This window comes from Catharus ustulatus, chromosome 8 (assembly GCF_009819885.2).
Source record: "Catharus ustulatus isolate bCatUst1 chromosome 8, bCatUst1.pri.v2, whole genome shotgun sequence".
NCBI classification, from domain to species: domain Eukaryota; kingdom Metazoa; phylum Chordata; class Aves; order Passeriformes; family Turdidae; genus Catharus; species Catharus ustulatus.
In genome coordinates, this window is record NC_046228.1 from 31322521 (window position 1) to 31455771 (window position 133251).

A 133251-nucleotide genomic window follows, 5' to 3' on the forward strand; every position below is an offset into this window, starting at 1 on the left:
GGATTTTTGGAGCACTGGAAAAGCAGGAGCAGTCTCAGGCTGTATCCTGTGCGGATGCCGCCGGCCCCTGCCCCGCTCTGACTCTCCCTGCCCGCCTGACCTGTGCCCAAGGGGTGTCCGCAACTGTCTGGGGTTACAATACAGGGTGTGATAAAAGGTATCTGTTCTATCACCCTCTGTTGAGGGTGGGGGCAGTGATCCTTATCTCCATGGGAGATATTCTGCTAATGGGCCATCCATTGAAACCAGGCAGGGCATTGTTCTTTATCTTTTCACAACCCATCCTTCCTCCAGCCAGTCATTTTCTGCTAATGGCCATTGAGTCCCACTGTGTGACTGATAAAATTACTGCATCCCATTGGAAGTTGCTCCAGCCAGGGGGAAGAGCTCAACATTTCTTACCAAGATAAAACAGAGGTTTTGGGACACTAAGGGAGCCCCTTTCTCCACTGGACTCCAGAGGAAAACCGGATTTCTCCACATCACCACTGGACCTCCAGAGGGAAACTGCACCTTGTACAGGAGCACTGCTCCAACTGAGCCACATCTGTCACTGCAGGAGGATGCAGCCACCATTTAATGGGACTGCTACCAACACCCTGCCTGACGGGGTGTCAGGTTGTACTCTGACTGTGTCAGGGCTTGGAGTTTGTTTCTTTGTTGCACTGTATTTCTACTTTGATTTTCCTGTTATTCTTAATTCCCATATCTTTGACTGAAAGCCTCTTGATTTCAAAATTATAATAATTTGGAGGGAGGGTGTTTACATTCTCCATTTCAAAGAGAAGCTCCTGCCTTTCTCAAGCAGACACCTGTCCTCCAAACTAAAACAGCAACTTTTTGTTCTTTGTCCATATATAAGCCACACCTGATTATAAACCGCACTTTGGGTTCGGACCAAAATTTTAGTCAAAATGGTGCGGCTTATAATTGTGAAACTAATGTCGTCGTTTCAGTGTTAATTATCTCCCCTGGTCAAACACAAACCCTTTCCAAGGTTCCACCACTAACTGCTCATTATCCTTGTCTAAATTAAAAAACCTCTGTTAACCCCATTTTCCCAGAACAGATTTGTCTGAGTCTGCAGTCCATCTCACCTCTCAGCAGTCTAAATTCCTTGAAATTTAGCAGAACCTTCTTCACAATTTCCAGCACTTGTTGTCCCTCTCTAATCCCTGTCCAGCTGCCAGTGCTCTCCATGAACTGTTGACAAAGTAAATTATACAGTACCAGTGGCGGCCAACTGATTAATTGCTGAATGAAAAAGAACTCAGAAAAATTAAGAAGCTGATTTGGACCTGGCAGATCTGCATTGTTGGTGTCTGTAAACCAAGAATTTCTATGTATTTTATTTCAAATTTATCTTGAACTAAAGTTATCATATTTAGAATAGACTTTTCTTTCCATGTGAAAGCAGCATGCTGCACGCCTCCTAGCAACATTTTCAGTGAAAAAACCCTAAACTGTTCAGGTTGGACTCACATACAGATACTGCTGGCATGATACCAACATTTGCAATTCAGAAAATGACCAATTATGGAAATGCTTTCACTCTAAGAACTGATATTTCACTGAGGAAGTTATGCACAACTTCAAAAAAAAAATCAGTAATCAAGTTGTATTTCTGTTTTTATTGAAATAAATTTTAAAAATACTTCTGGCCAATATTTACACATTTGATCCAATTGCTCTTCAAATCCTTGTGTTAATAAGGAACAGGCTCTTACAGTAATGGTCAGAAGTTCTTACAATGCAGCACTGTACTTCTGGGAAGGATTCAGTGTCTGTCCAACATTTAACCAGCATTCCCAAATCCAGGAGACTCTTCCTGTACTGTGGTATTTCCCCACCTCCCCCTGAAGGCAGCAGCATATTCAGAACAAGAACTGCTTCCCAGGTATTGAAACCACTCAGCATTGTGTAAAAGAACATTTTGGAAAGGTGGCAAATTGAATCACTGATTGGAAAAATGGAAGAGAACCTTTTGTAATAAGAGTTTTGTTAAAGTCACAACATCATTTTTCAGTTTCCTGAAAATGTGTTAGCACTGGGAAATTCTCCTTTCCATCCAAGACAGTGTCCAAACAGAAGCTTTTGCAGGTAAACTCACTTTGCTGAAATGACACATAATGAACAGAATGCTCAACATTAAAACCTTTGGCCTCTTCTTCCACATCCTGCTCGTCTGTCTGTGCTTCGTTTCCCCACCAGCCATGTCCTGTCCAAAGTCTCTCACTGCACTGCTCAGCTGCTGGAGCCAGTGAGATCTGTGTTCTCAGGTAAAGTCACCCCCATGCTCTGTAAAATGTTCGAGGTGGGTCCTGCCAGGCCAGCCTGGGCACTGTAGGACTCCAGCAGGTTTGCCACCAGGTTCATGTCCACATCCACGGGTGCCAGCTCAGCATCCTCAGCTCCAGAACCAGGGCCAGCACTCTCAGATGTGGCTGCTTCAACAGAACCTGCCTGCAGAAAGCACAAGGAGAAAGATTTGACAAATTGCATGAGCAGATTTAAGGGAAAAAAGAAGGGAAGCCACAAGAGAAAAGAAACAACAATTCTGCATCCAGCAAATTACATTCCAGAGTCTTGACAAACAGGAATTCAGCCACCAAATGCTCATGCCAGCTAAAAATCATCACTGTCCTTTACCCAGATGAAGTTCCAAGTGAAGGACAGAAAGTGTTGCTGAGTCCTGGCTCAGTTCCCATGGGAGTAAACTACTACAGGAACTCAAAAGTCAAGCTGCAGCTGCTTGCCCTACTACTGAAAACAGGGAAATTAAATTAAGTCTTGGAAAAGATGTGCAAATTCAAAGCTGATGGAAATTTTAGCTTGAAAAAAGTGTATTATGGTGCAACTACAGCACACTTTGTTTGCATGGGAGAAGGTTCTGAGCACCTTACTCAGAATGGCTACTTCCAGCACATTTCCTCTCTGGAAATTACTGCTACAAATCAGAGCTCAAGGCACACTCACCCCTCTCTTCTGGGTGGTGAAACTTTTTCCAATGTTGGTCTGTGCCAGCTCTCGGTCCATCTCATTCATGTACGACTTGAGACTGCCCACAAGCTCCTCAGGAGTCACCTTCTGCTCCTGCCTTGGATTTCCAGCATCCAGGTCTTCATCATCCCCATCTGAGAAATCAAACTCCTCCTCCTCATCCAGATCATCAGAATCCAGCTCCTCCGAGTCTGCTCCTGGGTATTATTTTGTGTCAGTACAACAGCAAAGAAATCAGTGCCAGGATTTGTTTTAAATAAAGAAGCAATCTCACCTAAAATTCTGTCCAGGGCTTTTGTAAAAGAATCCACATCAAAGGTAACATGGGATTCATCAGATGACCTGAAATATAAAAATATTTTTAAATAATAAAGCTTTTCTGCTAGTATAAGCCTGACAGAGGCACAAGCCATATTGATTTCTCTCAAGTCAGGACTGAAGTGGGGACATTTGAACATAGAAGTCCTCAGAATTTTGAAGCCTCTATGGATCAGAAAAGCAACAATGAGTGCAGGAATTTCTGGAATGACCGAGAAGAATTTTGAAGGCCACAAAACCAAACTGAGGGACAGGGAGCAGCTCAGCTTGCAGCACTTTAACCTGCACCAGTGTCAGAGTGGTACCAAGCTGATTTCAAGCAGGTGAATCTTCACTGCTATGGGTTTGCTTCAGGCCCCTGCTCAGCAGGACACCTTCAAACTCTGATCCTCTGCATCACAGAATCAGCCACAGGGCTGCAGCAGAGTGCAACATTCTACACCAGACCCCAAATTCCAAGTGCTACTACCATGGCATTTCTGCTCCCTCATGCGTGGACACCTTGGACACAAAGGCCTTCATGCTCTCAGCAACCGCTTCCAAGTCATATTTTTGCTCTTCCTCATTTGTGGAAGGAATGGTCTCACTTCTTGCCTCCTTCAGCATCTGATCCAGAGCATCTGGTGTAATATCCAGCCAGCTGTCATCTGAAAGAACACAGGACAGATCTGTTATTCTGCACTAACCTGCTGGCTCACAGGGCCCAAACCAGCTGACTGACAGGACTCCAACCATTCTGGGGCTCATTTTTGCATTTAAGTTTTTGTGCTGATCCTGGGTCACACACAGCATAAGGCAGAGAGAGGCTGAGAAGAAGAGAGTGGAGATTTCACTTCACTACTTCAAAAGTCTGTTTTGCAGAGCTCAAACTAAGAGATGCCACTCTAGTCCTTTGGCCACTAAGTGGAAGAAGAAAGGCTTACTCTGAAAAGGGAGAGCCAATCCAGTATCTAGTCTTAATGAAGGTTGGCTTCATGACTAATGACTGGCTTTCTCTTCACAGCTGTCAACATTCCCACAAATAATCATCTGTAATAGGAACAATTCCCCCCAGCCAGCTCACCATCCTCTGGAGGCAGACAAGCTGCTTCTCTCTCAAATTCCTCCAAATCAATGGATGTTGTCTGTAGCAGTGTCAGGATTTCATCACCTGGGCTCACTTCAACAGAGCTAGAAAAAACAAAATCAATTTACTGAAATGGATTCAATGGGATCACATGATCTGCATTCAGGTCTTCATTCAAATTCTTCATTTTTCCTTCTGTGCAAGCACATCAAAAAGGGAAGTGAATCTGGAGGAAGTACCAGAGTACTACACAGAGTATTGGCCGTAAGAGGACACATTCAGTCCCTGAAATTCCCAGCTGATGGCTCCAAAGCCCATTTGTCATGGCTCTTTTTCTTTACATTTATTTTGCCTTGGTAAATATTAAGATTGCCAGATCCCAAACAGCACAGACTGCTTTTCCACAAAGTTTTTATACACTTTCTGCAATCAACCAAGTAAATAATACTTTTCATTCACCTCTTAACCCACTTGGAAGAGCTCAGCATTTCACAAAACTGAGATGAAGAGTTACTCTAGCAAGAACTTCTCCTAGTAGAGTACTCTAGAGGAATTAGCACCTGTATGTCCATGCCACAGCATCCATGTTAAATGTACCATGGAGAAAAGGTTTTTTGTAAGAAGGATTTTAAAGGTCAGGTAAAGGATTTGTAGGCAGGGTATGCGATACTCATGAATTTCAAGTAGTTCTTACCTTTCTGGCACATCAACAGATTGCTGGAAGTGATCTTCTGCCATGTGCAGCAGTTCCAGGTACTTTGCAGATCCTTCCATTTCTCCCTATGTAATGCAAGTCACAGGCATGAATCAAAAAAATTCTCCTTCCCCTTCCTCTTCACAGTCAAGCTTCCTAAGGATGCCTGTCACACAGAAATGCTGAGAACCAAAACAAATAAAACCTCTTTGCCCTGTATATTTGTACTGTATTCAGTAAAGGGGTATTTTTATATTTGAAGTATATTGAAGTATATTAACCTAAGAATTTCTATAGAGTTGTCCAATTTTATAACCTTCAAATAAGTAGTTAATTTATGCCCAACTTATTAACTTCAAGTAAGTAGTCAAAGCTATCTTTAAAAAAAACACCACAAAACCTCACCAAAACCCCCAGAACCCACAAAAACCACACACACATAAAAATTACACTTGCGTGGGCCCAAACAGATCTATGGTGTTATGTACTAGTCTTGAAGAAATTAATTCTAGAGGTGTGGAAATGAAATGCAAACCAGCGAAATCACTTACACCTCACACAATCACATGGTGGTTTTTTTCATTCAAGTGCATTTCTCCCCTTTCTTTAGATGAATGAAAAAATCCCCAAATCTTGCTTTTTCGTTTTTAATTTCCAAAATAAATTACTTTCAAAGGGGAACAAAGTGCACATGTCCTCTTTGAAGACATTAATTCATTTGACACAGAGATAAGGATTCAGATTCTTGCTCCACTGCAACTCCTTACACAAGTTCAAGTGCTAAAATCTATTTTCCCTGGAATGTTTAAAGGCCACAGACACACTGCTTCACCTTGAAATAATCTTTTTCCTTCAAGCTCCTGAGGAATCTTTCCCACAGAGGACCACTTAACACATTTCTCTTGGCATCAGGAGCTACTTTACTGCTCTTGGAGCACAGAATTTCAAAGCCGTGAGCCTGCATACAAAAGATGGAACAAGAAGATGTTCTTAAGGGGAGATGGACTCTGCTCACGTTTTTCTGGAGAAGAAAACAACTTCCAGACAAAGACTCATTCCCTGGATATAGATAAAGCAAGTACAAAATGCACCCAAAATCATTACCAGTTTCATGCCCAGCTCGTAGGCTCTGTACTGAGGATGAGATGGGGCGGGCAGGGTGTATCCACTGCGTCTGTCTGCAACAAACTTCTGCTGCACCAGCTGTGCGTATAAACACCGAGTGAAAGTCACCTGGAACAGCCAGAGCAGAAAACACTCCCTGCAGCGTGACTGTGCTGTGGACAGGCATCCAGCTCCCACCAGGCTCATTGAAGCATATTTGAAGGCACACATATCACAGGCAATACCTGAGACTGCATCCAAAATACATCCTGGATACTGTTCTTGATTACAGTAATTTCACGGTTATAAGCCGCACTGAGTATAAGCTGCACTTCTGGGTGTTGGCAACTTTTCATTCTTTGTCCATACATAAGCCACACCTGATTATTAGCGGCACATTACAATACAGAGTGTGATAAAAGGTATCTATTCTATCACCATCTGTTGAGGGTGGGGACAGTGATCCTGATCTCCACAGGAGATATTCTGCTAATGGGCCATCCACTGAAACCAGGCAGGGCATTGTTCTTTATCTTTTCACAACCCATCCTTCCTCCAGCCAGTCATTTTCTGCTAATGGCCATTGAGTCCCACTGTGGGACTGATAAAATCACTCCATCCCATTGGGAGTTGCTCCAGCCAGGGGGAAGACCCCAACATTTCTTACCAAGATAAAAACAGAAGTTTTGGGACACTAAGGGAGCCCCTTTCTCCACTGGACTTGAGGAAAACCAGATTTCTCCACATCACCACTGGACCTCCAGAGGGAAACTGCACCTTGTACAGGAGCACTGCTCCAACTGAATCACATCTGTCACTGCAGGAGGATGCAGCCACCATGGAATGGGACTGCTACCAACACCCTGCCTGACGGGGTGTCAGGCTGTACTCTGACTTTGTCAGGGTTTGGAGTTTGTTTCTTTGTAGCACTGTATTTCTATTTTAATTTCCCTAGTAAAGAACTGTTATTCCTAATTCCCATATGTTTGCTTGAAAAGCCCTTGATTTCAAAATTATAATAATTTGGAGGGAGGGGGTTTACATTCTCCATTTCAAAGAGAAGTTCCTGCCTTTCTCAGCAGACACCTGTCCTCCAAACTAAAACAGCAACTTTTCGTTCTTTGTCCATATATAAGCCGCACCTGATTATAAACCGCACTTTGGGTTCGGACCAAAATTTTAGTCAGAATGGTGCGGCTTATAATTGTGAAATTACTGTAAGGGACGAGGCTTTAGAAGAGCACTTACCACAGTCATCACAGGCTCTAGAAGAGCACTTACCACAGTCATCACAGGCTCTAGAAGAGCACAGCACTCACCAGGGTGATCAGAGGCTTTAGAGAGCACTTACCAAGGTCATCACACGCTGGTCAGCAGGGAAGGTTCTGAAGGGGCGCCGACAGGCCCGTAAATCACCCGGATCCCGCAGGTAGAACGCCTGCACTGCCGCAGCCACCAGGGACGGGCGCTGCCTCAGCACGGCCACGATGCCAGGCGGGAGGTAGCAGTGGGCTCGGTGCAGTGAGGCCTGGATCTTCTCAGGATACCTGAGCAGCAACAGAAGTGTAATGCAAGTTAAACCACGTCTTTTTTTCTCACTTTAATATTTACCTGAATCATGGGTCAGAAGATTATTCTGGAGTTAAAACTTGGTCAATCTAATGCCAAGAATGTCTGTTTCTATAATGCATTTATATAAATGTACATGGCTAATAAAACTGAATCCCCCACATGGGTAAGATGAGTCCCTGTGAACTTAACCAACAAATCCTCTTCACCGTGCTCTGTAAAAGTTAGGCTGCCACAATCCTTGTAAAAAATAAAGTACAGGGCTGAACACAGTTGTGACAAGCTGAAGCTCTGATAATTCTGCTAATTCTACAGTTTAGGTCAAATCCTCTTTTTCCACCTGCACAGGGTTCCCTAAAAAAATCATGGGACTTTCTAATTTTTCAGTTTAGGAAGGATGTGAAAGAAAAGTAACTCTTGTCATTGTCAGGTGTGGAATTAGAGCAGTGAACCAGTTTCAGATCCCCCAGATCACCGCCTACAGGACGCTGATCCCCCTCTTTCCAAGAGTGCCACAGAAAAACCTCCAGCTGCTGGTTTCTAAACAGAAAGTGTTATCTCATCTATTGGGGAAATGTTTAAACTGCAGAGAGCACAGAACCAAACCCCACCATTGCAGAGGATCCTAACAAAGCTCTCACATACCCATCGATGCGTTTGTACACCGCCGCTCTGATGGGCTCTGCAGCCAGGAACTCCTCGGAGCGGGTGGATAACAGTGCCAACGCCTCTGGGATCGTGGGACAGGGAGCAGAGAGGTCCCAGTCCTGCTCTGAAGTCTCTGACAGCGGAATAATGTGCAACTCTCCTTTGTAAAAGAACACCTGGCAGAGAGGAATGCTCTCATCACACAGGGTGAGAACAGTCACACACACAGAGTGATGGGAAATTTCATTTCATATACAAAGGCATTTGTTTAAACACAGTGAATATAAAGCACAAATAGAGAACCAATACAGGAAGCAGCACAGGTTTTTTAAAAATGTTATTGAGATGCCAGAGACCACGATCCAACTAGTAAAAACTCCCATTTTAACTGCAGTAAGTTCCACCAAATATATTGTTTCCTTAAAAACAATAGTCAAGTCTCTCTTCAACTAGAGAAGTGCTTCAGAAGAATCAGCATAACCTAACTGCTTTAGAACTTCACAGGGATTAAAAAGCATTATTTCAGATGCTACATGTGGCCTCTTCTGGTTCCTGATCCTAAGAAAAGCCCTGAATGTAGCATTCTCAACCCCCTCACTCTGTCTGCTCCCTCAAACAAAAGGGAAATATGAGCCTGATAGTCCAGGTAGACACACTTGCAATCGATTTTTGTGCTGTGTTCCATGTCTTTTACAAATCTTAGAATAAGGGAAAAATAATTAATTTTTTTCTAATGAGAAGTTAATTATTTCCATTTTAATCTCAGGTAGATACAGGAGTGCTCCTGAAAGGAGCAACAGTAAGGGACAGACAGCACTCTGGATTTTCAGAGGCAGTCAGATCACTTGGGTAAAGGTACAAGAAAAAACTCCAGCTGCTACAAAAGGCCACTGTGGCCCCCTTGCAAACTGTTTTCAGGATGAGTTTTACTCACCCTGTTTTCACTGTTCTCAGGATTCAGCCACTTGGGGAGAAAATCAGCTGCTTCTATCAAGAGAAACTCTCCATCGTTGTCATCAATCCTGGCCAAGGAGAATTCGGTTTCTTAGCAGGAAAAGCCTTGCAGAGCACAACAACACACTTCTGAATCCACGTCTGCTGGGGTTTTTTTTAATATTCATAGAACCACAGAAAGGCTTAGGTTAGAAGGGACCATAAAGATCATGTGGTTCCATCTCCTCTGCCATAGGCACACCTTCCACTAGCCCAGGCTGCTCAAAAACCCATCCAACATGGCCTTGGACACTTCAAATGTGTACGGGATGGGAAAATACCTACAAGGATGGGGAATATTAAGACAGGACCTTCAGATCATGGGCACTGTCCCTTCGCACCCCTCCCAAAAAAGCACCGCAGCAGGACCCGCCTTACCTGGCTGCCAGCCCCGGGAACTCCCTGGTGATCTCCCGGACCAGGTACACAATGAACCACTCATCCTCCACGTTATCCCCGAACAGGGTGGTGCCGCCGATGTGCGCCGGGGTCTCGCCTGGACGGGGCACAGAGACGAGAGGCGGCTCAGCAACCCCATGCACAAAACCGGATTGTCCACAGGGTGCGGAGTCTCCCTCCCTGCTGACAAAATCTTGTGTGGTGTGCTCTGGGATGATCCTGCTGCAGCAGGGTCGTGGCACCGGCTGCCTCAGTGGGGGCCTTTCTGAGCCGACCCACGCTGTGACACTGTGAGGCCGCCGGGTTCCTGCTCGGCCTCCCCCACACGGTCCCGCCGGGTCCCCCTCACAAGCCCTCGGTTCCCGGCCGCCGGGTCCCCCTCCCATCTGCCGGCTCCCGGCCGCCGGGTGCCCCTCACACGTCCCCTCCGGGCGCTCCTCCCGCCGTGCCCCCCGGCCCTGTCCCGGCTCACCGCAGCGCGGCACGTAGCGCAGGCGGAACGGCTGCCGCTGCCACACGTAGGAGGCCAGGAGCGGGGCGAAGCGCACCAGGGCCACCTCGGCGCAGCGCCGCAGCAGCGCCTCGCCGCCCGGGCCCGCCGCCGCGAACAGGCGGTAGCGCACGGCGTCCTCGGGCAGCGCCGGCCGCCGCAGCGCCTCCATCGCGCCGGGGCCGCGCCCCGCCCCCGCGGGAGGAGCGGCGCGATGGCGGCGGCGGCGCGGCGGCGCTGAGGATGATATCGCGATACGCGCGGAAGCCGGTGCAGCCGTGAGTGGCCGCCGCTACCCCGGTCCCCGGCACGGTCCCGAGCTCCATCGCGGTCCCTGTCTCGGTCGCGATCCCCCCCGGCCCCGCTCCAGGGCCTGTCTGCCCCCCGCGCCCTCCCAGCAGCAAACAGGGCCCCGTGACGGCCCGGTCACCCCTGCCCCCGACGGGAGAGGGTTCCCGAGATTCCTGAGCACCGGGACCGGTGGGATAGAACGCCACTAATTCCCTGTAACCGGCTTTTTTCCCCTGACTCAAGAGTTGGGTCAGTTCTGACTTACTCGGCCAGTCTACTCTTGTTCTATTTAATTTAATTCAATTTAATTAATCTACATGGATAATGGCATTGTCACTGCTTGTAGGGAGCTGTAGCCTGATTCACAACATCTCAAGTTAAACTGATTTCGAAGCCAAGACCTTTAACTCCACATTTATCCAGACTTTGTTTTGACATCTTAAACCTAGAGCTTTGGTGACAGGAATTAGCTTTGTAATAGTAATAAACCTAGAAAACTTACTGGGAACTCTGTGAATGTTTATTCTTCTAAGGAATGCCAAGTTCCACTTCTGTTTTTTAGACAAGGACTCCCAAAACATGCCTTGAGGCATCACCCACTGCCAGAGCCACGGCCTCAGGTGTGCTCAGCCTCACCCGCGGCTGAAAACCTCGGCCAGACGTCCAGGTACTTGTCATGACATGTCTGATCCAGCTGTTCCGACACAGCCAGGCTTTGTTTACGGACACAGTTGATCTGTCATTGTTCACTGTGGGCTGTTCTGCTTTTTTAATTTTTTTTTTTTTTGGCTCCATGTGCGCATTTCAGGGAGTCAGGAATCCATAAGGCATCGGATGATCATGGGGATCCACGGACCGCTAGCCAGGGTTGTGCTGACACCTCCACAGAAGACAGCTCAGTCTACTCTTGGGGCTATGATGTGAGTAGAACATAATCATCCAAGCCAAACCTAGCACAGAAGGACACTTGAAATACCACTGCAAAGACATGTCAGAACAAAAATGATTGGAGCTGTCAAAAAATCATGGTAGTGATTATAGAAAGAACATCTTTTTTACCGCTTTCCATCTTTCAGTTCAAAACACATTATGCTCATTCTAACTGTTCTGTTAATATTCTGCATTTCCACTAAAAATTTTAGAAATGCAAATCATTTAATGCACAAATGTATCTATAAAGGCTGTTATTGTGGAACCCCAGCCATGGCTGGATGACTTCCAGATACTTGGCGTGAGTTTATCAAACTTTTGCATCCTTGCATGTTTCTCAAAATATAGTAAGCTGCTAAAACATTATTTTCATTTAGAAATGTTTGATTTATTCTCCTTCTACCAAAGTCAAGTGTGCTGTTGCCTTCTGGAAGGTGAGCTGGAGCTGTTTAGATTTAAATGACCCCAGAACTGACCCCATTTTGTATCTACATGTAACAAAGGACCTGACCATCCCTCAGGTTCAGTGTTTCCCACCAGTCTGCATTGCTGTTGTTTGTGGACACTGGAAGCAACAAATCCTCCATTGCATTAAAATATCACTGAATTCTATCCTTCCTGTTCTGATTTCTTTAAGTCTTTTTAGCTTAATGTAATAATATGGATATTTCAAAATGTCTCAATAGTTTTTTCTGCTGTGTCAATGTAAGCTTTTTATGTGGCTGTCATGCATCTTAAGAGCAGGCTGCATCATCTCTGGGAGAAAATTATTTAAAGTTAAAATCTTTTTATGCAATCCTGCTAAGCTTTAAACAAATAGTTGTGTTTTTCAATTATATTTCAAAAGATCAGTTAAAACCCCCCTGCAAATGCTATTCACGAGGTATTTTCTTTCCTCTCTAGGAATTTGACAAAGCTGCCACACAACAAGTTCAGCAGATGTTCAGACAAATTGATGAGCTTCTGTATGAGCAGAAAGATAACGTTCATGTTGAGGGGCTGCGGGAAGAATGCCACCAGTGGTCCTCCAGCTTTCCTCATCTCAGGTATTTTATTAATGGACTGATGCTGGTACCTTCACAAGGCTAGGGATGCACACAGTTTGCTTTTAAACCAGGTGGCAGGGTGGGTTTGTGTAATTATGCTGTAGATAGAGGTAAAAAGATCACTCTCATGATGTGCCTGCCTGTCATTAATAAACATCCTCTTACCTCACATGTTGGAGGTTTGTTGCTATCTGCAACTCACTTGGCCTTAACAGAGCAGAATTCTCTTAGAAAACTGAAAGTGTCACCAGGAAAACTTGCATGGCTTCTCAGGAGACCTTTTAGGATTTGCTGCTGCTCTTACACCTTCGATAACTGTACTGCCAGGGCTTTCTGCTGTATTTATCCTTCGCTTTTGCCGTGGCAGGGTGGTGGGGAAGCAGCTGGTGGCCCCCACAGATGAAGGGTACGGATGGTACTCCAGTTCCCCCTCGAGCAGTTTGGCTCCCTCAGATGTAGGTTCACCACAGGAGAAGGATTCTGACGAGTAAGTACCAGCAGTGAGCCTGGATCATGCCAAGGTGGGAAGGCAGGTTTGTTCTCTGCTTCTTAAAGTATGCAGCCTTCCTATTAGGCTGAGTTTTGAACACAGCATACTCTCTTTTTTTCCCTTTTTAACTAAATTTAGTACACTTAGAATAGCAAGAACACCTAGCTGTGCTTTTGCTGACTACAGTGAACTGGCCAGTAAATAGAAATATCTTTGCTGCTGCTGATTTCTTAAGAATATGTGTGTACTGTAGTTGGTTTTATTATTAATCATCCATTAAATTTGCCTAGGCCATAAAAAATGCAGAGCACTGCTTTTATTATTTAATGTTTTAGAATGCTTTCTAGTCAGCTTTGGATATTTTTTCCCAGAAATTTCAGGTTCTTTAGCAAGAATTAAATAGTATCAAAACCAAAAGTTGTTACTGTAATGAATAATTTTTTTGCCTCACTACTGCTTGCCCTGAATGACCATGCTGTCTCTCAGTTATTTGAGGTGGAATAACAACTTATCTTTATTTCTGCTTTCTGAAAACTGTCACCTGTTCAGATTTAGGGTTTTGGGCAAGAAGGTGCCTCTTTTTGTTGCTCCTGCTCACAAAAAGGCTGACCCTTCCAAGCCCCAGACCTTGTGTTCTTCAGAAAGCGATGAAGGGGAAGAGGAAGTCATTCTCTCTGAAGGCATAGTGGAGGAATACTTGGCATTTGACCACAGAGATGTGTAGGTATTGAATATTAAAATAGTGTCCTGGGGTTCCTGCAGTTAAGATACACATACCTAATGAATTTATTTATCTTTTTTCTAAAAAGTTTTCAAAGGCCTGAGGTTGCAGTGGGAATTTTCCCAGCCTATTTCCTAGGACAATTTCTTTCACTAAATTATGTTTAGGAATTTTTTTATTACTTTTCAGACTCTCCCTTTTTGTGCTTGGTTTGAATAATTCATGCCATCATAACTAAGAGCCTGTGTATTTAATAATACGTGTTTAAACACCATTTATTTTTTTATATTATTTCAAATTCACTGCTGTTAGTTATGCAACAGTGTGCAGTGTGCTGCCTCTGTTTTGTACTGGCATTTTGGGTGGAACTGTACCTTCCTGGATTTTTTTCAGTGGTAGTTTTAAGAACTAGAGTGGATTTTATGCTTGTCAAGAAACAATTACCACTATTTTTATCTTTTTACCCCTTTACATTATTCAGCCCTACAGTATGAACATGTGGCCTGGGCAAGGACTCTGGAGAGTGCTGTCAGTTCCTGACTACTTAATTGGTTTTAATAATTAAAGCCATTTAACTGCATGGACCATTAAATTAAAACTGTTATGTTTCTTGGTTTTACCAGGATAGAGAGACATTACTGCAGCAAATAATATCACTCTCTTGTCTTCAGGATTCTGTCCTGATATTAGATATGGAGCCTAACAATGTGATGAAGAAGTATCACTGTAATGATGAATACTGATTTTTTGGAGGGGAATTTGATCTCATGGGTAAATTATTGTTCATGGAGTGTGATTTATAATCATTCTGTATAGGGAGACCAGGGTGGGTCAGTCATTTCTCACTGAGATCAATGGGAAAACTAAAAGTAAATATAGGACACAATGTGTTTCTGGTGCAGGTTATACTTATATTTTTACAGGGAGGAGGAGTTGCACGAGAGGAAAATGGGACTGTCCTCTGGCAGACGGAAATTGGGGTTTCCTCCTGTCTCTCCCTACTCCTGCATGAAGGATTCCGTGCTCACATTTGTGTTTGATGATGTGTGGAGTGAAGTCCTGGTCTGCATGGAAGAATTGATCTGCAGGCACTGGGAAGGGTCATCCTCTGGTAAGGATCACAGTTAAGGTGAGGGCTCAGAAGGGGATTACAGCTAATTTTGCAAAGATGCCATGGGAGAGCGATGTATTTGGGAATGATCTCTTCAGTGGGAATAAAAAGGTTATTTTGCTAACAGTGTGAAACATGTCTTCAAAACACTTAGCAGAGTTTCTCATCCAAGGGGACTCTCCCTAAAAAAAATTTGACTCATAGCACTCTCCATGACTAGCAATGCCAGTATTGACAGGAATTCTCTGTTGCTTTGCACAGATGATGAGAAAAATATCATCACAGTAGAAACAGTCCGAGCAGATGCCAGAAGCCCTTTGCAGCTGGATCCTCTGCCAGCATTGTTACCTCGGGTGCCACACACAAAGATGCCCTCGGTGACATCAAATCTGGTAAGGATTTTTAGCCAGCTGTTGTTTTGTGTGGGGATGAATCACAGTGTTACCTCAGCAAACAGACTGGTTGTATTTAGGTAAAAAACTAGTTCAGACTTTGTGTGAATGCTGGCTGTCGTTTCTGACACTTTATTTATTATTTACTTTTTTTTTTTACTTTATTATTTACTTTTTCTTTATTACTCAGTTGGAAGTTTTAATTCCTACTTTTCTCCTTGAAACAGCATTTTATATCTGTGTATGACAGCCATGTGGTGGCTCATGATTCAGGATGTAATTCTTTCCACCATTTAATGTTTCAATTAAATGGTGAAGTTGAGGAGTGTGTGTGTGGGATCCCATTCTCACATTAATAGTTAATTCATCCAGCAAGAAGGAAGAAATCTCTGCAGTTCTAAACCAGACACTGAATTTAACTGTATAATCTGCTTAACTTTAAATAGTCTGCTTCTAGAATGGTGAGCACCAAAGTGTTACCTGTTTATTCCATTTTAATTCATCTATTTCCTTCTTATTTCTTTTTATTTCTTTCTTCTTTATTTCTTCCCCCTTGCCTGTCCCTTGTGTCCCCTTACTGTGTGTGTAGTGCCCAAAACCCAGAGGTGGCCGCAAAAGCAAAAAGAGGAGAAAAACACCTCAAGTATGTATGGGATTAAAGCTCTGCTATTTTCTACTTGCTCTTGTTATGGTGGGTGGAATATGATGTTTTTTTCCAAATCAGTCTGTATCTCAGAAAAGGACTTTGAAGATCTGTTCTTGACATAAAATGTCAATATACACAGAAAATTATTTTTGTAAAGCTTCTGATTATAGTCGTTGTTGGAAGATGAGCAAATGAGCTGCTCAGTTGGAAAATATTAAGTATTAGGACATTTTCTAAGCACTATTGTTCAAAAAAAATCAAATGTTAAGATCTCCTAGCTGGGGAAATAATATAACTGGGTGTGTATCTGGATGTCATGGAAGAAATCAATGACTTTTCTCTAAAGTGATTTAAAACATCTTTAAATATGTGTGTGTGTATGTCTCTCTGCCAAACAGCAATTTACTTACTTACTTTTTTTAAATTTCAGGTAACTCTCTCTCAAGGGTCAAGTAGTGGTTCTCAGCATAACCTGAATGGCTTGATGGTGATCCATGGGATCCAGTTACACCAAAGGAACCTGCCTGTAATGGAGAAAACACTGTAAGAACTACGGATCACCTGTAGTAAATAAACTAGAGCACTCTCACAGTGAGAGGGATTCAGCCCAAAACCTTGTTAGATAAATTCCTCCGCTGCAGAAAGCAATTCTTAGTTATTTTCCTGCTTAGTTGTTTATTTGTCCTCTGGGAAAATGTAAATAGTTATGTTAAAAATCAGCACACATAATTTCTGCCCGTGTATTTTATGATTAAAGGCACCTGTAGGTGAGCACTTTGTCAGGCTGACCATGTCTCTTTTGGTCTTGTAACTTTTTGTTGTTGTTAGGGACCTGGATGACAAACGGCCAGGTTCGAGTTCCCTCCTCGCTACCCGGGCGTGGCCAAATCGTTCCCTGGAGCTCAGCACTTCGTCCCTGTCCCGCTGCACGAGGAGGAGGAACCCTCCCCCACGGACCCTGCACCCCATCGGAACCCCGCGCTCTGGGGACGACGTCTGCAGGCGCCTGTACGTCCCCAAAACAGCCTCTCCCTGCAGGGACCCAGGGCCACAGAGCACAGAAAGCATCCCCGGGGCAGGAGGACATGGATTATTGCAGTGAGGAAAGCACAACTCCCCTGAGAAAGCTGAGTTGTTAAAGCTAATGTTGGGTGTGCTGCCAGCTGTGATTCAGTCAGTCACACACATTCCCACATTCAGGTAGTTTAGCACACGAGCAATAGACAGCAAAGCAAAGTGATCACCACCATCTCTTCTTGAAGTGACTTTTTCTGCAGCCTGTTTTCAAGATGAATTTTAAGGTTGCAGTTTTTGGAGGTCAAGGTGCACGTTTCTACCCTAGCCCAGACTGGACTATAAAGATGTTCAAATAGGTTATCTGACTGACCAAAGGGCTCAATCACATCTAGAATATCTATCCTGCTTTTATTTTGCACAATGACCTGACTAAATGGAGTCATTTAGAAGGACCACAGGGTATCAGGAAACAGTGCAGGCTTTGACAGAACTGTCTATTCCACGTGTTCTAAGTTGTTTACTTTTAGCTTTGCAGTTTACCTGTAAAAACATCCAGTATGTTGCTGTTCAGAGACTTACTCCTTGTCCCTTCATAACTGGTGTTTCTCCTTCCAGTATTTTATATTTCTGTTCCCTTTCCTCAGGCTTCAGTCAATCTAAGAAATACTGACATCTCTGCTTTATTAAAATGTATTTTTAAATGTAAGCAGAGAGCACTAGGAGGGTCTTCTTTCACGTGCAGATTGTGGTTTGAAGCTTTTTCCAAGGTATTCTTGCAGAACAGTTAACTCCAGAAGGCCAAAGAAACTGACAGTATTACACCTTTCCACCTGCCAAATGTATTAACTGTGTATTTTTTCTGTTCTTACTGGTGCATTCCAGCCTGACTGCACAGGAGCAGCTGACCTCACCCTCCCCACTGCTGCTAAACAGAAATCACCCCCTGCCACCCATTGCCACCACCAGCGTGGCAGAGCATGGGAGCACCACAGGACCCCACAGGCAAATGGTAACAGGCACAAGAATCTCATTTTATTACTGGATAATCTAAAGTTGTTTTCAGTGCTGGTCAAATTACCCAGCCCAAGAGTTCCAATTTATTTGTTGTTTTGTGGCAGAAGGTCAAATAGATGCACAAAAAAAGTTGTGTCAGTTTTGAGTAACAGCATCACACACCCTTGCATGCTTAGTTCTCAGTAATGCCACTTGAATGTTTTCCCCTCATAACTAGGTATGAAGTGATTCACTTGAAAAATTAGCTGTAATTCCTGGGTTAATAATTTTCAATGTACTGGTTTTTGCACGAACAAAAAGCCATAACTCTGTTATTTCTCCTTGCAGAAACCTCGAGAGAACTCAAGGTGTGCTCACGGTGTCATGACACAAGAAGACTCTCACCAGCAGCTCCAGGAGCAGCTGCTCTTACCTGATCCCTTCTCCAGGTCTAACACAACCAGCAGAACCCTGGTAAAGCATGGCTAATTACACCAGATCATCCTTACTTACTGAAAAGAGTGCTTTGGGAATTAACAGTAATCAATGTCCAGTCTGTTTCAGTATCAAATACTCTCGGTTTAATTTACTAAAACTCCAATTCTACTGATACTTTCTTGTATTTTTATCTAAGCTTTGAAAGCTGTAATTTCAGCACAGCTTTTAAATAGCTGCTTGATTGGTTTCTGGGTATAATTTCAACATCCTGGACTCGGCAGTTATAAAATCTGCTTTGGAAAAGCAGAATTTGCTGAAATGGAGACTGCCTTTAACTAGCCCAGATCATTCTAAACAAGTGTTAGAAAAATGTATTTTCTACTTCTGAAGTTGATTTGACCTTTATTTAAAACTTTCCTTAGACCTTCACAACATCTAACTCATTACCAAACACCTGTGTTTGAGTAGTTTGTAGTTGTATTATAATACTGCTGATTTTTTTTCACAAAAATAACTTGAGCTGTTTTTGCAGCCCCATTCCCAGCGCCGCCGTTCTTGCACTGTTACTGATTATAGTAATCAATCCTGGACGAGGAGAGGATCCACAAGTTCAGGTATGCTCAGCAGTCACAGGGCTTAGTAAGATCAAACAGATCAGCAGATTTGTTTGGGACAGAGATGCATTTCCTGCAGGGCTACATTCCTACAAATAATTTCCACTGGGGAGGTTTTTCAAAGTTCCATCCATGTCTTTAATTTGCCATTCACAAAGATGTTATCTTTGCTATGTCCTACTCTACTCCAGAGTACAGTTGGGTGCATTTTGTTGAGGTTTTTTTTGGGTTTTATTACCACCAAATATTTAAATCAAGTAAGGAAGCTTAATGTCATCAGCCCCAGTGCCTCTCAGTGTTCAAGTTTCCAAAGCAGGAGTTGTCAGCTTAAACAGAAATAGTAACTGGAGGTGAACAAAGGCACAAAAACTGAAGTAACTTATTTTTAAACAAGCAAGGAGGGGTTCCTACTGAAATTAAAATATCTGTCCCATCCCCCCCGCAAAAAAAATGCAAGATGAGTTTTATGACTGCTGTATTGACAAAAACAATTTAAATTATCAGAAAAGCTTTGTAGACATGAATACTTAGTAAAACATCAAGGAATGCTGTTGCTCCCTGCAATGCAGCAACTTGGCAAGCACAAGCTTTGCCCTTTTTGGAAATTATAAATAATGCCATTGAGAGCTATGTGTTAGAGTAAAAAGACAGTTTTAGGTTAGAGGAGATGTATTTGATACTTAGCTGTAATTCCTTCCCAAAGTCTTGAGGCTGTCCGTGATCTCTTGTTTGTCAGGTCTTCCACTACGTGGCTCTGTGAAAGCCCATGGCCGAAGTGGATCAGGCACAAAAAGCAAACAGAGGCACTGACATGCCATGGAGAAGCATCCACCCATCCATCCCTGTCCAGAGAGTCATGAACCACCTCTCCTTCCCAGCAAGGTCAACGTTGTTTACACAACAAGAGTTTTCAGACACCCCTCATTACAGATAGTTATTTTTATATAAATCTAAGCAGCAGCTGCCAAAGATTAGAAGGGGTGCACTTAAACATTCCATTTCCTGCCAGTAGAGAAAGTGATGTCCCAGTGGAAGGGTGAATACATTCCAGTGAAGCCCAACTCCTAGGAAATGCAGCAAACACTCTCAGTCTGTGCTATTTTCCATGAGGCCAGTGACGGGTTCATGTCCTTACATGCCGCAGGTACTGCAGGACCTGCTCATTTTTCCCTTGGGAAGGTTACCCTGGCCTTCCACAGCCATAGTGATTTACATTTTTAAAGAATTGTATTGATATGTTTAAATATGTTCAAAGCAATATTGTACTGACAAAAGCACTCAGCTTAGGCAAGTGATGAATGGTGTGGTAGCTGCAGCAGGTAAGAATATAGGTGTGTAGAACCAAGGCAGCAGAGCAGGTGACCTGGCAGCTCCCAGGGCAGCACACCACTGCCTCTTCCTGAGTTTTACTAAAACCTTTTACCTCTTCCTCAGTGACTGAAGAAGGCTGAACAGGCAAAAAGAAACTTCTTACTACAAATAGTTTAAGACAGTACTCAAAATAAAATCCTCCTGTTGAGACATTTCATGGTAATTTTGCAGAATAGCTCAGTGTCCCTTTGTAAAAACACCTATAATTACACAAGATTTTTTCACTCCAAGGTGAGAGTTCCAGAAGCCACTGATGCAGTGGAGCTTTTAGGAGCTGTGTCTGCCTGTGTGACAGACCTAACAGAGGCATTTGCTGGAATTGGCCTTGTGGCTCCAGATAAGACAAAACCATCAGGTACAGGCTTCTCAAAATAAGAGATTAGTTGAAGGTCTTACTCCCAAACAGTAAGTGCCAGACTGAAATGTAAAAACAAGCTGAGGTAACCACTGGCTGTATTTAAACAAAGTTAGGATGCTCCACACAAACAGTCGTTCGTTTCTAGTCCAATTTAAGAGCACTGTTTTCCTGTATGTTCTTATTATTCTTCAAATTACAGTTCACAATAGGAAAAAACCTTGTTAGTATTCTTTATGAAATTGCTCCCTTATTTCCCCACTCCAGACCAGTTATAAGTTTTTCATCAATACTGAAGCTCACAAGTCCAGTTGATCCAAGCATGCTTTAATCAAAAACTGTGAAGGGAACTGTGCAAATATTACTGGGTTAACCTGCCTTTGCATTTCCAGAAGTTAAAAAAAAAAAAAGGCAGATCTGAGCTCAATCTATACCTCGTAAGTTTTCAGAGAGAGAAGCTGATGCTCACCAGAGACCTCTACTCACTAAACCATCTCAAAATACAATTTCTCTTCTGGAACACTGTGCAGTGTGTCAGTCATGTCAGGCAAAGTGCAGATAAGCATCCCATGTGTATCCATGCCATTCCTCAGGGACCAAGTGAGTTTTCTGTAGCAAAAGAGTTACAAAAGTAGACAAATAAACTTGAATAGATTCTGTTAACATAATGTAGTGTTTTACAGTCTAGAGGAGTCAGTGAGTTTAAAAAAATGCAGTTGCCTCTAAGGCCATTTTTGGTTTTTGTACAGATGGCTGACACCAGGGATTGCTCCTGGACTGTTATTTATTTTGTGTAATAAAAGTAATCTTCAAGCCCGGTGTTGTAACACATAATGAATGATATACTCTACTTTCTCAGAATCAGGGTTGTTCTTGAGAGCAGACAAGTAAAAGGGAACAGAGAGACCATCTACCTCTGCCTTCCCCCCAGGAGCTGTTGTTGAAGCTGTGAGGGCCTTCAGCTCCTGAAGTGTTCACCTCAAGATTCCTACACCTTTGAAAAATGATCCTCCCTGGAAGTGTGCAGGATTTACTTGACTGAAATCAGAAGAATCAACACAATTGGCTTGTTTTAAATAGCTTATTTAGAAAACATACAGAGAACTGGAGAAGCAAAACTCTGAAAAAAACCCACTTTCTTGTTTATTAAATCTGCAGTTTTCCAAACTATATAAAACTAATGGAATATCTGAAAAAGACCTGTTGAGCTGATGTGCAAAGACCTTTAAAAACAGCAGGAGGTTTGTTACAGAAGAAGTGTGTGAATAGCACACATGGATCTCAACTGTAAGAGCACCCAAAGAGTTGGAGACAGTAGCACAGGAATGCCTTGTCTTCTTTGTTCAGCACGCATTCCAAGTCATGTCTCCCACTTACAGCCAGTCAATGCACACAGTCCAAAACAGGAGCCCGGAAAACACCCTAAATTCTTCCAAATCCACGTTTCCATACAAAGTGAAACCTGGTATTTCAGTCTATCCTGTTCCTTCTGTCTTTCTTTTCTTGGCTGAGGTCTTCTTTCCTCCTTTCTTAGCACTGTTCCCGTACTTTGCTTCCAGCTGGGCGAAAAAGTTATCCATTTCCTTTTCCCGCTCTCTGCTTCGGCTCTGGGGAGGGGAAAAGAGCACCAACCAAACTCAAACCTTGTGTAACTTCCCAATACAGCTTATCCTAATGAAGTTTGACAGCTACACAAAATCTTGGACTAGATTAAACAGTGAATACAAGCTACAGGAAGTTTAGTATCATCATTAAAACTTCCTGTGAAACTGCCTAAAACTAGAAGTTACTGCATAAGTACCCCAAACATTTAGCTCTTATAAATTTTTAAAAAGACACAGGTAATAAAATCCATACTGTACTCTGATTCTAATTAAATTAAAGCACATAGTTAACATTAAGGCCAGGTTTTAACCTCAGGAATTCAGAAGAGTTGCAAGAATCCAAAATCAAAGACCTCAGGGAAAACAAAATTATAAGCCAGTAACAAAGTTATCTGCAACAAACAGAAGAAGCCTTACTTTAATCAGCGCCTGCAAGTCATTTTCTTCACCAAGGCCCAGTTCATCTTTAGTCTTTTTTGCCTCTTTAGCTTCTTTTTCTGCCTAAAAGACCAAACGAGTTTTTTTTTTAAGAAGAATTTTACATGTTATCTGAGCAAGTCTTAGAGGAGTTACCAAATGCTTTTTTGGGCATCTGTGTGCAAATAGCTGCAGGGAAGTGCAAAGGGTTTCCAAGTTTGGCCACAGATTAGGAATCAAGCAAGGGAAGCCCATTCTGGTTCCACCATTTAGCAGAACAGGGGGTTTTTCTGCTCTTACAGAGATGTTTGTCCCTGTCCCTCTTCCCACACCCTTTCTTTTTTCTGTCTTGGTAGATACTACATTAACTTAAAAGTTACTGTGATGTGCATATAATATTCTACAAAGTGTCCAAAAGTATACAAGAGTCCATTTAGGCCAGTGCAGTTTCACACCTGCCAGAAGTCAACCCAAGTGTATTTTCACCACTTGTTTGTTTTTGTTAACTCACAGCTTTGTAGATAACTGCAGGGACTCGCTAAACTGTAATAAGCCATTGTGTATAATAAGGAAATAAAGAAGTCGAAAAGCCTTTCACAATGATTTGGGGTGGGAGGGTGATGACCACAGGTGACCAGATGTGACCAGCAAGGTGTGTAACCCAGCATTCCTGTGACAAACATCTCGGGAACAGAGGGAAAAAAGCTTATGGTAATCAACTGCTGCAACCTACCCGCCTTCTTCTGGACATCATCTTCTTCTTCGACTCCTTCACAAAAGCGTTGTAGGACGGGAGCTCCCCGGACTCGATGGCTTGCTCGATCATTTCCCGTATCCTGGGCTCATCCGTGTAGTCTGCACACATCACAGACTCCATGATCCGATCCATGTCGCCCTTGAAATTCATGTATGCTGCCTTCACATCAGCCAGCTCTTCCTCCGAGTTTTTGTAGCTGTTCTGGAAGTCTTCGATGTCTTTCACGGTGACCTGGAGCAAAGAGGTGATGCTTTATGAATTACAGGACTTACTCACTGGGAGAATTTAAGAGAAAACACACGAAACCGAACAACGCAGGGTTCTTCTGCCTCCCAGCCCCATCCCGCTCTCACCTTGAAGAGCAGCTGCCAGTACTCCAGCCAGTCCCGCCCGTCCTGCAGCGCCTCGGCGTCCTCATCCACCATGCCCGTCTCATCGTACACCTGGCGCTGCTTCTCATCGCTCAGCACGGCGTACACCTTGCCCAGGATCTGCAGGGGGACACAGGGGTGGCCGGGAGGTCACTCGGGGAGCGGCCACCCACAGTCAGTCACCATGTAGGCACTGGGGAGGGCAGCCAGGGTCGGGGTTGGAAGGGCAGTGGGATGGCCACTCGGTTCGATCACTTGGGGGACAGCGGATCGGTCACTTGTGGGATAGTGGGTCCGTCTCACTCGCGGCCGCCACGGCCTCCCTCCCCCCCTCTGTCTCCCCTCTCTGCCTTCGTCTCTCCTCACCTGGAAGCGCCGTGTGGCCTCCTCCTTCTGCTCGGCCGGGACGCGGTCGGGGTGCAGGCGCAGCGAGGCGCGGTGGTAGCCGCGGCGGATCTCCTGCGCGGCCGCGCCGCGCCGCACGCCCAGCACGCCGTACAGGTCCCTGGTGCCGAAGGCGGCCTCACACTGCTGCGGCAGAGACATCGCACCGCGCCGGCAGCGATACCGAAGCGCCCTTCCCGCCCGTTCCGCGCCCGGGCTGCTGCTCCGCGGCTGCGCCGGGCGGGAAGAGCCCGTGGGGGAAGCTGAGGGGCGGTGCTGATGCTGACGGGAGGTGGAGGGGCCGCCATGTTGGGGGAAGGCGGAGGGGGGCCTCTGCTGAGGGAAGGGGGTAGAGAAGCCGGCGAGATGAGGGGAGGCTACAGGGCGGAGCTGCTCAGAGGAGGTGGTGAAGGAACCACCATGATGAGGGGAGGCTGAGGGGCGGAGCCCCTGCTGAGGGGAGGCGGTGACGATGCGGCGGCGGCGCCGCTGAGGGAAGGCGGGGGGGCGGCCATGTTGGCGGGAGGCTGAGGGGCGGCGCCCCAGAGGGGAGGGGGTAGAGGAGCCGCCAAAAAGAGAGGAGGCTGATGGGCAGCGCCGCTGCTTAGGGGGCGTAGTGACAGTGCGACGGCACCCTTGTGGGGCGGTGGGGGACTGGCCATGTTGGAGCGAAGCTGAGGAGCGGCCCCGCTTACGGGAGGCGGTGGCTGTGCGGCGGCACCCCTGAGGGGAAGTGGGGCACCGGCCATGTTGCAGGGAAGCTGAGGGGCGGCTCCACCGAAGCGGGCGGCCGCCTCTCCGCCCCTTGGAGAGCACGGGATTGCGGGGAGCTCTCTGTCGGGTGGCGTCCATCACCTGCTGGAGTTGGTGGGATCGGGCCGGGAACGAGGCAGGAGCGGGGCGCACCCCGGCCCCTCAGGGCGCGTTGGGGCCGCCGGTGAGCGCGCGAGCGTGCGCTTTGGTCCAGTTACCGTCAGTAAAATAAATGAAAGGGACTCTTCCTCGGCTTCCCGCTTCCCGCCCGTATACAACCGGCTTGGGTGGCTTTTGGGAGTGATAAGGCCTTGGCATATGGTGCCCAGAGAAGCTGTGGCTGCCCCTGGATCCCTGGCAGTGTCCAAAGCCAGGCTGGACGAGGCTTGGAGCAACCCGGGACAGTGGAAGGTGTGCCACGGTGTCCCCACCATGGCAGGGGGTGGAAATGGGTGGGCTTTAAGGTCCCTTCCCACCCAAACCATTTCATGATTATTTTGCGGTTCATTCAGGCCAGATGCAGAAAATACAAGCTATTACTTTACATTTTTGGTGCTTGTTGTTGAAATGTGGAACGGTTCAGTCCCAATATCACAGAAGGAACAAACCCCAACAGCATCAACTCAGATTTCATCTCCTGATTACAGAATTCAGATGGTAACATTGTAAAACCTTAATAAAAATATATAAACTTTTAACTTAAAGATCCCCTATAAAAGCTATTTGTAAAGTATTGTTTACTTATAAGCCATTATTATAACAAAATATAAAAGCTGTTTAAATACTGGAGACTTTAGCTGGTGTTTACAGGCTAAGTGCTTGTTTTGGTACAGCTCAGCGTAATAATTACATACCGAAATATAGTATTTACATGCATTAACATACATAATGAACCTTATAATAATTTATCGGTGTACATAGTCACCTGCAGTAATTATTTCAGTCACTTCTGAGGCAACGACCCCTCTCTTACCAGATCACCTCTTTTACTTCTTCACGCGTTTTCCAAACTTATTGCCAACACTGACTGGAGCACTAACATACCAGGATAAAGACAACATGCACAGGGAATATCCGCGATGCCCTGCGGACAGGGGGATTTAAAGTTCCCGGCGATTCCAGGCTTCAGGCACCGCCCGCCCGGCAACCGGCGGAGCGCTTTGGGTGGCGCGCCCGCAAGTGGCGGAGCGCTTTGGCCGGTGCACCCGGAAGTGGCGGAGCGCTTTGGGCGGTGCGCCCGGAAGTGGCGGAGCGGTTTCAGCGGCGCTCCCGGAAGTGGCGGGAGGTTCGGGTCGAGCATCTCCGTGATGGCGGCAGCACCGCTGCGCGTGTGAGTGGGACGGGACGAGGACGGGGTGGGACACGGGACGTGGGATGGGACACGACACGACACGGGATAGGGGCAGGGCCTGCTGAAGTTGCAGTGGGGCCGAGGCCGGACCTGGCCGTGCCGTGTCGGCCGCTCTTACCGCGCGGTGTCTCGCAGGCTGGCATGTGGCGACGTGGAGGGACGGCTAGACGCGATCTTCGGGCGAGTCCGCGCCATCCAGGCCAAGAGCGGCCGCTTCGACGTAAGGCTTTTGTGGGGAGAGGGACGTGATTCCGTTCCCGAGGAGTTCCCATTCCCGTCCCGAGACGGACGAGGCCGGAGCTGGCCCGGGGTGGGGTTCCTGTGCGGGAGATGTCCCGGCGGGGCTCGTGTGGGTGTTGCTGTCCTGTCCGTCCGCGGCCGCGACCCTTCTCTTTCTGCTCGGCGTGAAAAGGGGTTTTCAACCCTCCCTATCCGACACCAAGTGATTGGGAGGAGCCGTGATCTGCACAGAAGGCGGGAGAGCCTGTCCTTTTAAACCTGTTGGTGTTGCGTTTAACACAGATAAACACAGAGTAATCTCTTTGCTTCAGCAAACCAAATGCTGCTGAAGTAGTGCAAGCAAAGCCTTTGTGTGTGTTTTGTCTGAGACAAAATGGCAACTTTATGCGGTGTTTTTAGATGCTTTTGTGTGTCGGGAATTTCTTTGGCTCTACTTCCGAGGCAGAATGGGCCGAGTACCGCACAGGAGCCAAGAAAGGTAAGGAAGGAGGGTGGTGTCACCCGGGGGCTGGCATTGCTTCACAGCCCGCCTTGGAATTCAGGAGCCATGGCTGGGCACTGTGGTGTTAAAGCAGTTATACTGCAGCAGGGAAGCCCCACTCAGGAAGGAAAGATGGGTTTGTTTGGAGCACCCCTGGCTTTAGGGCTGTGCATCATTTTGGAGCTAACCTTACACAAGCAGGGAAGGGCGATGTGGATGGAGCAGGGGTTGTTCACCACCTGCAGCTGTGGGAGCACCAGGCTGGGGACTCACTCTGCAAGAGGGTCTCTTGTCCTGTGCTTGTTGCTCCCAAAGTGTGTTGGAGGGTCTGACTGGTTGGGATTTCCTGCTGTGATTCCTGGGCAATGTGGGCTGGGTCTGGTGCATTGGAATTAAAGCTCACTGAATGAGGTTTTCTCCCTCAGCTCCAATCCCGACCTATGTGCTTGGTGCTAACAACCAGGACACCCTGAGCTATTTCCCAGACGTCAGCGGCTGTGAATTAGCTGAGAACATCACTTACCTGGGTAAGGCTGCAGGGGATTTGGGGTCAGGGAGCTGCCTTTGCCTGCTGGGCCTTTCATGAACATTCTCTTATCTCCCCACTTTAACACCTCCTTTTTTCTGGGAGTTTTAAGTGGCATTTTTTATCCTGTGGTTCAAACTGGAGTTGAACTGGGTGTTGGTACAGTCTGTGTAAATTGTGGAAAAAACCTCTGTTTTCTTGATTTGTTTTTCCTTTCATTTTTCCTGATACTGAACTTGCTGACCAGAAGGAATAGTGGTTCTATTTCTATTTCTTTGAGGGAATCTTTTCCCAGAATGTGCCTGTCTCTGTAGGAGAAGATTTGAATATGATTTTGCTGTGGCTGTACTGGAGTAGCAGAAGTAACAAGCAAAGTGTAGCAAAGCTAAAAGGAAAAACCAGTTTCTTTCCAGAATTGCCACCAGGCCAAAATATAGCAAAGTAGAGGCATTTGGCTTTTTTTTGCTGAGACTTCATATTGCTGTGGATGAGTTTTTGGGAAGCAAGGTGGCAGGGAGGAGGGGGAAGACTGGGGCTTGTGTGAAGAGCTCTGTTCTGGGCAGGGCTGGCTTTGAGCTGTGGCACCAAGCGATGCCATTGCTGTGGGCACAGAAAAGGAGCTGCCTGTGAGGATGGACTGCTGCTGCCCTGTCCCAGGGGATTCCCTGCCCTTCCCTGCAGCTCAGGGTGTGTGTGTGTGTGTTGCTGCAGGCCGCAGGGGTGTGTACAGCGGCTGCTCGGGGCTGCAGATCGCCTACCTGAGCGGCACCGAGGCGCAGCAGCAGCCGGCGCCCGCCCACAGCTTCAGCGCCAAGGACGTGGCCGAGCTGAAAACCTCTCTGCTGTCAACCCCAAACTTCAGGGGTGTGGATATATTGCTGACATCCCCCTGGCCCAGAGACGTGGGGACTTACGCCAACAGCGCGGTGAGTGTGCTGTTCCCAGGGTTTCACTAAGGGTTGCCTTTCTGCTCGCTCTGGCAGTTCACCCTCTGAGTGCTTGAGAAAGCTGGGAGTGGACACAAGGAAAGCAGATGCTTCAGAGAAGAAGGACTGGAGGGAAGGGGATTTGTGAGACTTTAGGGCATTTTGTCTGTCCCTGCCATTTTTTGAGTTTTTGTGTTTATTTCCTTTAGTATCGGTCAGGTGGTCTGGTTCTTCCTCAGTCTGGATTTTGAGGGCATTGTTTCATTTGTGTCCAATTTTGTTGTGGTAATGTTCCTCAGCAGAAGTGATTTTCAGATGATTTGAAATCTGTCTGGACAGCAAGGCCACACACGTAGCAAAAGAACATTTTTTGCTTCCTCTCAGTTTGTTTCTTCCAACATCCAAAAAGAAATGCAATCCTCAGTTTAAATGCATTAAGAACCTTCCCTCACAGCATAATAACCAACCCTGCAGCTCTTGGGGGTTTTAGAGAAGCAATTTGTTGGGATTTTCAGATCTCAGAAGTTTCCATGGGCATTCTCTGTAGTTGTTTAATATGTCATTCTATGTTTGACTTCCCTTGGCATGAATTTTCTGGGAATGTACTCACTTGGGTGTATAGAGAAGTATATGAAACCTTTTTTCTTCCTGCTCTTTGAGGGGTTTAAATAAAGCTTGGTTTGTGTTTTGCAGGGGGAAATAGATACCAAGAAGTGTGGCTCCAAGTTAGTATCAGATCTAGCTGCAACTCTCAAACCAAGGTACCATTTTGCTGCCCTGGAGAAGGCCTATTACGAAAGACTTCCTTACAGGTTTGTAAAATCATGTAAAGTCTCACTTGTTTTCGAGTAAGGGTTCCATTTTTAAGGAACATGGGAGGATTGGTGTGCTGTCTGAATATCTTCATGGCAGAAAGGGGTTCTCCCACTGTCCTTTCAGTACTTAAAGCCAGGTTTTGCTTCCTTACAGGAATCACATGGTGCTACAGGAGACCCCACAGCACGTGACCAGGTTTATTGCGCTTGCTGATGTTGGCAATACAAGCAAGAAAAAGGTACTGACACCCCTGAGTCTTTCTTCTTTTCTCAAATACAATAATAGGGCAGTAAGACCAATTAGAGGATGACATCAGGCACTTAAAAGCTTGGCTGAAGTGGAGATACCTGTCTCACTTAAGCACTAGGTACCACTTGCCTGTTTTGTCAGAAGAGTAAGGGCTGAACGTTGTTCTGAAACACAAACCACTGAAAGTAACAAACTTCTGGCATGAGATTTTCAACCTGTTTCTCTTCTCCCCTTGAGAAAGTTATGGAATATTGGTTGGTAGTTAAGGGTGCCCAGGATCCAGGCCTGGAAACAGGCAGGGATGAAGGATGCACTCCATAAACTCGTGGGTGGGACACTGGCACGGGGGTGTGTTTTTTTATGCCCTGCCTTGGCACAAACACTGATGTGCTGGGTGGTGTGGAGCTCTTCTGGGGTGTCTTGGTTTATAAGTGATCTCCTCAGAGGTGCAGCTGTGGCAGGAGCTGCTTGCCCCTGAGCCCCTGTGTTTGTTGCAGTACCTCTATGCCTTCAGCATCGTGCCCATGAGCTCAATGGACCCTGCAGAGCTGGTGAAGCAGCCTCAGGACGTCACTGAAAATCCCTACCGGAAATTGAGGAAGGAGGCTCCCAAGAGCAAAGCCCCACTCTCTGCAGAGGTACTGCCCTGTGCTCCTCCACCTGGGCATTCCTGGTTCACTCTCTGTGTTCATAACACTCTTGGTTTTCCCTTTGGGATGTCTCTGTCCAAAACTCTGCTGGGAGAGCTGGGGGTGTTCAGCCTGGAGAAGAGAAGGCTCCAGGGAGACTTTATTGTGGCCTTTCACTTCTTAAAGGAGGACTTTAAGAAAGATGGGAACAGAGTATTTTCCTCTTCAGCATTAAAACCTTCTAATGGCATTTGGCTGTATGGGATAGCTCAGTCAAATGATGTCAACCTCTGGTGAGTCTGTGGCAGGTTAACATGTCTAAGAAATCAAGCCATTCTTTTGGCACTGGCTGGCAGATGAAAAGATTTGAAAAATCCATAGAATCAGGAAATTCTGAATGTTCAGCATAAGGCTGAATAGGACAGCGTAATGATTTGAGGCAGCTCTCCCAGAAGTTTTTCCCTGACTGAAGCAGGCAAAGTCTGCTGCATTGCTAGGAGAACAGGTCATTCTGTTCCTTGATATTCAGAAGCATTTCTTCCTGGAAAGGGTGGCCAGGCCTTGGCAGGTGCTGCCCAGGGAGGTTTGGAGTCCCCATCCCTGGAGGTGTCCAAGGAAGGGCTGGAGGTGGCACTCAGTGCTCTGGGCTGGGGACAAGGTGGGCACTGGGCACAGCTTGGGCTCCATGGGCTGGGAGGGCTTTTCCAGCCTCAGGGATCCTGTGGTATTTCTGCTTTTCAAAAGTGTTTCACAGCTCTTCAGGGAAAACCAAATTCTTATATATCCTGTCGCTTTACATGATGCAGTTCTAATTGAACATCCTGTTCACTTTTCATTTCCTAAACAGGAAGAACCAGCTTGTCAGTTTTTCTTTGACTTGAACAAGCATCAGGGAAAGAAACGTCCCTCAGATGGGAAAGAGAGAGGGGACTCCCAGCCTAAGCAAGCCAAGAAACCCCGTAAGTGTGAGGATGCTTTTATCCTGAGCTCTTCCCTCGAGGCATTGGATGGACCACATCACTCCAAATTGTTCCTCAGTCTGTTGAGCTGTAGGTGTCAGCTGGCCAGAGAGCTCTGTCACTGCCAGCTGCTGGGGGGATGAAGGGTCCCTTGTTTCCAGGGCTTCAGTAGGTGGAAGAAGGGTCAAGAGCGCAGTTTCAAAGCTCTTTGGGTCCATGGTAGTTATAGTTGGGCTCATGGCAGTTACCCTCTGAACCAGACATGGCACTTGCAAAAAGCTCAGCTCAGCTATCCCAGTTTGGGTGTGAATGCAGGTGTTTTGGGTGTGATGGATGGGCCAGAACTGACAGGTGTATTTGACAGCATCTGCCTTTGTCTTTACCTATGCAACATTTTTACCTCATTTTGATTTGTTTGCTTAAATTTACTGGTGTTTTTTTATTAGTGAGCTGCAAATACTAAATTCCTCTTTCATTAGGTTATAGCATTCCAGGAGAATGTCAGGGTGTAACTGCCACTTCCTCCTCTCTTGCTGGAATTTACTGGCCAGAGCTGTGTCCTTCTGATGCCTTCAGCACTTTATAAACTGGGAAGGGTGGCTGGAAGCTACCAGATTGTCTGTATTCTCACAAATATCCCTTTTGCTAATCCTTGTTTTCTTTCCCTACAAAGCTCAGCTCACAGGGCCCTGCTGGTTCTGCCTGGCCAGCCCAGAGGTGGAGAAGCACTTGGTTGTCAGTATTGGCACACATGTAAGTATCTGCAGCATGGGCTTTGCTAAGAATCATGCTGAGACATGACAAAACAAAATATCAATCTCCAATTTTAAATTTAAACAAACTTTGCTGGTGGCTCTTGGGTTTGCTTTCAGTTTCTTTGCATCTCCTCTACAAATATATAAACTCTTAAAATGTGAAGTGAGGTCCACTTTTGTTCCAGCAGCAGAGCTGGATTCCAGTGCCGGAATACTTTTTGCTGTGCCAGAATACTTTTTGCTGTGCCAGCCCTCTGTTAACATCTGGCAAAACTTTTCCAGCTGAAAGTGACCTAGAACCTGCTTTGGCAGCAGGCTGTACCAGTGCCAGATCTCTGGGATGGCTGTTTACAGTTTTGTTCTATAGAGATGAAAAATAAGGTGTCTCCAAGATGTACTTTGAGATGTTGACTTTGAAGCTCAGTCCATCATTATTTTATGCACTTTGCTTAAAGTTACTGCTCCTGTATAGCATAGTCCTCTTACAGGGACAGGTTTATCCACAGGCTTAGTTTAAATTTTTAAGTGGATTTTTGTGTCAGAATAAGAAATTCTTGCCTCAGTGGTGAAGTTTACTCAGCAGCTTCCCTGCAGACAAGGCATTCTTTGGCATTCAAAAGATACTAATTTTTGTCCCTTTGGCAATCCCTTTGGCTCTTTCTCATTCTTCTAGTGATTAATAAATTCAGTATAAAAATAAATTCAAATAAAATGGCTAATAAACAATCCCTAATAAGCAGCATAGAAGATTCTTCCTGAGGCTGGGGCTACTCAGGATGAGTAGTCAGAGAGTAAACTCCTACAGCACAGTGAGTAACTGGTGTGTGTTGTTTCACTCTAGTGCTACCTTGCCCTGGCCAAAGGGGGTTTGTCACCTGACCATGTCCTGATCCTGCCAATTGGGCACTATCAGTCAGTGGTGGACTTGTCTTCAGAGGTGCTGGAAGAAGTGACCAAGTACAAGGCTGCCCTAAAGGAATTTTTCAGAAGCAAGGGAAAGAGATATGTCCTATTTGAAAGAAACTATAGGAGTCAGCATCTGCAGCTACAGGTATGGTTTGGCTGTTACTGTGGGAAAACAAACTTGCACTGAATATAAACTCCAGATGAATTGAAAGAGTACAGTAGTTTCACGAATACAAGCCGCACGGATTATAAGCCGCACCCCCGGTGCCTCGACAATGTTGCTGTCTTTGTCAATAGATAAGCCGCACCCCGAATATTAGCCGCACTTTCGTTCGTCGCGAGAATCCGTGCGCAGCTTTCACAAATTGGCCAATTAATAACAGGATCGCGGCATAGCGGGCTTTACTGGCTCGGGGCGGGGCCAGGCAGGCTCGGCCCGCTCATGGTTGCCGACGGGGCCGGGTGGCCCAGCTCAGCGCCACGGCTCGGCGGGGCTGGCCGGGTGGTGCTGCCGCCGACGCCGGGCTCGCTGGCCCCCCTCTCCCGTCAGCACCGCCCCGCTGCCGCGTTCGCTCGCCCGGCTGGCAGGGCTGCCGCCACCGGGCTCGGCGTCCGCCCCGCTGCCGCTTTCGCTCGCCCCGCGCCGCGCCTCGCGAGCGCCGCGCCCGCCCCGCGCCGCTTTCGCGGCTCGCGGCGGCGCTTTCGCGGCTCGCGGTTCGCGGCTCGCGGTTCGCGGCTCGCGGTTCGCGGCTCGCGGCTCGCGGCTCGCGGTTCGCGGCGGCGCTTTGGCGGCTCGCGGTTCGCGGTTCGCGGCTCGCGGTTCGCGGTTCGCGGCTCGCGGTTCGCGGCGGCGCTTTCGCGGCTCGCGGCTCGCGGTTCGCGGCTCGCGGCTCGCGGTTCGCGGCTCGCGGTTCGCGGCGGCGCTTTCGCGGCTCGCGGTTCGCGGCTCGCGGCGGCGCTTTCGCGGCTCGCGGTTCGCGGCTCGCGGTTCGCGGCTCGCGGTTCGCGGCGGCGCTTTCGCGGCTCGCGGCGGCGCTTTCGCGGCTCGCGGTTCGCGGCTCGCGGTTCGCGGCTCGCGGTTCGCGGCTCGCGGCTCGCGGCTCGCGGTTCGCGGCGGCGCTTTGGCGGCTCGCGGTTCGCGGTTCGCGGCTCGCGGTTCGCGGCTCGCGGCTCGCGGTTCGCGGCGGCGCTTTCGCGGCTCGCGGCTCGCGGTTCGCGGCTCGCGGCTCGCGGTTCGCGGCTCGCGGTTCGCGGCGGCGCTTTCGCGGCTCGCGGTTCGCGGCTCGCGGCGGCGCTTTCGCGGCTCGCGGTTCGCGGCTCGCGGTTCGCGGCTCGCGGTTCGCGGCGGCGCTTTCGCGGCTCGCGGCTCGCGGCTCGCGGCTCGCGGCTCGCGGCTCGCGGTTCGCGGCTCGCGGCTCGCGGTTCGCGGCGGCGCTTTCGCGGCTCGCGGCTCGCGGCTCGCGGTTCGCGGCTCGCGGCGGCGCTTTCGCAGCTCGCGGTTCGCGGCTCGCGGCTCGCGGTTCGCGGCGGCGCTTTCGCGGCTCGCGGCTCGCGGCTCGCGGCTCGCGGCTCGCGGTTCGCGGCTCGCGGTTCGCGGCTCGCGGCTCGCGGCTCGCGGTTCGCGGCTCGCGGCTCGCGGCTCGCGGCTCGCGGCTCGCGGCTCGCGGCTCGCGGTTCGCGGCTCGCGGTTCGCGGTTCGCGGCTCGCGGTTCGCGGCTCGCGGTTCGCGGCTCGCGGCGGCGCTTTCGCGGCTCGCGGTTCGCGGCTCGCGGCGGCGCTTTCGCGAGCGCCGCTTTCGCTCGTCCCGCCGGCAGGGCTGCCGCCGCCGCCACCAGGCTCGCCGGCCGCCCCCTCCTGTCTGCACCGCCGCCGCGTTTCCTCGCCCTGGCCGGCACTGCAGGCCCCCGCACCGCCGGGCTCCCCCACGCTGCTGGCCCCGATTCTGCTGGGCTTCCCCCGCTGCCAGGCAGCCCCACCCGCCGGCCTTCCTGCTTCTGCCATGCTCCCCTGCGCTGCTAGCCCCAGTTCTCCCGGGCTCCCCCGCCCTGCTGGCTCAGGCTCTGCCGCCCGCCCCCGACACTGCTGGCCCCGCCTCTGCCAGGCTTTCCCACCTCTGCCGGGGCCGGCCGGGCTCCAGCTTGGCTTGGGGCTGCCGCGGGCTCTCACTTCCGTGTTGGCAGCTTTTAGAATTTTGTTAATAGATTAGCCGCCCCGGAATATTAGCCGCACTTCCGGGTTTCCACCAAAATTTTGGTCAAATTGGTGCGGCTTGTATTCGTGAAATTACTGTAATTTCGGGGTTTATCCTGGTGGTTCCTGCGTGTGGCAGGTCTGTAAGTGTATCAGAGCTGTAGCAGAACTACCACAGAGATGAGAAAGGAGGGGGATGTGCTGAGAACTTTCAAGCTTTGGGTTTTCAGCTCTCTGTCCAGCTCCAACAGGAAAAAAGGTCTCATAAGTTTAAGCCTGTAGAGATGGGTGCTCACCTGTCTTGTGTGATGAGGCTGAGCTGCACTGAGGAGCCCACAAGCTCCAGTGATGGACTGATGGCTTCCTGCAAATGGATGGTCTTGTGTTCTTTTATGGAACTGTCCTCCCTCTCCAGGTGATTCCTGTCCCACTGGACCGCTGTACTTCTGAAGACATCAAGGAGGCCTTTATTACACAAGCACAGGAGCAGCAGATTGAACTGTTGGAAATCCCAGAGCACTCGGATATCGCGCAAGTATGGGGCCACATTTCACCTCTTCACTTCCCACTTGAGGTCACTCTGTGGGGTGGGGTTAAACTGTTGGAGGCAGAACCTGATGGAACTGATCTGGGGATGTGCCAGAGGGCAAAGTTCCCATGAACAGCAGATGATTTCTCAGCTGAGAAATGTGAGCATGGCTTCTAAAATGTGCTGGGGTGACCCAGATAAGGTTAGGAATGACCAGACCTGCCTGGTTCTCATTTAGTCACTCACAGCAGAATTAAACCACAAAATACCATAGATGATCCCAGCAGGAAGTGACCCACTGCTCCTTCCTCCCATGGAAGGGATTGTTTGAGGTCAGGCAGTGACCTCGGGCAGTTTGTGGGTTATTTTTCCAAGTTTCCTCCCAGGAGAGAGGACCATGGCATGGGGGACAGCTGGGTCCCCCGCCGCTGAACTGGCTGGGAAGAGGGTCTGCCTGTCACCTGGTAGCTCTTCTCAGAGCCAGTGTCTCTTCCCGTCTTTATGCACAGGAAGGGTAATGAGACATTGGAAGGGGCTGCCCAGGGAGGTGGTGGAGCCACCAGCCCTGGAGGTGCTTAGGGTACAGGCTGGACCATGCCATGGTGTAGTTAACACGGAGGTGACAGGTCCTGTGTTGGACTCGATGGTTTTGCAGCCCAACTGATTCTGTGGTTCTGTGCTTCCCAACACGCAGGTGGCTCAGCCGGGGACGCCGTACTTCTACGTGGAGCTGGACACGGGGGAGAAGCTGTTCCACCGCATCCGCGGCCGCTTCCCGCTGCAGTTCGGCAGGTGCGTGCCGACCCCGCCCCCGCCGTGACGTTCCGGTGATGTCACTGTGACGCCACGGTGACGTCACGGCGCTCTTCTTGCAGGGAGGTGCTGGCGAGCGAGGCGCTGCTGGCGCAGCCGCAGCGCGCGGACTGGCGGCAGTGCGCCGCCCAGCGGCCCGAGGAGGCGGCGCAGGCCCGCGCCTTCCGCCGCGAGTTCGAGCCCTTCGACTTCTCCCTCCGGGACTGAGGCGGCGCTGCCGGCGGCGGCCCCGGGCGGGCGTGGGCGGCGCCGGGCGGTGACGCGGCAATAAAGGCGGAGTGCCGCAGCGAGCGGCCGAGCCATGGAGCGGGGCGGCCCCCCCGCGCCCGCCGCCGGCGAGCGGCCCCCCGCCGGGGCTGCGCTGCGCGGGCACCCGGCCGGCGGCTGCGGGCCCTGGGAGATGCGCGACCGCCTGGGCACCGGCGGCTTCGGCAACGTGTGCCTGTACCAGCACCAGGTGGGGCCGGGCCGGGCGGCGGGGAGGGCACGGCCGGGCCGGGGCGGCTGACGGCGCTGTGTCCCGCAGGATTCGGGCGACCGCGTGGCCATCAAGTCGTGCCGGCTGGAGCTCAGCGTCAAGAACAAGGACCGCTGGTGTCACGAGATCGACATCATGAAGAAGTGAGTGCGGGCGGGCCGGCACGGCTCGGCTCGGCTCGGCTCGGCTCGGCGGCACCGGACAGACAGGGAGAGGGGCAGCCGGGGTCTGCCCCTGGACTGGCCAAAGAGGGGACAGCGGGGGTCAGTCCGTGGATTGGCCGGGAGAGGGGAGTGCCGGGAGTCAGCCCCTGGAACGGCTGGGGAGACGGGAAAATGTGGGGACAGCTGGTGCCTTGGCTGCTGAGGCAGCTTGGGAGTGGGGACCGCTTGTCACCTGGCATGCCTGTTCTTGTCTCATCCCAGTGTCCTAGCTCATGGCTTGGCTTGGGAACTGACGATCCCCAAGCCCCCTGCCCTGATGTGCTGCCTGGGCTGTTCACTCATCCGAAATTCCTCCAAACTCACACGGCCCTGTGGGTTGAGTTTTGATGTGACTTGGGAACACCCACGTGTTCCCATACCCTGCGGTACCTTTGTTTTTGACTTAGCAACCCGGGAATCCTGGAATTGCTTTTTGTCTTTTATGCTGCCGAATGTAAAGAATAAATTCTCCTTACATTTTCTCGTGAGAAAGTCGATACTCTGTGCTGCCCACCCTCCCTCTCCAGCAGGTGAAACAGGGTCGGACAGCTTTGGTCTCATGGATGTGGGGGCTGCCTCTGGGTGTTTGGGTCTCACAGAACTGCTCCTGAGAAAGATCCTGGAGCAGGAAGTCCTCTGTCCCACTGGTGGGACGCTCTGATTTGTCCTCCCCAAGACCTGCAGTGACTCTGCTGTTCAGGGCTTTTCTGAGCTCCTGCTTTGTTACCCTCATCTGCCCACTCTGTGCTATGATGCAGGGGAACCACTCACAGGGAGCATGAATGTGCAAGTCTTGGCTATGTCTGATTTGGTTGCTGAAAAGAGCCACTGAGTCACAAGCTGCTCTTGCATTGGTGTCCAGAGGCTTTAGAAGATGTGGAGAGAATTAATTTGCCTTCATTTCCTTCTGGATATGTCATTTATTCTCAAGAGTAGCATGTATTAGAGACAGTCAGGAAGCAGCTATTTGAATTCAGCTGAAGAGGTTAATTTTTCCCTCTGAATGTGGCTTTCACCTGCCTGCTGCAGTCACCCAGGCGTTAAGGGATTCTTGTGAAACACTTGGGCCAGGGGCAGTCTGTTCCTACATACAGCAGCACATACACACACACAAGTAATGACTGCCAGGACTGTGCAAGAATTCAGAACTTGAGTACCTGTACCTTGGCTTTGAGACACTGTTTGTGCTCCTCACTGGTTTGTGTATTCCTGAAGTATGGATTTTATGTATTTGGGTAATGGTAGGTGCCAGCTGACAAGTGAGCAAGTATTCCAGAAGCTGTCCCTGGCACATAACACATGATTACACTGGAATCTGTTGTCTCCTGGGAGAGTTTTCATCCAGCTCTCCATGTGCTTAGGCTGAACCATCCCAACGTGGTGAGAGCCTGCGAAGTTCCCGAGGAGATGAACTTCCTGGTGAACGACGTTCCTCTGCTGGCCATGGAGTATTGCTCGGGGGGTGACCTCCGCAAGGTACTGCCTGCTTTGCTTCCAATAAAACCAAATAAACCCAAACATGGCGTGCTATGCTGCTCCTGTGCCCACCTCTGCTCTGTGCTGCTTCTCCTTTTGGGTACAGGTGTGAGGAAGTGAAGTAGGGTGGGAAAAAGTCACATGTGGGAAACGAGGCTTGTGTTTTTGAAACCAGAGGGCAACCCAAGGGCAGATACTCTTATCCTGGCAGAGTGTGTCCCTTCGTGGAGCTGCTTTAGCATTAGTGCAGCTGCTGCCACCCAGCATGTTTGGCTTGTTTGCTACTGTGTCTCCATCTGTTCGGAGTCTGACTGGTTTGGATTCATGTGTATCCAGTGTTATGTTGCTCTCAGCAGGGGGAATGGGCCTATTAGTGCTGGGCTGGGACCTCGGGATTCTGAACCTTTGCTATTCCTGCTGAACTGGGAACTGTCAATCTGCACACTGACAACACCCAAAAATAAAGGAGCCTTCCAGTACTTCCCCAGGCAGTGGCTTCGTGACCTGATACAGTTTATGCTCTTTCCATTACAGCTGGATTGAGAAAGCAGCAACTTCTGTAGGGCTGAAGCAGCAAATCCCTGTCAAATCAGGATTTGCTTAGAAATCACTTCATCTACGTGGTCAGGAAACTCATATTTCTTTAGTGTTTGTAACTGATGTTACAGCCCTGGGGACCATGGGCAGCTGGTGAATGCAATAACCCCATCCCATTATATGGTTTGGAGTTGTTAAAAACAGTCCAGAGACACTTCTGAGATTTAAGTCACAGCACAAGAAGGGACATAGATGAAAAAGCATTTGAGGGTTACAGACACATGCATGTGGCTTTGTTCTTGGGGACATCTGGCTGTTGTATTATTGCAGTAAAAGTTTGGAGACTCCCTGCAGGTAGATTAAACACTGGCTGAGACATTAGCTCTACTTGCAATGCAGTGCTTGCAGTCACTCAGTTTCTGATGAATCCTTAGGTGTGGCATAGATGCCTAAACAATTTAGGAAGTAACATGCTTCATTCCACCTGCTGTTCTGTACTGCTTTGTTCCTTAAAGGAAAAAAAACAAAACCATTTTTTAAAATTTCTGATTGTGTTCTTTAAATATTTTGTTTGGCATCATTTGTGTTTCATTTCACTGTTAATTTCTCCTTGTGAATCCATGGTGAGGGCTGAAGCACCTCAGTCACTTCTGAAAGTCTTGAGTGCAGTAAAAGTTAGAAAATTGCTGAGGCTGCTTTTATTGACAGCTCGTTAAGACAGTGCTGAGGGGGAGCCTCCCTTGCCTGCAGCCCTGCGGCCCTGCCTTTGTCTCCTACCCCTTTGCTTTCTGAATTTTCATTTTGTTTGATTTATCCTCTTGGCCATGATTTTATTGCACAAGTCAACTGCCCCATTCAGCTGGAATGATCCTTGAGCTGTGCTGTTTGCTGGGTACTTTCAGCAGGGGATGGGAAAAGTTGTTTTTTGCTGTTAACTGTTGCAAGTGTGGGTCTGAACACGTTTTGCTTTTTTTTAGTTGTTAAACAAACCAGAAAACTGCTGTGGGCTGAAGGAAAGTCAAATCCTTTCTCTGCTTAGTGACATTGGTATGTAGTTAGTGCTTTCTTTTTGTTTGTTTTTTCGTTTGGTTTTTCTTTGGTTTGGTTTTTTTTTAAGTGTAGTGGCATTTCCCATGAAAAGGGAACTAAAATGAGCAGAGTATTAAAAAAATCAGGCTCATTGGGAAGTACCCGTTTTTTTTGGACACCATAGGAAGGAAGAGCTGTCTGATAAAGGGTAATGCCTGGGTTTCTCTAGGAAAAAGGTTTTCCAGGAAAGCTCCTTGTTTTCTTAATTCTCTTACAGATAACATGTCACTGCTTTTAGGAAGAGGAAGTTTTGGCATGAGAAAGTATTTTAAAGTACTGGCCTGGGCTTCTGTCCTTTCAGTGCTCAAGAGGACTTCCAGCTGAATTCCTTTATCCTTGTTCCCCTTCCAGAATGTTGTGTTGGTTTTTGTTGTTTTTTTTTTTTTTTTCCATAATATGTTGAGTGTCTGTGGCACATCTTTGCAAAGATATGAAAATGCAGTGTAGAATAAACACAGCTTTGGAAGCTGTTAAATGTAGAAGTGAGTGGTGGCAAATCGTGGCAGGCTGGGAACTTGCCCCCCAGTATCAGGTTTTTATCAGATGTATGTTTAATCAATGTGAATTTTATTTTCTGTTAAAACAAACACATGTCTTTCAGGGTCTGGTATCCAGTATTTGCATGAGAACAGAATTATACACAGAGATTTAAAGCCTGAAAATATTGTTCTTCAGGATGAAGGTGGGAAGGTGAGTCAGGGGATCAGTGTGTTTCCACTGTCATTTCTGGAAGCTGTCACGTGGAAGTGGACTGAAAACTCAACTGTACATTTACTAAAAGCTTTAACACTGTTGCTGAAGCTTTGCCATGGACTTTCTCCAGAATTTCCATTCTGGCTTTTCTCTTGAGAGTATTCTGTGGCTGTCACTGAGCAGGTTTTGGGTTGTTTGGTGTTTGGTTTTTTTTCCCCTCAGCATTTGCTCTTCTGATGAACTGTTTAAACTGTTTGCAGATTGTTCACAAAATAATAGACCTGGGATATGCAAAGGATCTGGATCAAGGAAGTTTATGCACTTCATTTGTTGGAACATTGCAATATCTGGTAAGGATTTTTTTAGTGTCACCAGCACTGGGGCAGGGCAGCTGTGGCTTGGCACTGCCAAGAGCCGAAACCTCCAAAACTGGAGATCCTGGGGACCTGTCCCAAGGGTGTCCTGTCTCAGGGAGAAACACTTGGATTCAGCTTTGTCTCTGCAGAAATGCAAGGAACCACCACAGTCAAAGTGTCTTTTTGTGATTGTTTTTAGGCTCCAGAGCTCTTTGAGAACAAATCCTACTCTGTTACTGTTGACTACTGGAGCTTTGGGACAATGGTGTTTGAATGCATTGCAGGATTTAGACCTTTCTTACATAATCTGCAGCCCTTTGCCTGGTAAGACACTTATTCTGGAAGAGGTGCTTAAAACTGTGCTGAAAGACATTAACTTGCATAGGGAGGTTTCTGCTTGTCTTGCTGTGCACGGAGTGTATGTTTGCTTTGTTTTTAAAAGGGTGGTTCTGAAACAGAAAAAAATGGGAAACTTGGGTTTCTGTTAGAACAAGATAAGAGGTAAATCTTTCCAGAGGCAGAATTAATTGGAAGGGCTCCTCTGTTCCACATGGGGATGTTCTGGGTGGATTGAAAATGGCATATTTGTTCTGAAAGATGAGTTTGTTTTCTAAAGCTGCTGGACACTGGCACTTTTTTGCTGACTTGAGTTGCCCCCTTACACTCCTCAGTATCTACACAAAGGATTTTATTTTCCAGGCATGAAAAAATCAAGAAGAAGGACCCAAAGCACATCTTTGCCTCTGAAGAGATGAACGGGGAGGTTCGCTTCAGCACCCACCTGCCACAGCCTCACAGCCTCTGCAGGTACGTGTGTCCTCATCACAGTTCTAAACTGAGGGCTCTTCTCCTTCATCCCAGGCATTGAGAGCTCCTCCTCCTTTCTCTGGAGTGTTTCAAGCTCCTGCCAAGCTGCTGTTTGCTGTTAAGGCATAGCCTGTAGTGAGTGCCTTCTTTTTGGGTACTTCAGGCTCTCCAGTGCCTGTTACTTACAAAGATGGTCAGAGCTGCTTCAGCCCAGTGAAGGCCTCCCTTGTCTTACAGCTTCTGTTGTGAGCGTCTTCTTACAGCCCTTCTGCTTTAGTTTGATTGTAGAACCCATGGAAAACTGGTTGCAGCTGATGCTGAATTGGGATCCACAGCAGAGGGGTGGAGGTTCAGATCCTGAGACCAATCGTCCGAGGTGTTTCCTAATAATGGATCACATACTGAATCTGAAGGTGAGTGGGGGCTGCTGCTGGTTTAAAGGCCTTCTGAAAGCATCCCAGAGGCCAGAGAGTGTATTCAATGGAGCAAAGCTGTAATCCTGGCATCATCCAGCTTCCAGGAATTGTTTTTCTTGGTATCAGGAAGTGAATGCATATACAACCTGTCCAGTACATACTGGAAGACAAAACATCTCCTGCAATTAAAATCTCCTCTAGCTTTACATTTGGAATAGAAGGATGACCTTGTATTACTGTTTATTATCTTGGAAAGGGCTCACCAGGATCAAATAAGGGTTTAATATTTGCTAATAGCGGTTTTCCAAGAGTTCACTGTTGATGCTGTGACCTCCAGGTGTACCCGTGTACTATGGTAGTAATGCCTGTAGTAGAACAGAGGTGACATTCACCTGATTTTTACTCTTCAGATAATTACTTGAGCTTTGCTGGAGTCAGACTAGCCAAGGCAAACCTGTGTGTAAACAGGAGGATAATTTTGTCTTTTGATGTAACTAAGCTGCAGCAGGGCTTGTGAAGGGTGTTGGATTGTTGTTTTCTCTGACATTAAAAGTTACAGGTCCAGGCTTTGAGTTTTTTATGTGAGGCTTTGTTCCTGAATTTATTATTGTGGTTATTAAAAGCAAATGATGTTCCCATTTTGATCCTGTGGCTTGTGTTCCTTTGATATCCAAGGATTTGTAATCTACTTGTCCTCTTTTTACAGATAGTACACATCCTGAACATGACCTCTGCCAAGATTGTGTCCTTCCTTTTGCATCCTGAGGAAAGCCTTCATTCCCTTCAGAATCGCATTGAGTTTGAAACTGGAATAAGCACTGGAAATCAGGAGCTGCTGTTGGAAACAGGGATTTGCCTGGACCCTCGGAAACCTGCTTCCCAGTGTGTTATTGATGGTGTGGTAAGAAGGATTCTGTTCATGTCTTTCACATTCTTAGGGAATTTAAAATCTTAGGGAAGATAAATTGCCAAAATCTTCTCCCGCAGGAGACAGTTTGCTCTGTAAATGTAGTAATTCTAAAAATCTTTTATTGGGTAATGTAAGCAGGTTTCTGTACTTGTACTGTGCCTAAATATTTAATTAATTGCTAGGATAGAATTCTGTCTTCCTGTAGGATCTATCAAAATAAGTTTAAGGCACTTGGTAAGAGAGAGTGCCCACAATATTTAGTTCATGATGTACAGGGTTAGTACTTGGGGTTTCTCTTGCTTATATTCTCTTCTCTTTTCTTTGCAGAGAGGGTGGGACAGCTACATGGTCTATTTGTTTGATAAAAGCAAAACTGTCTACGATGGCCCCTTTGCTTCTCGGAGTCTGTCTGACTGTGTCAACTACATTGGTGAGTGTGGTGAGGAAGTGCTGTTCTCATGCAAAATGAAATGGAATCTGCTTTATAAAACCCTGTGTGTTGTCTTGAAGGGCTCTGTCTGATTTAGAGAGAACCATTTAAGAACCTGTAGCAGTCTAACACCTTGTCCTGACGTCAGAGCCCTGGCAGAGACAGTTTGTGCTTTTAGGGAGCTGCTTCTCTGCTTGCTGCTTCCCCTACTTGTCTCCTGAGATGACAGCAGTCATTGCACAACTGAGCAGACCTCTCTGAAGGTTTATTTATCATAAACCTGTATCTGTATGAATGACCCTCTGTACCTCTGAGAAAGAAAAGTAGTGTCAGGGACAGGAGACATCTGTGTGTAAAGAAAATGCCTTGTGACATGCAGTAACTTAATTTTCTTTGGCCTGTCTCCAGTGGTTTTCCTCCTCTTCTAGTGTCACTCAGGTTTTTCTGTGTTCTGGGCTGTTTTATTCTGATGAATCTCATTGCATGGCACCACTGTGCTGAATTTCTTGGAGCAAAGGCTTTTTACACCATGCTTATTGCAACCCCAGAGTACTGACAGTTCCTGTCTCTGTCAGGGAACACACCTGCATCTTTTCCCCTTAACATCTACATCAGGAAATCCGAGACGAAACCTATAAAAGGTTTGAAGACATTTTCAGATGAAACAGATCAGGACAGTGACCAGTATCAATGGAGAAAATGGAGCAACTAAATTTAAGAGTTTTTTGGCCAAAACCCCCTACGGGGTTTTGCCCTGCTTATGTCATATACCTGGAGAGTTGTGACATGAAAAACTCGTACCTACTTCAGCAGCATCACCTGGCAATTGAGCAGAACTTGGCTTCCTAGGCACCTGAAGCAGGAATTAGGAATGTAGTCATTTTCCAGAGCTGTCACTGCACTGTTTCTCCTGTGTTCAGTCCAGGACAGCAAAATCCAGCTGCCGATCCCTCAACTGCGCAAGGTGTGGGCAGAAGCGGTTCACTACGTCATTGGGCTGAAGGAGGATTACAGCAGGCTCTTCCAGGGACAGAGAGCTGCCATGTGAGTTGTCACTCATTCAGAGGGATCACTGCTGTGCCAGCACAGGCTCTGTTTGCCTGGAATCGTGCATTTCAGGGAGTTTTGGTTCCCCAGAGTTTTATAGCCTTATGCTGTTCTGTGCCTTTACATTATAAAACATATTTGGGCTGGGAGCTTATTCCATTCCAGGAATTGTGCTGGGTAATGCCTGACATTGATGATAACCAAAAACCACTTGAATATGCTCTGTCTCACAACATGGCTGAGTTGATGGGGTCCTCTGGAAGCCCTCCAGCACAATCCGTGCTCAAAAAGGATGCATCCAGACAGGTCTCAAATATCTCCAAAGGTGGAGACTCCACAACCTCTCTGGGCACCTTGTGCCAGTGCTCAGTCAGCCTTAGAGTAACAGAATTCCCTCTTTTTTAAGTCCAGCTGGGCTTTCCAGCTCATGTGTGCTGTCCTTGTTCCATCTGTTAGGCTCAGCCTCCTTCGGTATAACGCCAACCTGATCAAAATGAAGAACAACATGGTGTCAGCATCCCAGCAGCTGAAAGCAAAGCTGGAATTCTTCCACCAGAGCATTCGCCTCGACCTGGAGAGATACAGTGACCAGATGGCTTATGGCATATGTAGGTATTGGGGAAGACTTGTCTGGGTATCTCCTGTAATGCTGGAAAGGAGCTCAGCGTCTTTGTGGGTGTATCTTAGCTGGGGGGGGGCAGGAGAAGAGTTTGGCAGGAGGATAAAAACCAGAATGTTTTTGGAGACTTCAGTGATGGTGAGACAAGTGGTTAGTTGTTCTCCACTGAGAACAGAAAACAGGGGCATTAATAGTGCTGCTGATGTAAATATTTGCTATTCATTCAGAGTCTCATTCATTTGGAGTTCTGACTGGGCACCAGGTAGAAGGCAGAACTGCTGCACTTGCTGTCAGTGCTAGCAAGCTGCTGTGCTTGTTACCAGGAGAAGCTGTTTGTCAGGGTGAGAGATGGGCTGAAAAAGCACCAGCTACAGTTTCATGTCCCAGAAAGAAATAGTGTTCAGGAGAGAATAGCAAAGTCAAAAATGACCTGAGTCAAAAATGATGGCTGGGCTGAAGGATGATGATGGAAAATGGAAAGACACTTTGAACTGGGTTTGGACAGTCTGTGTTCAATCAGAAGTGGCAGGTGTTGAGCTTAATGGTGGAATTTGAAGGCTCAGAGTCGGTGATTGCAAGCAGTGAAATACTACCAAAGGTTTGTGTGTGAGTTAAGGTTGAGCACAGAGTTGCAGCTTTGCTGTGTCTGTGATCTCTGGGTCATGACTCCTGCTGGGAGAGTCAGCATCATGTTCTTTGTGTTCAAATTACACCAATATAGGGAAAATTCAAGTCTTGCTTTCTTAATGTCTTTTTATAAATTAACAACTCTTTTTTTTTTTCTTAAGCTTCAGAGAAGATGCTCAAAGCCTGGAAGGAAATGGAAGAGAAAGCCTCTCAGTGTGCACAGGTAGGGGATGTTAAAGAAGCTGCATTACCTCTGTGTGAGGGAGATTGTGACAGGGATTTAATGTGCCTCTGCTGTGTCCCTTCAGTGTTTCATACCCTGCCTGCTGTGGGAACAGGGATATCATTGCAGGTGCAATTAAAAAGTTTGAATGGATTTGGACAAAAACAACAAAAGTCACCAGACTCAGTTCTCTAAAAAGGAAAGTGGAATGCGGAGACACGTTACTTGTTGCCCAAAAGAAATGGTGTTGCTATGGGTCAGGAATCTTCCTGGCTGGATTTTCTGCACACAGAAATTCCCATTGCTGAAGCTGAAACCCAATCACTTGCTATGCATCAATTTCCAAATTGCAGGACTTCACTGAGGAGTACAGACATAAATCACTGGCATGCTGCAAGTAAATATGCAAGTTAGTTTTAAATAAAAGTAATCTCTTCTTTGTTATCCGAGGAATGGATAAAAAGGTGGCTACTTCTAGAAGAATAATTCAAGGCTGTCTCTGGCTTTTTGCACATAACTAGGAACCTCACCCAGTATTTACTTGGCAGATCATCAGAATTATGTTCTGTTATTCCACCTGCCCTGCCCCTTCATCAGGAATGGAAAATGTTTCATTGTATACACAGGGATATCTCAGTCTGTCTAGGCGGCAATCCAGAGACATGGAGAGGTGATTTGTGAATAAACTGATTTTTCTCAGCCAGTGTTGCTGGTCAGAGCTTTAATTGTAGGTGATACCATGCACTGAGAACAAAAACCTCAATTATGGTAGCAGTGTTGTGTCAAAGAGCATTTTTGTCTCCTGAACTCTCCAGGCAGTCAGCCCATTATCCAAACAAGTGTTCTGGGGATCTTTATCTCCTTGAGTCTCTCCTTCAGTCTGATCTGTGCCCACATTTCACCTCAGGCTGAAGATATTGGCTACCTGGATGAGCAGATCATGGCTCTGCACACTGAAATCGTGGAGCTGCAGAAGAGTCCCTATGCAAGGCGCCAAGGAGAGGTCATGGAGAGTTTGTGAGTCCTGTGCTTCTCAATTTTACTGCATATAATTGGATTTTGTGTATTTCAGTGTCTGAGGGTTATTTTCCTCCTGTTGCTGGTTCCCTCAGTGATTCTGAAATGCAAACCACAAGTACAGAGTAGCGTACAATTGATTTGAGATAATTTTGCTGCTGAAAGTAAAGATCCCACCACCTGTGGGACACTTCCCTGTCACTGAACTATGGAACCTCATCTTACAAGAGCCCAGGGCTAAGATCAATCTTGATCTCAGCTGGGGATTTCCTTTTGTGTTGGAGAGGAGTGACTCTCTTTACTGTTGAGTGAGAAAACTATGTGATCTTTGCAAAACCCTGTTAAATACCTTCAGTATTTTCAAATCAAGAGTAAATATCTCAAAAATTTTTGGAAAGTTGATTTTGTTTTTTATGTATTAAAATATGAAAGAGCTAAATGGTATTTCTGATCTTGAGAAGACATAGGAAGCAGTTACTGGGCTGCTGCTGAGAGCACAAGTGGCAATTCTAAAAGAGAGGGATTTAACAGCCATTAAATCTGTTAACAAGAGCTCTTCAGAACAACTCTGACTGTTCAGGGAGGAAGTGTGCCTGCTCCTGGCATGTTCTCCCCCCTCCCTCTTTGCTAAGTTGTTTTTCATCCTGTGTAGTTGCAGAAGAATTGGTGCAAAGGGGAGGAAGTGGTACAAAGGAGAAGCCACCTCCTACAGCAGCACTTCAAACTAATCAGGATCATGCCTCCTTAAACATTATTTTTAAGCAATTCCACCATTGTAGATCAGGGTCAGAGCTGGGAAACTGCTGCTTGTTTCTGACAGACTGGGATTTATAACAGGGAGGATTTTCTTCAAGGCTGGAAGTTTTCAGTTTGGCTGCTTTTGAAATACTTGAAAGAAGTAATGTTTATTTAATGGGACGAAGAGAAGCACAGTCATCTTGCTTGTGATGCTCTTTCCATTTACAGAATATCGCTAAAATTCAGGCAAAAAAAGCAGAACAGGAACAAGAATTTCTCAGGCAGTTGTGCAGTCACAGTTTCAAAAATAGAATCGGATAATTAAAGATACGGGGGAAAGAAAACACAGCTGAGCCCTGTGAAAATTTGAAACTGAAAATGAGGTCCAGTTGGTGTGGTTTTCTGAGAAGAAATTGCATAATTGGAGAAAAAGAGAGACAGCTTTTCGGAAAGTTTTGGATTCCACCACAGAAAGAACATTCTGTGTTCCTAAGGCCATGCTTGTGCACCAGCTGTAGGAGAAGATCCAGTGTTTGAGTTCAGAAAGGCATCCCTTCACTGCAGTGCTTTTTTTCTTGAGTCACCTGGCTGCTGACACCTGCCTGAATCATATTCTTCTTTTTAAAGGGAGCAGAGAGCCATAGACCTGTACAAGCAATTAAAAGCACGACCTCCAGGTATGGAAGAAGATGGTTTAAAAACTGTTTCACACTTTCACCCCATAATTAATTGTTTAAACTGGAACCCAGGAACTACTGTTAGGAATTACTAACGTGGTGGTTGCTGGCCCTTCCAGATCATGCCTACAGTGACAGCACAGACATGGTGAAGATCATTGTGCAGACAGTACAGAGCCAGGACCGAGTCCTCAAGGAGCTCTTTGGCCACCTCAGGTACTTTATGCAGATAAAATTTCAAACAAATCCAGCCTGCAGCATTTGGAGCTTTGTAGTAGGAAAGGATAGGGAAGACCATGGAGGTCAGAGCCCAAAAAACTCCACACACATTTCTCATAGCATTAATTCTGCTCCTCTGTGTTGAGTTTCCACTTAATTTTTAAAAACATGATGGTTAGCATCCAAAAGTTCACTTTAAAATGAGGCAAATTCTGCCGGTTGGAAGTTGGAATTCAGATCTTCAGGAGAGAAAAAGTAGTAGTGTTACAGAGCTGAGAAGACACCACAGTGATCTGTACATTAATTTTTCGAGTAACTTGAATCCCAAGGTGGGGCTTTTGGTCTTGCCAGAATGTGCTGGGAAGTGACTTTGTGTTTGGTTTTTATTCTAGCAAGCTCTTGGGCTGCAAGCAGAAGATCATTGACCTGCTCCCTGAGATTGAAGTGGCTCTAAATAACATCAAGGAAGCTGACAACTCGGTGATGCAGATGCAAGGAAAAAGACAAAGGGAGATATGGCATTTGCTGAAAATTGCTTGTGTGAGTAGCTCTTGGGCTGTTTGTTTGTACTTCCTTCCAGTGCACGAGCCAGGAGGCGTCAAACTCAGCAAAAAGGGGCAACTACCACACCATGGCTGTTTTTTTTTTTTCCCTGCAGAGAGGAGCAGCTGAAATGGTAAAAGCAGAAGCTAAATAGGTGCTTTCCTAGTTAAAGTGTTTTAAAGAGTATTCTGCTTTTTTTGCATGAATTACGGTGCCTGAAGCCATCTCCTGGTTCCCACATGTGTATCTGTGTAATCCCAAATCTTGCCTAGGTAACATTTAAGCCTAAATTCTTCTGAATTTCTTTCTTCCAGACTCAGAGCTCCTCTCGATCGCTGGTCAGCTCTAGCTTGGAAGGGACAGCCTCAACTCCAGCAGCCACGTGGCTCCCGCAGAGCTCCTCAGGGAATGCAGCTCCTCACCCTCTGTCCTCGCTGGCAGCTCCTGAAGATGGGTATGAGCTGCTGGGGGAGGAGCCACTGCAGGGAGCTCAGCGTGGCTGGTTCAGTATCTCAGGGGCTTTATCCTTCCCAGACAAGTTTTGGGAGTTTGTGTGTCGCTAATGCTCTAAACAATCCAGGATTTGGTTGAACTCTCTATTCAGAAACCTCTGCTCTCTGTTTCTGAGCCAGTTCCACATGCACTGCTATAGAACTGTGCCACCTGCCACTGCACAAACTACAAATTACTTTTTTGGGTTGTTTAATTTTGTGATTTTTTTTTTTTCCTTTTCCCCAGTACAGCACATTTTGATGGGGGTGTTACTTTTGGTGCTTGAAATCCATCACCTTAGGGTTTTTTTTCTTCCTGCAGGGAAAATTTTGCTGACATGATCCGGGAGAATGTGAATTACCTTGAGCTCTTCAGCAGCATTCTGCAGGAGGTGAGGCAGGAGCAGAACAGCATGATGGTAAGTGCTGGTGTATCTGCCAGGACCTGGCTTTTAGGGGACACCCAAGGGGGCCCTGGGACTCCTTGAATAGGAAGAAGTATCTGGTTGCTCCAAACCCCATCCAGCCTGGCCTTGGACACTTCCAGGGATTAAGGGACAGTCACAGCTTCTCTGGGCACCCTGTGCATGGATACATGTTTCTTCCCAATATCCCATTCATCCCTGCTCTTTGACAGTGTGAAGCCCCATTCCCCTTTGTCCTGGCACGCTAGGCCCATGAAAATAGTGTCTTTCCTTCTTTCCTGTAGCCCTTTCAGGCACTGGAAGGCCACAGTTAGGTCACTCTGAGGCTCCTCTTCTCTAGGCTGAGCAATCCCAATTCTCTCAGCCTTTCCTCAGAGGAGGCATTCCTCCTTTCGTCACCAGGAAAATCTCATGATCTCCCAAACTAGAATGGACTCACAGGGCTCAGTGAGTACGGCTGCTGTGCTGTGCTGCATTGTGTTAACTCCTGGGAGCATCCTTTCTAAGGGCAATGACTGATTTTTCATCAAACAAGACACATCCAGTCGCCAGACTCCACGCTCAGTTTTTTTTTTCTTTGCTATTTTTTGCAGAGTTTCGACTGGAGCTGGCTGAAGTAGCCCCAGGAGCCAAGGTGCTGCATCACCCAAGTGCCTTCTGTGTGCTGAGTGCGGGCTCGGCCGCGTTCCGTGTGGGACATCACCGGCTGCCCCCCGCCCAGGGAGCAGCCTGGGCCCGGCCCGTGGAGCCTCCTCAGGGAAGGGGGTGCGGGCAGGGCCCGCCGCTTCCGTGTGTCCCTTGAATGTATAGCGCGTGTATATATAATAAACTCTGTGGTGAGATACACACATGCCCTGAGGCCTGCTCGTTCCCGCGCCGCCATCGCCATCACGCCGTTGCCTGGCAACAGGGACCCCTCTGGGGTGGGCGGCGGTGACGTCATCACCCCGCGCCGAAGCGGCGCGCCCATGGTGCCGCGCGCCGGCGGCGCCTGCGCGGAGGGGGTGGGAGCGCGGCCTCGGCAGCACGTGGGGAACGGGACAGGTACGGGACAGGGATAGGGATAACGGCTAGGGATAGATACGGGACAGGGGACAGGTGCAGGATGGAGACCGGGATAGCGACTGGGACAGGTACGGGATGGGACAGGGGAGGGATAGGTACAGGATAGGGATGGGACAGGGATTAGGATAAGGAGGGGATAGGGTTAGGGACGGGCGGGGGCCAGGGCCGGGCGGTGATGAGGGCAGGTCCCCACGGGGCTGGGGCGGGGCGGGGCGGGCGCTCCCTCTGGGGCAGCCCCCAGAGCGGGGCGGGCGGTCCCGCCCTCCGCGGCCCGGCCCTGTCCGTGCCCTGTCCCGGCCGTGTCCCCATCCCGGCCCGGCCCGTTTGTCGCGGGTGTCTCCCCGCTCTCGGGGGCGGTGCCGGGGCGGTCCCGCCCGGCGCTGACGGTGTTGCTGTGGCAGGGCAGGGCCCGCGGAGCCCCCGGCGCCGGGAGGGGATGCGAGCATGGCCATGGCCCAGGCGGGGGCCGCGGCCGCGGCTGCCACGGGACTCCTCGTCTTCCTGCTGTACTCCGCCATCCACAGGGTCGAGGAGGGACACCTGGCCGTGTACTACAGGTACGGTGCCCCCGGGAGCCCTCCCGGAGCTGGGATTCATCCCTGGCCCCGGGGATTGCGCTATCCTGCGCTTCTCTCCGGTTTTTTCCCCCTGGGTGGGCAGCCGTGTTATTTCAGCTCCTTTCCACCCGTGCTGGTGAGTCTCAGACACCCTGGCCCCGTGCAGAGCCCTTGGGTGTTTGGGTCTCTGAATCCTCAGCTGCTTTTCCTACCTCTCCTTCCTCCCTGCCCTGTTCATGAACTGCTTTTCGGAGCTTAGAGGGGCGAAGCTCTGGGTCTGTCCTGCCTTCTCACATCTGTTGAGCTCTCCCTCTGCCAGCAAGAGCTGTCACCTTTGTCCCCAACTGTTACCCAGCCAGAGCTCCCGCTGTGTCGGTGCTTTGGAATGTTTTTCCTGCCCTTCCCACTCAGCACCGTGGGCCGTTTCCTTTTCACCACAGGCATGTTGATCAGGAGAGCCTGGGGGATTTTTCTTTGTTCTTTGGGTGAGGGGCTGTGCCGAAATCCAAACCCCGGCAGCATCACATCCACGGCTGGATTTTTCCATGGTTACCAGCGAACTATTTAGAGAGGAGAAAGCTGCGTGCCTGCAGCTCTGTGCAGTGTTGCAATGCTGGGAGGGTTTAGCAATAGCTGTCTGCTCCAAGAGTTAATGGCTCACAGGCCTCACGCAAAGTTGCAGCAGGTAAAGATCAGGTGCACTCTGCCTTTTTGTTGGGGAATTGCTGGCAAATGTAGGGCACTGATGTAATTCCCTGAGAACCCTGTCAGTTTGAACTGTCCCTGCTGACCCTCAAAGCCAGTCCTTGCTGTTTCCCACCCTGCTGAGCCTTGCCCTGGTTTGCTCCCTCTCCGCAGGGGCGGCGCGTTGCTGACCAGCCCGAGCGGCCCTGGCTACCACATCATGCTCCCTTTCATCACCACCTTCAAATCCGTGCAGGTCAGTGCCCTCTCCTTCCCTGGGCAGCCTCTTGGAAAGGTGTCCCCAGCACTGGGACTGGCAGTGTCCCACTCAGGGAGGACAGTCCATGTTTGTGGCTGTTACTGTTTCCCAGGAGCGTGCCTGGAGCAGGGGAACAGGCACATCTGCCTGTGCATCCCCCTAAAGGCAGGTGAGGAGAAGCTTTGCCTTCTGCCCACACCTGCAGGCATCACAAGGGAGGCAGAGGATGCACTTTTGGCTCTGTGGGATCTGGGCACAGCAGGGCTTTCCTGGAGAAGGGAGCGGTTTGTGAGCGCTGGCTGTGTTTGTGTTGCAGACCACGCTGCAGACTGATGAAGTGAAGAATGTGCCTTGTGGGACAAGGTATGGCTTCCATTTGTATTTCTTCTAGATGCACTCTGGGGGGTCCTTTACTGTTCTGGGGCACAGGGAGTGACTGGGAAGTAAAGACACCTACCATAAAATGAATCCCAAATGTACACACATCTGCCCCAGTATAGCAGAGCAGAGGCACAGGAGGGAACACTGGCTCTTGCTAGAGCTGCTGTTCAGAGGATGTTTACGTTTATTGTGATGTTATCTTGAATTGTTCTCCCCTCAGTCACGCTGACTCCCTGTTGTTTGTGCTTTGCTCTGCCCTCAGATTGGTTATTTCCACTCTGAGTCTTGTTGCTGATACAAGTGCTGACTCCAGCAGTGGACAGAAGTAAACAGGGAATGGGAATCTTCCTGATGGGAGGCACTTCATTTCCAAGTGAAATTCCTGCTGCATAATTAGGCTGATTCTTCTATCAGCACAGACTTGCTTGAGTTGTAACAAGCAGGAGAGAGGGCTGGTTGAGTTGGGTTACAGATCCTGTTGTGTTGGTTCATCCACAAGTTAAAGTGATGACTCTTCAGGGTTTTTTTAACTCTCCTTGTCTTTTACATTCAGGATCCTCAACAGAATTTCTGTATAAAAAATAAATCAGTGGTGACTGGAGTGATGACACACAGTGACCACATTGAAATTAAAGGTGAATGTTAGTGGCAGCGTTAATAAAACAGAGTTAATTTTGATCAGGTTTAAGCCATATTAAATTTCTTGGAGTTGCTCAGCATCAGGTGTTGCTTGGGCTTAAATATTACCATGAAGGTCTAACTTAATTTCAGATCTCAAAGGTTTTTCAGGAGTATCTGTAAATAATGTTAGTGTTCAGTGCTTCAGCTTTCACAGAACAACAAAATGGTTTGGGTGGGAAGGGACCTTAAACCCCATCCAGTGCAGACCCCTGCCATGGGCAGGGACACCCTCCACTATCCCGGCTGCTCCAAGCCCCATCCAACCTGGCCTTGGACACTTCCAGGGATCCAGGGGCAGCCACAGTTCCTCTGGGTACCCTGTGCCAGGGCCTCTCCACCCTCACAGCCAAAAATTTCTTCCGTATCTCACCTAATTTCCTCTCTGTCAGTTTGAACCCATCCCCCCTTTGTTCTATCACTTCAGGGCCTTGTCCAGAGTCCTTTTGTGGTGAGGCAAACTCTAGGCCAAGACAAAGGTCAAAGTTTGAGGCCAAAGCCAGCCTCAACCATTCCGTGCTTCTGTTATTTAGGAGCTAAAAATTAAGTTCCTGTTGAATTTGAGCATTGTGGGGTTCAGTTGTGCAATGCAGGTGGTTGGGAAGGTAACATGCAGTAAAAATGGGCTTTAAACCACCAGCCAGCTGGTGAAAGCAGCTCTCAGTTAATAATTGAATACACTCCTGACCAAAGGTCCCAGTGGCTCTGTTCACTTTTCAGGTGTTACTGCAGGAGCCTTTCAGTTGGCTGCATTTGGAATCCAAAGTCTGCGGCTGCTCGATGCCAAAGCTTTGCATCCACATTTCCATAGTAAAACACAAGCTTATAAATAACAAATGGAACAACACCTGCAGTGTCACTGTCCCAGTTCAAAGTCTGCTGCCAGAATAGATCCTAAACAGTTTAAGGTTTTGTACTTACAGATTAAACCATCAGATTGTAAATGCTGGGCTTCTCTTCCACCATCTTTATATCCTGTTGCCTGTGTCCTTATCTACATCAGGAAGCTTCTCAGTGTCTGTGTGGGTGTTCCTTCCCCAGTTTTTGCCTTACCTGTCCTGTTTGTACCTGGCAGCATTAAGTGAATGCATTAAATAGAGATTTTAAATCCTGAGTTAGATCCTGAGTTGTCTGAGGGTTTCCAGGGTCTTCCTGCTACCTGTGTCCATCTCCTGTGGCATTCCCTGGATGCTGTCTCCTTGTCCTGTCAGGTCAGGCAGCATTGCTGCCTAATTATGCTTCAACTTCTGCCAGGTGCACAAAGCCTGTGTGTTGATCCTCCTTTTATGGGTTTCTTTTTTCAACATGGATTTCTCCTTGTTCCTCTCTCCCTGCACACTTGGGGGTCTGAGTGACACCTGTTTCCTCAAAGCCATTGCATGACCAGCAGGACTGATAAAATTTACTTGTCCCCTACCACACCACATAAACACTTACGAATTATTCATAATAATGGAATAACAGTGGATAATATCCCACTTATTGTCCCAGACTGGCTGAGATCCTCAGCAGGGTTGTTGTGGAAGGTGCTGGTAGAGTCAGATAGTCCTCCCTGGTCTGAGGTGCCATTTCAGACCCTTTCGTGCCAGGGAGGTGATATGGGGCTGTGGATGAATCCTGGTAGCATCCAGGGTGTTGCAGACTCTCTCTTTTTCCTTTCTAACATCCCTTTAAAATTGAAATACCAGATTTGCAGCAGATAAGGTCCATCCATCACCAGTGTTTTTAGCTCATAATTGTCATGAAGCAGGTTTGGAGCAAGCATGGGCTGGCTTGGGAGGCCTTTTCCAAAGGAGCACAGACACAGGCAAGTTCAGGTTGTTTTTCTGCAGACTTGTCTTCGAGCTGCCAGCGATCAAGATCTGCAAAATAAGAAATGGAGTTTGTCATGGCAGATATGTTTGAGTTAGAACATCACAGAGGCTGTGTTTTTGAAATGTGGGAGTTGCACTGCCAGGAATGAGCTGTCTCTAAACAGTTCCTGCTGAAACTTCTGGTCTGTGATATGCCTTTGTCCCAAGGACATCGTTCCAGGAGTATTCTGCTTTAAAATTAGGCTCTCAAGAGACTTAGAGCTGTTGAAAGTTAAGGGTTTTTTTCTTCACTGTGGAGTTTGTGCTTTTCTCTGGTGTTACATGTACCCAGGGGTGGGGATGACTTTCTGAGAGCCACAGCAGAAGGAGCAGAGGCTGGGGACATATCTGACCTCTGATTCCCCCTTTTCCCTGCCAGTCTGGCAGCACATCCTCCCTCAGAGAGAGGATTGCCTGCAGGCTCCCTCTGCTGAGGTGCTTGTGGTGCTCCTGGAGAGCCATGTGCACCATCACACTGGAGCTGGGAGCGTGGATTCAAGTCTGCCATGTGATTTGTTCCTTCCTTTTTGCTGGGCTTGCCAAGCTCCTGCTGGAGTTAGTGATTGTGTGAATTAAACTAAGGGGTTTTTCTATTCAGTGTGTGTTGCTACCTAGAAGAGCTGAGGTGTGTCTGTATTTTGTGGCAGGTGTCACCTGCTGCCCTTGCTGTCTTCTCCTCTGCTTTCCTGAGAGCTGCAGCTACATTCCTGTTCAGAAACATTTTCCTTTGGCTGATTGAGTAGGAAATCACAAAGGGGAAGGAAAGTGCTTTGCAGGCTTGTGATTATACAGAGACAGGGACTGGGATTCGCTGCTATCTCATTGCAGAGTGCTCAGAATGTAGTAAAAGCGGGATAAAGATCCCTTTGCTTTAAATATGTTAACTGCTAACAGGTGCAGTGGTAACTGATGAGCTCTCTTTTCCCTTGCAGTGGTGGTGTTATGATCTACATTGACCGAATAGAAGTTGTGAATAAGCTGGCCCCATATGCAGGTATTTCCCATCCTGCTTCAACAGGCAGAGCTGTCACTGGCTTCACTGGTCCTGTGGCAGCTCTGTCTTGGCTTGAAGGACTTCCCTTTTCCATGGAAATTTCCCTGTCTGTTTCCATTTATTTCCGTTGTGGCTCCCCGTCCTTTAGCATTGATCCTGGGTGCTTCCAGCTCAACTCCTGAGAAAATTGCAGAGACAGAACCCATGTAGGAGCTTCTTACCTTCTTATTTCACCAAGCCAAAGACACAGACAGCTTGTATTGTTCAGCAGCACAGCTTAATGCAGGACTCCTGCATTGCTGGGGCACTGGAGGGTGAATTCCTGTTGTAATTCATAGTCATGGAGGGGTTTGGGCTGGAAGGAACCTTCAAGATCATCTTGTTCCACCCCCTGCAGTGGGCAGGGACACCTTCTACTATCCCAGGCTGCTCCAAGCCCTCTCCAACCTGGCCTTGGACACTGCCAGGGATCCAGGGACAGCCACAGCTGCTCTGGGCACCCTGTGCCAGGGCCTGCCCACCCTCACAACCAAGAATTGCTTCCACACATCTCACCTAAATTTCCCCTCTGTCAGTTTGAACCCATTTCCCTTGTCCTGGCAATCCAGCTTCCCTCTAGCTCCTTCAGAGCCTGGCAGGAGCTGTGAGGTTCTCCACACAACCTTCCCTTCTCAAGACTGAGCAGCCCCAGCTCTCCCAGCCTGGCTCCAGAGGGAAGGTGCTTCATCCCCTCAGCAACTCCATGGCCTCCTCTGGACCTTCTCCAACAGTTCCATGTCTTTCTTATATGCCGGGGAGAGCAGGCCAGAGCTGTGCACAGGGTTCCAGGTGGGGTCCCAGCAAGAGCAGAGTGAGACAATCCCCTCCCTTGACCTGCTGGCCTTGTTCCTTTTGATGCTGGATCTGGTTGGCTTTAATAGTGGGAATGATCCCTATTTTCATTTTACAGCAGTACCTGTTCCTATGCATGCAGGTCCTGGTGAGGCTTTGCTGTCTCATTTGTTTATGCAGAGGGTAAAACAGGACCAGGCAGTACATCTTGCCATGACTGCTCTGTGAAGTTGTGTAATCCCAGCAGCACCTGACAGCTGGGCAGGGCAGCTATGGCTTTGGCCAGAGTCCTGAAAACCCCTGTCCCAGTGCTGCCCTCCTTCCCTGACATCCTGACACGTGCCAGTGGTGACCTGTGGTGATTCTGTCCCTTCCCCAGTGTACGACATCGTGAGGAATTACACGGCAGACTACGACAAGACCTTGATCTTCAACAAAATCCACCACGAGCTGAATCAGTTCTGCAGCGCCCATACCCTGCAGGAGGTGTACATCGAGCTGTTTGGTAAGTGGAGGGCAGCTGGGTGATCCCAGCTGGGATCCCACTGCAATCTTCCTGGAATATCATGCAGCCAGCCCCTTGGAGCACACTGTGCTGGAGTGGCAGTGTTGAATCCAGCTCCTCTTACATCCACACGCCACTTCCCCTGTAACTTCAGTGACTCAGGTGTCTTTGTCTTCCCCCCTCTGCATGTGGGAATTTTATTTCAGTCTTTTCCCACCTATTCTGGATGCATGAAGCAGGCACTCTGCTCTTGTGTGTGCAGTGATGCCTGTGGCCTTCACTGTGGCAGTGGATTTATATTTTTCTGCTTTTAATCCCCTGTTCTGTTGCTGAATTCACTTTTGTACTTTCACAGCTTCCTTCTGGCTGTCTCTGACAAGGGAGAGCTGGAAGGTTTTCTCAAAGGGAGGTAGCAGTGCTTCAGGAATTAGTACAGGTCATATTCTCCTTGGTGGACCTGTGCCCCAAAGGAACAGGTTCTGATCCTTTTTGAGTAGCTGAGCAGGGGGAAAGTGGCCCGTGGAAGATAAAAAGTTGTCAGAATTTTAATATTAATGTTCTCCAAGTCCAAGTGCTGAGAAGGGATAGACTTCTACCACAGGCTCTGAGCATTCTTTCTTGCTGAGATGTTGATTTGCACTTAGTTCAGATATCACAGATTCATCAACAGCTGAAATTTTACAGTCACTAGCACATGGCTCTCCTTTTGGGAATGTTTTTCAGGGGACATAGGAAGGGAAACAAAGTACTGAGTGGTCTGAGGAAGCATCTTTATCTTACACTGCAGAGTTACCTGCTCTTCAAGGCCAGCTGACTCTTTGCCACACAAGCTGTGGGGAACAATATGATAAACCAACTGGTCTCTCTTTTGTCCTCCAAACACAGATCAGATAGACGAGAACTTGAAGCTGGCCCTACAGAAAGACCTCAATGTCATGGCACCAGGTCTCACTATCCAGGTGGGTTGTGGTCTTTCAATAATGAGAGATTTAAAAGGATGGAGAAAGGCTTTTTGCCAAAGCCTGCAGTGACAGGACAAGGGACAACTGTTTTAAACTGAAAGATGAATGTTTTATGCTAAGGGTGGGGAGGCCTGGCAGAGGTTGCCCAGAGAAGCTGTGGCTGCCCCTGGATCCCTGGAAGTGTCCAAGGCCAGGCTGGATGAGGCTTGGAGCCTCTGCCCATGGTGGGAGTGTGGGTTGGAATGGATGGCAGGAAACAGAAATGTAGGACATGTCTGACAGAGTGGCCATGCTCAGCTGTGTTACACAGGAGGATTAGGCACCACTGTCCACAGCACTGCAGCTGGTTTTGCAAAGATATGTCTTGGTTATTCAGATTACATCAAAAGGTTTCATTCAAAATGTGCTCCCTTTTTGTTTCACAGGCTGTACGTGTTACAAAACCCAAAATTCCAGAGGCCATCCGAAGAAACTTTGAGCTAATGTGAGTAGCTGGACATAAAATGGCATTGAATAGTTTTGAAGTTTTGAGGGTTGTGCACAGGCACAGTGTTATTGGAAAGCTCTTCCCTGGTGCTCAGAGAGTGGGAGGTGCTTGATCAGGTGCATTTTTGCCTTCTGTTTCCCATTTCCATACTAAAATCATGGCTCAGGGGTCTTGATGTCTTGCCCATAAGCTCCTCTCCAAGATCTCTGGGATGCTTTGGGCCAAAGGAGATGCTGTTGGATCTCACTTCACCTTTGGCTGAGCAAGCCCAGCTCCAAGTCCACATTGCCCTGCTCCTCATCCTGAGCACCTCAGACTGGGCTTGCATCCAGATGTGGCCTCACCAGTGCCAGATGGAGATGATCCCTTCCTTTGGCCTGTGCTCCTGCTCATAGAGCTGCAGACAGAGCCAGTCCCCACAGCTGTGGGCAGGGAGCTGGCAGCTGGCTGGCCCCTTGTCTCCATGGCCTCTTCTGGGATGCAGAGCTGCTCCTCATTCCCTGTCCCCAGGATAACACTTCTCCCCTTGCAGGGAGGCTGAGAAGACCAAGCTGCTGATTGCAGCCCAGAGGCAGAAGGTGGTGGAGAAGGAGGCAGAGACAGACCGGAAGAAAGCGCTCATTGGTAACGTCACCAGCACAGGCTGAGCCTCCATTCCTGCTTTCCCTGCTGAGCTAGGCAGGATGTTGTCTTCCATCACTGACAGCTCCTTGAGAGAGATGCAGCCAGGCTGCACAAGCAGTTGTTTTGAACATCTGAGTGAAAATCCCACAGCATCAGAGCAGGGAGCACCTCTGTCCTGCAGCAGGGACAGAGGAAATCACTCTGCTGGAAAAATTGCTTGGGCTTTGAGCTCCATGTCCCTGTGCCAGAGTGATCACACTTGTAAATGGGATGTCAGCTCTGCAGACATCAGTGCTGTGTTTTCTGCCTGTAACTCTGCTGCTTGGAGTACAGAGTGTCACTGAGTGGGAAGGGAGGGAGCAGGGAATCAGCTCCTGGTGTGGCAGACTACAGTCAGGTGCTGGGATCAGGATGCTGGTGCTCAAGGCCTGAGAAGCAAATTTCCCAGCTGAGCCCGTTGTGATTGCAGAGGCAGAGAAGGCTGCCCAGGTGGCCAGGATTCACTACCAGCAGAAGATCATGGAGAAGGAAACAGAGAAGCGGATTTCTGAGATTGAAGGTAACCACACTGCTGGGGCTGGGTGGTGGCAGGTGGAGGAACCTCAGACCAGAAGTCAAGGGTGCTTCAGGGGTGCAAGGTTGTGTGCTGGGATTGTTCCTGCCCTGTGCATGGAGCTCTCCAGGAAGCTGCAGGGCAGATACAGGGCCACACAGGCTGTCACAGGCACTCCTGGGTCAGTTGGTCCCCATGGGATGAGGGCTCAGGTGCTCAGTGTGATGGGGCTGTTCACTTCCTAATGCTTTCTTTCCTGTCCCTCCTCTGCTGCTTTGTTAGATGCTGCATTCCTGGCAAGGGAGAAGGCAAAAGCTGATGCAGAGTACTACACTGCTCGGAAGCTGGCTGACTCCAACAAGGTGAGCACTGGGAAGCTGGTCACTCACTCTTTTCCTCCACACAGGAGGTGAGCTTCAGGTGGAAAAACACTTGATCTAACGGCCCCACAACCCAGGAGGCAGCTGCCTGACATGAAACCTAATGCTGCAGGGCCCAGAAAGTTATCTCTTAGAGTCTCTGGTTTCTGTTTTCTAGCTGAAGCTGACTCCCGAATATCTGGAGCTGATGAAGTACCAGGCAATAGCTGCCAACAGCAAGATGTACTTCGGCGACCGCATCCCTGGCGTGTTCCTGGATTCCTGTGCCTTCCAGCAGGCCAACCTGAGGACTGCCCATGACACCAGCCTTCCTGCACAGGAATCCCCAGAGACCTCTGCAGAAAGCCCCCTCAGAGGCGAGGAGAGCACTGGCTGAGGGAGGCAGGAGGGAACCCGGTGTAGCTCAGCAGCGAGCCCGGCTGTGACCGGGGACGAGGCCCTGTTCCGGTGGGGCGGATGCAGCACATGCCTGGACATCTTGTGTATAGGTGGCATTTGGGTTGATTTTCTTCTAGCAACAGGTTGCAAGGGCTCTGCCTCTTCCGTTTCTCCCCCTATTAAATTGGTGCTTCCAAAGGAGGGATAATCCTGTACTAACATACCTATACTGGAATATTAAACGACAGACAGCAGGAAAGCCTCCCGGGGTAGGTGCAGTAATTTAGCAGGCATTACTCTGCAGGAAGGAGATGTGGCTTTGAGTGCTGTGTTGCTGCACACTGGTCATTGCTCAGCATTCCTGGCTGAGGCTGGCTGAAGAGGAGGTTCCCCTCCTGCTGCTGAAGCTTTGCTTGGTGAAGGTTTCTGCTGACGCTGTGTCGCTCTCCTCAAGGACTCCAGTGGAGTGGACTCTCCTTGGCCAGCGTGTTCCTGCTCAGGGCGAGGAGTGGTTTGCTGTGGAATAGGTTATTGGAGTAGGATCTGCACAGCCATAATATTCCTGTAGACAGCAGCACTAGGTAACGACTTGGAGGAAGCAACCTCTGAAGGGATTCTGCAACCCCCCTCTCCAAGCAAGAGCCTTGCACTTGCTGCATGGGACTGGCTGACCAGATTTCAGGAGCACCTTGGAGCACCTGGTTGGGAACAGAGCCTGGCAAGTCTTTGCTCAGGTTCCAGCCTCCATGTAAGTCATTCACCAGAGAAAGGGAGCTGAATTTCCACTGCTCTGCCGTACTGGCAAAGTGAAGGGGAAGAGAAGAGTGAAAGGACACTGCTGTGCAGCAGATCAGATGTGTGACCCTTCAGCTGCAAAGTAGGTGAGGCATCGCTGTTCCTCCATGCAAAATCCACTGCACTAGGAAGTGGGATGTCCTTGCTTTATATGTCCTTGAACAGCCATGGCAAGGAGTGTGTCCATGGCTCTCTCATCCCTGGCCAGGCTTGCTGGCAGCTGGATCTTCTGTCCTGATTTGCGTTGTGATATATCCGACCCTGCTCCTGGTGTGCTGTGGCAGGGTGAGGGAGAGGTGCTTGGGGAGGGGGGAATCTGCTGGGACAACCTGCTTTCTGCTTTTCCTCCTTCCTCCCCTCTGCTTGTGAGGATGTGCTTGCTTTTAGGACCTGCTCTGTGAGGATTGGGGGTGCAGCAGCTGGGGAAGCAGCTGGCAAGAGCTGGAATGCTGTTCTCCAGCTGGGAGCACCCCAGCACTGCCTGCTGCCTGTCCAGAGACATGCTCTGCTCTCCCTGTGCATCCCTCCTGCTGTCCTGTCCCCTCAGAGCAGCCATGCCACCCTTGAGGGGGCTGGGGGGTGGTGACACTCCAGACACTGGAGCTGTTGAGATCTTCTGTCCCTGGCTCTGTCTGCAGCCTTGTGACAAGGGGAGGGATGTGTTCAGCTTCTGCCATCGAGAAACACTGAACCCAAACCAGCTTTACCTGTGCTGGTGATGTCCCCCACAAGGAGTGTGGGGCCTTGGGCTATTTTGTCCCCACCCTGTGTGTGAGGGCTGGGCTTCAGGGATGGCAGTGTCTCTCCACAGGGAAGTTCAGTAACACGGTGCCTCCTGCTGTCTCTGGTCCTGCCCTGGCTGCCTCTCCTCCAGCTCTGGGGCAGGGCAGGGTTGTGCTGGTCCTGCTCCTTCTGCAGGGTGTAAGACATAACTGTGGGACTTTGCAGCAGTTTTGGGTGGTCTTTCTTGTCCTCTGCCTGCAAACTCCCACAACTAAGTTGATGCTCTGGTCCAGGATCCCAGCTCATTTCCCAACCCAGGCATGGCAGGAGCCAGGGACCAGGGCAGAGAGGGGGTGGCAGTGTGTTTCATAGTGTTTGAAATGTCTCCTGGAAATGCTGGTTGGCTTTCAGGGTCCGCTTTTTTCCCATGAGATGGGCTTTGAGGAAGCTGTGTAGTTTCATCTCTCCCCTACCCCCTCCTCAGTATTGTGGCAGGCCCTTGGCAAAGACATGGCCTCTCCTCACTCCAGCAGCACCTGCTTTGATGGGATTTTGGGATGAGGGCAGGCTTTATAGGCTGGAGGGAATGCTGGCAGGGATGTAGTCTCCACAGTTTTCTTTGTGTTACTGGGGTTGGACACACTGGGCATCAGGAATGGCTGGACCTATAGGTTCTGTCAGCCTGGGAGTGACAAGGCACGAGGGGAACTGCTGGGGCAATAACCAGGCAGTTCACACCTCTCCTGCAGTGATCAGAGCAAGATGCCCACGCAGGGAACAGGAATGCCTTCCAGGCCAGTGCAGGAAGAGCTGCTTCCCTTTGGATCTGAGCCTTGCTGTGCCTCCCTGTGCTGTCGGGATGGGTGCATGACCATGGCCTTGCCTTAAGTGGCTGTCACTGGCTCAGTGTCCCTCTGTGTGCATCAGCCACCTCCCTGTATGGTCCGAGGGACCCCAGGGGATGCTCCCCAGTCCCAGATCCTGCAGCAGCATGTGTGATGCCCAGTGCCTTCTGCAGCAGCCTCCTCCCCCACTCCCTGCTTCCCCAGCCCCAGTGTGTGCAGGAGGGGGTGACCACCACTTTGGCACCCTGGCGTGGGCTGTGCTGCCCTCTGAGCCCCAGCTGTGAGCAGGGACGTGGCTGCAGCCAGGATTTTGGGATTGAACTGGCTTTTCTCTCTGCTCCCACGGCCTGCGTGGGCCTGTGACTAAAGGGGTCTGCCCCTGGATGCACATCTCCCTAAGGAAACACGATACATGCGGTCAGGTTTACATTCACACTGTTAAGTTCTTTTGATAAAGCAGAATAAAATTATTTTGTTACCATTTTTTGGGATGGTTTTATGTTTCCTAGGGCTGGTGGCACATGAAGTGGGGGACCCCTTTTCCTCTCCCCCTGCAGCAGCACTGCATAGTGTGGATGTCCTCAGCTGCAGTGACTGCTGCCCTGGGAGCCCCGTGAGGAGCCTGTGCTCAAAGCAGGGCACAGCCAGGATGGTGCTGAGCATGAGGGGACTCCCTGCAGCATCCTGGGGCAGCCTGGCTCTATGTGGCTGGCAAAATGTGCTGCAGTTTGGCCCTGGTGGCTCTGGCACTGGATTGGGAAGTTCAGCTCCAACCCTTTTCCCCCTTCCATGATCCTCGCACAGCTCCCTGCCTGCTGCCACCCTGCTGCCCCCTCCTGCCCAGACACACCCCATGACACTTCTACCTTCAGTCTTTATTGGTATAAAAGCCTTGAACCTAAATTATATAAAAAATGGGAGGACTGGTTTTACAGCAAGTGGCTCAAAATGGTCATGTAAGGGTCATAAATAAACGGCTGCAGTAAAAAGGTTCCCAGGGAATTCCCTTTTGAACAGTAACTCAAGGAATAACTCCAGAGATAAAAGCCCCGTGGGGAGGCCAAGCCCAGCTTGGACCTGCCACAGCTCCTGATGACATCCCACAGCAGCCACGGCCGTGTTCCTGGGGCACGGTCCCCACGGAGCAGCCCCAGCAGGGAAGGGCAGGAGGGACAGGACACATTCAGGACGTCGGGAGAGAAGGCAGCAGCTTCCCCGGGCATAGGAGAGCCTGAGCCAATGTGGGGCAGTCCTCCAAAGCGGAGCTGGCATCGTCCCCACTCCTGGTTTCCTTGGGAAGCCCCGGCTGACGGCTCCCCATGGGACAACCGTGAGGCTGCCGAGTCCATTAAGGCACAACTCGAGGATCTGTAAACACTGGCAGGGTCCGAGGGTTCGGCCAGCAATTCAAGTAAGGGTGGAAAGGGGACGGTGGCTCCCCAGCTGTGCACCCACCCAGCTGTGCCGCCCCTCGGCCTGGCGTGGTGGCGGATGGAGCGTCCTTGGTCACCTCCTGGCTGGGGGCGGCTTCAGGGCCACCTTCGGCGGGGGACACCGCTGAAAGGGGGCCGGGGGGAGGGCCGGTGCCGGCGGCCCCTCGCCGTGGCTCGGCACTTTGCTCTTCAGCGCTGGGAGAGGTTTGCTGGGCGGCTTCGGCTTCGCCTGGTGGGGAAGAGACCCGGCTGCCTCACCTGGGCACCCAGGAGAGACCGGAGCGGGGCAGGGAGCGAAGGACGGGAGGAATGTCCCCGCACAGATCGGGCTGGGGCCGTGGGGAGGGCTGGTTACCTGCGGGACCCAGCCCGGAGGGGAGCGCGGTGGCCCCCGCGGGCCGGGTGGCGGCGGCTGCAGGGTCAGCACGGGGCTGTGGGCCCGGGCCGGCCGCGGGGCCGCCGTGCTGCTGACCAGGCTGGGCTGCCCGATGTCCCGGCCCGACAGCTGGCGGCGGCCCGGCCGCGTCCGGCCGCCCTCCTGGAACAGCGGGTTGGCGAGGCCTGAGGGAGTCCCGCTGGAGCTCCTGTGGGACACAGGGACCGTGTGGGGCTGGCCCGGGCATCCCCCGAGCTCAGCCCCGAGCCGCGGAGACGGGAATTACCCTTTGTGGGAGCGCCGCGCCGCCCTGGTTCTGAGGAGCACCACGCCGCTGGCCAGCCCGACCCCGGCCACGGCCAGCACGGCCAGCGCGGCCGCCAGCGCCACGCTGCCGCTCCCTGTGGGGACCGAGCCGGGCGTGTGGGCACGGAGCGGCACCTCCCAGCCGGTGCCAGCCCCGCCCAGCTCCCTCCTCGGGATCGGGGTCCGTACCTGCGGCTATCCCCGAGATCTCCTGCTCGCAGTAGGGCGCTGCCCAGCCGGGGTCGCAGTGACATTCCCGCCTGTGGTTGCACACCTGGCAGGAGGGGACAGCGTCAGAGCGGTGGCCACGCCGCCGCGGCCCGCAGCGGCTCCGGGAGGGGCGATCCCACCGCCTACCCCGTGGTTGTTGCACTTGGCCGAGCAGTTCTTGTCACCGTAGACCTGGAGGTTCTGGCAGCGCCCGGCGTAGCAGACCTGCGGGCAGACAGCGGGGCTCTGAGGCTGCCCCGGGGCCGGTCCTCACCCCGCCCCGGCCCGGCCCGGCCCGGCACGGCTCTCACCATCTCCTCGCCGCACTTGGCACCGGTGGGCACCAGCCGCAGCTCGGCCGCCTCGCTGGCGTCGTTGCCCGCGATCACCGCCTTGCACTTGAAGCGGCCGAAGTTGTATCCGAAGGAGTAGTAGCCGCTGCCGAGGATGGGCTGGGTGTTGTCGCTCAGGCACAGCAGCGTGCCGCACTTGACATCCCTGCGGGACACGCAGCCGTGAGCCCGGCGGGCGCAGCTCGGCCGGGCTGGGGCATCCCCGCTCCCCCCGTGCTCACTTGGGGCTGCAGGGCTGCTTGCCGTACTCGGTGAGGCAGTGCAGGTGAACGTGCTGCTGGCTGTTGTGCTTGAAGCAGATATCAGGAGCCACCTGCGCCTCTGCGGGACACACGGGAAGGGTCACAGGGAGCCGGAGCCCGCTGCATTAGGGGGCACAGCCGGGCCCGGGGGGCTCCAGGCGCATCCCAGGAGGATGGGCAGGGAGGGGGCCCTACCTGCGCCCCAGAGCGCCCGGCACTGCTCGCCGTGCGAAGGACAGGCCCCGTTGTAGCAGTAGCCCTTGCCGTGCTGGCAGGAGATGCCGTTCTCCTGGAACACGTCCTCCGGGCACTCGGCGCTGAGCCCGCTGCAGTGCTCGGCGAGGTCGCAGTCGTTCTTGCTGGCCCGGCAGAGCACACCTGCAGCCTTCACCTGCACGGAGAACAGGGATGCCAGCTCTGCCTGGATGCTCTCACTTCTCCAGGCACCACAGCACAGCAGCACCCTGGTCTGGGAAACGTCTGCCAGCACCCTGTGGATCCAGATGCTGACACTCTGCTACTGACTGAGCTGCTGCACAGCACAGAGACTCCTCCAGGGCTCGGACCGGCTCTTCCCGTGCTTAAGAACCTGCCGAGCTGCTCCCCTGTGGATGGCAGTACCTTGCAGTCCTGGCAGCATTCCCCCCGGGCACACTCGGCTCCCTCTCTCAGCTGGCACGTGGTGGCATTGCAGCAGCGGTCCGAACACTCCTGCGAGACAGGGATGGGCTGAAACCCTCCTGGAAGCCCCCTGAAGGACCCTTTCCTTCCTTCCTGCCATGTCACCAGGTGCCCATAGCAATGTAGCTGCCATGGGCAGAACCACGGGCCAAAACCACAACATCCCAGGTGGGGACCATTCCTGCTGCCTCTTTATCCCCATTACCAACAAAGGACCAGAAAGGATTTTTTCAGAAGATGGACCCTGAGCTGGGACCCTTTGCACGTCTCCAGGTAGGAGAAAAAGTGAGGATTTCTGTGCTCCTTGGAATAGGGGAACATTCCTCCAAGTCTCGGCACAGGGCTGTGACCAGGGATTTATCCCAGAGGCTGTGTCTCAATTCCACACCACCCCCATGATGTGCTGGTAGGGATGAGGAGCAGCTCTTGAAAGAACAACATGCACCCAATGTCCCCTCCTGGGTCCCCTCTTTGGAGGACATGGGGGGATGTCCATCTTTCCATAAAACCACAGCCAGCCACATGAAGGGGGGCACACACAAACATCCTCCACTAGTTATTTTTTGGCATCAGGTGCACAAGGGGAGTGTCTTTTGGGCAGATCTCAGGCCCCTGCTGCCCACCCTCCTTCCCAGCCCTTTGGGGAGCCCCCCTACCTCTGGCGTGCCGCAGTCACACTGCTCTCCCCGCTCCACAAACTGGTTCCCGCACACCGGGCCCCCGTACAGCTCGTCCGCCCGCGGCGCGTTCAGCAGGCAGCTGGTCCGGGGGTCCCCCAGGAACTGCCACATGTCCTGCTCGCTGCACTGGCTGAAGAGCTTGGGGTAAACCAGCCTGGAGGGGCACAGAACAGAGAGGTTGTGAGCAGAGAGCCCAGGGGAAGCTGCAGGGCCACCCACAGGCTGAGAGGCACCTGCTGTGGGGTGGGGTGGAATGTCCATCCACACATGACCATCTCACTGGTTCCACCCCGTCAGAGGACACCTCGGTGTATTTGCTCCCCCTGGCTCCTTCACTCACCCAACGCTCCCTGCCATGACACACCCCCCGTCAGCTTTGGGCACGGGGCAGCGGCAGCCGGCGACTTCCTCGTCATGAGACATGCCCAGGTTGTGCCCCATCTCGTGAGCCAAGGTGGATGCGGCACCAATGGGGTTCGTGCTGTGATCCTGTGGGAAAAACCCTTGTGGTTCCTCCACAGCTTCTCCCCAGGGCTGCTGGGGCCCTACAAAGCCTCCTCACACTGCCACGCTCAGGTAAGGGATGGCACAAGGTGGACGTGGTCCCATGGCCCCTCAGGATGCCCAGATTGGTCTCTCAGGGCTGGCAGTGAGCTTAAAGTGGCTGCTCCAAAAATGGTATTTTGTGGTGGGTCTGCAATGCTACAGGTCCCACAGCCAACCTCTCCTGCTCCTGGGGAGGGATGAGGAGCACAGCCAGTCCCAGCCACCTGATAGCCTCCTAAAATCCCAGCTCCTGTGTCCATGGAGCTTCTCTGGGAGGCTTTCCAAGTGTACCAAAGGTACCACAGGTACCCAGCTGGGTGCCCACAGCCCCAGCACTTCTCTGAGGGGTCAGAGATGCCAGGGACCAAATCCAGCCTTAAGGCTGCAGAGGGGGAAAGCTGGGGATCAGTGGAGAAGGCTCTGGAGGGTGCAGTGCAGGGAAGGCAGGGCACAGCACCCACCTGGTTGACACCTCCCGAGTCCCTGGTGCACATCACCAGCTTCTTGGCCAGCCCCACCGTGTTGCCATGGAAGTCCACGCCCCTGTGGGATGGAGATGCCACGATGGCCACGTGCCCTGGGCGGTGTCAGGGCTGGGAGGGTGGCGAGGTGGTGGCCCCCTGTCCTTACGTGATCAGCTGGGCGTTGTCGTGGGGCTTCTTCCGCAGCAGCTCCGACTCCCGCCAGTGCAGGAAGTTGTCCAGAGTCACTTCGGGCTTGGGGCTGACCGTGATTTTGTCCCTGTGGTTCCACACCTCCAGGCCAATCAGGGCCACCCGCAGGCGAAGGGGCTGGTAGAGCTGGGGTGGGGCATAGCCCAGAGAGAGCCTGGATTTGGGCTGCAGCCGAGCCCAGGATGCTCCTCACTGTTAGGGAGCTCTGTCACCCCCAATAAATTACACAGGCTGGGGTGACCATGTAGACAGGATTTCCCCCCAAACCTCTGGGCTCTCTCTTGGCTGGCAAAGGCTGGGATGCTGCTCCCTCACTGCTAACCAACAACTGAGGCTGAAGCAAAGCCATCAGGAAACACACCATGGTGCAGTGCATCCCTCCCTTTGCTAGCAGCCACTCCAGCCTGTGGCCATTGGGCATGCTCCCAGGGGTTACAGGACAAAATTTCCCTTCCCTTATGGACAGAGCTGAGCCACTCCTCATGTCCACACTGCAGAGGAGGTTGGCCAAGGGATGCAGTCACCCTGCAGCAGCTCCCTGTGGGCCTGAGATTGGCTCCAGCTCCACCACCCCACTCGTGCTAGCCTGCCTGCACCTCCTCTGTGCCCACACTGGGGCTGGAGGGCAGGTCCAGAGCCCTGGTCTCACCTTGTCCACGTGGTTCACAATTTCCTTCATGCGGTTCTGCACGGTGCGGAGGTCCTTGTGCTTCCTGAACTGTGGGAAGGACACAGAGAGATTTCCAGGGTGGCTTTGAGCTCCTCAGTGCAGGGTGTGACAGCAAACCCACAGGCACCATCTCTCCCCTCTTTACCTCCTGGTTGTCTGCCACCAGGACCAGCTCCACGTACCGGGGACCTTTTTGTATTGGACCTGATTTCTGAAAAGGAAGAGGAAAGTGGGGTTCAGCTTGCAGCTTGCCAAGCCGGGCAGCTGAGCCTCCCATGGGATGTGTCGGACCCTGAAGGACCTTCCAAGGTTAGCAGGTCTCCTAGCTCAGCCCTGGGATGTTGTTTTGCTGGGTTTCAGGCTTCTTCCAGCTTGCATGCTGGAAAACCCAAGCCTGCTGCTGGGATAACCCACCAGGCTCTGCGGGCATCACATGGGGTGGGAGGGTGCTCCTGCTAATGGCACAGGATCCTAGGGCTTGTTCTGATCACGAGCCACCTGTGTTGGGGCACTCCTGGGAGAGGGGCATCGCCCCCATCCTCCCCGGGACTTCACAGAGCTCAGGAAGGAGCAGCCGTGCAATCCCTACCCAGCGGTAGAGCTTCATGGCTGCGGGGATTTTGGGCTCGTGGTCGTACTCCAGGGTGGTTCCGGGCTCCCGGCAGATGCCGCGTTTTCCCCGCAGGTGAGCTGCTCGGTACACGGCGTGCCGGCCGGCCACTGCCCCCTCCAGCGGCTCCAGCAGGAAGGTGGTCTCATTCACCCGGAAAAACCCGCTGGAGAGGGAGAGAGAGAGGGCAGGCGTCAGGCAGGGGTCATGGACAGACCCTACACACATCCCTGGAAGTGCCTGTGATATGTGCCCCATCCCTGGAAGTGTTCAAGGCCAGGCTGGAACAACCAGGACTAGTGGAAGGTGTGGGACTTAAGGTCCCTTCCATCCCAAACCATTCCGGGATTCAGTATAAATACAACTGCCAAAATGGCTGGGGACAAGCTATGGCACCCACAGCACAGGGAGCATCCAGTCCTTTAGGCAGCAGGAATGTCCTGGGGCTCAGCATGGATGGATCCAGCGAGGGCACTCCTGCCCGGAGCTCCTGTGGTGTCAGGGCTCCACTCTCACTGCACTGCCATGAGTCAGCCCCCCAAAAGTGCCGAGCCCTTTCCTGCCGGGCACCCAGCCGGGGTCAGCACCTCCAGCAGGAAGAGGGATGTCGTGTTCCCTTCCCGCAGGGGAAAGCTGAGCTCTCACTCCATCAGCACGGCCGGGGCTGGGTCACTCCGGCTCACCGGGGCTGGGACACTCCGGCTCACCGGGGCTGGGTCACTCTGGGTCCCCGGGGCTCTGTCCCCCTGGCTCACCGCAGCGTGTGCCGAGGCTGGGTGCTGTCCCCAGCCAGAGCAGGGCTCCAGGGAGCCGGGCCCTACCTGAGCCCGCTGCAGGTGCTGATGCTCGCTGCCGAGCCGGGGTGTCCCCGCACGCTGCCCTGGTAGAAGCAGTGATCCTGCCGAGAGAGCGGGCAGAGGTGTGGGGGCTGCCCCACAGGGCTGGGAAGGCTGCTCCCCCCGGAGCCAGCCCCTACCTGGGTGTCTGACTTCTCGGTGATCTCGGAGCCGTCGGCCGAGTAGTGAGTCTCGGTGTAGTGCTGTCCCAGCAGGGCCCTGCGGGGTGGGGAGGGGGCGTCAGCAGTGACCTCGTTTGAGGGAGAGCACGTGGGGACTGTGATCCTCCCCAGCTGAGCTTGGCAAGGAGGGAATAAAGTGCTCTGGGCTGAGGCTTAGGTCACCAGTGCAGTAATACCTTGGAGAAGGGGTGCTCATGGCAGGGTGGGGTGCAAACCCCCTCAGGCCACCCCACCTGCACTCACCTGTTCTTCTCCAGCCACAGCAGGTATTCCCTGCCCTCGGCACGGACGCTGTAGAGGACGTGGTCTGGGTAGGTGCTCTGCAGGAAAGAGAGGTGCCATCAGAGAGCCACTGCCAGCAGGAGCCAGAGCTGCCCCAGAGGGGCCCCGTCCTACCCAGAAAGGGACAGGGTCTGTGTGTGCCCTGCCCAGGGACCGGGAGCCTGGCTGCTCGCCCTGGAGGCATCCAGCAAAGACACAGGAAATCAGAAGAGAAGGAAGAAAGCATGTGGGCAATAACGCAAATCCCCTGCACATCCTGAGATGAAGAACAGGTCACCCGCAAGGAGACGGAGTCAGCAAAGTCTGATTTCCCGTGTCTGACACATGGCTGCAGATGGCCACGCCAGGGACTGAGGTTTCCTACTCATCAGTCACAGAGCTCCTTTTTTGGGGTCTGAGTTCAGCACTTACTCACCAGCTGAACCACAAAGATCCCGATGGCTCTTATCAGCAGAGACTTCTTCCTCCCTGACTGATCTAGCACGCCACATCACGTTTAGGGAACTTGGCTCTCCTCAGCCTCTCAGAGCAGATTTTAGTATCACTGTGTCCCAGATCCCCTTTTCCCGTGGGAGGGAGCCAGGATGGCTGTGGCTCAGCCAGCCGAACCCTGAGCCCTCAGGATGGAGATGTTCCTACAGGAAAAGTGTTTCCCTCTGAGCTATCTTGTGATCTCATCCCACTGGGGTCACTGGGAAAGAGTCATGGCCCCTTGCCAGGCTGTGCCCTTGCCACCAGGAATCTGAGATGTCTCCTGAGGGCACATCCACCTCTCCTGAGGGCACATCCTCAGCCCTTGCAGAATCCAGGTGTGGAGAGAGCTGAGTCAAAGGCAAAGCAAACCTTTCCCATGGGGCCAGCATTCCTCAGGGATGAGGTGTGCTGCCTCTCCCCGGGGAGGATGACAGCAAGGGCTGTCATACCGTGGCTCAGCATTCTCAAGGGGATGATCTGCACCCTGGAAGGAGCAGAAAGCCCTGCTGACTCAGTGCCAGCGGGGCCAGGTGAGAGGCTTTGCCTGTCACTCAGCTGCCCCCATTCTCCCTGCTTTGCAATTCCAGGCCATCACGCCGGCGCGCTCGCGGGTCCCTGGAAAATTCTTCTCTTATGAACAGTGTCTCCCGCCTGTCCCGACCCCTGTCCGCCAACAAAGCCATCCTTTGTTATTGTTGGCAACGCCAAGGCCAGAAGAGGTCTTAAGGAATGGCAGGAAAGCACTTGGAAGGGGGTGCTGGGTCAGGGAGCGTCTCTTGGAGACGACCGCAGGGCAAGTTTAAAATAAAAAGCCCTGATGAAGCTTCTCTGAATCACCCCCTTCCTCATTAGCATGGGCTGTGCAAGGGCTCCAGATGGGAAGGCTTTGGGAGCAGCCCTGCGAGCCCCGTGGCCGTGCTGAGCCAGCACAGCAGAGCCACAAGCAGAGTGCAGGGAGAGCAGGGATTTCTCCCAGCTGGTCTCAGTAAAAGACCCAGAGAGCTTGCAGAGGATGGGATGGGATGTCCCATCCCAGCTGAGCTCAGGGTGTTCCTTCCCTGAGTGGGAAGAGGCCTTGCAGCAGGGATGGGGCTCACTTTTCCAGACTCCTTTCCATGAAGAACCCACTCCCTGCTGTGCAGATGGGAAGGCTGGCACCCAGGAGATCCTGTGCTGGGCTCAGATCCCAGGGCTCCACCCTGCCTGCAGGGATGAACTTCTGGATTTAAGCAAAGCCAGGGGGTAGCTGGTCTGCTTCAACCCTCACTGGGCAGGTGGCCCTGCTGGACCAACCCCATGTGTCCCAGTCACTCCAGCCCCAGAACCAGCTCCTGGTGCCCTGTGCCTGTCCTGGCTACAAGGAGGAGGCAGCATGGACAGTACCCATCTCTGTCTCAGAGGGGCTTGGTGGTGGTCAGACCTTGCTGAGAGCTTCTCCCTCACCCAGATAACCAGGAGAGCAAACCTAACCTCAATCCAATAGGAAACAAAAGGGCTTGGAAAGCAGGAGATTTCCTACCCTCAACAAGGCAGGTTTGGGATGCCCAAGGATGACCCAAGCCAAGACCAAACCCAGGTGCCACCCATCAGACAGCCCCCGTGGCAGTCCCGAGGTGCACAGCTCATGGCAGATGTCTTCTCCAGAGGGATCCCGAGGTGGGTGCGCTCCCCTTTCCGGGGGGATCGGTGCGGAGCCGCCCGGCGCACACCCGGCACAGATGGCGGCTCTAAAATAGCCTGGGGAATGTTTATCTCGTGGACAAGTTTAGGTTTCTAGAGCAGGGAAAAACAGATGCTTTCGGGGAGTGTTTTTGAAGCTAGCTTATCAGGAAGGGTTTGAATCACAGAGGAACGTGCTGTATGGCACCAGGGAATACGTGTCCCCAGTCCCTCCATGCCTCCAGGCGCTAAAATCGGTGCTTTTGGGTCTAGAAAGGGAATTTTTAAAAAATTGGCTGAATTTCACTGTAAGGCAATGAGGAAAGTGTCTTTGAGGTCGTGGCATCCTACAGACATCGACATCAAGCAGTCCAAACTCCTGACTCAAACCCCATTCCTTTCCCCAAATTGCCAGGTTTCCCAAGAAAAACAACACTGACTTGCTTTCATGTGGATTTCTGCAACTTTCTGATTCTTATTTCTCCGTCCCAAAGGACAAAAAAAGCCCCAACTTCAGCAGACACAGCAAGAAAAGTGCTTACAGCTCCACGAGGCTCTGCAAACCCCTCCTTAAGGAAAGACCAGATGTCACAAGACCACAGCAAGGCTGCAAGAGGTGGCACCGCTGGGTCACGTCTCTAAAGAAAGCACTGGAGAAAGCAGCTCCTCTCTCCAGGAGTGCACCCCGCTCTCTGCAGGTCCTAATTAGACCCAAACCAGCCCAGAAAAGCTGTTCTGACCAACTGCTTCAGCCTCTCCATCCTCTGGGATGGAAGCAATGCAAGGAAATGGGAAGCACGGCCGTTCTTTTGGTGCAGGGCTGAGGGGGTTTGACCAAATCCTTGGTCAAGGGGTCCAGCTCTGAGCCTGGTGGTGGGACAAGATCCCTGCTGATTGCAGCAGGGGCGGCTGCGGCGAGCTGTGACTCACCGGAGGCGCAGAGAGGTCCCTCTTCCCCCGGGGCACCCGCAGCTCCCGCGGCAGCACCGTCTCGTACTTCTCGACGTGGGGCAGCTGCTCCTCCAGCCCGGCACCGGAGCCTGCAGAAAACCCAAGGGCTTTGAGACAGATCCCCGGGAACAACCGATCATAGAATATCCCGAGCTGGAATGGTCCCACAGGGATCGCTGCACAGACACCCCAACAACCCCACCCTGAGCATCCCTTGGAGCAGTGTCCAAGCACTCCTGCAGCTCTGGCAGCCTCGTGGCTGTGCCCATTCCTGGGGATCCTGGGCAGTGCCAGCACCCTCTGGGGGAAGAACCTTGCCCTGATACCCACCCTACAGCTTCACGCCGCTCCCTCGGGACTGAAGCCAGGGGGCAACGAGAGCAGCCAGCGTGAAAGTGCAGAGATGACCCCGAAGAGCAAGTCCTGAGATACCTGCTGGTATTTCCAGGGAGCTGCAGCACCCCCAGCTCGGCGCCCACAGAGCGCTCAGCATCACCTGAGAGCCAGCAAGTCCCTTCGGGGTTAGAAACCCCGCCGAGCCCCTGGTGCAGCAGCACAGAGGGAGCTTTTCCAGCTCCCCATGGTGATGCCACCGCGTGTGACTCGGCGTCTGGCGGCTGTGGGGGCTGTTTGGGAGAGCGGCTGGTGCCTGGGTGGCTCAGCCCCCTCCCAGCCTTCCTTGGATGTCGGAACGGAGAATTCCTGCCATAAGCCCTGTTCTTTTCCCGGGAGCCCCAAACGCCGGGTTCGGATGGGGCTGGGTGCTGGGTCTGGGCGTGCCCACGGCCCTCGCTCACGGCTGGGAGCCGGACGAGCCACGGGCGACCGGCCGAGTGACGGGGCACTCCCGGCTCGCCGCGGGCCACCGGCTGCGACCCTTCTCTCGCCTTCCGAGGTGCCCGCACGGCCCGGCGGGGCCGGGAGGCACCGGGAGCATCCCCGTGGGAGCGAGCCTGGCCCCGGGCGTCCCTTCTCCATCACCTTCCTCCTCGGGGGCCGAGAACAGAGGCGCACCCCAGGACTTCCCCGGGAAAGCATCCCCATCCCGCGGCGCCTGCATCCCGGTGCCTCCATCCCTGCCCCATCCCTGCCGAGGTCCTGCCGCACGCCCCCCAAACTCCTCGCCCGCCCCGTCCCGCGCCTGCCGCCCTCCCCCGGGACCCCAGGCTCACCTCGGGCCGGCAGCAGCAGCATCAGCAGCGGCAGCGGCAGCAGGAGCGGCGGGGCCATGGCTCGGAGGTCCCGCCGTGCCCCCGCTCGCCGCGCCGCCGGCAGCCCCCGCCCGCCGTGAGTCACCCACAGGCACGGACGGGACGGGGCGGGGCGCGGCGGGACGGGCCGCCCACGGCGGGGGAGCGGCGGCGGGGCTGGGGGACACGGGGACCGGGGCGGGCTGGGGGCTCTGGGGACCAGGGGACATCGCGGCACTTGGGGAGGCTGCCCCCGTGGGTGTCCGCAGGGAAATGTGGAGTGTCCACGGAGCGTTCGAGGGAGGGTGGTGTGGGGCATCGCGGGGCTCTGAGAGGCTTTGGGGCACTGGGGACTGTCCCCGGGCAATCACGGGGGTCCGTGGGGAATTGAGAAGGGTACACAGGGGCACCTCGAGAGTCCGTGGGACTTTAGGGATGGGGCACTGGAGAGGGTCCACGGGCTATTGAGGCTGTCCACGGAGAATCGGGGCGGTCCGTGGGGCATCACGGGCGTCCGTGGGGCACTGGGAACTGCCCACGGGGCATTTGAGGAGGGATGAGGTTGCCAGAGGCACCTGGAGGGTCCGGAGGGCACTGGACAGGGGTCACACGGCATCAGGGGAGGGATGGTCCCTGGGGCAAGGGGGAGGATACCCAGGGTGCCAGGGAAGGCTCACAGGACACCGGTGGGTGTCCGTGGGACACTGGGGGCTGTCCATGAACATCTGGGAATGGTCTGTGGGGTATTGCAGCTGTGAGGGGAGGGTCTATGGGGCATAGGGGGACTGGGTCAGTGGGGTAGTGGAGGCTGCCCACAGGACACTGGGATGGGGGAATGGTCCAAGTGGCACTGGGGACTGTGTGGCCTCGGGGGGATTCCAAGGGGTACAAAGGTGGGTCCCTGGCCTGGTGGGACACGTCCTGTGGCTCTGCAGGGGGACTCAGGGCACTGGGGCGGCTGGAGCTGGGATATCAGGGCAGATAAGCCAGATAAACACGTTTGTATTTTGGGTGTTTCAAGCCAGGGCCAAGCAGGAAATGGAAATGGGCACAGACACGTGGGTGTGAATGGGATTTGGGATCAGTCATCGACGGGTGCTTAGCAGTTTGCTGTTCATTTATAAACGAACTCTCCATGACTTGTAGTGGAATTCAACACTTGCTGGTGGTCCCTACCCTCTCCCGGGGTCTCTCTCCCTGCCAAGCTGGAGGACCAGCTGTAAGCCATGGAGCACACAGCACCTGGCTCTTCCCTCCCTGCAAAGGAGGAGTGAGGGAGAGGAAGGCCAAGAGCACTGAGCCCTGTGCCCACAGCCCTCACATATCCTCAGGTTCCTGAGGCCTCCGTGTCCCTGGCACTTCCTTGGCTGCCCCTTGTTTCAGGGAGACATTTCTCTTTCTCCCTCTAGGCAGCTGCTCTCAAAGTGCCTCAGGCAATGTTTAGATTCCCCGAACTCCTCTGCTGCGGGCTTGGGGCTGGAAAGGAACTTAAAGATCACCCCGTTCCAACCCCCTACCACGGGCAGTGACACCTTCCACTATCCCAGGCTGCTCCAAGCCCTGTTCAACCTGGCCTTGGACACTTCCAGGGATGGAGCATCCACAATATTTGCACCCTGAGCTCTGTTAACAGACAAAACAACCCTGACTTTTTTTTACTTCTTGTTGTTGTTATTTAATTTATTTTACAACACACAAACACATCATTGCACAACATAGTAAAAAAACCCCAAAACACCAACAAAAGGCCGAAACATCACAAACACCTCAGGAGAGCAAACATTCCCTTGTGTCTCTGGGTTTGTTGGCAGGTTGTGGGTGGGTGTGGAGCTGCCCTGGATGGGGGAGGTCACTGGGCAGGCACAGCCAGGCGGGGCAGCAGCGGTGGAGCCTTCTGGCTGCGCTCGGCCGACATGTGCTCCAGGCGCTCCGTGTAGAACCCGTTGAAGTCCAACCTGAGGGGCAAAACACACCTGAGGAGGGGGAGGTGTGAGCAGGAACCTCCCCCAGGCACCCACACGGGATCTGTGTGCTGTGCCACGGGTGTTGGTGACACCTTTTCCGTGCCTTTGACAGGGAAATGATTCCCAAATATATGGGGAAGGACCAAATGCTCACAGCTCTTCTCCAGACCACACAGAGGTGTCCTGTGTGGACAAGGGTTCCTCAGTGTCTGTACCTTCCCAGCCACTCCCCACTGGGCACTAAAACTCCCACAGGAAACCCACACAGCACCACAAAATGCTGAGGTTTCCATCCCCACCACCTCCTGGCTAACACCAGGATGCTTCCCACGGATCCACAGTTCACCAATGCGAGCAACTGGTCAGAAGATGCTTGGCCACAGCCACAGGTGACACTTGGAAAAGCCTCTCCAAAGCACTCAACAGCAGGGATACCACAATCCCACCTCCCTGATAATCCAGAGTGATGCCACCCAGCCCCAAGCCTGCTGCCACCTTCCCATGGCAGATCCCAGAGCACCCACAGCCTGTGCAGCTCGTGCACTCGTGTGCCCTGGATCACTGAGCAAGCCCGTGAATCACACCAAAGTTACTCTCTCCCTTTCTCAAATTAGGCTGCTCCAGTACCAACTGAATGGGCACAATATTTGAGTTTCATGTTGCTTAACAACCTCACACAAACGGCAACAAATTGTTCCTTGACATTTTTTGGTGCCTGCAGAAAACAGAGCCTCGACAGATGGAATTTATCTGTTGCTCTCTCCTGGTTGAAAAGCTTTACATTGCTTTCGCCCTCGAGGAGTGGTACCAGGGAAACCTGACACCGAGGTGACAGTACTGACCAAGTTTTGATTCAAACACGAGGCCAGGACTCTTTACTTTGAGGACCTGTTCCATTTCTAAAGCTGCTTCATTCCCAGCTCAGTGACTCGCAGATTTTGCTTGGCTTCCCTTTCGGCTGTTTTTAGTTTTAAGTGATCTGTGACAACCATTTCTTCAGAATTTCTGTGGTGCTTCCTCAGTATGTGCTTACATGGCAGTTTCTTGCTTTGTGGATTCAGTGGGGTTTGCACCACTTCATGCTCTGGTGACCTACTTTGAGCTCAGTTTCCTCCAAACTGGTAAAGGAAGGATGTCTGATAACCACACTGATGTACTAGATTTCTAAGAATGTGGACTTAACTAATCTGGTTGCCAAAGCCCTCTCCAGTTAGTTCTCCTTTTCACTCCTGGGGTGTGCTGGAGTGACTGAAGAGCTCCTGCAGTTGCCAGCACTCCCAAGGAAATGGCTGGAGTGTCAGGAGAGGTTTAGGTTGGAGATCAGGGAAAGGTTCTTCCCCCAGAGGGTGCTGGGCACAGCCCTGAGCTGCCAAGCTCCAGGAGTGCTTGGACAGCAGGGATGCACAGACTGGGATTGCTGGGGTGTCTGTGCAGAGATTGGATGATCCTTGTGGGTCCCTTCCATCTCAGGATATTTTCTGATTCTATTCTATGACACACCTGAGCAGGACTTGGGCACACCAAAGATCTGCCACCTGTGAGCTCTGAAGGAAACCCCCTGCATCTCCATCTCCTATTGTTTAATGCCACAAATAAAACGCCTCAGTTATTCAGTACTACAAAATGTGTTAACAAAAAGTGTTAACTAGGATCAAATAAGTGATGAGCAAGTACCAGAACTGTGAATTTTGTTATTTATCTGACATGTTGATGATCCCTGTTGGAAAGCAGTCCCATAAAAAGGTTATAAAGTAGAAAAAAAGAGTGGTATGTCTTACAAAGTCTTCCTTATAAACTCTCTCAGTCAAATATGTTATTTCAGATGGCAACTGTCTCCACTCTGCTTCTTGGGTTCCTGTTGCCATAGAGCCCAGGCCTTGAGCCAACAATCCCTCCAACCTGAATGGGAGCTAAATGTCACCTCTGGGCATCATTGTGGGGCTTCCACCCTTTAAACCACCCCTGAGCAGCCTAGGGGATTGGAAAGGCAGGTCCCATGGCCTGTTAACATCCAGTATTTCTGCTAAGGAAATGGGGACATCTACCTTGACAGGAAAGGTCCAGCAGGTCCAATGCCTTGGTGAAGGCTCAAGTGACCTCAGAGTCCCGAATAAGGGGGGAACTTGACAGTGATGGCAGTTCTGGTGGCATAAGGACTGGGGCATGGAAATAAAGGGAGGGCAAAGCCCCCAGGCTTCCTCTGAGCCTCTGTGTGCAGCTGAGGTCACTGTCCACACCATGGACAGAAGCACTTTACCATCTGCATCATCACATTTCTCCTTTCCCCTGAAGCAGGAAGTTTGGTTTGCTGGTTGCAAAAACCAACCTCTCCATGTTTGGAAGAACCAGCTGCAGAGGTTTCACGGCTCAGGAGTCACCTGCTGGCCCCAGCTGAGCCCCCAGTGTGGGCTGTGACTGATGGAGCAGCTCCTGGCTGTGGCACCCTGGGCAGGATGCACAGCGAGGCTGTGGGGTGCAGCACCAGCTTGTCCCACTGTCCTGGCACGTGTGTGGCATTCACACCATGACAAGAGCAGGTCATTTGGTCTTCAACACTGTGCTGGCCATGTCCCCTGTGCCCTGGGATCATGGAGAGAGTTGCCATCAAGATCTCCTGGAAGGAGCACCATGAACAAGCCCCTCTGTTAGAACTTGTACAGGAGATGGTAAAAATGTTTAAAAAAAAGGATAAAGGAGGAAGCAGAGCTGGAGCACTGAGGAGCAGTAAATGCTCCTGCCTGGGTGACTCAACTGCTTGTGCTCCTGAATCTAACTTGAGTGTGGATGCTCCTGTGATACTCAGGAGTGATGGCAAACAGGGAAGAGGGAGAGCTTAAACCTGCCAGCCTTTTCCTACAGAGGGATCCTGCCTGTAACCTACAGCAGCCTGATGACGATGAACTGCCTGTCCAGGCAGATGAAGGGTGACATAAAATGTCAAGAAGCCACACCAGCCTTTCCCAAAAGGTCCTGCAGAGACCTGGCTCTCCTGGCAGGAACAGCAACCAACTGTACAGCTGGGGCCTGAACTCACAGCTACAGAAAGAATCTTTTGGAGAAATTCCAAGATGACGAGAAGACCTTTGACTTTGGTCACTTCAGAGATGGAGTGAACCAGAGTTCCCATGGCTGTGGAGGAGGGGTCCTCACCTACATTCCCATTTCAGGGACTCAGCAGCACCCAGAGGGGCAGCTCTGGTGGCTGGAAGTTCCTCCCCTGACAGCAGATGGAAGCAGGAGAGCTCAGCACACCCAGCAGCCCTGGGGCACTGCCAGGGGCTGTGTAGCCCTGTGGCAGCTGCTGGACAAGAAGTTCCCAGAAGAAAAGAACAATTGGAAGCACAGTTTCCTGTGGGAATACTTCACCTAACAGTGTTTAGAAAGTGCCAGGAATCCTGACAGCCCTGTCAGATGCTGTCAGAAATGGCAGCAGGAGGGGACAACAATCTCCTTAAAAGATAAGGGAAACATTTCCTCTCTCTCTGCTTTCAGGGGTAGCACATCTCAACAAAGGTGTGAGGGTTTCAGCCAGCCCTAAAACATATCCAGTACAGATGGGAACAGAACTTCCAGGGATTTTTTTATTGAAAAAGCAACACAGTGGTTATAAACCCAGCACCAAAACTTCCATCTGCTCTTTCCCTCTTCCCCCCTATCCTGTGTACCTGACTTTTATGTATTTCTGAAGGCATTTTGATTTCCAAGAAGCTGTTTATTTAAACAAATTCAATATGGGAACTTAAAATAGACACTTTATGATCAAACCTTCGTGTGATTTTCTCATCTTGGAATATTTAGGCTGTATTTGGAAATTGGTTTTGTTCACTGTCTCCACACCCCAGAAAAACTAACACTACATTTACAACATTAATGGACAGATTTCCCATAATTCAAAGGAGTGTGTTTTGGGGTTTTTCTAAAACCTTTGGTTGAAATGCAAAGCAGAATGGTCTGTGTTGGAAGGATCCTCAAAGACCATCTCATTCCAACCCCTGCCATGGGCAGGGACACCTTCCTGTAGCCCAGGTTGCTCAGAGCTTCAAAATATACACATTGCTCAGTGACAATGAGCATCTCCTGAGCTCAATCTGGGACCCATGGGAGGAGAAGCCACAGACAGAAAAGGCCTGGCTCACCTGTAGATGATGTTGAGCATGCTGTGCTCGCAGTCATTGGTGCTGTACACGCTCAGTTTGTCCAGCAGGTCCAGCAGATGTGTGGAGAAATTGCTGTCAAACTTGTTGATGGTGGCTTCAAAGCCAGATGTGAGGTGCAGGTTGTCAGCATGCTCTGCTAAAAGCTGCCAAGAAAAAAGGGAGTTGCCCCATGTGTTTGCTGATCTGCACTTGCCAAAGGGCTGCAATTATTCCCTCCATTCCCTAATCAGCTCAAAGATTCTGCCATCAAACTTCACAGCTGCTCAGACTCTAAAATCAATCTTTCAAAGTCCTTGGTAGCTAAAAGCCCAGCCTGGGAGAAGCCCAGAGCAGACCCCAGCTGAGTTATCCACAAATAGATGCTGCCATTGCTCATTTTCAAGCAGCAGGAAAGTAGGCAGAAAATGTGTGCTGCCCAAGACAGGCTGTGACCTCTGGAGCTCTGTGATTGCAGTGGTGATGCAGATGTAGTGCCAGAGGAGCTTCCAGAGGGACAGGAGGATCTGCTAACCACAGACTAAATTCCCCTGTGCATTTAGACAGAGAAATATGGACAGGACAGATCCCTTGGGTATGAAAGGCATGGGCTGCAAAGAGCCCCTCTCACACTCTGGGAATGGGAAAGTGGTGGCATTTCAAAGCCTGGATGTGGCTCTGCACAGCTGAAAACACAAGTAAAATCTCAAAAACCAGAGCAGGGACTGCTGTGGGAGACAGGGTCTTCAAAGCAGACTTTGAGAACTCCAGCAGCGCTCCACACTGCCCACAATTCCACAAAGATTGTGCTTTGTGCCAGAGGTGGTCCAGAAACCAGGAAGGACTATGTGCAAGTGGCCACCCAGAGTGCCAGCCAGACCAGCTGTCCCCCCTTGCCCACCTTGTTGGTCAGCTTCTTCTTGGCAGCCTCCTCAGCTCGCTCCTCCTCGGTGGGCGGGCCCAGCATGGTGCCGTGCTCCAGGGTCAGCCTCTCCATCTCACCGTCCAGCTTCATGCTCTGGGTGAACCTCTGCCAAGGGCACAGCGTTGGGGACATGGTGACAGCCCACTCCTTCCATTGTGGCAAAGCACAAGCCTCAGCTCTGCCCACCCTGCCTCCCAGGAAGGCTAACTCAGACTGAATTGTGCATGCTGACACACACATCTCCCTAAACCCACTGGAAAATGGGTTTTGGAAAAGCTGTGGGCTCCCTGATGCTGGCTGGGAGGGTCTCTACAGAGCACCACAACTTACACCTCAAAAGAGGGAATTTGGTCCATATGAACCTGATCTCCACATGGAAAAAGGATGATTTTGAGGAGTGAGAAGCCACAGGAACCCTTTGGAAGGCTGACAGAGGGAACAGAGGCAAGTCCACATGGGGCTGCCAAAGGGATGTCAGGGCTGGCAGTGGCACAGGGGGGCTGTACACACCTGCATGCAGTTGGTGAACATGACACACACAGACATCAGCTTGGAGAAGATCTTGAGCAGCTCTGGGTTGGTGAGCATGCAGTCCTTCAGGCAGTTGTCCAGGAAGCTGGTGTGGTGGCTCAGGACATCATCAATGTTGGATGCCTGTGACAGGACAGCCCAACAATGCCAAACCAAACCAGGGCTGCTGTGCTACTCTGTCCCAGAGCTCCATCCCAGCCCCAAAGCTCCATCCCAGTACCCTGCCTCTGACAGGCACCTCTCAGAGTGAGAAACTCCTCGTGCACCTCCCAGAAACATCCCCAGATGGAGACTGTATCTACATTACTGCCTTCAGCAGCCCCTCACAGGCTTTAAACCTTTGATTTGTCACACCACCTCCCCACAGATCACCCAAGCCTCCCCCTGGAAAGGATGGAGTTATCTGCTTTATGAACTTGCATTTACTTTGTTTTTAAATCTGCTTGGCATGGCCATTCCCACCTTCACAACCTCAGTAAAGTCAGCAAAAACAAGAGGAGATGAGAGAAACCAATCAAAGAATCTTAAATGACTAATAAACTTATCATTAAAACATACAGGCTTTTCAGAAATATGCTTTAGGAACTGGGACATGCAGTGTTGAGAGGATTCTGTAAGATTTTTGTTCATCTCTGCTACTCCAACAGGCTGTTGTGGTCCTGAGTTTTAAATTATAAACTGAGTTTTAAATGATCAAACTCTCTCTCACTCTGCACAGTTATGGGACATGGTGAAGCTCAGAACACAAATCAAGCTTAGGAAAGAACCAGAGTACTAAAATTGCCATGGTATCCACACTGCTCCAGCAGGACCAATGCAGGAAACCCCTCCCACATCCCTTCAAGCTACTGCAGAAGAGGGATAAATTCAGCTTTCTAATGCAATGGAGATGATGATGAAGTTGTGTTGATAAAGACAATGATGTTGTGAAGATGAAGATTTTACACAATTTCAGGATGAGAACCTTATCTTCAAGTGAAAATGCACAAGAGAGAAGTGTAGCACCATGAGGCACTACATGAGACCAGTGAGGATCATCCTTTTCCCCCCTAAAATTCAAATGAAAGGAGAAAACAGGGGGAGGATAACTTCAACAAGGCCTCCATGCAAGTAAAGTCAACTGAGTGATATATTTTGCAAACCTGAACTTGCAACAAAATTAAGAAATAAGTACAATTCCCACATTCTCCAGGAGCTTGACATATGAACCCTTCTCATTAAGGAGTTCTTGCCAAGAACATGCAGAGACACTCCTGTGAATTCTCCAGAAAAAACATGACAGGGCATCAAAAACTGTTGGTTAGCTGACCCCAAAACAACTCCTCAGGGCACAGTAAGAACTAAGGCAGGATCAGTTGATGCTGAAGATGCACAAGGGCCATCAGACAGCTGCCCAGAGAGCTGATTGCAGGGGTGTTGGGTTGTCTGGTACCTCAGATGAATGTTTTCCATGGTGTAAGAGAAAAAAGATGTGCAACCCAGAAGTGTCTGATCACAGGGTGGCTACCAGAGGGAATAATAATAATAAAAATAATAATAATAATAAAAAAATAATAATAATGGCCTTTTTGATACCAAACATTCCCAGCATGCCTGTCCTTGGCAGTTTCAAGGAAGGAAAAGCACAGGCTCTACTTCTAAGAGGACTTTAACTCAACCAAGGAATCAGCTGGAGATGCCTGGACCGGTTTATGATCTTTGCACTCTGCATCCACCTTCCTTTTCCACAGCTCTCTTCCTCCTGTGTATGGGAATGCTGAAGAAAAACCTCCCTTTATATAACAGGGAGCAGAGTGTGAGCTGGGCAGACAGGGGGATGCAGCACAGGAAGGAGATGTATGACTAATCAAGCAGGAAGGTGGTGCAGAACAGCAGCACTCTGCAGCGTGGCAGCAACAGCAGCTCCCAGCTATTTAAATGCCTCCAACAAAATCCACAGACACCTGCAGCCACTGGAATTAGGCATTACATTTGTTAAGACTTTCACTCACCAGCTTCAGGTTCTTCTCCAGAATGTGCCATGTTGGCTCCATCACTTCAAACATCATGTAATACTGGATATTCTGCACGAAATTCAGCATCCGCTGCCGCAGTGTGAAAGCACCAGCAAACCTAGGGGAGAAATCACACCCACACAGCTCAGAGCTAGCAAATGCCACGGAGAACTATCACCAGGCTTGCACAGCCAAGCACAGCTAAATATTTCTGTCCTAGCAAATGCCTTGCTGCAGTGTGAGAGGGATTATAAAGTCACTGCAAACCATCTCTGATTATTTTCCATGGCTTTACCTCAATTAGCAGTCAGAGTTTGAACCTGTCAGAGACTTCAAATATCTGCTTATATAAACCTAAAATTTTGATATTAAAAACAAAAAAGGCTGTACCACTTAGCTGAATGCAGGGAGAATTGCTTGGCTGTCTTATTGCTGATCCAAACGTTGCACAGCTGCCTTTCCACGTGCTTGCAGTAGAACATGTGTCTGAAAAGCATCTGGTACCTTGTCAGTGCTTTCCTGGAAAGAAAGGAGAGGCCCATGCAGATGAAGGCCTGTTCTGATTGACAGACTAAGCTGTGAAGGCTGAGGCTGCTCAGAGGTAAAGAGACTCTACACAATGTGTTCCTCACACCTGATCTGTGCTGAACCGAAGCAGGGGAGTCACATTTGCAACCATCCCAAAGAATTCCTCTCCAAGGAGACCCTCCTCCGTATTTCCTGCCAGTGCCTCCATGACCAGCCTCCTTAATTCCCTCGAGCTCCATGCAGGGGTCACTCACACAGGGGCTGGGAGGGAAGGTTCAGACACTGTGGTCCTGCACCCACCGCGCTGAGGCTACGATGGTCACTCAAGAATTCACCAGGATTTTAGAATTCACCCAAGAATTTAGCAAAGGTTTTTCAAAAAAGGGGAGGCAAAGCTGTAACCAAGCTACAGGCAGCATTACCCCACCAGCAATGCACTGTCACAAGCAGATGGGGCTGCTTATTTATAGCTCTGGGACTGGATTCAGGTCTGTGCTCAGACACTTCAGCGTAGGTGTGTGCAGAGCTCCAGTCGATACAGTTCAGGAAACCTTACCAAATCCTATTTTCACTTCCACAGCTACCACCAGAGCTAACACACTCTGCTGGGAAGGAAGAGACAAAATTCCAAAAGCGTCACGTCGTTAGGAAAGTCTCATCGGTTCAATGGAATTTTTAGAGGGGAAATTAAGGGAGGAGTTAATTGCTGTCACTCTCTTCATGCAATGCTGCTTGTCCCATTTGCTTGTGCCTTACAGCAGTGTTTCTCCAGGGAAACAAGAGGCAAATTCCTGCAGAAAAATGAACCCTTCCATCCCTCACAACTCAGTTAAATGCAAAATAGCCTGTTGCAGTAGCAACAGCCTGTACCCTTTGAGTCTGCAACCAGGGATACCAGAAAGTGTGTTCTTCCCTGCTCTCCAGGTTTGAGGAATGTTTGATTCTGGCATGGAAAACCTCTTGTGAGAGTACATGCCTGTTTTTCTCTCAGTGGATTGATGCCTAACCTGTTTATGATGAGGGACAGAGGCCATTTCACGATGTAGTCAAAGGAAAAAGCCTCCAGGCCACTGAGGGTGAGCTCTGTGGGCTCTGCACTGATGATGGCCTTCTCCTGCTTTGTTTCTATGGCCAACACCCTCAGGAGCTGAGTGATGAGGTCATGGGGCATCAAGTCAATCTGGAAGATAAGAGCAGGGAAAAAATGAAGCTACAGGACAACCACAACTGCTGTGGAACAACAGGTAAGGTGCCCACGGGCAGAGTCACTGTCCATTCATCACACCAGCTTAGGAAGCAGCAGGTTCTCCCCAAACCATGGCAGGCCTTCTGCTCAAAGTCAGTTCTCTTCTGCTTCCACCCATTCTCACCTTTAAATCATCCTTGAAAGGGTCAGTGTTGGCTGTGCTCATTCTCAGGGCTAATTCCAGCAGAGCCTCCAGCCTCGTCGTTATGATGTCGTCTACAGGCTTCTTGAGTTCCTCCTCTGTCAGATCCATGAAGTGAACAAAAAAGTCCCCTTGATCCATCAGGAAATAGTGTTTTATAGATCTGCTCAAGAAAATGAAGGGACAATTGGTTACTTTTCTTAAAGCCCAGGTTAATCCATATCAAACCTAAAGGAACAAATGCAATTAATTCAACGAGCCTGTGGGGCTTGATCACAAAATGTTTCTCTTTCTGGAGAGCACACAGCCATAAATAACTAGTTTGGAGACTAGTCTTTTATGGATGTCTCCTCCTCCCTACTTCCTCAGTCAGGACACTTCTGTGTAGTCAGATCAGGGCTGCTGCTGTTCTTTTTTTTGCCTAGAAAAATGCAAAAAAATCCCTAAGTGTGCTGGGTGCAGGCTCCTACTGTTGTCCTGAACAACTCCCAGATCTCCTCCAGCCAAGGGGCAGCTGCCAATTCTGAGCAGAATACTGACCTCCTCTCAATGAACAAATATCTGTGCTGATTTTTTTTAAAATCCAGCAGACTTTTGCTCCAACAGGATACATAAATTTTGATTTTCACCTGGCATCAGGAAGAGATACCTGCAGTGGGCACGGAGCTTGGAAGTAGCTCTGAGGTGAGCCTGAGGATTAACCAAGTGCCTGGCCAGAGACCACACATGACAACTGCAGGCTTTGGAGTAAAAATAGGAGCACAGCCATAACACACTGTGGCTCCAGACTCCTGATCTGACTGGGCTAGACAAAGCCCTGATCTAGTTTTGGCAACAGCCTTCCAAGGAAGTTGGACCAGAGAACCCCAGACATCTTTCCCACTCAACATTTCTGTAATTTTAGATTTTACTTTTTTCCCTCTTCAGGGAAAAAAACCAAAATCTTGTTTTTTAGGTCAACCTTTCTAAATGGAAATAGAGAGAACACCTTGGTAATATCCCAAGAGAACAGAGCTAACTTCAAAAATGAATGTCCCTTAGCAGAACCAATCTATTTATCACGCATTTAGTAAAATAAATCCAACCTTAGGTGAGCCACTAGCTCTTTCTCCTCCATCAGGAAGTCCAGAAGAACTTTGCTGGCATAGTTATATGCTTTTTCTATTTGTTCCACATAGGCTCTCTCTTTTAAAGTGTAGATGACCTCTTTGGCCACAGGGCAGGTGACGTCTCGCCCACATTCCCGCACAACATTTAAATATTTCCCTGAAATTAAAAAGAGAGAATGTCCATACTCATACTTGCTGTATAGCCAACAGGAAAACTTCCACACCACTCCCTGAGAGTGCTGAGAAATGTTTACACTATGTTGTGCTGAAAGAATTTAGGCACCTTTCAAAAGATGATACAGAATTCTGAAATAGGCACCTGGTATCACATTTAAGGAGATTTAGAAATGTTTTTGTTTCCCAGTGGTGACAAAACATCTCTACAGGTGGCCTGAGGCTCTGCAGATCTGTTGCTCTGCTTCACAAGTCACTTTTGGAGGGTTTTGTACAATGGTAAGAGGTTGAATGCTTGAATTAGCACTCAGATAGTCAAACCTCAGCTGCCCAGCTCCATCCAGCTAAAAAACCTACCCACAAAACAGCAGTGAGACAGACAGCTCCCCTTGCTGCTGGGCTCCTGTGTTGTTTTATTTACAGGAATTGGGGTTCTTTTGAAATCTGACTCTTCCAATGCTCCCAATTCAGCTGGACAACCCCATGAAGTGGCAAGGCACGGTGACATTTCCTTTCTCTTTACCTGTGCTTAGGATCTTGTCAGCCATTTTCTGCAAGAAGGAGGGAATCTGCTGCTGAACAACAGTGTATCTCTGATCCCAGTACTTGTCATTATAGTCCTCCTGAATCTTCTCCTTCTGCAGCTCATGCTCCTCCACCATGAACTCACTGGACAGTTAAAGCAGATGTTTAGGGGTAGGGAGTGGTACAATGAGTGGTACAAACTTTTGTAGACCTGCAAACTGGTAATGTGATCTATCAGAAATAAGGTCTCATAAGGACACATCCCATCAAGAACTGAAATTAGTCTGTATGTGAAGCAAGAGGAAAAGCATTATGCAGTGTCTCTGATGATCTGCAATGAGAAACAGAATTCTACAGAGTTCATAAACCAAGGCTAAAGATTATCTGTTTGTCAGTGCAGGGGTGAGGAAGACATTAATTTCATATATTTTATCTTCAGCTTTGCCCCCACCTTAGGATTCTGAAAATGTGGGAAACAGAAATGTTGCATAAACTATCAGATACAGCAAAATGCTTCAAATGATTCTACAAAAGCAAAAAAAAAACTTCCAAGAGGGTTGTTTTCCTGGGTGATGCAGACTTGACAAAGCATATCAGTATTTCTGAAGTTTTGCATTTCATTTTCATTGCTTAACTGTTCTTTACCTGTATGGATCATTAATGATGCCTCTATATATCCACTTTTCCAGGATTTCAAAGTAAGGCACGCTGGCTGCCTTGGTTAAATAGAGGCACAGCTCCTGGGCCTGGCTGTCCCCTGTGTAATTGAAAGTCTTGTCATGGAGCAAGCTCAGGGTTGATCCTCCCATACACTCACCCTTATCCACAGAAGTAGCTGGAATTGAAAAAATACCAACATGAGACACTTACATCCTGAAAAGTCCTGAAACAAAACCCTAAATGGTCCCCAGACTGGACATGGCCCCCTGAGCAGCCTGTGCAGCTGTAATCAAGAGGATGGACTATGAATTTCAGGGATTCCTTCTGGTTGTACACCCACACAGAGCTGGAGAGGAGTTTGGAAGGCAGCGGTGGTGGATACAATTTGATGGAAGGGCAAGGGCACAGAGGAGCCTCCTGACAGCTCCAAAGGCACATTCAGCCCTAGAACCTGAATGCTCTTCTCCAGAAGTGCAGTGCCCTCACAAGTACAATTCCCCTGGGCTTTCTTTAACAAAGCAAGAAATCAAAATTTCATTACACATGCCCTGCCTGTTTGGCTACTCTGCACGGTTCTCACAAGCTGGCAAAATGTAAGGGCTGTATTTTGGATATTTACCCAGTGAAGCCAGAATCTCCAGGGTCCTCATTGTGGGCTGGATGTAAAACCACAGCTTCTGCAGTGACAGAAGGCCCTGTCTCTGAAGATGCTCCAGCTGGGTAATTAATATCATGTATTCCTTGATTAGAGTCCGCATGGCCGCAGCCAGAGCATGATTCACCTGTCCATACTCAAAGGAAGACTTCTCCTCTATAAACCTGCAAAAAGCAAAATAAAAGCTTTTTCAGGCAATGTAACTTGTGTAATTTTCAGGAACTTCTGCCTTCAGGATGCTGTGCAGGCACACCAGTAGATCCTGTGCTGGAAAGCACACCAGTCCCTCTCCCTTATTTCCCATCCCAGAAGGGAAATTTGAAGGGAAAGCTGTGGGAAGATGTTTCCTCTCCAGCCTCAAGGGAACTAGAATCATTTGAAAAAGCACTGTGTAGAAAGTGAGAACCAGCACACAAAGGTTCTCTCAGTCCCAGACGCCCAGAGGGGAGGAAAAAGCAGGAAATATGGGGAAACTCACAGCAGAATGGGAAGAGAAGACAGAACAGGCAGACATATCCTAACTGCATTTTACCTGAAGTTGCCAAGGCTAAGAGTGGAAAGAACAAAGGTGTGTGAATGAAAAAGTGAACTGGAAGCACAGAGGAAAGAAGGGGAAGGGGAAGGGGATGTAGCTAAAACTGACCCCAATAAATTGTAACACATTTTATACCCCCATAGTTTAAATTAAAGTTAACACCTGCACAATGGCAGATTCTCTGCTCTCACAGGAGAGCCTCCTCCCCTGACAAAAGCCAGCTCAGTACCTGGTGACAGCAGAGTAACTTGCTGCCACAGGAAGGATCCTGGTCACCAACTCCTTGATGGACAGATCCAGGTTTGGATCGAGGGAAAAGGCTCGGTTCTGCCGGCCCACCAGGGCCTGTGCTGTGATGTACCTTCCATCCACACCAATCAGAACGTACAGCAGGTCCTCCACAATCATGGACTCCTGGGAGGCTAATGGCAAAGTGCCTGTTTCCAAACAGGAGACAAAAAAGGACACAATGTGCCATCATCCACCTGTTTCAGTCTTGTACCTTGCTCTCCTGGAGAACAGAATCCTTTGCTCACTTTTACCCAAATCCAGAAGGCAGGATCAGACATCCAGTGCCAACAGAACACCAGCCACAGCTCCTGGTGCTGATCCTTCCACCCAAAAGGGCCCAGCTACTTCCAACACCAACAAATTCCCCAACATCCTTGCTGCCAAAATATTCAAACACCCAGAAAACAGCTCAAATACAGTCACACAAAAAAAAAAAAGTGCCAAGTTTTGCTGACTGTGAACATCTGAACAGCATTTTGGTATGAGAACAAAACACTACAAATTCATGCAATTTTCCCTGTGTTTCTCATACCTATTGGTACTGTTGTGTCAGTGCTTAGACTGGTGCCAATTAAGAAATCTCCAATAAGTGCAGGTCTCTCATACACCCAGGATGGAAATACTGGAATGGGCTGACCAGAATTCTTCTTGTTCTGCTTATCCCGGAGGATTTTTCGTGTAAGCTCAAGAGGCTGTTGGAAAAAGAGAGAGAGGGAAAGAAAGGAAAAATCAGGAGACTTCCAGAAGTCCAAGAAATGTTTAATTCCAAGTACAAATTGACTGCAAACTGATTGAAGGACTTGAGAACAGAAAGCAGAACAGCTGGTATTTGAGTAGCATACTGTAGGGTTTAATCTCCTAGTACCACCCAGTCTGTTTGCCCCACTGCTGCAAAAAATGCGTATTTTTTAAAGATTTGACCTTTTTTTGTGGGGGTACATCAAATAATGCCTTTCTGCATCTGTCCACAGTGGCCTGGGTGCTGGGGTACACCCAGGGAAGCAGAATGGGGACATGCAAAACCACCAGCCAGTGGTTACTGGTTTGGAGAGAGCACCACCTGAAAGCAGCAGATTCCTTCCAGAAGCACCAACATCCTATTCCAGGGGCACTGAACACCTCTGAACTCAGTGCCAAATGCAACCCAGACAAATCCACCCACAGAGAGCTGGAAAATGATGGAGTTTTTTTGCTCTGAGTGGGAGTTGGCGAAGGAAGTGAGCTCTTGAAGACTGAAAGACTTTCCACCCCCAGCTCTGACATTAAAATAAATGGAGTGCAAGATCAATCATCAGCTGGGGAAGCTTGTGAGATGCACAACCTACATGAACATTTGGAGCCCCAAGTGCACAAACACAGGGCTGATGAAGGCCATTTCTGAAACTCCACAGATGTGTGTGTGTGAAAAGGGATATGTACAGGCTCATTTCTCTGTCTTATTTACATCATGTGTGGGTGATCTGCTAAAAGGACCTCGATTTCCTCTGCTCCTCTAACAGAACTGGCACTTTCATATGGAGAAATGGGAAGCATCAAGCAAGCTGCCAGCAATTCAAAGGATGGCTAAACCCCACATGAAACTGCAAACCTCAGTTGGCTGTATGAGTATGGTCTGCCTGGGAGAAGGGCAGCCACCAGTAGGTCTTCCCAAATGGCAAGCAGAAAAAATTACTTCACTGAGAGAGTGGTAAATCATTGGAACAAGCTCCCCAGGGTAATGGTGGTGTCACCACCTCTGGAAGTGTTCAAAACAGGAGCAGAAATGGTAGCACTTAAATGGGAACACTTAACTTTCCCCACCTCGATGAAACCTGGACCAAAACTGGTCTAAGCAGTAACTCCAGTTACTGCATGATCTCTCTGACAGTGCCAAGCAATCCCAGGGCAGATGGCACAGCACTTGTGGCACTGGTGACAAAGCACCTGTCCCAGGGGCATGAATCACCTTCTCTCTGCAACTTGAAATTTAGGTCACTGTCACTACAGGCTTCAACAGCAGCCTGGAGAACTCCCAGGGCTGAAAACACAGCCCTCAGGTGACACCTCAGCACCCCTGGCAGAGGGGGGAATTTGCCACTGTCATGCTTAGAAACCTGCATCTGACATGGTGAGCAATGGCAGTGCCAACACCCCTGGAGGGAGAGGAAGGGCTCGTCTCTGAGGTCCATGAACACCTCCAGCTCCATTTGTGACCCTCATGGACACAAGATCTGTGTCAGAGGCTGAGCAGACCTAACACTTCCAAGGAATGTCCTCCTGTCCCAGCCCATCAGGGCCTTTTAACACAGTTCCAGCTCTTTAAGTGTGAAGAGACTACAAATGGAGCAGCAGGGAAGCACAGATCTTGGCTTGTGATGGCATTTCAATCCTTCTGGCTGTGAACTGCACATCCCAGAGAATGGCACTTCCAGGTCTTTCCTCTTTTAGCAAGTTCACACATAAATCCTGGTAAGATCAGTTATCTCACTGGAAATTCATCTTCCCCTCATGATCTAAATCTCCCACTTGGCTCAGATTGTCTGTGAAGGATCTGGATGAGTCAGGCCCAGTGCCTGTGCAGTATTTCAGTGTATGTGGGACCAGGCTGGTCTCACCATTGCTGACAGGGTGAGAGGTTGGACCCTTTGTTTAGGATTTCAGTTCTCCACCATCACATTCACACAAGGCCCTTCAAGCCCAGAGGCCCAAAGCATGGCACATGGAAGGTCCATCCCTCTTTCCATTGAGGGCCTGAAGTGATCTGAGGCTTGTCCCCTGTTAGATTTTGCTGACCAGACATGAGAAGGCACTATGGACCTCTGAGCATCTTCTCTTTCCCCTCTGAACAAAGAACTCTCCATATACTGCCAATATCCTTATTTTGACCCACAAATTTTTCACCATATTTTTTCCCCCTCCCTGCCCTGTTTGTCAGGTCAAGCCACCACAGTACAGTTTTTTATACGAATAACAACAGGAAACAGAATTTGGGATTTAAATAATAAATTGCCCTTTTGCACTCTGACTTCACAACCTACAGATGCTAATGAAATGTTTGCCAAGCTTGCATCTCCAGCTGTTTTTCCTCTTCCTTTCTGTCTTTTCCATGATGCCAGGTTGCTCCAAGCCCTGCCCAACCTGACCTTGGACACCTCCAGGGATGGAGCAGCCACAGCTGCTCTGGGCAGCCTGTGCCACAATTTAACTGTGAATTTAAGCTCAGAATAACCTCAAAGAATTTAACCTTAACTGACTAGAACAGAAAAAGGTCACTCTTACTAAGAACAGCACCAAGACTTGATATGATCTGAGTAAGAAAAGGGAAGATTTTGTGCCCAGAGCTTGGGAAGGGCTTTGTACCTGCTGTGCACTGGAGCTGGCCGTGACACTGCCGAGCTGCTTGCGCAGCTCCTCCAGCTCCTGCAGAGACATCTTGGAAGTGGATGAGGGGATGGAAAAATTCGTGCTGCTGCTGGTGGCTGCGTTTGCTGCGAGCTCTGCCCTTTCTTTAGCATTTTGTTGCAGGTAGTGGAGTGTCTGTACGAACAAAGACAAGATTTTGTGAATGTTGGTCAGCATAATCTAAAGCAAGAAACACATGACCATACCCTGGCTGTACTGAATCTAACCACAGATCTCTCTGTCCCAGTTTTCCACGTCTTTGTGAATTATATCAAGAGAAGCAGAACTCTCTGTAGGGTTTTAATAACACAGTAAAAGCTAGAACTGGTTATTTGTTGATTTCTACAGATTTCACTGAACTTTACCACCAGCTGTGCTTGAAATCATTGCATTGCTGCTACTCTTCAAAATCCGTTTCTAAATGAGGAACCAACCTCTTTGTCTTCAGTGAGTTTGGACAGCAGATAAACTAAAGAATCCAGATGTCTCGTGTTTTTAGACTTCAGCTCATCGTACTTCTTTAAAAAATCTTCAGGAGTTCGAGAAAACTCTGCTATTTTCACCTGTAAAACACCACATTAATATTAAATGGAGTTAAATTAAAACTAAATGGAATTAGAGCACACAAGCAGCTCAGGCTGTGAAGATGCAAAATTTCAGAGTCAGAGACTTCCTGGCACTTAGAGGTTGACTGGTGGATTGCTTTTAAAAATGAAAACAAAAAGCAGTCTTACAGCCATAAAAGTATGTCTGGTCATGAGTGTCAGGTTTTAATCTCTAAAATCTGGGTCATATTCAAAAGAAAAAAGTCAGGTGCTAGTCATATAATTGCATTTTATACAATTTTCATAGAGGTGATCTTGTTCCACCCCCTGCCACAGGCAGGGACATCTTCCACTATCTCAGGCTGTTCCAAGCCCTGTCCAGCCTGGCCTTAGACACTTCCAGGGATCCTGGGGCAGCCACAGCTTCTCTGGGCACTCTGTGCAGGCTGCCACCTTCACAGGGAACAATTTCTTCCTAATATCCTACAAAACACCCTCCTTCTTTGAACTTGCCCCCACCCCAGTCCCGACAATCATTTTCTCACACCAACCCTCATGGATTTTACCTCTCCCTGCCAGACTTCACACCATGAGCAGTGACCCCAGATCTGACCACCCCCTGTTTTTTTTTCCTTTCCTCCTTGCCCAAGAGAGCAGGAGGAGGCGGGAGGACCTTGGCGCTGTGCGCAGAGACGTTGGTGGTGACGTAGGGCGTGCGGTTCTTCTGCAGCAGCTCGATGTAGACCTCGGCGCCCTCGCCGCCGTGCACCCGCAGCAGGCTCAGCAGCTCGTTCACGTCGTGGTGGATGCGGAACTCGCTCATGCTCCCGGCTCGGGCCACCAGCCCTGGGGACACGGCAACCAGGGCTCACCACACTGCTCCCAGGGGAAACATCCCCGCCAGGGGGACGCTGCTGGAAGGTGGAGATGTTGGCTGGGACAAAGGAGGAGGAAGTGAACAAAACAGGAACACTCCTTGTATGGTTTGGAGCTCAAAGCTCATCTCATTCCAGCCCCTGCCATGGGTAGGCACACTTTCCACTATCCCAGGCTGCTTAAAATCCCAGCAGAGGATTTTTTCATCTCAGAAAGAACTCTGGTTGGTGTCCTGACAGGCTGCTGCTGCTCCTGAAATCACTCCAAAGCAGTTCTGCCCAAGTTTAGGGGTCTTCCTATTCCACTGCCCACTTTACTAACTTCACTCAAACCCTGCAGATCATTTAAATAATAACTTTAATAGTGTCACAGAACCCTGAGGTGAGATCAGCAGGTCAGAGCCAAGTACTAAAATACCCAGGTTGTGGGGTCAATCCTGGAATGGGCCATTCACGTAAGAGTTGGACATGATGATCCTTGTGGGTCCCTTGCAACTCCGAATATTCTGTGATTCTGTAAATCAGAAGTAAGACCCCTGAGTCCGGAGTCATGGAAATAAATAAGGAGTTTTATGTGACACCCTGCACAGATGGTATCAAGCAGATACAATCCAGATCCATGTATCAAGCACAAGGACACACTTTTGTTTTGCCAAGATCATGGAATCACTTAGGTTGGAAAGGATCCCTTGGTCCATCTCTCCACTCAAAATTAGACACAAATTAGAACAGGCTGTGTAGGGCCTGGTCCAGCCCGAGCTTAATAAAGGCTCAGGTTCCCCCACCACTTGGGGCCCTGATCCTACTGGGATTTCCCGCGGGCTGAAGCGCCTGAGGGTCAGGGGTGCAGGGAATGAAGAGAAACTGCAGGAGCTGGGCCGGACATGAGGAGGTGCCTGCTTGGGGCACCGGCACAGCCGCAACCTGGGACACGCGGACGGGCCCCGGGCAAACAGCGGTGGGATCCCCATCCCGGGATGACCCGACGGCCCCCAGACACCGGCTGCGGGTCCCACTGCGTCCTCTGCAGCTCGCCTGGAGCGACGCTCGGGGCCGGACAGCACTCATCCGCGTCCTGCTCCGTTCCGTCTCATCCTCCACAGCCCACCCTGCCCTACTCTAGGTATCCATGGCACCCCATCCCATCCCTACCTGCCCGCCCGGAAGTGCCGCCGCTGGCGCCGGGAAAGCGCGCCCCGCGCATGCGCAGTACGCACAGCGGAGGCGGGCAGATGGTCCCGCGCACGCACTGGACACACGGCGGAGGCCGGCAGAGGGTTATGCGCATGCGCAGTCCGTCAAACGGAGGCAGGCCGGTGGTCCCGCGCATGCGCAGAGCGCCCCGCGATGCTACCGCTGCCACCGCGGCTTCCCCTCCTCCTCCGTGAGGGGCTCCCCCTGCTCCCTCAGGATCCCCCATCCCCACGTCCCCCTCAGCCCACGCCGCCCTTCACCTTCGCCCCCCGCCGCCTCCGCCTCGGCCCCCAACACGCGCTCTTCGAGGTGAGGCGGCCGGCGCGCCCGGGGTTTTGTGGGGGCCGCTCCCAGTGCGGCTTCCCCCGGAGCAGAAGGGTTTGCGGTGTGCAGCCCTGCCAGCCCGCCCACAGCCGTTCTCTGCTCCTTTCTAGGATGGGGACGTGCACAGGCACCTCTACCTGCAGGGCGTCCTCACCAGCCTGGAGGAGGTGGCCGAGAGACCCAAGTAAGTGAGGCGGTCTCGTCGCCACAGCTCCGAGTGCGCCTGTCATGGAATCAAGGAATGGCTTGGGTTGGAAGGTCCTTAAAGATCATTTCAGTCCTCCCCCCTGCCATGGGCTGGGACACCTGCTGGGCCAGGCTGCTCCAAGCCCCATCCAGCCTGGCCTTGGACACTTCCAGGGATGCAGGGGCAGCCACAGCTGCTCTGGGCTGCTGCAGCTGGCACAGCTCCAACCGGGAAGGCTAAGCCTGGGGGAGAATCTTGGTCTTGCTATTGTGTGTAAAATCCAGGAAGTACTTTTGAGTGTTGTGTGGGTGCCTCTTAAAAAAGCAGTGGCACAGATTTGTCATCCACAACTGCAACTTTTAGGTCAAACAGCTCATTTATTACCTCGCGGCTTGTTTATTCTTCACTGAAGCACTGTTTAACAGGAGGATGATCTAGATGATCCTGAAGCCATAATGGTTAATAAGTTTCCAATGGCAAATAAGTTTCCAGCTGCCAGCAGCATCATGATCTTTGATCCATTGCCCCTGGGGTTTAATTTTGAGTGGCCAATAATGCCACAAGTATTGTGGCTGCAGGTGTGGGTCTAGTGGAAGGTGTCCCTGCCCATAACAATCAGATGAGCTTTGTGGTCCAAGCCATCCTGGGATTCTTGGATAAAGTAATTTAGAGGGGATGTTTGCAGCTGAAATTAAGGCTCTAATTTAGCTTAAAGCAGGGATGCCCTGATTTCCCTGCAGGGTGTCCGAGTTCAGCTGCCACATCTCTGGGTGCAGCCAGGTGTTTGACACGCTGGAGAGCTATGAACACCACTACAACACCCTGCACAGGAACGTCTGCTCCTTCTGCAAGCGCTCCTTTCCCTCTGGGAATCTCCTGGACATCCACATCCTGGAGTGGCACGACTCCCTCTTCCAGATAATGGCTGAGAAGCAAAATATGGTGAGCTGCCATGCCCAGCCCTTGCCTTGTGGTTGGTGTGCACTTGTGTTTTTTTTTTTTTTCCAGAAAACTTTTTTCTTTCTCCTCCCTGCCTTTCAGTACCAGTGTCTGGTGGAAGGCTGCACGGAGAAGTTCAAGAGCAGCAAGGACAGGAAGGATCACCTGGTGACCGTGCACCTTTATCCTGCTGACTTTCGGTTTGACAGGCCCAAGAAGGTGAAATGGTAACTGCAGAACTTTCCTCCTGTCCTGCAAGGAAACTGTGAGGGAATTGGGATTGTTCAACCTGGAGAAGAGTAGCTCTGAGGTGACCTAATTGTGGCCTTCCAGTGCCTGAGGGAGCTAGATGGAGAAAGACTCTTTATAAAGGATGGAGTGCCAGGAAAAGGGGAAATGGCTTTCCATTCCCAGAGGGCAGGGTTAGATGGGATACTGGGAAGGAATCCATCCCAGATGGACTTGTTTCTTCATGAAGTATGTTTGATTTCCTTGGCTCTGGGCTCACATAGCAGCTCCTGAGCCAGGATGTAAAATTTTATCTCTGCAGTGGCTCCAAGCACACGAGCTCCCCCATGGAGCAGAGTGCCAGTGTGCCCATGGATGTGAGCGTGGAGATGGTGGAGCAATTCCAAGTCAATCCTGTGGAAACAGGGCCTGAGGAGAACATGGAGATCTCTCAGCCTGCAGCCAGCCCCTCGGTGCCAGAGAAACGGCTCTACAAATCTAGGTCTGTACTTGGGCCTCTGGGGCAAAAGGGGCTGGGACCACTCCATCTTATCAGCCCTTTGCTTGGGGTGTTCCTGTGATGAAGATAAAACAGGCAGGAATCCCATGTGTGCTTCCAAAGCCATTTGTGAAAGAAGAAAGTGTAGGGAAGAGCAGAACTGTGGAAGGTGTGTTTGTCTGCCCACCTGATCTCTTCCCAAGGTAGTGCAGGATGCTGCTTCTGCTTTTCTCACCAACCACTGCAACTGCCCAAGTGTTACATTTGGTAACACACCTTGTTGTAAAGAGGCCTCCAGGACAGGAATGTGCAGAGTACACAGGAAATCCAACCAGTACTTCGCCCATTCTTTAAATTATTTGGCACTTTATATGTCCTGCTCCTCCCATACCATGCTCTTCCCACTCTGGGATCTTAAAATGCCCCACAGAGCATTAAGCATCCCAGTGAGCCTGTGAGGGCTGGGCTGTTAACATGGATTAAAACCTGTCTCCCTTCCCAGGATCCCATCCACAATTTGCTTTGGACAAGGTGCCACCCGAGGATTTAAAGGACCACGGAAGAAAGTCTGAAGGTCAGCACAGCAGATTTGTGCAAGATGAGCAGGCATGGAACCAGTGCCACCATGGAATAAACCACCCAAACCAATTCAAGCTCTGCCAGCATTTGGGCATGGGCTCCTGATGTCAAACAGAACTGGCACCACCTGACTGAGTTATGAATCCTCAAGGTTTTAGGAAGGGGAGCCCAGAACGTGTGGTGAGGTGTTAAGGAAACTGTCCTGCAGCTGAGGCTGCACAGGATTGGGTGTTTTATTTTTTGCCTCTTGGGGGTTAAAAATGGATTCAAGAAGTTACAAGATGACAACATGACTGTATGGAAGCTGGAATCACTGAGAAAAGAAAATGGGGAAAAAAAAACCCATTAATTCTGACTTTTTTCATCTCACTGAAGTCTCCTCTGCACCCCAGCACCTGCTCTGAATGGTTTGTCTGAGCCAGGGGAAGCATTTCACAGGGAGTTAAAATAAAGTGACTTCCAACCAGGTGAATAAATAAAAGGAATTTTTACAAAATTGCTTCACAGAGAATTTAAGTGCTGTTTTGAAGCCCAGGCAGAGTCAGGTGTGTGGAACGAACCTCCCTCACTTTGCTGCAAATGCTGCCAAAATCAGGTTGGGATGGAGATTGTTTTCCCTGTTGCCTTTCCCTTCCTTTGTAATCTCATCCTCCTGGAAAAAACTGGAAATACAGAGCCACTGTCTTGGGGTCCTGGTGAATCTTGGCACTCAAAAATTGTGCATAAGGGGAAAAATGAGGTTTCTGGAACAATGTTTATCCAAGAAGCTTAGGATCTATAATTGCATTTTTTTTCCCTTCCCCCTCTCTGTGAGGAATAGAAGATCAAAGGGGCTTTGAAAAATCCTTGCAAATGGGAGCAGGGAATGATGTTTACGGAGATGTAGGAGATTTCACGGCGAGTTTTAAACAGAGCGAAGCTTTTTAAAACTCATCCAGCTTGTCCACCCCTAATCCCTGCTCCATGGAGAGTGCTGTCTCCCGCAGGCAACTGCCACACAACTGCCCAGGGACATCTCTCAGCAGGGACCAAAAATCACTTCCCAGCACTAAAGCCCCCAATGAGGCTTTTTTCCCACACTGTGATATCAGGGAACGGGAAGCAGGCCCTGTGCTACTGGAGATCCCTGCAGGCTTTGGCATGTGATGGTACAAAGGTCAGCCCAATCTGCTCTTACGTGCTCAGGTGCACCTGACCTGGGAATTCCTTTTTCCCCAGAGTCCAGGGTCCCCTGGACCTGCCCTTGCTGTTGGAAAACAAATTGAAGTCACAGCCTCAGTGCTCCTGACTGGCTCTCTTCTGGGCCACCAGAGTCCATGGGCAACAAAATATCTCCCAGCTGGCCAGTGGTTGTCAAAAATCCTTATTTCAAGCCAGAACTTGGATTTCCCATCTCTCCAGAGACACTGCACTGGCAGGAGGACATGGACCTGGCTGCCCCTGAGAGCCCAGGGCTGTAATCTCCTTGAGCAGCGGGACCTGGATCCACCCAGGGCCGGGAGGAACGCCCGGGCCACCACGGGGCGGGCAAAGTGCGAGGTGGGTGTGGCAGCCGCGGACAGGTAGATCCCTGCCAGCCCCGGTGGGCACAGGAACAGGGTGTGGGCCAGCACCAGCCACACGTCTCTGCCATCTCTCTCTTCTCCACCTGAGGGCCATGGGGCTCTGCAGTGTGACCATCCTGCTGGGCACTGCCCTCCTCCTGCTGGCACCCGGCAGCACCCAGGTGAGCCCTGCCTCAACCTGCCCTCCCTGTCCCTCTGATCAGGGGACACATGTGTGACCCCTGCTCCCCTCGGAACCCCTTTGTCTCCCCACAGGCTCTGAGCAGCTCCCGGTGGAAGAACCGGGCCCCGGAGCAGGATTTGGCTGAGGAAATGTAAGAGGCGCTTGCATAAACCAGTAAAGCAACACCCCAAAATGGAAAGTTATTTCAGGGGGTAATACAGCCACCTTATTGTTTTGTGACCCCAAAAATTAAGGTGCTCCTAGTTCCATTTCCCTTCCTCCCTGAATTATGCAAAATCCCTGAACATCCAGCTGGTTTCTCTATTCCTTTTGTGGAACAAATAGTTTAAGTTAGCCTCTTGGCACCCTGAGATCCTAGCTTGTGCTTCCTGGGGTGTGGGGAATCTCACCAGTGTCCCTGCACTCCACTGGGGTGGGATTCCCCTGGGAATTTGCTGGTATTTGGCAACCTTTCCTTGTTGATTTTGTCCCACTCTTCCAGAATCCTGGGTGTAGGAGCCATCGAGCCATCAGAGGATGCTGAACCAGGTATAAAGGTCTTCTCCAGCAGTGCCTGGGCTCAGAGGGGCCCACCCCAAGTCCAGGCAAGACCAGAAGAGGAGCGTGACCACCTCTACCACCCCCAAGATGATGCCAGGAAGGCTGATGCCCGTGTGCCGTTCTGGATGCTGCCCCTGGAGGTGCAGAATGGCCCGGAGGAGGATCGTGACCACCTCTACCACCCCCCCCAGGATGATGCCAGGGAGGCTGACACCTACAGGCCACTCCGGATGCTGCCCCTGGAGGTGCAGAATGGCCCGGAGGAGGATCGTGACCACATCTACCACAGCTGAGTGGAGATATGCCCGGGCTGTGAAATGAGGGGTGAGAGCCTCCCCTGGGGTTTCTCAGGGAAATCTGCCCCTTCCTACCCAGCCTTGAGCCTCACCAATAAACCCACTACTCTTCTCTCCATGTCCTGGTGGGCTCCTCATTACTGCCAGAAACCCACTGCTAATTGCAGGGCCTCCAAACCTGCAGGAACTCCCTCAGGATTACCCCAAGGCACCAGGCAGGGCGAGGACCATGCCCTGGGACACGACACTCAGCCCAGGTGAGGCTGAGGCCAGGCAAACTCAGCACATCGGTGCTGTGCCCCAGAGGGTGCCACAGGCTGACCCCTTCCTGGGAACACACCGACCTTTGCTCCACGAGGCTGCTCTTGCCCAACCCAGCGTGATGGAGTGTGGGGGGGCTCAGTGAACCCCAGCATTTCCCAGCAGCAAGGATGGCCCATCTCCCAGCAGCACCTAGAAAACCCTTTAATAGCAAAGGCAGAGGTGGTCCCCACTGCTGGCTGTCACCCATGCAAGCTGCTCGCTGGCGGGTCCCGGTCCCCTCTGTGGGGTAAGGCGGGGGTGGATGGGCTGCAGGAGGCTGTGGGGACCTGCACCACCCCAGGGACCTGCACCTCCTGGGCTCAGCTGTCGGTGAAGTTGGCCTTGCGCTTCTCCACGAAGGCGGTCATGCCCTCCTTGCGGTCGTTCTGGGACAAGCAGAGAGGTGAGGTTTGGGGGGGCTGCAGCAGCCTTGTTACCCCTCATGCCATGGGGCTGATCACCCTACTCACAGTGGCAAAAGTGGCGTAAAAGAGGCGCTTCTCTGTCCTGTTCCCCTCTGTCAGCGTTGTTTCAAAGGCTGAAAACAAGGGAGGAGTTGGGGAGACCTCTCTGCCTGGCCTCACAGCCCCCCCAAGGGGTTCCCAGTTGGCCTCCAGCCCCTACCAGCATTAACTGACTCCTTTGCCATGGCAGTCACCAGTTTGGAGTTGCTGGCGATCTTCTCAGCACAGGCAATGGCTGCATCCAGCAGCTTCTCCACAGGGTAGACCTTGCTGACCAGACCTAGAAGAGGCAGTGGGAAATGGGGGGGATGGCTCCTTGCCAGACCCCTGCATTGCAGGGCTGTCCCATGCCCTTACCTGCCTCCTTTGCCTCCTGTGCTGAAATCCGGTCACCAGTGAGCACCATCTCCATTGCCAGCGACTTCCCCACTGCCCTGGTCAGCCTCTGCGTCCCGCCGGCGCCTGGGGCATTTAGGGAAGGGAGAGGTTCAGAGGGGGATCCCTGGATGTCCCCACCCCAGCTGGGATGGCAGCCCCTGGCAGGTGCCTGCTGCTCACCTGGGATGGTTCCCAGCAGGATTTCAGGTTGCCCAAACTGCGCCTTCTCCCCGGCGTAGATGATGTCGCACATCATGGCCAGCTCGCACCCGCCTCCCAGCTGGGACAGGGGAGGCAGAGATGGGTCAGGGGGTGTCGGGGTGGGGACAGGGGGTGCAGGAGATGTGGGGGACACTCACGGCGAAGCCATTGACGGCGGCAATGATGGGTTTGCGGACAACAGAGACCTTGTTCCACCCGGCGAGGAAGCCGCCGCTGTAGCACTCCTGGAAGGTTTTATTCTGCATCTCCTTAATGTCTGCACCAGCTGCAAAGGGAAGTGCAGTGGGAAGCCAATCCCCTCCAAAACTTTGGGGCGAGCAGAGTCCCCCATCCTACCTGCGAAGGCTTTCTGGCTGCCGGTGAGGACGATGGCTCCCACCTCCGGGTCGCTCTCCATGGTCTTCAGCGCCTGCCCCAACTCTGTCATGAGCCCCTCGCAGAGCGCATTGAGCGCCTGTGGCCGGTTCAGCTGGATCAGCCCCACGTTCTTCTGAGCCCCCGTCTTCTGTACCAGCAGGTACTGGAACGCAGCCCCTGCCCGCCGCACCAGCACTGGCCTGTTAGCCCAGCGGCTGCCGGGCACCAGGCGGACCCCCGGCCACCCTCGGCAACGCCGGGCCACCGTCACTCCGTGCTATTTAAAGGCGACCTTGATGCCAGCGGTCACCGGCAGCCGGCGGGACGTCACCGGGAGGTTGGCTCGGAGGAGCTCCCAGTGCCACCCTAGCCCGCGAGGATGCAGCCCCGTGCCCACCCTGTGCTGGGACAGTGAACTGCTCCAGGCACCCAGTGCTGGGAGCCGGTGCATGGTCCAGCGACCCCGGTGCTCGGTGCCAGGTGCCAGTGCCCCGGTATGCAGTGACACTGCCCATACATGGCGCAGGGCCCCGGTGCCCGGTGATGGGCTCTGGAGCGCAGCTCCGGAACCACGTGCAACTCGCTGGGCACGGGCCGGGTGCTGCGACCGTACCTTGTGCTGGGTCCCGGTGCCTTGTGCTGTGTTCCTGGCGCACAGCCCAGGGACTCCGTGCCCGGTGCTGGCACCGTACATGGAGTAGGGACGCGGCGCCCGGTGCCGTGGCCTGGTGCGCAGCCCAGAGACCACGTACAGCTCGATGGGCACATGCCCGCGGGGCTACGACCGTGCCCGGTGCAGGGACCCGGGACCCGGCGCTACGCCCACCCACCCGCGGTGCCCCCTCGGTGCTCACCGGCGCTGCAGCCCCGTGCGCCGCGGGGGGCGCGGAGCGGCGGCGGGAGGCGCGCTCGGGGGAGCGCGGCGGCGGTGACAGCGGCGGAGCGCAGGAGCGCTCGCAGCGGGGCGGCCATGGCGGAGCGCGGAGCGAGCCCCGCCCCTCCCGCCACCGCCCATTGGTGCAGCCGGCCCCGCCCCGCCAGGCGCCGTCCCCATTGGCCGAGGCGGGGCCGGGGCCGGGACCCCCGGGCCGTGGGAGGGGGCGCGGAGCCCGAAGCCCGCCCCGAGCGGGGGTCCCGCCGTGCTGCCCCGCGGGGCGGCGGGGTCTGGGGGGTTTAGAGGCGCCGCGGGGAACGGGAAGGGAACGGGAAAGGGCGAGGAGGGGGGATTTCCCCGCCGCCCCCCGGGCGGGGAGTCGGGGGGAGTGCGGGAGGCGCGGCTGTAGCGCGGCCAGGGAGCAGTGGAGAGCAGCGGAACGAGCCGGCGGCATCCCCGGGCCCGGTGAGCCCCGCGGGCGAGGAGGGAGGGATGGAGCTTGTGCGGGAGCGTCATCCACACGATTCTTGCGGAGCATCATCCACAGGGTTCTGCGGAGAGCGCGTGTGCGAGTGTGTGCGGGAGCATCATCCCCAGGGGTGGGGGGAGCGCGTTTATGCAACGCGCTGGTGGCTGCGTGTGCCGCGACACACGCGTGCGCGGCCCCGGCACACGCACAAGCGGGACACGTCGGTGCGCGGCCGGGCGCGGCTGAGCGGCGGGGCTCTCCCTCCCTCCCTGCGGCAGGTGCGGGATGCGGCGGAGCGCGGCGGCGTGCTGGGCGCTGGTGCTGCTGGCCGCCACCTTCTGCGACACGGTGGCTGGCAAGGGTGGGCGCGGCGGCGCCCGGGGGGCAGCCCGGGGCGCGGCGCGGGGGGCTGCTCGCAGCCGGCCGCGGGCGGCGGTGCCCCGGTACGGCTCTGCGGGGGCGGCCCTGCGCGTGGCGGGGGCGGCGGCGGCGGGAGCGGCGGCCGGCGTGGCGGCGGGGGCGGCCCTGCGCCGGTCCCGGCTCTCCGGAGAGCTGCAAGCGGGAGATGGCGTCGAGTACCGCGACGGCAACTGGACGGCAGCCGCCAGCGCCTGGACCTCTGCGGCGCCGGTCGGGACCCCGCCGGGCCGGGCGCTGCCCTGGCTCTGCCCGCTGGCCGCCCTCCTCCGCCGCTGATGGATTTCGGGGGACCTGACTGTGCCCGGCGCACCCACGACGCCGTGAGGACCGGCCGCCCCCTCCGGGGCTGACCCCCATGCCTCGGGCGAGCAGCGGCTCCCGGGGCTATGGCCACCCACCGCCGGCGGGGCAGGACCCCCGCGGAAGACCCTCCACCACCACCCCTCCACACCGAGCCAAACCCCGCCGGCTCGGGCACCCTTCTGCACCGCGTCCCTGTCCGTGGCCTCGCCGTGTCCGGAGGCCGAGGAGGTGAAAATAAAACTGAGCGAAAGCAGGTGTGGTTGGATGCGGGGCGAGGGGCGGGACCCTGGGATGGCCAGCGCCCGGCCCCTGCCCATGCAGGCTTTATTTCGGGATGGAGGCTCCAGTGTAGACCAAAACCAAAGCGAGGAAACAGCTCCTGGCGGTTTGCAGGTGCCAGCCGGAGGCACCAGCCCTGCCCCAGGCTCTCCGGGGCGGGCACAGCTTTCTATGGGAGCATCACAACAGCGACACCACAGGGCATTCTGTCCCTCCGGCCTCTTGCCCAAAACCCGGGACAGCACTGGCAGAGCCGCTTCAATCACACACCACAGCTCCCTGCTGAGGTGTTCCCAGCCCCATGGGGCAGCAGGGTGTCCTCAGTGCACATGGCTGCAGGCAATGCCTGCCCAGTGACAGCTCTCAGTCCAGTGTCACCCTGCCCAGGCGTCCTGCTCGGAAGTCCCTCAGGAACTCGTAGGCAGCAGCTGGGTAGTTGAGCATCATCATGTTGACATTGCCTGGAGATGGCAGTGGATACAGGAGTGTCAGCACAGCCTGGAGCTGCCCTGGGATCCCCAAAAATCCCAGCCCCTGCACCCCAGATCACCCACCTGTGCCTGTCAGCACCTTCACCTTCTGTGTGCGGCCCTGGGTGAGCGCCACGTGCTTGAGCAGGGGCTCGATGTGGTCGCAGGGCTGGCCCAGCCCGTAGCGCTGCACGTACCTGCCAAAGGAGATGGCTCACAGCCCACCTCCCCTCAAAATTCCCTGGGCATGGCATCTGCATCATCATCCTGGGACCCTTCCCCTCTTCCCCACCGGCTCACCCAAACTGCTGCTGCTTGTTCAGGGTGTACAGGAGGTAGTCGGCCATGACGTCCTCCCCCACCAGGTGGTCATGGATGGCTCCTGCAAAAGAGGATCAAGCTCCAGCTTCCCTAAGCCCTGCTGAATCCTGGCCAACCCTCCTTTCACCCCCTCACAGCCAGGGGTTGTGAGCAGCAGTGTCACCCCAACCTTGGGTGCCAAGCCCTGAGCCACATTTGGGGACCGCCCCTGGCCACAGCCTCCACCTCACCACACAGCGCCAGCTTCATTCCCGTCTCCACATCCCCCAGCCTGGGGGGCAGCACGCCAGGGGTGTCCACCAGGTACATCAGGGGCTTCTCACACACCTGGCACAGGGGAGGCAGGACTGGTAATTAGCACCACACGGCTAAAGAGTGAGGCCCTGCTGCAAAGGGGACTTGAGCAACTCTCCAAGATCAGCTCCGTGAGCCGGGAGGTCCCCTGGACACAGGGACAGTACCTGGATCCTGGACAGCACTGCCTTGGTGATTCCTGGCTCACCCCCCACCGCAGTGGCTTTGCCTGGGGGGACAGACACGGTCATGGACACAGGTGATGCTGTGCCCACCTCCTCCCCAAGCCCTGGCACCATGCAGAAATACCCTTCTTGAGGTGCAGCCTTCGCAGGGAGTTGATGAGTGAGGACTTGCCCACATTGGGCACGCCGATCACCAGGATGTTGTGCTCGGAGCTCTGGAAGCCAGGGAGACATAGGCAAAAGGCAGCTGGTTACCATCCACCCACCCCTGCAGCAACAGCCAGCTGCCACAGGGAAATATCCCAGTGTTTGCTGGCACTTCTGGCACATTTGGGAGCAGCCTCGTCCCTTGGCTGGAGAGGGGGGTGACCCTCCCTTTGCTCAGCATTGGGGCAGCCTCACGTCATGCACTGGCAGCAGTTTTGGGGCACCACAATAAAAAAGAGATGCAAAACTGTCAGACAGTGTCCAAAGGAGGGACACAAGGATAGGGAAGGATCTGGAGGGCCACACAGGAGCTGGCTGAGGTCACTTGGTTTGTTCAGCTGGAGCACAACACTGAGGTCAGACCTCCCTGGGGGCTGCTGCTCCTCCCCAGGGCAGCTTCATACTCTGCTCTCTGGGACAGGACCCAGGGAATGGCTGGAGCTGTGCCAGGGCAGGGTCAGGTTGGAGATCAGGGCAAGGTTCTGCCCCCAGAGGGTGCTGGCACTGCCCAGGCTCCCCAGGGAATGGGCACAGCCCCGAGGCTGCCAGAGCTCCAGGAGTGCTTGGACAGCGCTGCCAGGGGTGCACAGGGTGGGATTGTTGGGGTGTCTGTGTGGGCCAGGAGCTGGACTACATGGTCTTTGTGGGTCCCTTCCAACCCAGGATATTCTTTGCATGTGTCTCACCTCGGCCCTGTGGTAGCGTGGGCCGTCGGCCACCAGCCTGGCAACCATGGGGACAACCTGCAGAGCAACAGGGACAGGGCTGTCACTCTGTGCCCTGTACCAGCAGGATGTGCAGAACGGGGGCTGAGCAGAGGACTTGGGACAGCTGGAAAGGCAGCAGCCAGCTGGAGCACCGAGGGCTTTCCATGGGGCTGGGAGCTCACCAGGGAGCAGGGCTGGGCTGCTGCCCCATTACCTTCTTGACATTGACATCATGCTGGCAGTCAGTGAAGACTACGTGCGAGCATCCCTGCTGCCTCAGCTGCTCCAAGACCGCCTGGAAGGGCCGGGAAGAGGCACTGCTGTCACCTGCCTGTGACACCACGGCTGCCCCGCGCCCGGCCCTGCCCCGGCGCTCACCGGCTGCCGGCGGGGATCAGCCAGATCCATCTTGTTCAGCACCAAGACGTGAGGGCGGATGCCCAGCGCCTCCAGGAGCGCGGGGTTACGGCCCGACAGCGGAATGTGCCTGCGCTAAGGACAGTGACTGGAAGCGCGTAGCGGGAGGGGGTGGACAGGAGGCGGGGAGGGGCAAGGGTGGTCTGGAGGGATAAGGGAGAGGGTTCTCCGGCAGCTGTAGAGGATATTCGAGCGTCGTGCACCTCCACGAGGCAGTCGGCGCGGCGCAGCGCCAGTCGCATCTGCCGCAGGCCTGCAGCACACACAGCACAGCGCGGGGTGAGCGCGCAGCGGGCGCCCGGCGTGGGGGAAACTCGATCCGCCGCGCTGCCGCCCCTCACCTTTCGCCATGTGCCGCGGGAACCACGAGGCCACATCGCGGCCGCCGAAGTCGAAGCGCTCCCGGAACCCTCCGGGAACCGTCCCGGCCGCCCTCAGCGCTGCCCACACCCGCATGGCTCCGGCGCGGCTGCTGCGTCACTTCCGGCGCGACCGGAAGCGGCCTCAGTGACAGCGATGGCGGAGCCGCTGCCGCCGCCACCGGGGGGCTCGGCCGCACCTCCCGGCGGCACGGGGGGTGCCGGGGCCCGCGGGGGGCACGTCGTGCCCCCCGTGGGCCCCGGCACGCCCCGTGCCGCCGTTTCCGAGCCTCAACCCCCTCGCCCGTCCGCCCCGGAGCCCCCCCCGCGTCCAGGCCCGACGCAGGACCCGCTGGACGACCCCCGCTACACCATCTCCAGCACCAACTGGTATTAAATCAACACCGCTCCATACAGCTGCCCCCGCCGCACCCACCACGCCACGGAGAGGAGGAAGACGCCGGCGCGGAGGTTTCTTAATAAAGGAGACCGAAGGCCAAAGCACCGGGGTTTATTTTGCTGTCTCAGGACTGAGGCGCGGGGACGGGCACCTGGAAGAGCTGGTTGAGCCGCTCGGCCTCTCGCCACCCCGACAGCAGCGCCCCGTGGGTGGTGGAGTAGAAGGTGCGGTGCGTGGCCTCGCCGGCGAAGAGGAGCTGCAGGGGCTGCGGAGAGGCGGGGGGTGAGCACAGAGGCCGCGGGGCCGTGCTGGAACAGCCTCACCCCCCGCACTCCGGCACCCCGCGGGGGCATGACCGCATTAAAACACCAGAATTGCGCACTATCCCTTCCCTAGGCATCCAGCCCGCGCCGCGAGGAGGCTGGGAAGGGGTTGGGAGGAGCCGCCTGTCCACGACTTTTATGGAAATGCCCCCACCCCCGTGGAGCTCAGCAGGTGACCTGAGCATTCACTGGTGACCCCCGCAAAGGGTCAGCAGTGCCACCTCCCTGTGCGCCTGGAGTGGCCTGTCCCCACCCCCGTCTCTGTCCCTGCTGCATCCCCCAGGGCTGAATTCTCACCCGGGGGTCCCGGGGGTCCTCGGGCAGGGGCTGTGCGAGCACATCGATGTCGTCCCCCGAGCTGCCGACGGCCACGTAGCTGTAGGAGCCGAGGGTGTAGGGAGCGCTGTGCCAGCGAGACCGGAGCACACTCCTGGGCGCGGGCAGGCTCGGATTCCCTGCGGACGGAGGTTAGGGGTAGGATCGGGAGATCCCCCGGGGCAGTGGGCGGGCGGGGAGGGCGGGGCAGGCACCTGTCATGGTGCGCAGGACGCGGGTCATGGCGCTGAGCACCTCGGCGTCGCTCAGCGTCTCCATGTGCTCCGACTCCTTCCCCGCGATGAAACCGCACAGGACGTGCCCGTGCCTGGGGCGGGAGTGTGGGGCTGAAAGCTGCTGGCCCTCCCCGTGCCCTCCAGCGGCCCAGGGAAGGCCCGGAGGATGCCCAAAATCCCCAGCCACCTACTGCTCTGGAGGCTGGAGCACCACGAATCCGATCAGCTTCTTGAACCAGCTGGCCTCCAGGTCAGTGCTGGGCTCCTCCAGGGGCGACTCGTCCTCCCACACCACTTCCAGGAGCTGCTGCTCGGGGTCCCAGAAAGGCTGCTCGAACTCCAGGAAGATCTTGTTGTTGGTGCCAAATCCCAGGTTGCGAATGGCCTGTGCTTTCCGCTCGGGAAGGGGAGGCTGGAAGAATTTCTCGTAGTGCTCCTTGAGGAAACCTGCAGCCACAAATTTGGGGCAGCTCGCAGCTAGGCTCCTAAATGGTGTCTGAGGTGCTCTCACCTCCCCAAACCCCTGTCCAACCTCTTCCCAGTGGGAATCCCTCCCCTCCACTTGCCCATATCCACCCCTGCCAGCTGGTCGGAGGGGACGGGCAGGGCAAGGGGAGGCGTCGGTGTCCTCACCCAGCGGGACAGTGATGATGACGTGGTCAGCAAGGAAGGCATCTCCATCCTCGCACTCCACCCGGACAGGGAAAACCCTGGCATCGTCCCCTTCCTCACGGAAGGACCCTTGCCACTGGATGGTCCTCACGGCCTTGTTGAGCAGGACGGTGCCCTCGGGCAGATCCGAGTGCAGGCGCTCGGCCAAGCTGCTGTAGCCACTGTGGGAGGAGTCACCGCTGGGAACGGGGCGGCCCCTGGGACGCTCCTCCGCGTCCCGCTCCAGAGCCCCGCGCTTACCCTGGGAAAGTGCAGTCCAGGCCGGGCAGCGACACGTACTCCCCGAAGGGCTCCAGGGCCACCAGGTCCATGCTGTGGGTCCCGCTGATGCAGCACTCCAGCTTGAGGCAGGCGGCGAGCACGGCCAGCTGCAGCCGCCGGGCATCCTCCTGGCCCCCCGCCATCGTGGGGACCGTCCGGGCGATCTCTGCCCGCACGTACTGGCCCACGCTGGGCCACGGCGGCTCCTTGGACCCCTGGAAAGCGCGGGTGGAGGCCAGGAGGGCGTAGAAGAGGTCGCGGGCTTCGCGCACTGCCTTGGGATTCAGCACCTTCCCCGAGCTGCCATAGGTGACGGACGGCATCGGGGGGTGGCCCCCCGCTTCCACCTGCTGGTTCTCCTCCAGGGCGGCCTCCGGGCCCAGCAGGCCGTAGCGGGAGGCCAGGCAGAACACGGGATTTCCCGGCGAGGGGCCGTGGATCCAGTGTGCGCCCATCTCCGCCAGCCCCGACGCTGCCGGCAGGGAGGGAAGGAGGGAGAGCGGGTCACACCCCGAGCCGTGCCCGTGGAGAAGCGCTCGGGGCGCAGCGGGACTCCCGCGGCCCCGAAAGGGCCCGTGGTGCCCCCGGGGCCAGCCGGGACCGGCTTCCGTTCCATCCCCGCGTGCCCACGGGACCGGCCGCCCCCGCCACGTGTCCGGCCCCCTCCGGAGCGGCGCCACGGCCCGGGGGTCAGGTGCAGCTCCCGCACCCCGATACCGCCGCCCCCTGCCCCTGCCCCAGCCCGGGCCCGCCCCCCGGTGCCGCCCACCCCCGGTTCCCGGAGCCTCCCCCGGCCTCCCCGCCCGTACCGAAGGGGCGGGTGCAGACGCGGCCGCCGGCGCGGGCCGCCGCCTCCAGCAGGCGGAGGGAGCCGTGTCCGCGGAGCCGCTGGGCCGCCCCCAGCCCCGCCAGCCCCGCGCCCACCGCCACCACCCGGCGCCCGCCGCCCTCCATGGCCGCCCGCGCCGGCCGGTACCGCCTCCGCCCCCGCCGCCGGCACCGCCCGCCGCCAACGGCACCGCCCCTGGAGCGGCCCGGGCCGCCGCGGGAGGGAAGGAGGAAGGAAGGGATGGAGGGAAGGGTGGGGGAATGCTTGGAGGGGTGCCCGCGGGTCCCGGTGCGGTGATGAGCCAGCTGCCTGCACCCGGTGCCGGCGTGGGAGAGGGGGCAGCCCTGGGATCATCTCCCCACCCTCCTCCTCTCCCCATTCTGCTCCCGCTCATCCACCTCACACCGTGGCCGGCCAGCCACGGAGGTGGAGGAGCACTGGATGCCCATCGTCCCGCCACAAATCCCAGCAGAACTGCCCCAAGGGCCAGTCCCAGCGCTCCCGCCCACTCGTGATTCCCAAACCTTCGGGGATACAATAAGCCTCTCCACTCCCAAAGTTGTCTGGTGGGGTGTTTTCATCAGCAAGCGCTCCTGCCACCTGCCATAGGATGGGATAGGGTATTGGGATGTACTGGGATACTCCCTTGGAGAACACACTGTGCCACCCAGCTCTACCAGCTGCCCGTGGGGTTACTGTGTCCCTGCTGGCCCTGGCAGCTCCCCAGAAAATATTCACATGCAAGGAAGAGCTGGGGGTGTCAAAGCATCCCCTCTGAGTATTTATTTTGGAGGGATTTTCCCCACCTCCGGGTTTGCAGCAAGCAGCGCAGTGGGACAGGCTGGGGACATCAGCCCGGCAGCAGCTTCCTGGGGGTACGGTGGCCCTGTGACCCAGCCCAGGGCATTTGGGATCACCAGCTCCCAGGGATGTGGGATGATCATTCCCAGTGTTCTGGTGCTGAGCTAAGCAGCCATTCCTGGGGATCTCTGACCCCTGAGTCTCAGCCCAAACAATGCACACAGGTGCCTGGCTTGGCCCAGATGGAGACCTCCCACTTCTCGGGGACTTGTCTTGGGGAAAAAGGATTCTCCACATCCAACCTGAACCCCCTGGGCTGTAATCTGTGGCCAGAACCCTTCGTTGCATCACCTGTTGCTGCTGCCAAGAAGAGTTTGGCCTCAGCCATCCCCTCCATTCCTTTGTGTGCCATGGCTGGGGGGCTGCTCTCAGCCTGTCCCCCCACAGCCAGACTCAACAGGCCCAGCTCCCTTCCACCTCCTCTAATCCACAACCCACTGGGCAGCCACTGGGGGGTCATGGCAGGGTCCCCACGTCCCCCTGGCTCAGCACCATCATGTTGGGACCGTTCCAGCAGGGCTGGTGGCTCCTGTCCTGGCTGACCCCAGCGCCGTGCCACCGGTGCTTGAGGAGCTCCCAAGCAAGGAGGAGAGACCCCAACAACCAAGGGATGCATGGAAAGCACCATCACCACAAGCGCGTCAGGAGGGAGGGGACAGCGGGGAGTGTCCCACCCCTCCTCGGGCTGTCTCAGCTGAGGGACACGGGCCAGGCTCCCCGGGAGCCGCCGCTCTACCGGGACCCTTCCATCATCCTCAGGATGCTGCTGTAGAGGCGCCCAGGGGCGTCCAGGCCCCAGACAAAGTCCCAGTGGTTCCAGTCGGGGATGTGGGTGTAGGCGACGAGGTGGGTGATGCGGGGCAGCAGCAGGAGGACGTCCCTCCAGTCAGCTGCCCAGTCCTGCCCTCCCGACCACACCGCGGTGGGCACCGGCATCTCCTCCACGCGGTACAAGGGCGGGGTGTCCTGGAGAGACACGGGGAGCTCTCAGCTGGTCAATCCCTGCCAGCCATTCTGTCCCTGTGCCACACTGGATACACCCCAGCAGCTCCAGCTGCCAGCACTGCAGCTCCTACCTGGTGGTACCTGGCTGGGTTCTCGCTGCCATAGTCAAAGGCTTTGAATTCTCCAGATTTTGCCACCTGGGAAGAGAGGATGGATGTGCTGTGGGAGGCCAGCGAGTGCTACTGCGTGGGTCTCGCATCGCCCGGCCCCCTTGAGGCACTTGTCATGAGAGAGTGCTCAGAAGGGGTTTGTATAAGTCCCTGCCCTCCATCTACCCATCTCCAACCATGCCAGCTGGCTGGGGACAGGCAGGACAAGGTCCCTCACCCGTGGGACATTGCAGGAGATTTTCCACCTTTTTTAACAGGGTGTTTTTTCACCTCTGGCTCCATGCCTGTCCCTAGCCATGGGCTGACAAACCAAGGTGTTGCACCTGACTCCTTGGCTGCCCTGGTGCCACGCTATTCCCTCTGAAATCCTGCTCACCCCCAGCTTGTGTGTGCAGGTTGCTGCTGCAGTTCCTACAACAACCTGATCGTCCTCTTTCAGCTTCCATTACCTATAATTTGGCTCTGCAAGGAGGCACATGGGTGGGGCTCTCCAGCCTGACCCCGTTTCCAGCAGGGCCAGTGCTGAAGCTGCAGAGTCCATCCCCAGGGTGTCCAGGACCCCTTTGGACAGGGGGAGATGTTGTTGGGTGCCCTTTTCCTCCTCTTCCAGTTCCCTCAGCCTCTCCTTGGGCTTCCACCCACCAGCACCACGGTGTCCCCAAGTTCTGCTTTGGTGACTCCTGAGGGGCCCAAACTGGGGGTGTCAGCATCCATCTGTGTTCCCCCCATCCTGTCCTTTGTCCTGCCTGGCACAGCACAGGACACACACCGCGGTATCCCTGCTCCCCAGAGGCACCAGGGCAGCTCATCCTGCATCCTTGTTTAATTTCTTGCCTTTCCTTTCTCAGGAGCTGCCAATGTCTGAGATGCCTGAACTCTCATGTCTGCCCTGGGCACAGCAGACTCCCAGTGAAGGGACCATCCCAGGGATCCTACCTGGGCCCAGTGGATGATGTTTTTGACAGAGGTGCCATCTGGATAGTGGGATGTGTACACATCCAGCCGTGTCTGCAAGGAAACAGATCCCAGCTATCGCTGCTTTCCAGCGGATGGGAGTGGAGTGGCAGCTGCCAGGTGTTTCCCAGAGCAGCCACTGCTGAGTCACGTGGCCTGAAGAGCTGGACCAGGTTCAGGAATATAATTTTCATTAAAAAACAATTGCTGTGAGGCAGCTTTGGGAGACGAGTGATGGGGATGAAAGATGAGCTCTGTGAGATACCTTACCTGGGCTCAGTGACCGCCTGAGGTCACCCAGAGGCTGCTCAGCAGGTGGGTCAGAGTAGGGGTGGTCACAGTGACAGGCTGCCCTAGTTCAGGGGTGCTGTTGAGGGCCATCTGCCCACTGACATTTACCCAGCAGAGCCTGGGGGCTTTTCCTGTCCCAGGAGGAAAAGCATCTGGCAGAGGGACACATGTTGCCCATGCAGGGTCTGCTTGCTTTGAGCACTGGGGGTGAGTGGCTGTAGCAGGCTGGGTGGCAGAACAGTGGCCCTGAGACCCTCGTCCCCACTGGAATGGCACACCCACCACGTTGAGGTTCTTCTCGTTGTAGCCACTCAGCAGGAAGAGGAGGTTGACACAGGGTTTGTGCAGCAGCATGTGCCTGCACAGCTCCGGGAGGAACCGCCACAGCTTCCTCACCCGCAGGGACGCGTCCGTTCTGCCCAGCAGCAGCTGCAAAGGGAGCAAAGGGCGGCGTGCATTTCCTGCTTTTCCCTCCCTGCAGCCCAGCCCCACAGCCAGGCAGTAAAGGGAATATCCAGGAGTCGAGCCTGCTGCCCTCCTGCCCCACAGAGATGTGTACAGCTCATTGCAGGAGGTGGTGCTGACTGAACACACAACAGGGAAATCAGTGTTCACAACTCTCCCCCAAGCACTGAATCTGTTTTTCATGGAATGGAAATTACAAAAGCTGCTCTTTTCCAGGTGTGTTTAGCCTAGAAGTGCCCCTCCATATAATGACCACATTTATTCTATAGATGGAGAGAAGACATGCTCTTTACAAGGCCATCCAGGACTGTATGTGCACCTGAACTGTGCTGTGCTAATAAATCAGCAGGAATTAACTGTTTTCTGCTGCATCAGAGAGCCCCAGGGGCTGTGTCCAGGCACAATTCCTTCTCTACAACCAAGCAGTTTTGGAGCAGAAGGGCATGGAGTAATCCCTTACCGGAATCATCTTGAGCTTCTTGTCCATGAGGAGCTGCATCTTTATTAATGGACTTTTGGAGTGCTTGGGTGCCACTACTGGAGCCAGGGCAAAAAACATTTTGACTTTCTGAGCCAGTTCGGGCATGGATGAAAATGCAATAAACGCTGAGAAAACAGAAAAACAAGACAGAAAGACAAAACAGGCTTGCTTCATCATTCCTCAGGTGCTTAATCCGAGGGTTCACTTGGACCCAGGTCTGTTTAATTTATTATCTCCATTTGGAAATCTGAGATCTCTTGCCACCTTCCTGCTGAATGCTGGTGCAAGAGATGCCCAAAGGGAGGCAACACCTTTATTCCCTTGGCTGACTGGGCGCTTCAGTGGTTGTTAAACCCATATGGAAGGGACCCCTCTCCTTTCTGCTGGCAAGCACCAAAATGAAATTTTTCAAGTCAGGATGGTGGGTGACCCCTCAGAACGCACCAATGGAGCAGCCCTGGGAGTAGCCAACGTAGTGGAGCTGCTTCTGCCCCGTTTTCTGCAGCACAAAGTCGATGGCGGCCGGGAGGTCGTACATTGCCATCTCATGGAAGCTGCAACACACGAGGGGGAGGTTGGTTATGAGGCAGCAACCAGAGGGCAAACTTATCTTGAGCTGCTTTGCACTGCCCAGCTTTATATCCGGGGCTGATTTTCCAGGAGAGAATTCCTGGCGTGGATCCCTCCTGCTATGGCATCGTCCTCCCCTGGAAGGGCTTAGTCCTCCCACGGCCGTGATGAGCAGTAAATAAACTGTGCCAGCATCCCAGTGCCATACCCAGCCTCTCTGCAGACCCAGAGCTGGCTCCCACCAGGATTATAGCCCCTGCTGTGCTCCTTGGAGGATAGAGCACTGGTTCCTGCCCATGTCCCTGTTGGTGGGATGTGGTGAAAGGCAGACCTGCTGTGTGAGGTTTTTCTGAAATCCTGTTTATGAGCTTGGGGATTCTGCTTTGAAGATCAGCTCTGGAGAGGCAGTAGCAGCTTAAAAACGAGGGACAAGGGACAACAAGTTCTAGGAGCAGGGGAGGTGGCAATGCCACTTGTGGACGTCTCAGTGGACACCCCCAAGGCTGGGCTGATGTCTCAGTGTGTCCCCACACAGGCAGCAGTGCCCTGAGCTCTCGGCAGCTGCAGGGAGGTGCTGAAGCCGTGTCAGCAGGCAGGTCTGCTCAGATCCCTCCATCCTCCCTGGGGGAAGCTGTGCCAGGGATTAGGTGCTCTGACTTGCCTGCTGGCAGGCACCCACCTCTGCATCCACCTCTGCCTAGAGCCTGGTGGCAGGCAGAGAACATCACCAGGCTTTTGTAACGCGCTCCAGCCCACCTGAAATCCCAGAATTCCACCTGGTCAGCTGAAAGGTTCTGGTGTCTCCTGGACCAGCTCGTCCCCCGGCTGTTTCCCAGCCACACATCGTAGCCAGAGTCTGCTAGTATGAAGCCAAGGCTGTTGTTAGCCAGATTTTCCACCCAGTGGCTGCCTTCTCCAAGTATCCCGTGCTGGAGAAACACAGCTGGCCTGGGCCCTGGTGCAAAAGAAACAGCACATTTCATTGAACCACATTCTCTCTATTCATTCACCCCAAATCAAGGCCAGTACAGCCTCTTCCTTGCACTGCCAGAGGACATGCAAAATGCAAAATGCACGTTTTGATGATGTGTTCTGGTGCTACAGCTTTGAGTTAAATTGGGGAAATTCCATGGATTCAGTGTTTTTGCTTTAACAATGATTATTCCCCCGGCCTTTCCAGGTTCATCCATTCCCCTGCTTACATTCAGGGCTGTTTTTTCTTTTAACTCTGAGTGAAATAGAGCTGTACCTCTGTTCTTAGGCTTTTCTCTTCCATGAGGAATTCTGTTCAGGTGGATGTAGTAGCCGTCACGAGTCAGGACATCATACTCCTCACTGGGGTACCCTCTGTGGCAGATGATTTGGCTCTGGGGGAAGAAAAAACCCAGATGGGAAACTTTCCATAGTGAAGGTGCTTATCTGATTTGAAGAGCACATCCCTTGATAAAACCAAAGTTCTGGGACATGGCTTTGCCCAGGCTGTCTCTGGATCAGCTGAGGACTTTTTGTGACAGAGGATGCTCTGTCTGAACCTTGCCCCTGTGATCTGCCCAAGGGAAGGGGAGCTGCTCAGCCATGCTAGGGAGGGGAGCTAGCGGTTGCAGGGCTTGAAATGGTCCCAAACATTGAAACCCAAAGGATTTACTGATGCCTGACCCCCTTTCCCGATGGCTGGCACTGATTTCCTGACGCCTGACACCGACAGCAGCACGTGTCACGTCAGGCTCCCAGCTGATGTGCCAGGCAGATAAGGTGGTGTGGCAGATGGAACCTGCCGAGCTGGGCTGACTGGAAGGGCGCTGGGATAAACCCCACAGGAATCATTGCAGGGCTCCCAAGGCCCTGCCTGCTCTTTACTGATGCTGAAAACTCCACAGGTCGGGAAGTTTCTGCCTGGTAAAATCCAGCTGTGGTCCTGCCCACAGGTTGCTGTACACTCCCTTTGTCACGAGGTTGGCAGGAAAGATTAAATACAGCAAATTTACCATGTCTGGGTCCCTCTAAACCCAGCTTCAGAGCCTCACAGGGCTCACCTGGACGTGGCCCTGAGCCATTTGCTGCAGCTGAAGGAGAGGAGCCATGCACAAATTTCTACCCTCTGGGGAGATATCTGTTCAAATCTTATCCCCATATCAAGCTGCCCTGCTGGTAATTGCACTTAATTCTGCTGGGAGGAGGAGCTTGTTAATGATGGTGTGGAGGCAGCATCACATCAACAACACCAGCCCTCTCTCTCCAAGTGCCCTCCAAGCTTCTGTCCTCCAGCTGAACGTGCCCAAGCTTTCAGAGGGGAAATTCAAAGTTCTCCTGGCTTACAACGTTCATGAGACTCTCGGGATTCAGAGCCTTTTTCTGCTTGGTGGCGTCTTCAGAGTTGGTGGATGCTTGTATGAGAAACAGGATTGCAATAAACAGCCACATCTTGTGCCTGTGTGAATAATAACAGTAACAACAACAAAAATAATGATATTGATGGTGATAATAGGAATAGGAACAACAGCAAGAATAACAACAATGAAATCAGTAATACTGATGCTGTTGTTATTGTTGTTGGTTATTATTGTTAGTAGACTTGATATGAATGTTTGTTTTTACTTGGTTATGATGGGTTAAGTTCCTCACATATCTGAAGATCTCATATCATTTTCTGGGCTGGGAAAGTGGAGGGAATTCCCAATTTCAGTTTTCTTTACAGTCCACATGAAATTTTTTATACTCCTCTCTACAGCCAGGATCTGGTACTAGGCAGGAGCCTTTTCTACATTTTTAATGGCAAGGAGAACCAGCAAAACAAGAACTAAACCAATAGCATTGAGCCAGTGGTCTCATAGAGGAAACTAATCTAAAGGGGGAGTTTGTGCTATGGAAGGAAAATGTTTGGTGTGGCTGGGCTATGACCATGTCTATACTTTTTGTGTTTCTCTGTTGCTTAGCTTTTGTACCCAAAACCCACTGTAAACAGAAGGATCCTATGAACTGCAGCTGGTAGAGCCTCACAGGAAGGCTGGTTAAATAAGTGTAGCCTGAAAAAAACCAGAAACCTTTTTGATCACTTTGGAGCTGAACAGAGGCCTATTTTTAATGCACACAGTTCTAATATTTTGCCAGGCTCTCAAAAGTTAGGGCTTAACTTCAGCCCATCAGCACGAATTGTGAATTACTCTGTGCCTCCCTCCTGCTGCTCCCAGTGGATCTCCCACACCACGAGGCTTTGCTACCCTCTGAAATATTCCCAGCAAACCTACCTGTGGTATCACCAAGGTGCGAGTCAAGACCAAAACCAAAAAAGAGCGAGCGATTCTTTATCCCAGCTCCAAAAGGACACAGATCTGAACGACACCGAGGAAAACACGTTCCCAGGCAGAGCCCACTGGCGTGTCTGAGCAGGTGGTGGTGGCAGTGCTGGTGGCTCCGTCATCACCAGAGTTAAAAGGACCACGCTGTGTCAGAGCCCAGCCACGCTGGCACCCTGCTGTCCCTCGTCACGTGGGCCCTCCAATTAACAGATGTGTGCTGATCACTCCTGTGGCACCTCCCTCCATGTGGCCCTGACTTTCATGCTTGCTGAGGATTGCGTTTCCAGATTGGTGTGCCGAGGAATTCCAGCTATGGAGTTGCACCTTAAGCTCATGATAACTACCTTAAAAAAAACCAAACCAAAACAGACCAGAACAACAAACCAACAGCTTTTCTTCACAAAGGGTCATTTCCTAACTCCCAGGGTAATTTCCTATCTCCAAGGGTCATTTAGAAAAGTTCCTGGTGCAACAATGTTGGGCTCTACCACCTTTACAAAGCCTCAGCAGTATGCCAGGCTCCCCAAGGACACCCCAAGGACAGGATGGGCCTCACTGCCTGCTGGGTAGGAGACACTTGATCATTCTACACCCTGTGCAAAGTGACAGCAAGGTCCAAAAATGTCGAGTTAGCAAGGGGCAGTTTGCAAAAAGCTCTGCAGGGCTCTCTGGAAAAGCACCAGGCTGAAGGTCCCTTCTGGGAAAGCACCCAGCTGAAGGTCCCTTCTGGAAAAGCACCAGGCTGAAGGTCCCAGCAGCAGCCAGCAGTGCAGGGAAGAGCTGGTGCAACACCTCTGCTTGGCCAAAGCCGCTGGTATTGCAGAGAGCCAAGGTGTTCGCTCCCCTCCTGCAGCCCGTGACCGCCCAGCCCACGCCTTGCCCTACCTTGGTAGCCACCTAGAAGCCCGAGCCTGTGGTTGGCTGTGCTGCCTGTGGTTGGCTCTGTGGGTGCCTTCCCTGGCTGTGGATTAGGCTGCCTCCCGAGGCTGCTGCCAGCCGTGGTGCACGAGGGGAATGTGAGTTGTGAAATGCAGCCCGAGCCCGCGCGCGTTGCTCCATCACCACACTGGAATTTCTGTCGGTGCCAGGGGCTGCGTGGGCGCTTTCCTCCTCATGGCAGGCCTGGCTTTCGTTACCTTCTGCACCTGTGCCTGCTCTGGGCTTTGGGAAATGTCTTCCCACACCTGTGAGCACAAAAATCCCACTACAGAGGGTCAGAGAATCGTGGAATACACCCCATCTAGTTGGAAGGGACCTTAAAGCCCTTACAGGGCAGGGACACCTTCCACTATCTCAGGTTGCTCCAAGCTCCATCCAACCTGGCCTTGGACATTTCCAGGGATCCAGGAGCAGCCACAGCTTCTCTGTGCCAGGGCCTGCCCACCCTCCCAGGGAACAATTCCTTCCCAAAATCCCATCTAACCCTGTCCTTTGGCAGTTTGAACCCATTCCCTGTATCCTACCACTCCAGTTCCTGTTGCAGGGTCCCTCTCCAGTTTCCCTCTACCCCTTCATACCCTGGAAGGAGCTGTGACGTCTCCACACAACCTTCCCTTCTCCAGGCTGAGCAGCCCCACCTCTCCCAGCCTGGCTCCACAGGGAAGGTGCTTCATCCTCTCAGCAACTCCATGGCCTGCTCTGGCCCTGCTCCAACAGTTCCATGTCCTTCTTATGTTGGGGGCACCAGAACTGTGCACAGGTGGGGTCTCACCTGAGTGGAGCACAGGGGAAGAATCCTCCCTCCCTGCTGCCCATGCTGCTGCCTTCTAACTCCACACTCCTTCTCCAGTGGAGGTACTAAGCAGTAGTAAGTGTAGTAATACAATAATAGTAGTAGAGGTTGGAAAGGCAGCAGAGACTTGTCTGACATCCTCAGGCTGTGGAATGAGGCCATTGGAGCAGTGTGCCAGTGCTGAGGTGTGTGATTCAGCACCTGGAATTATTCTATCTGTGGTGGAAGGAGAGAAGGTGCCAAAAAAAGGCTGCTGGATTTTTACTGAGGAACTTTTGTGTAGCTTAGTCAAAGGGAGGAATTAAGACCTTTGAGAACTTGAAGGAGGTTGGGTTAGATGGGATATTGGGAAGGAATTGTTCCTTGGGAGGCCCTGGCACAGGGTGCCCAGAGCAGCTGTGGCTGCCCCTGGATCCCTGGAAGTGTCTGAAGGCAGACTGGACAAGGCTTGGAGCAGCCTGGGATAGTGGAAGGTGTCCCTGTCCTGGCAGGGGGGAAAATGAGGGGATCTCTGAGGTCTCTTCCAACCCAAACCACTCTAGGATTCCATGATTCTCAGAGGGGCGTGTGTACAGCTGGAATGGCCAAGGTGCGACATGGAAGGCAAAGGTTTCCAGCCAACAAGTCATCCATGTTCTTCCTGAGCTCTGCCTGTAGCCCAAACCCCGTATTTTTCTTGGCCTCTGAGGCCCTTTAAGCATCTTCTGTTGTGGTGTGTTGCTTGTGCCTCTTGTTGGCTTCACCCTTCATAGATATGAGGCAGCATTGCTGCTGGATGCCTTTCATGTTCTCATTTGAGGCATCACAGGACTGCAACTCCACCTGCTGCTGGCACAACAGGATGAGAAACAGCCCCTGGAATCAGCTGTGTCCCACTGCTGTCCTGCAGGTGCAGGTCTGCTGCTGCTGAGTCACCTCCTCTGAGGCACACCATGGCGCAAGCAGCACGTTCCTCAGCACTGGGGCTGGGGTTTATCCTGTCCTGGGCTGTCCTGCACACCTTTCCTCCAGCTCCTGCCCTGCTGTTGCTCCTGCTGTGTCTCACAGACTGTGTGCCCAGGGTGCTGGCTGGTGCCTCTTGCCAAGGGTAAACCAGTCACAAGTCATCTGCTCCTGGCATCCCGAGCTGGGAGAGGGAGTATCACCCTGATGTTGGCAATAAGAGCATGTCAGCTCTTGTGCAATTGCTGCCAGGTAAGCTCAGCCCCCTTGCAGTAACCTTGGAGAACGTGGTTCAAGTTAAAGAACCTGATGAGGGAAGCAGTCCTTATCTGCTCTTACCTCTCCTGGTTTAAAGTCTCTGGCTAGGCTGGATATCTCTGGTTTACACTTCTAGCAGGGTTTTTTCCCATGCTAGAGTTGCACAGTGGAGCTTGAGGAAGCAGCTGATCTTTTCACAACACCTTGTTAAAGCTGTTCATGCAATCATTCCGTTCGCTATAATGAAATGGAATAAACAGAAGCATAAACATTCCTGAATGTGGGTTGGGAAATAATGGAGATGTGATCACTGGTGCTTTTTCTCTGGTAATTCCTTCTCTGTTCCTGTGTTTAGAGTACCCCAAGTACTTCTTGTATTTCTTCCCTGATCTCTCTTCACTGTACAATTGGCTTTAAAGTCTACTTTACAGCTAAAAGAGTTTGGTTTGTGAGTGAACTGATCTGGGACAACGTGAGCAAAGTTTCTCAATAAAGAAATACCTACAGTTTTCAAATTTGGTGCCATAGTAATCTTGAGGTTATTTTCTAGCATACTGGAGAAAAGCTAATCTGGCTCAGCTTTGCCAAAGCCCTGATCAGGGCTGGCAGAGACGTTTAGGGAGCAGGAACATGTCCCACAGGACATAGTCCAGGGGCAGGAATGATCACAGAATGAACCAGATTGGAAAAGACCTTATGAGATCATGAAGTTCAAGCTATGACCTAACACCTCATCAACTAAACCATGGCACTGAGTGCCGCATCCAATCTTTTTTTAAACATGTCCAGGGGTGGTGACTCCACCACCTCCCTGGGCAGACCATTCCAGTGCCCAGTCACTCTTCCAGAGAAGAATTTTCTCCTGATATCTAACCTAAACTTCCCCTGGTGCAGCTTAGGGCTGTATCCTCTCATTCTGTCAGTGGTTGCCTGGGAGAAGAATTATCATGATCAACACTGGCTTGTGAAGCTTTGGAGAAAATGACATCTGATGTTGATTTCAGCTGACTGTTGCTTTCCATGGCGTTATACCATTCCCCCCTGCTTGAAGTCCCACCACATGAAAATGCAAGTCTCGAAGATCAGAGTCTCTCTTTCAGAGATTCATCTAACAAACCCCCCAAAAATTTGGAAATTACATTGGAAATAACACAGAAATTGCTGTGAGTTCCTGAAATAAGAAAGGAAAGTGTTTTCAACCAAATGAAAGCTGAATCTACTCAGCAATGCCTCTGGAAATTGTTGTCAGGCTGTTAAGGATCAAAAAGATGTGAAAAGGCAGCACACCATCTGTCATAACTCAATGAAACCTTGTCCTAGATTAACTCTGGAACAAATCAGTTTCTAAATAACCCCACAGGGCAGCACGTTGCTTAAAGCAGACACCAGAGCAATCTTCGGATTACTTGCAAAAGCATCACTTCTCTTCGAGCCTCTGCTGTGGATGGGGTGTTCAGCACCTCTCCAGTGTGGGCACAGCCTGGAGCTGGCCCTGTGCTCCTCTCCACGGCTCCTGCTGCCCTTTACATTGACTGTGTGATGGTAGGAAATGATGGATCAGCAGCAGGGTGACACTGCTGTGCCCTGAGCGGGATGTGACACAGCTTTGAGCCCTCATGGCCTCATGTGACACACTCTGCATGAGCACATCTGGAAGAAAATGGAATGAGAGGCTGGGTGACCAACATCCTCCCCACGTGTGGCTGAGGCTGGTTTGCCTATACAGGGAGGAGAAAAAGGGTGGTGAAGGCTTTGTGCTGCGTTGGAAGCTCTGAGGGTGAGAGATTGAACTGATCACCATGGACTGGGATATGTAGGACATTGATCTGTTGGAGCAGGTCCAGAGGAGGCCACTAAATTGGTCAGAGGGTGGAGCAGCTCTGCTGGAGGAAAGGCTGGGAGAGTTGGGGGTGTTCAGCCTGGAGAGGAGAAGCTTTGGGGTTACCAAACTGTGACCTTCCAGTGCCTGGAGGAGATACAGGAGTCATGAGAGAGACAGGACAAGGGGGAATGGCTTTCCACTGCCAGAGGGCAGGGTCAGATGGGATATTGGGAAGGAATTGTTCCCTGGGAGGGTGGGCAGGCCCTGGCACAGGGTGCCCAGAGAAGCTGTGGCTGCCCCTGGATCCCTGGAAGTGTCCAAGGCCAGGCTGGATGGGGCTTGGAACAACCTGGGATGGTGGAAGGTGTCCCTGACATGGCAGGGGGTAGGATGAGATGAGCTTTAAGGTCCATTCCAACCCAATCCATCTGTGATTCCATGGTTCTGTGATACCCTGTGCCATCACCACAGACCTGTCTGATGATGTTTGACTTGCCTGACAGACCTGAGACTCTCAAGGACTCCAATCCTGCCACGGCAATCCCAGGAGACGGAATTTCACAATATTTATTCTGCAAGCATAAATCAATTTGCTTCCAAAACACACCTCCTCACCCATTGTTGATCCTTTAACAGCTCAGGGGGAGCAAGCACCAGAACCTGATCTAGCCAGAGCTTCACCACAGTGCTGTCACAGGAGAATGAAGATAATGCATTGCAAACACTGAACCAGACAGTTGCAGAACTGGCAGAAACTTTATTACATGAACAGAAAGAGACTAACCCCTGCACTTTTTAATGAGTTTTCAGTAGTTGAAAGTTAGTGCTTTTAAACTAAACTTGAATAAATGGTAGGTGGGGGGTGTGGTGAACATGGTTGGGTTTGATGATCTTAGGGGTCTCTTAAGGATTCTGTGATTCTAGTTTCCTGCCAGCTTTTCACAAGTTTGAAGGGGAAGCATCTTGCCAGCATCTTTGTGTGTTTATTTGCCAAGGTGGAGAAGTCATCCTGCATTTGCATTGATATCCACGGCATGAGCACAGTGCAGTCCTGTAAGATGCTGCTCCAGGGCACAGCCCTGCCATGAGATCACACAGAAAAAGATGTCATTACAAATATCCTAAGTGAGACAGCTAATCCCTGGCAATCCATGCAGATCCTATCTAACCTATAGCCTCATTCCTGCAGCTTGGGATTACCTCACCTGTCCTGTTTTCTTCTGTGGTCAGTTCCAGCTGTGAGGGCAGAAAGTGAAACACTTTACAGATGGTAACTGGAGCAGTTGTTCCACAAGGCACTGCCAGCCCTGTGCCACCATCTCCAGGCACATCTGGATGAAACTGTGCTGCTAAAAACCTCCAGTTTGGCTCTGGAAAGAAGCTGTGCTGGGCTCCACACCGTCCTCAGCACCCACCTCTTCCCTGCAGGGAGATACTGGTGGCACTGTGGGCATCTGCCAGCCACTGGAAATGATCCCTGAGCAGGAGGAGCATTGGGCAAGCAGCTCTCCCTCACCTGCCCAGATGTCTGTCCTGAAAACCCCAACACCCACAGAGTTCTGGAATGGTTTGGGTTGGAAGGGACCTCAAAGCCTGTCTCATTCCACTCCTTCCTCTATCCCAGGTTGCTCCAAGTCCCACCCAACCTGGTCTTGGGCATTTCCAGGGATTCAGGGGCAGCCACAGCTTCTCTGGGCATCCTGTGCCAGGGCCTGCCCACCCTCACAGGAGACAATTTCTTCAGAGTTTTAATGTCTAGTTAATAGTACAACCACACAGAGCCCAGTAGACCCTATCCAATTTATTATTATTATTGTTATTATTATTATTATTATTATTACATACTTGTGGAAAGAGAACCTTATCCTTTGCCCTGCTTGCTCCCAGGCATATTTTAAGAAGGTAGTTACTAAACTGGCAAATTTACAATTCCTTCTCTGATCAAGGTATTATTAACAATTTAATCCAGAAGCTGAAAACACATACAAACTAGTTACTGCTTTCCACCACACTCTTCTTCTGTCCCACAAAAGCATTCCCTGAGAGGCAGCAAAAGGTAGCTGGGTTTGTGCCTCAGAATAGCCTAAAGTGGTACAAAACCGTGTTTCCTGGTAGAATTTACTGAAGCTCCTTTGTGTATAAGTAAGATTATCCAAATCAGCATGAATCTGAGAAAAATGACCCCTTTGTTAGTAAAATGGGCAGTTCTCATGGGAAAAAACCTATGGCCACTCTCCTTTGTCACCAGGCAGGAAGTTTATAGCTCCTTTCAGCTGTGAATGAAGGCAGTAAGTGTCAGGATGTTGGGATTCTTGGTGTGGCAGTGTTGCCAGAGGGTGAATAAAGCTATGCAGGATCCATCCACCACGTGGTTTCATCCCAGCAGACCTGCTCCTGTGGGACACCAGCATCCAGGGGGAGCACAGAGCTTCTGTCCAGCTGTTTGCAGCTGGGAACCCAAGCTCAAGGAGCCCAGAGTCCACAATGGTCACCAGGAGCCAAATTCCACTGAAATTGGTTGTTGCTGGAAACTGTGTGAGTGAGGCATGTGGGGACTCAGGGTGTGAGGGCCATGCTCAACTTCTGCAGGGAGCTCAGCCTATTAACCTCAATCCAGAATGCTTTCCCAATCATTGGATTGGCTGGTTTTCCTCACTGGCCAGAGCAATATCAATCCAGACCAAGTGTAGCAGTTTATTGAGCTTTTTCCCCCCAGTTTTATTTCCTTTTTTTTTTTTTTTCCCCAGAAGTCATTGAGAATCCAACAGTCACTGCCACTGCTCCAGCTCTAGGTGTCCTTCTCCATCATGTCAAGAATTTCTTTGTACACCTGCTCGTAGACCTGCTTGCCCCAGAGGAAATCAAAGTGGACAAATTCAGGGATGTACTTTTTGTAGGCCATGTTGGAGATGCGGGGCAGGGTGATGTTCACATCTTCAGGGGCTGAGATCCAGTCCTGGCCTCCATACCAGGCAGCCAGTGGGGTTTTCATGTTCTCCAGCTCATAGAAGGGAGGAGAGGTCTGGAAGACAGGAAGGAGGTAAAGGGGAAGACAAAAATTCAGAGTGTAGCCCGATGGCTGCTTGGAATTTCTCCCTTATCCCAAGGAACTATCACCACAGAGCCTCATTATGCCTTGGGCTCCTGTTCTTTTCACCAGAGGGTCAAGAACTCATCACTGAGTGACTTTTTTTAGTAGAAAGTAACGAACCTGCTTCCCCATATAAAGCAAATTCCATAAATATTATGTAATTTATAGAATCACAGAATGGTTTGGTTTGGAATGGACCTCAAACATCATCTTGTTCCAGCTCCCCTGCCATGGGCAGGGGCACCTTCCACCAGCCCAGGCTGCTCAATTCTCCAAATCCAGTCTCAACCACTGCAGTGTTCTCACTGCAATATTTATTTATTTTTTCTCTGAGCAGGGCTCTCTTACCTGGTTGTAATGAAGCATGTTGTCACTGCCATAATCATAGTACCTGAATTCCCCTGTCCGATAGAGCTGGAAAAGGAGAGTTATGTTTATTATCCACACATTGGAGGGGTCTCTAAGAAAGATAAAAGAGGTGACAGGGGACTGCACTGCTCTCTCCTGCCACCAAGGCTCAGGGAAGTGATTTTTACATCTGGAACTGGGTATTGGGAGAATAGCTCAGCCCCAGGACGACCTCAGCATGGAAACCCACAGGGAATAACTTGGTGTATGACCAAGAGCCTCGAAGGAGACATGAACCAGACCTTTGGGAAGTTTTTTGTGTGTTGTGATCAATGCTATCAGCAAAAGGATGTGAGTAGAATGCTTTTAATAATTAGTTGTATCACTTGTGGTCTTACTGACCCTCAGCCTTTACTCTGGCATCTCCTGTCCTGGTTTGTCACCAGCCTTTGTTCCACCTCCACCTCCTACGAGCCCCAAGGGCTCTTGGACCTCTTTTGTTGGAATAAATAACTTCATCTGCACCAGGGTTTCATGGCAGCTTTCCTCTCTCTCCCTTACACAGCTCTGCAGGGGGAGCAGTGGGGGATTATTCCCAGCCCCTGAGCAGGGAGAGCAGAACACCAAGTGTTACCTGGCGCCAGTGCAACATGTTTTTTAGGGATGTGGAATCAGGGTAGCGGGCCAGGTACACATCCATGCGGCTCTGCAAGAAACCATTGGAGAGGTTTACTCTCTGCCCCCCAAAAAATCCACGTCAGAAATAAAACCAAACCTGTTCAGTAGCCCTGAACATGAGCCTCACTCACACGCTCACACAGAGCTGTAGTGCTCCTGCAGCAAGCTGAGCAATTCCCATGTTAGGAGCCTGCCTGGTTTCCAAGGCAAACTAAGGCTCCATATCTTGTGCTCTGGATCCTTTTGCAAAGACAAATCTCGACTCATGGCAGTAGCTCTACGTGTTGTTCCTGATATGTTTCCTTCTTGGAATATTAAGGAATTACACCCATGCTTTACTTGAGAAACCCCCACCCTGGTGCCTCCAGCCTGAATTTTTCTGCCACTCAAAGATGTGAAAGGCCATGTGGAGGCAGCAGATACAGCTCGGGCACGCACAGTGAGAAAGTGGATCTCTTGAGAGGGAAGCTGGAGTGTACATACCACGTTCAAGCTGCTGGTAAACCCACCAGGCAGGTAAAAGACCAAAGAGCACAGGGTTTTCAGTATGGGGTAGATGCACATTCTGGAAATCACTTGCTTCAAGATATAATCCTCATCAAAGACCACTGTGCGTCCTAAAATGAGCTGTGGAAATCAGAGGGCTGTGTCAATGGGGCTCACATTCTTTTTTTGCCTCCAGGTGCTCCCCACCTCTTTGCTGACCAACTTTGCTGTGCTTTGTCATTTTGGCTTTTCAGAAATGGCCATGGCCCAGGAAGAGCCCTGACCTTCCTAGATGAGGTTTCTCCTGGGAGAAGGGACCCAAAACCAATTTCTATTAATAGTTCTCTGATCAAGGCAGGACAGGAAGATGATTCACCCGCCCTCCAGGCTCACAGCATACGCATAAACACAACTGAGCAGGAAGATGGAGGTGATGCACAAGCACTGTGTGTCTCAGGTGACCTTCCCAGCCCCTCCTCCCCCTCACACCTCACATACCTTAATCAATGCCTCAGGAAGGTCAAACACCCTCGCCAAGGGTGTCTTCATGTTTGAGTTCACGGTGATCGGTGCCAAGGCGAAAAACATCTTGATTTTGCGATCCAGCTCGGGAATGGATGAGAAGGCAATGAAACCTGTGTGAGGGAGAAGGAAGTAGACCCTGCCCTGTTATTTCTGAGGGAGTTGTTGACTTCCAGGTGTGTGTGCCCATCAGAAGGCCCCTCAGAGGTGGCTCTAGCAGGTCAGGCTCTGGCAGCAATGAGATGCACCTGGTTTAGGGCTGCCAGTGCTCATAACTCTTCTGTTAAAGCAATTGCCTGCTCTTTCCCCTTTTGTTGTTTGGAAATGCCTGGACATTACCCTCCCTGACCAGGGTTTTAGGAACACTCCCAGACTGGGGGTGCACAGCTGATGTGACTCTGCCAAGTTTGCTCTCCTCCTCAGTACCTATGGTGGTGCCTTGGGAATAAGCCACGTAGTATAACTGCTCCTGCCCCGTTCTCTGCAGGATGTAGTTGATGGTCGCTGGAAGGTCATACATGGCCATCTCATGGAAGCTGCAGGGGAGACAGGCACATGAGAAAATCACCCTTGCTGACCTTGCCACGGCTACTTGGGTGCAGGCAAGATCTTGGGCAGAAATGGGCAACCCAGTTTCTGGCCACTGCCAGTGGGTGTGACTCTCAGGAGCACCCCTCCTCCAGCCTGCAGACACTGCTGAGGGCACCAGGCACCTGCCCACCCTCCAGTTTCATGGAAAACACACCTGTAAGCTGAGAATTCCTGCTGGTAGAATTCAAACTCTTTGTGTTTCCTTGACCAGCTGTTCCCGCGGCTGTTCCCAATCCAGACGTCGTAGCCAGCGTCAGCAAGGATGAAGCCCAGGCTGGTGTTGGGCAAGTTGGTGACCCAGTTGCTTCCTTCCAACACCAGGCCGTGCTGCAGGAGGACCACAGCCTTTGGAGCTGGAGGAAGAAAAGGAGGAATAATTTTCTCTGGCCACCAACAGAATTGATCATTCACATCCCAGTATTGCTTTGGCAGCATCCCCCTGGGAAGTGACACTAGAGCAGGGACATGGCCACCTCTGTCCTCAGTCTCTCTGGGGAGGTGTTTTTGAAGAGGGCCAGGGCAGAGACTGGAAATCTGGGGTTTTCTTACACTTATTTGCTGTATATGTATGTGTGTATATACATGTTCCCCAGGGGAGGGACACACTGCCAAGAACAGGGAACTAACTCCATTACCCCAGTAATTACCATTACTTTGGAACAGAGGTTTCAGTGCAGAACAGGAAGATGCCAAAATGGTGAGATGGCATTGAGTTGGACACAGGAAGGATGCAAAATAGGATGGCATTGGATTGGCCACCTGGTTTGGTTTCATTTCCTGACTAATGTTTTTTTTGCTGCTCCACTGTCTGGTTTTGAGCTGAGGTAGAACCTGGGGCAAGATTTCTCTGTCCCATTAATTCTCCTTCCTCTTTGGAGTAAATCCTCTCAGAGCAAGGTGGGCACCTGCATTTCTTCTGCTCCCAAGGCTACTTGCCTGACTTTTCCTACAGGGAAAGCTGCCTCCTGGAGGACCCAGCCCATGGTGAGGAAGCCTTGAGTGTAGCCTACTCCAGCCCAACAAAGCTCTCAGTGTGCCTGGACCAGGCAGAGCTTCCTGTGGCACTTACGGGGACAGAACATGTTGGGTGCCTCCGCTCCTGCCTTGTGGGAGATGCTGAAGCTCTCCAGGTTGTCTCTGCCGTGGGGAATCCTCTGCAGGGTGAGGTAATAGCCATCATCTGTCACCACCTCGTGCTCCTCATAGGGATACCCGTGGTACCGGACAATTTCAGCCTGTGGGAAGGGAAGGACAGCGTGGGACAGTCCCCAGGGAGGGAGAGTCTCTGTCCTGAGGGGTGGCAGGGCTTGGCTGGGCAAAGCCATCAGTGCTGGTGGTGACTCTAGGGGGAGGGTGGGCTCAGGATCTCCCAATGTCCCTTCCACCAATGCCATGGTGATGTCATGACTTCAGCCAGAATTTCTGGCAGGTCCCCGAGCAGATCTAATGGAGAACTGTCCCTTTTTGTATCACAATCAAGAGCAGGGCAGCACAGACAGCCAAACTCTGAGCCTGAGACCAAACCTGCTGACTTGGAATGAAGCCCCCCATAAATCCCTGCCATAAATCTCTGTATACATAAGAACAGGGAGACAAACATCTAATAAAATCTGGTGTCAATCCTCGGTGAAGACACACAGAGCCCGTGCCTCT

The 133251-nt window shown here is 51.9% G+C and overlaps 15 protein-coding genes across 17 annotated transcripts in view; 6 read left to right on the plus strand and 9 right to left on the minus strand.

Moving 5' to 3' along the window:
• Positions 1–1611: 1611 nt before the first annotated feature.
• Positions 1612–10472, minus strand: ECD (ecdysoneless cell cycle regulator). Its single transcript, XM_033065958.1, has 13 exons — positions 10264–10472; positions 9771–9888; positions 9334–9421; positions 8397–8575; positions 7534–7729; positions 6183–6311; positions 5911–6036; positions 5079–5164; positions 4382–4488; positions 3788–3965; positions 3275–3342; positions 2977–3197; positions 1612–2463 (listed from the first exon to the last, which is right to left on the minus strand). Exons 1-13 carry the CDS (start codon positions 10451–10453, stop codon positions 2245–2247), a joined length of 1905 nt encoding a protein of 634 aa, XP_032921849.1. The 5' UTR covers positions 10454–10472; the 3' UTR covers positions 1612–2244.
• Positions 10473–10476: 4 nt separating this feature from the next.
• FAM149B1 (family with sequence similarity 149 member B1) lies at positions 10477–21322 on the plus strand. 2 transcript variants are annotated; one of them, XM_033065960.1, is made up of 15 exons: positions 10477–10559; positions 11135–11239; positions 11381–11492; positions 12406–12548; positions 12916–13035; positions 13588–13758; positions 14683–14870; positions 15132–15262; positions 15852–15905; positions 16339–16451; positions 16737–16916; positions 17808–17934; positions 18267–18392; positions 18889–18970; positions 19707–21322. In XM_033065960.1, exons 1-15 carry the CDS (start codon positions 10525–10527, stop codon positions 19778–19780), a joined length of 1761 nt encoding a protein of 586 aa, XP_032921851.1. In that variant the 5' UTR covers positions 10477–10524; the 3' UTR covers positions 19781–21322. The 2 variants fall into 2 exon arrangements, with proteins under 2 accessions (XP_032921851.1, XP_032921852.1); XM_033065961.1 differs by lacking the exon at positions 15852–15905.
• A 493-nt stretch (positions 21323–21815) lies between these two features.
• DNAJC9 (DnaJ heat shock protein family (Hsp40) member C9) lies at positions 21816–24747 on the minus strand. Its single transcript, XM_033065962.2, has 5 exons — positions 24212–24747; positions 23828–23965; positions 23451–23705; positions 22718–22801; positions 21816–22303 (listed from the first exon to the last, which is right to left on the minus strand). Exons 1-5 carry the CDS (start codon positions 24389–24391, stop codon positions 22172–22174), a joined length of 789 nt encoding a protein of 262 aa, XP_032921853.1. The 5' UTR covers positions 24392–24747; the 3' UTR covers positions 21816–22171.
• Positions 24748–26201: 1454 nt separating this feature from the next.
• Positions 26202–36559, plus strand: CWF19L1 (CWF19 like cell cycle control factor 1). 2 transcript variants are annotated; one of them, XM_033065457.1, is made up of 14 exons: positions 26203–26312; positions 26469–26553; positions 26973–27051; positions 27480–27581; positions 28292–28506; positions 29200–29318; positions 29476–29560; positions 30069–30209; positions 31048–31159; positions 31833–31912; positions 32756–32965; positions 35426–35545; positions 36234–36331; positions 36415–36559. In XM_033065457.1, the coding sequence occupies exons 1-14, from the start codon at positions 26290–26292 to the stop codon at positions 36557–36559; spliced, it is 1614 nt and encodes a 537-aa protein (XP_032921348.1). In that variant the 5' UTR covers positions 26203–26289. The 2 variants fall into 2 exon arrangements, with proteins under 2 accessions (XP_032921349.1, XP_032921348.1); XM_033065458.1 differs by lacking the exons at positions 35426–35545; positions 36234–36331; positions 36415–36559 and adding an exon at positions 35109–35418 and having other exon boundaries at positions 26202–26312; positions 32756–33033.
• Positions 36560–36629: 70 nt separating this feature from the next.
• On the plus strand, positions 36630–51219 carry CHUK (component of inhibitor of nuclear factor kappa B kinase complex). Its single transcript, XM_033066554.2, has 21 exons — positions 36630–36809; positions 36879–36973; positions 38395–38509; positions 40024–40093; positions 40737–40825; positions 41089–41178; positions 41384–41508; positions 41884–41991; positions 42269–42404; positions 43114–43308; positions 43645–43747; positions 44668–44791; positions 45251–45402; positions 46202–46263; positions 47171–47280; positions 48646–48695; positions 48815–48911; positions 49307–49454; positions 49772–49911; positions 50271–50367; positions 50967–51219. The coding sequence occupies exons 1-21, from the start codon at positions 36654–36656 to the stop codon at positions 50991–50993; spliced, it is 2289 nt and encodes a 762-aa protein (XP_032922445.1). The 5' UTR covers positions 36630–36653; the 3' UTR covers positions 50994–51219.
• A 620-nt stretch (positions 51220–51839) lies between these two features.
• ERLIN1 (ER lipid raft associated 1) lies at positions 51840–64408 on the plus strand. The gene is given in 12 exon segments (XM_033066563.1): positions 51840–51995; positions 52854–52935; positions 53255–53301; positions 56783–56844; positions 58055–58180; positions 59066–59139; positions 59568–59626; positions 60162–60253; positions 60723–60812; positions 61089–61168; positions 61344–61487; positions 61489–64408. Coding segments are annotated over 12 exon segments (1092 nt in total). The 5' UTR covers positions 51840–51882; the 3' UTR covers positions 61612–64408.
• A 96-nt stretch (positions 64409–64504) lies between these two features.
• Positions 64505–76332, minus strand: ADAM8 (ADAM metallopeptidase domain 8). Its single transcript, XM_033066564.1, has 21 exons — positions 76265–76332; positions 75072–75181; positions 71970–72046; positions 71685–71763; positions 71530–71606; positions 70688–70874; positions 70244–70309; positions 70078–70146; positions 69385–69554; positions 69216–69297; positions 68549–68697; positions 68185–68362; positions 67469–67558; positions 67043–67238; positions 66827–66926; positions 66564–66750; positions 66400–66477; positions 66232–66316; positions 66023–66137; positions 65801–65944; positions 64505–65641 (listed from the first exon to the last, which is right to left on the minus strand). Exons 1-21 carry the CDS (start codon positions 76320–76322, stop codon positions 65434–65436), a joined length of 2505 nt encoding a protein of 834 aa, XP_032922455.1. The 5' UTR covers positions 76323–76332; the 3' UTR covers positions 64505–65433.
• A 1633-nt stretch (positions 76333–77965) lies between these two features.
• TUBGCP2 (tubulin gamma complex associated protein 2) lies at positions 77966–97740 on the minus strand. Its single transcript, XM_033066330.1, has 18 exons — positions 97648–97740; positions 96294–96554; positions 95510–95638; positions 95034–95210; positions 92227–92386; positions 91633–91840; positions 90833–91032; positions 90199–90388; positions 89552–89697; positions 88831–89011; positions 87728–87908; positions 87365–87537; positions 86220–86348; positions 85827–85947; positions 83815–83958; positions 83281–83409; positions 82383–82546; positions 77966–78237 (listed from the first exon to the last, which is right to left on the minus strand). The coding sequence occupies exons 2-18, from the start codon at positions 96441–96443 to the stop codon at positions 78132–78134; spliced, it is 2688 nt and encodes an 895-aa protein (XP_032922221.1). The 5' UTR covers positions 96444–96554; positions 97648–97740; the 3' UTR covers positions 77966–78131.
• Positions 97741–97822: 82 nt separating this feature from the next.
• Positions 97823–100913, plus strand: ZNF511 (zinc finger protein 511). The gene is made up of 6 exons (XM_033066697.2): positions 97823–97998; positions 98124–98197; positions 98941–99142; positions 99242–99366; positions 99690–99869; positions 100369–100913. Exons 1-6 carry the CDS (start codon positions 97843–97845, stop codon positions 100436–100438), a joined length of 807 nt encoding a protein of 268 aa, XP_032922588.1. The 5' UTR covers positions 97823–97842; the 3' UTR covers positions 100439–100913.
• Positions 100914–101232: 319 nt separating this feature from the next.
• Positions 101233–103379, plus strand: PRAP1 (proline rich acidic protein 1). The gene is made up of 3 exons (XM_033066698.2): positions 101233–102171; positions 102266–102324; positions 102676–103379. The coding sequence occupies exons 1-3, from the start codon at positions 102103–102105 to the stop codon at positions 103025–103027; spliced, it is 480 nt and encodes a 159-aa protein (XP_032922589.1). The 5' UTR covers positions 101233–102102; the 3' UTR covers positions 103028–103379.
• A 92-nt stretch (positions 103380–103471) lies between these two features.
• On the minus strand, positions 103472–105726 carry ECHS1 (enoyl-CoA hydratase, short chain 1). Its single transcript, XM_033066696.2, has 8 exons — positions 105609–105726; positions 104734–104931; positions 104535–104662; positions 104356–104455; positions 104155–104259; positions 103958–104077; positions 103804–103871; positions 103472–103719 (listed from the first exon to the last, which is right to left on the minus strand). Exons 1-8 carry the CDS (start codon positions 105724–105726, stop codon positions 103654–103656), a joined length of 903 nt encoding a protein of 300 aa, XP_032922587.1. The 3' UTR covers positions 103472–103653.
• Positions 105727–107077: 1351 nt separating this feature from the next.
• Positions 107078–110206, minus strand: MTG1 (mitochondrial ribosome associated GTPase 1). The gene is made up of 11 exons (XM_033066813.2): positions 110042–110206; positions 109889–109953; positions 109662–109766; positions 109498–109578; positions 109263–109319; positions 108494–108584; positions 108352–108413; positions 108121–108217; positions 107870–107951; positions 107654–107766; positions 107078–107560 (listed from the first exon to the last, which is right to left on the minus strand). Exons 1-11 carry the CDS (start codon positions 110154–110156, stop codon positions 107463–107465), a joined length of 966 nt encoding a protein of 321 aa, XP_032922704.1. The 5' UTR covers positions 110157–110206; the 3' UTR covers positions 107078–107462.
• Positions 110207–110554: 348 nt separating this feature from the next.
• PAOX (polyamine oxidase) lies at positions 110555–113220 on the minus strand. The gene is made up of 7 exons (XM_033066141.1): positions 113076–113220; positions 112246–112738; positions 111967–112166; positions 111525–111780; positions 111313–111425; positions 111080–111237; positions 110555–110724 (listed from the first exon to the last, which is right to left on the minus strand). The coding sequence occupies exons 1-7, from the start codon at positions 113218–113220 to the stop codon at positions 110584–110586; spliced, it is 1506 nt and encodes a 501-aa protein (XP_032922032.1). The 3' UTR covers positions 110555–110583.
• A 179-nt stretch (positions 113221–113399) lies between these two features.
• On the minus strand, positions 113400–121107 carry LOC116999466 (lipase member M-like). The gene is made up of 10 exons (XM_033066195.1): positions 121078–121107; positions 120149–120260; positions 119082–119199; positions 118589–118787; positions 117707–117816; positions 117242–117387; positions 116599–116745; positions 116008–116079; positions 115033–115098; positions 113400–114922 (listed from the first exon to the last, which is right to left on the minus strand). The coding sequence occupies exons 2-10, from the start codon at positions 120251–120253 to the stop codon at positions 114689–114691; spliced, it is 1197 nt and encodes a 398-aa protein (XP_032922086.1). The 5' UTR covers positions 120254–120260; positions 121078–121107; the 3' UTR covers positions 113400–114688.
• Positions 121108–128657: 7550 nt separating this feature from the next.
• Positions 128658–133251, minus strand: part of LOC116999517 (lysosomal acid lipase/cholesteryl ester hydrolase-like) — a 6698-nt gene continuing 2104 nt past the window's right edge. The window contains exons 3-10 of the mRNA XM_033066301.1: positions 132668–132833; positions 131753–131951; positions 131434–131543; positions 130984–131120; positions 130483–130626; positions 129956–130027; positions 129322–129387; positions 128658–128904 (exon numbers count right to left, since the gene is read on the minus strand). Coding sequence (XP_032922192.1) covers positions 128671–128904; positions 129322–129387; positions 129956–130027; positions 130483–130626; positions 130984–131120; positions 131434–131543; positions 131753–131951; positions 132668–132833 — 1128 coding nt within the window. The 3' untranslated portion in view covers positions 128658–128670. The remainder of the gene's footprint in view (positions 128905–129321; positions 129388–129955; positions 130028–130482; positions 130627–130983; positions 131121–131433; positions 131544–131752; positions 131952–132667; positions 132834–133251) is intronic.

Bases quoted from the DNA above. Each gene is read 5' to 3' on its own strand.
- ECD (XM_033065958.1), bottom strand. From the start codon at position 10,453: ATGGAGGCGCTGCGGCGGCCGGCGCTGCCCGAGGACGCCGTGCGCTAC. The intron at 9,889-10,263 runs GTGAGCCGGGAC...TGCCCCGTCCAG, and splicing joins GCGCTACGTGCCGCGCTGCG to GCGAGACCCCGGCGCACATC. The intron at 6,312-7,533 runs GTAAGTGCTCTC...TGGCTGTTCCAG, and splicing joins ACCAGCGTGTGATGACCTTG to GTGACTTTCACTCGGTGTTT.
- ADAM8 (XM_033066564.1), bottom strand. From the start codon at position 76,322: ATGGCCCCGCCGCTCCTGCTGCCGCTGCCGCTGCTGATGCTGCTGCTG. The intron at 68,698-69,215 runs GTGGGTGCTGTG...TTTTTCCCACAG, and splicing joins ACTCGGGAGGTGTCAACCAG to GATCACAGCACGAACCCCAT. The intron at 66,138-66,231 runs GTACGGACCCCG...CGGTCCCCACAG, and splicing joins GATCTCGGGGATAGCCGCAG to GGAGCGGCAGCGTGGCGCTG.
- PRAP1 (XM_033066698.2), top strand. From the start codon at position 102,103: ATGGGGCTCTGCAGTGTGACCATCCTGCTGGGCACTGCCCTCCTCCTG. The intron at 102,172-102,265 runs GTGAGCCCTGCC...GTCTCCCCACAG, and splicing joins TGGCACCCGGCAGCACCCAG to GCTCTGAGCAGCTCCCGGTG. The intron at 102,325-102,675 runs GTAAGAGGCGCT...CCACTCTTCCAG, and splicing joins CAGGATTTGGCTGAGGAAAT to AATCCTGGGTGTAGGAGCCA.
- ECHS1 (XM_033066696.2), bottom strand. From the start codon at position 105,726: ATGGCCGCCCCGCTGCGAGCGCTCCTGCGCTCCGCCGCTGTCACCGCC. The intron at 104,260-104,355 runs GTGAGCAGCAGG...TAAATGCCCCAG, and splicing joins CCTGCTGGGAACCATCCCAG to GCGCCGGCGGGACGCAGAGG. The intron at 104,078-104,154 runs GTAAGGGCATGG...TGCCTCTTCTAG, and splicing joins ACAGGAGGCAAAGGAGGCAG to GTCTGGTCAGCAAGGTCTAC.
- PAOX (XM_033066141.1), bottom strand. From the start codon at position 113,220: ATGGAGGGCGGCGGGCGCCGGGTGGTGGCGGTGGGCGCGGGGCTGGCG. The intron at 112,167-112,245 runs GTAAGCGCGGGG...CTCCTCCCACAG, and splicing joins CTGGACTGCACTTTCCCAGG to TGGCTACAGCAGCTTGGCCG. The intron at 111,781-111,966 runs GTGAGGACACCG...TTGTGGCTGCAG, and splicing joins CATCATCACTGTCCCGCTGG to GTTTCCTCAAGGAGCACTAC.
- ZNF511 (XM_033066697.2), top strand. From the start codon at position 97,843: ATGCTACCGCTGCCACCGCGGCTTCCCCTCCTCCTCCGTGAGGGGCTC. The intron at 98,198-98,940 runs GTAAGTGAGGCG...ATTTCCCTGCAG, and splicing joins GAGGTGGCCGAGAGACCCAA to GGTGTCCGAGTTCAGCTGCC. The intron at 99,870-100,368 runs GTCTGTACTTGG...CTCCCTTCCCAG, and splicing joins AAACGGCTCTACAAATCTAG to GATCCCATCCACAATTTGCT.
- FAM149B1 (XM_033065960.1), top strand. From the start codon at position 10,525: ATGATATCGCGATACGCGCGGAAGCCGGTGCAGCC. The intron at 13,759-14,682 runs GTAGGTATTGAA...ATATTTTTACAG, and splicing joins GCATTTGACCACAGAGATGT to GGAGGAGGAGTTGCACGAGA. The intron at 18,971-19,706 runs GTATGCTCAGCA...CTTGTTTGTCAG, and splicing joins GAGAGGATCCACAAGTTCAG to GTCTTCCACTACGTGGCTCT.
- MTG1 (XM_033066813.2), bottom strand. From the start codon at position 110,156: ATGCGGGTGTGGGCAGCGCTGAGGGCGGCCGGGACGGTTCCCGGAGGG. The intron at 108,585-109,262 runs GTGAGACACATG...CCTGGCTTCCAG, and splicing joins CACGCTACCACAGGGCCGAG to AGCTCCGAGCACAACATCCT. The intron at 107,561-107,653 runs GTGGGTGATCTG...TGCCATCTCCAG, and splicing joins GAAGGTGCTGACAGGCACAG to GCAATGTCAACATGATGATG.
- CHUK (XM_033066554.2), top strand. From the start codon at position 36,654: ATGGAGCGGGGCGGCCCCCCCGCGCCCGCCGCCGGCGAGCGGCCCCCC. The intron at 40,826-41,088 runs GTGAGTCAGGGG...AACTGTTTGCAG, and splicing joins TTCAGGATGAAGGTGGGAAG to ATTGTTCACAAAATAATAGA. The intron at 41,179-41,383 runs GTAAGGATTTTT...GATTGTTTTTAG, and splicing joins TTGGAACATTGCAATATCTG to GCTCCAGAGCTCTTTGAGAA.
- LOC116999466 (XM_033066195.1), bottom strand. From the start codon at position 120,253: ATGTGGCTGTTTATTGCAATCCTGTTTCTCATACAAGCATCCACCAAC. The intron at 119,200-120,148 runs GTAAGCCAGGAG...TTCTTCCCCCAG, and splicing joins CCGAGAGTCTCATGAACGTT to AGCCAAATCATCTGCCACAG. The intron at 118,788-119,081 runs GTACAGCTCTAT...CTTTTGCACCAG, and splicing joins AGAAAAGCCTAAGAACAGAG to GGCCCAGGCCAGCTGTGTTT.
- DNAJC9 (XM_033065962.2), bottom strand. From the start codon at position 24,391: ATGTCTCTGCCGCAGCAGTGTGAGGCCGCCTTCGGCACCAGGGACCTG. The intron at 23,706-23,827 runs GTGAGAGCGGGA...TCTTTGCTCCAG, and splicing joins ACTGGCAGCTGCTCTTCAAG to GTCACCGTGAAAGACATCGA. The intron at 22,304-22,717 runs GTAAGGCTTCTT...TCCCCTCCCCAG, and splicing joins ACTTGCAGGCGCTGATTAAA to AGCCGAAGCAGAGAGCGGGA.
- TUBGCP2 (XM_033066330.1), bottom strand. From the start codon at position 96,443: ATGAGCGAGTTCCGCATCCACCACGACGTGAACGAGCTGCTGAGCCTG. The intron at 91,033-91,632 runs GTACTGAGCTGG...TGCTTTTTGCAG, and splicing joins AGTTACTCTGCTGTCACCAG to GTTTATAGAGGAGAAGTCTT. The intron at 83,410-83,814 runs GTGTGTACAGCC...TGCCCTTGGCAG, and splicing joins TGTTCACCAACTGCATGCAG to AGGTTCACCCAGAGCATGAA.
- CWF19L1 (XM_033065457.1), top strand. From the start codon at position 26,290: ATGGCGGCAGCACCGCTGCGCGT. The intron at 26,313-26,468 runs GTGAGTGGGACG...GGTGTCTCGCAG, and splicing joins GCGGCAGCACCGCTGCGCGT to GCTGGCATGTGGCGACGTGG. The intron at 32,966-35,425 runs GTATGGTTTGGC...CTCCCTCTCCAG, and splicing joins GTCAGCATCTGCAGCTACAG to GTGATTCCTGTCCCACTGGA.